The sequence below is a fragment of the Marmota flaviventris genome, chromosome 2, assembly GCF_047511675.1.
Source record: "Marmota flaviventris isolate mMarFla1 chromosome 2, mMarFla1.hap1, whole genome shotgun sequence".
NCBI classification, from domain to species: Eukaryota; Metazoa; Chordata; class Mammalia; order Rodentia; family Sciuridae; genus Marmota; species Marmota flaviventris.
The window spans coordinates 25,708,473-25,852,651 of NC_092499.1; the positions used below are offsets into that span (position 1 = coordinate 25,708,473).

Sequence of the window (144,179 nt, forward strand, 5' to 3'; positions counted from 1 at the left end):
CCTTAGCCCATTTATTAACTGGGTTATTTGTTTTTGGGGTGTGAAGTTTTTGGGTTCTTTGTATATCCTGGAGATCAGGGCTCTGAGGCGCGTATGGTAAAGATTTTCTCCCATCCTGTAGGCTCTCTCTTCAGGTTCTTGATTGTTTCCTTTGCTGTGAAGAAATTTTTTAGTTTGATTCCATTCCATCTGTGGATTCTTGATTCTACTTCTTGCACGTTAAGAGTCTTACTAAGGAAGTCAGTTCCTAAGCCGACATGGTAGAGAGCTGGTCCTACATTTTCTTTTAGTTGGCACAGAGTCCCTGGTCTAATGCCTAGGTCCTTGATCCATTTTGAATTGAGTTTTGTGCAGGGTGAGAGACAGGGCTCAATTTCATTCTTCTCCATATGGATTTCCACTTTGCCCAGCACCATTTGTTGAAGAAGCTATCTTTTCTCCAATGTATGTATATGGCGCCTTTGTCTAGTATGAGATCCTTGTATTCATGTGTGGATATGTGTCTGTGTCTTCTATTCTGTTGCATATCTGTTCAATATCATGCTGTTTTTGTTACTATAGCTCTGTGTATAATTTAAGGTCTGTTATTGTGATGCCTCCTGCATCACTTTTCTTGCTAAGGATTGCTTTGGCTAATTGGGCCTCTTATTTTTCCAAATGAATTTCATGACTGCTTTTTCTATTTCTATGAAGAACGTCATTGGAACTTTAATAGGAATTGCATTGAATCTGTACAGTGCTTTTGGTAGTATGGCCATTTTTTTTAACTTTATTTTATGTGGTGCTGAGGATTGAACCCAGGGCCTTGCACGTGCGAGGTGAGCAGTCTACCACTCAGCTATAACCCCAACCCAGTATGGCCATTTTGACAATATTAATCCTGCCTATCCAAGAACACGGGAGATCTTTCCATCTTGTAAGGTCTTTTTCAATTTCTTTCTTTAGTGTTCTATAGTTTTCATTGTGGCAGTCTTTCACCTCTTTTGTCAGATTGATTCCCTGATGGGGAACTTTAAGGAACAAATACTCTTAAGTCACCTCAATGTCCTGTTTTCAGGATGGGACATGGTAGGAAAGGCCTTTCACCTGCGTGCTGCTATTTCAAGGCCCCTCACCACAGATAATCATAGAAAACATCAGACGAAGCCAAACGGAGAGACAGTCTGCAAAATACCTGACCCGTTCTCTTCCCAAGTGTCAAGGTCGTGAGTGACAAGGAGAGTCAGACACTGTCATGGGTCAGGGGAGTCTAAGGAGACAGGACAACTGAATGCAAGGTTGCAACAGGGAAGACACCAGTGAAATCTGAACCCCTGTAGTTTAGTTGCTAGTACTGAACTAACATTGATTTCTTCTTACTAATCAAGGGAGCCTGCCATGAGATGTTACATGAGAGGTTCGCGTTAGGAAAGGTAGGGGATGGGTTTGTGGGGACCCTCTGCACCATCTTTGCGATGCTTACTAGAAATCTCAAGCTATTTCAAATTAAAAAGTTAAGATCAAAACAGATTTGGAAAGTGCTTGGCCTCCATCCGAAACAATTAATTCAGACTCTTGTGCATCTGCAGCTCTGAAGGTGATCCTGACGCTCAGGCAGAAGGAGCTCCACAGCTGAGTGATACTGAAGGTGCGGATTTCGGAATCCCCTGGAAGAATTGTTAAAACGGACAGGTGGGCTCCGCCCAGAGACTCTGGTTTGATGAGTCTGGGGCCTGGGAATATGCATCTCTAACAAGCTTCCAGGGGATGCACCTGCCACTGATTGCAATAATCCTTGCCATTCACAGGGTGTCCCCTGGGGCAGCATCGGCACCACCAGGGCACTCCTCAGAAACACGGGCTCTCAGGCCCACCCAGGCTCAGGGTCAGCACCTGCGTTTTACCAAGGCCCCACCCAGTTATGGGTTCACACAGGAGTCGGAGAGGCACTGTGCAGGATGCACGTGCAGGGACAAGGGATGAGGACCTCGGAGCTGAATGGCTGGGGCTGGGAGGCTTAATGTCACCATTCTGCCAGTCTTAGAATCTGTCCTTCCCTCTAGCACACAGGAAAGAGGAAAACCAGAAGAAACGTCGGAGGAGCTCAGGATGGGAAAACAGCCTGTGCGCCCCCAGCACCGTGACCTGGGAGAAGCCGGGCTGGCCGGAGCTGGGGGCTGAGGCAACCTGCGGGGGAGCCAGGCGAGCAGGCCAGGAGGCACCGACAGAGGGGAAATGGACATCGTGGCCACAGCCCAAGGTATCACTCTTCCCCAGCCCAATCCATCCTTCCTACAGGAAAGGAGAGCCAGCAGAGCCAGGTTTGTTTCACAGGAAGAAAGGAGCAGGGGAGAGACAGAGGAAGCAGGGACGGAGAGGGGGCAAGGAGGTGAGACGGGGGCCTGCTGAGCAAATGGCCACACGAGGCCTTTACTAAAATGTTTGCAGGCTCAGGGCTCAGGGCTCAGGGAACGGGGCCTCCTGTTGGCCAAGAGCGGCAGTGGCACCAGGTCACCGGGTATTCAAGGCCTCTGGAGGAGCACAGGGCCCTCCAGCCAGACTCAGCAGGCATCGCGCCCCCAGGCCAGGCCTGGGAATCGGCCACCCTGGTTTCCTTCACCTGGCTGTTAGGACGCTGCCAGTCACCAACGCCCCGCTCAGATCCTGCTCGTGCTTTACCCTCCTGGGCCACTCTCTATTCAGGTATCATTCCTGTCACATTTGCCTCTGCAAAGGGTCATTCCAAATCTCCCTACAGTCCTGCCCCCCAAGATTTGCCTGTGTGCCTCCTGGAGATGGTTTGTTTTCTGAGATGCCGTTAGACACATTTTCAGAGCTCCCCAGCTGTGGCAGAAGGGCCCTAAACAGACTGCAATGCAGGAACAGGCCACCTCTGATCCTGGGAGTGGACGACAAACGCTCAGGATTGAACCTGGCCACCAAGGCAGTGCCTCAGGCAGGAGGAGTACATGTGTGGCTTTTCAAATGCACAGATTTCAACATCCCTGAAAATAATAAACTGTGCTGAGACTCTCTGTGTCTGCACTCTCCTGATGGTGCACCCGCTGTAAGCCAGGATATCTACGTGCTAGGCACAGATCTGGAAGGCACAACTCACACCCCCAAGACAGCTTAAGGAGCAAGGATAAGCTTTATCTGTAGAATTAAACAGGAAAACTATGTGGCTATAGGCAACTACTAAACCTCTCTGATCCTTGGCTCCCACCACTGAGGGTAATGACGCTCCATCTGAGAGCTGATGGGACAATTCAATGATGCAATGTATTTACAGAGCCTGTCATGGCCTTTTGCACGTGGAGAGCACTCAACAGTCTGCTGCTCTACTGTTTTCAAGCTGTCCTGTACCTCCAACTCTCCTTGCCTCTCTGCTCTTCCCAGAGAAATGTGTGGGTCTGGGCCCACTGGCCACAGGCAGATATTCTAGGTCCCAGTGCAGAGGAAGCCAACCACTAAAACAAAAGAGAAAAGCAAATGCCCATGACCTTGAACAGAAAGGACACTTCTATTTACTTCAGTGGCTATAAAAGACACCACAAAACAGAATATGCAGCACACATTCTTTGTGATTAATAACAGATCTTGCAAATTATTCTCATAGGCCCCTGGGTTCATCCAACTGGTCACTAAGAACAATCAATTCTTTTAGGAAATAAAAGGAGCGCAGTCATCTCTGATCACTAGAAAATCTGCTTGTTGTCTTATAAATAAAGGGAACAGAAAGTGAGACTCGGGCTCAGGGATTTTCACCCCTGTGATTAGGAAGGAGTAAGATCAGAGAGACCCAGATACAATCGACATCTGTGTACATGGGTGCTCAGGGGGCGGGGGCCTGCCAGATCTGAGGTCTCAGGGACCTGGAGACCATGTGGCCACAGGAGTTAGAGCAGGGGTGTCCCAAACAGAGGAGTAGATGATGGAGCTGGGGGGAGGTGCAGGCGACAGGTAGAAACAATTCAACAGGTGCCTCGGGGGGTTCGGAGGGGAAGCCCAGCCAGGGACAGGAACAGGACCAGCATCTTCAGAAGGACTGGGAAGACCAGGTGCAAGCGCACCCCTGAAGCTGGGGTCACCAAAAGAGAATCAGAGGGTAAGACAGGTGGCCCAGGTCCCAGGGAATGAGGTGAGAACCCACGGAAAACAGCCTGAGGCTTCCGCTGAGCTCTGAGCTGCTGACCTCCTCCAATCAAGGCCTCAGAGACTTGGATGGAAGGAGAAGCTGCCAAGAAGCAGGAAGTGGCCCCAGAGAGGAAAAGGCTTCTTCCAGCTCGGAAGGATCACAAGGGAGGACACCAAGTGGAAGACCCTCTTGGCACTTGGCATTCAAGTCCACTACTGGCCAGTGTGGAATAAAAATGCCACCAACCAACTCTGACTTCATCTCCCCAGGTCTTCCTAGAGCTGCTCTAAGTGGCGTGGCAAGGGCCAGGGACACAGTCTGAACGGGCATGTGGCCGGGCGGGAGCCAGTGAGTTAGGACAGACAACCCTGCAAACTTGAGAGGGATTTACTGAAACACGATACATAAAACACCAACAGGGTCACCGTGGCAGCAGTGACACACTCAGATGGCACCTCTGGGGAGTGACATGGCAAGGAGAGGGAGCCTGTTCTCCCTCGGGATCAGGGACCACGCTCACCTCCGACAAAATCAAACTTCCTACGAGTTAAATGTGCTCTCCGTGCACGTGTGGTCCATCCTGAAAATAGAATGGGTGACCAGGAATGGGGGTGGCATCCAGCCAGTGGACACACCAGCAGTGGGAAGTAGGCTACTGCATCTTCTCCCTGGGGAAGGACAGAAACCTCGTCCACAGTACCTGAGACAAATATGGGCACAGGGATTCCAAAGGTGAAGCATGATGGTGCCACAGGCCATGAGGGACCCCGGGACTCCTGACCACTATGGGGAAGAGAAGGTGGGTGGAGTCAGGGAATGCATGAAAGACAGGAGTGGAAATCCATCAGGAAGGGGCAGGAGTTAAGGAGTAGCTCAAAGTGAAACAGGAAAGAGCCAGCAAAACAGGGCCGAGACCCAGCGGGGCAGCCTCAGCCCCTTCACACGCAGCAGGAGTTCGTGAAGGCTGATCTGCCACAAGTTAAAGGCCTCGCTGAGAGAGATCTGGGTCCTTCTGAAGAACGAACAGGCATTCTTCTTGTTGTGCCTGGAGGAAGGGCAAGAAAGGAGAGATAAGCGGTCAGGACACTAGCTCAGTACAACTGAGAAAAAAAAGAGACGGTGGCTTTGGCCAACGCACCAGCCCCTGCCCCTGGGGACTACTCTTGGGTACCTGATCATGCCACTGCCCGACCACAGGGTCAGAGGACCTCAAACACGCCAAAGCAGTTTCTCAAATAAGTGGGGTAAGGAAAAGCAGCTGTTTCACAGGGCATCAGAGGTCGGAGAGGCTCACTGGGTGGAATATTCCAACACTTCTTTTCCCAAAAGTATAGTAAATATATGCCAACCCAGAATTCCCCAAGCTCAAATATGCTGAAAGCTTTTCCAAACTTTCTCAGGACAAGAGTCACTTGAAAACCTGGTCATGTCCAGGGAGGCTGAGGCCATTACACATTACCCCAGCTCCATCCCTTCTGTACCAACAAAGGACACAATAAAAAGTGGTGTTTATGACGATGACCTGTTCAAGACCTGACTTCCCAAGCCCTCGGAGGAAGAATACATCATGGCCATCTCTTTCAGTGTGCAGTATATTTTGCTGTGATCTAATTTGATATCTGATAGAAGGTACATGATATATGTGGTCAAATCCGAGTGGTTTCCCAGAAGGAACCATTTCCTGCCCAGGAGAGATGGGCTAGGACTGGACCCCAAGCCAGTGAGAACATTCCACGAGGGCACGTTCCTTCCAAGGTATTCCACCCCACCCCACGGGAGGCCACAGTCCTTGTTCCTCTGGAATGAGCTCCCTGAGAAAGCACCCTCCCTTCCTCACCAGCACCCCAAAGGCACTGAGACAACTAAAAGGCCTGAAACTCTAGGAGTACAGCCTGCTGGCCAGCCACTCTGCAGGAAGAAGAGCCACTGGCCTACCTGCTGGGCCAATCACAGACAGCCAAGTCCCAGGACCAGCTAGAGATTGGGTCACACCAGGACTTTCCGACCCCAAGCCCAGGGGCATCTGGAAAGGGCTGAGACTCCCCAAAACCTTTCAAACTTCAGTGAAGGCAAGAATCATCTAGAAAGCTGGACTGGGAAGATGACGTCCTAGAATCCATCCTTTCATAAATACAAGTGATTCTCTGGGAGACCCAAAGACATGGACCCAGGGCACCTGCCAGTTCACTAGAGCTGTTTTCTAACCCCAGCTCCCCCGGCATGGAGAAGTGGAGATTGGGAAATGCAGATGGCGCCCATGGACTGTGGGAGTAGCAGAGGCAAGCAGGAGCTCTGGGCAGAGCCCTGGGCAGGCTGGGAGCTGAGAGGGGACCAGAAGCAGGGCCCACACTCACTTGGCTAGCGCCCGGACACAGCACCGTGACATGTTGAGGAAGGAGCTGGCAGAGGCACAGGTGCCCAGGGTGGCCTCAATGCTGCGCAGCAGGTCATTGGTCTTGAAGATGAGCAGCATCTGGCGCGGCACGTGGTTGAGGAGCTGGCTGATCTGGGGGAGGTAGTTGGCGGCGTTGTTGCGGATCTCTAAGTCCTGGGGCAGCAACAGGGAGACAGAAGTGGACGGTCAGAGGGGAAGTGGAGCCCGGGTGGCAAAAGTCTGGGCAGTCTGTGACCAGAGGGGCTTCAAGGAAGCTCCAGGCAGAAGCTTCCAGCACAGCCCTCCTCAAAGAGATGCCCCACAGCTCCACAGCCTGACCACAGAGACCAGAGGCCCAGCCCAGCCCCTAGACAAGCACTAATGCAGCTCAGGAGCACACTCGGAAGAGCTAAGGGACTCTCCAAGGCTCTGCCACCCATTTCAGGGCAGGCCTACCAGAAGCCCTGAAAGTCAAGCCATGTCCCCCGCCAGCCAAGCACAGGTTGACCTACCCATAGGTCTGAGCTCCTGACTCCAACCCAGCCCCCAAGTCCTGCCCCATAACCTGCACCCCACCAGATCCACCCGCCAGCCACGTCCCCCTGTGGGTCACTGTGTCCTGCGCTGTAGTCAGTCTTATCCCACATTGCCCAGAGTGGGGTCCAGGGCCATCCCACGGCCCTCACCATCTGGTGTTTAAGTTGGGGCCCGGCGTCCCTCCTTTCTCTGTCACTGAGCTCTACCAAAATATAGGTGAGTAACTGCCTACAATCCTGGGCATGACAGATTGGCTCTGGCCCTTCAGCAGTCTCCAGGAAAATGATGAAGGCGACGAGTGTGGTGACGACCACCATGCCTTGGAAAGGCCAGGAACTCTGAAAATGTCACATGCATTAATTTATTTAACCCTCATAACAAGTCTATCATGTTGCGTGTATTATCTCCGTTAAAGGTGAGGATACGGGGTTGGGGATGGTGCTCAGGGATGGAGCCCTTGCCTAGCATGTGCAAGGCCCTGGATTCCATCCCCTGGCAAAATAAATGGAAAGAAAGGCAGGAAGAAACGGAGGCACTGAGAAGTCAAGGGACCTTCTCAGAGTGCATACATAGCTGGTAAGTGGTGGGTCAGGATTCCACCAGGATTCCACCTGACTCCGGAGCCCACGCCCTCCCCACCGGGCCACGCTCCCTGCCCACCTCGCTGCAGGACTGCAGGCCTTCAAGCAGTCCTGGATCTCCTTCCACTCAGGGTCCTCACCCCAAAACTGGGCATGCTACTACCCTCTGTGCGGGACGGAGGGGGAGAGGCATGTGACCCAGCTACATGGAGAGGGTCATCAGAGACAAGGCACAGAAAAGCGCTTGGAGCCACTGAGTCCTAACAACGGCCCAGCAGTCTTGTCAAAAGACCTTTCCCCCACTGCTTTCTGCAGCTGAGACAGAGTCCCGGTGCCTTCAGAAGCCTGACAACACTGCTGATGATCACGTCACTGAGCTAGCACACTGGGACGTCTCCACGGCAGCCAGACACCAAGAGGCTGGGCATTGCCATAGCTGCAGATGGCCCTGCCTGAGTGCTAAGGCCAGATGGAGACCTGGCTCCCCACTGGGAGCACAGCCCCATTCACCCGAGGATACCTCCCAGGGGTAGATCTCAGAGCAGCAGAGCCTGCCGACTTGGGTACCCACAGCTTAATGGTAGGTGTCTGGAATAGACCTAGTTGGGTGCCTACCGAGCAGCCATTCCCCCACTGTCCTTTGTTAAAAAAAAATAAAATAAAATTTGTTCATTTGGGTCCTGCTCTTCTGGGGCTCAGAGTCCTTTGCTAGCCCTGGGGGTGAGCGAGTATCTTGACTGCTCTCAGCCAAAGCTGGCTCTGAGTACTCATTCCCTCACCAAGTGACTGGTTGAGGCAGGGACACATGACACAATTTTGGCCAAAGAGATACAGGACAAGTCAGCTGGGGGACTTCTGGGAAAGGGTTTCTTGCCCTTCAGAAATGATACATGAGAGGAAACAGCCCCTGGTTCCTGCCTGAGGCCACCACTGAATGAAGATGTGAAGCTTGGAACTGCCCCGGCCATCCTGGAATCATGGGAAAAAAGCCCAGAAAATCTCAGGAACAAGCCCAGAGTGCCCAGGCTGTTGATCTGCTGAGTTAACCAACCTGGACCTGCCTCTCTCCAGGCTTTTTGTGATGAAGAGAACAAAGGCTATATTTTGTTGGGAAAAACATCCTCCCTGATCCAATGCTGGGGGTTCCCTTAATTCTGAATGACACAGGCTTCAGAAAGAGCCTGGAGATCTCAGAGGCAAGGCTGGGCTGGTTTGACCCGGCTCAGTTCGCCCTCAGTCTGTCTGGGTTCATGTCCAAATGAGCAGTTAGAGTCAGGGTCTCTAGAACCTACACGAACACCTGTCTGCTAGATCTAGACTGCAGGGACCTTATAAAAAGATGTGCAAGACAAGACCCCTCCCTGTAATTAGACAGTGAAGATGGACAGACAGGTAACTACTCTGCAAGGGACAGTGAGCCACATGCCCTAGAGTGATTCAAGTATGGATGGGTGACTTTCTATGAAGAGGGTAAGGAAAGGCTTCCTGGAGGTTTGGCTTCTTCAAAGTACTAGCTTTTCAACTGGTCTTTATGAAGTCATAAGAATGTAAACACAAAATTCCATCTTAGTTAATGAATATGCATGTCCTCCACTGCATACCTACCTGGGCCACAAGACCTCATTCAGCACTGTGGCTTTAAGTATCATCTACAGGCTAAGGCCTCACAAAGGATAGCCCAACAGGACCTCTTCATTGAGCTGCGGTCTTCACTTCCCAGGACATCCCTATCTGCTCAAGAGAACCAGTGACTAGTCCTGCCCCAAACATGCCCTTTCCAAAGTTTCCCCTGCTTCTAGGAGCAGCAGCCGCTCCCCCCTTAGAACGCTGCAACCTTGACTCCTCCTCTCCCTCTCCTCCACCTCCGCCTCTAGTCTCTATCTTTGTTACCATCAGCGTGGTCTGACCCCTCACCTCCACCTGGAGGCCTGGCCTGACCTCCTAACCAATGGCCCAGGGCTCATCTCACCCCACTTTAGAGAGACACTTAAAAGTAGCAGGTCTGAGCATCTGCTTCTGTTTAAAGCCCATCCAAGGCTTTGCTTTATGCTGAGAATGAATCTGAACTTCCCTCTGTGGCTTATAAGGCCCATGGGATGCTCTTCCAGCCAGCACTACAAATTCTTCCCATCCCACCAGCCTCCTCCCCACACGCTGGACCCTACCAAAAGTCTCCTACCCCTGTGCCTTAGTGTACTACAAATGCTTCCTTCAATCTCTTCCTGGTGCTGCTGCCCTTCTTGCCCTCTGTGCCTTAGCTCCAATGTCCTCGTCAAGGTCGTCTCTGAGCACCTCAACTCCCTTTGCAGATATGGTCCTGCTTATTTCCTCCACGATGCCCATAACCTGCAATTATTCCTCTTACTTATTTGTTCACTTGTTTACCGTCTGTCTCTCGCAACCAAACTGGAAATTACACAAAAGGCCCGTCTGCCCGTAGGTCACAGCATCCTCAGTGCCGAGCCCAGGATCCGGCAAAAACAAATGCTTGTAGAATGAATGAACTTCAGGGACTGTTGGTAGACGCCCTATATGCACAATTAGTAAATCAGAATCATCAGTCCTACTGTCCCTGTTTTACAAAAGAAGGAGACTGTCTCTCTTCTGAGATGGACTGTGGGGCCGAGAAGAGCAGGTGGTCATCTTTGCCACCAACTTGCTGGAGAACGATGTCAACTTGGAGGAAAGTGCAGCCAAGAGATGAAGAAATGGACACTTGGAGATATCATCTGAGACTCTGGATCCAGCCACCTACCTACCACAAAGCAGCTTGCAGGGGAGGCCCCTGAGGCCCAGAGGGATGACAAGAACACCCCAGGTCATGACATCAGGAAAAGGAGGTGCCAGAACCTAAGCCCAGGCTTTCCGACATCATGATTGGTACCCTGTCCCCTGCAGTGAGCAGAGGCCTCAGCTGGAGTTCAAATCTGTCCATCACCGAGATTCAGGCCAGCACGAATGGGCCTGGGAACTGACAGAAGGGACAGACAGAAGTCAATGCCAGGAGACAGGGAGAGGTCTCCTGCCCTGGAGAGCTGCCGGGCGGGCAGAGGTGAGCAGGAGTGTGGGGAGAAGGTGTTCCTAGGATCTGTCTCCGAGTCAGACCCACGTGACCCTGTCTAGGCCCATGGAGAAAGGAGCAACGGATAAGGAACAGAAGAAGCTGTTTCACTAAAGAGTCTGCAGGTCAACAGGGTGAGCAGGGCTGCTTGAGTACCACACGGGGAAGTGAAGGGCCTTCCCGACCATGCAGCCTGGAAGGACAAGGACAGCAGAAGAGAGTTAGGAAGGAGACAGTTCCTGAGGAGGCCCAGAGTCTTGGGGGAGAAGTTGGAGGAAGCCTAAAAATCTCATGTGAGCCAGTCAAAGCTAAAGCACAAGAGTCTGGGTATTGCAGTCACATGACCTTGTTTCTCCTCCAGGCTGATAGGGCCTGCGGCAGGCAGTGAGATGTCTTCCCCTGACCCTCCTCCATACAGGGACACTGTCTCTTCCCCCTCCTGCTTCTCATCTAGTTCATTCTCCTCCCGACATACACACAAGCTCCCCGGGTCTTCCTCCCCAAGACCCTGGCTTGGAAGGGGAGGAAGGGGGGCCAGGAGGGGCCACCTACCTCGGAGGAAGTGACTGGCGCTTGGCTGATGCCCCTGTTGACCGAGTCCCAGGACCGGGCTGTCAGCATGCAGGCAAACAAGGGGTAGAGATCCCCAGCCCCCAGGCGCTGGCTATACTTCTTCACCCCCTCCATGTCCATCCAGATCAGAGACTGCCACAGGTGACAGTAGTCCAGGCGGAACTCCTCCGTGAGCACCTGTGGCGGGGACCGTGGTGGTGGGACCTGAGTCTCCCCACCAAAGGCCTAACCCCCTGGCTGGTGCTTGCCACGGCTCCCCATGATGCCTGCTTCTCTCCTGAAGTCCAGCCATCCTTGAAGGCCCAAGTTCAATGCTCCTCTAGGTTGACTATCCCTTATCTGAAATGCTTGGGCCGGGAAGTATTTTCGATTTTCGGATGCTTCCAGATTTTGGAATATTTGCATAGACATAGTATCTTGGGGAGGAGACCCAAATCCAAACAGAAAATTCCTTCATGTCTCACATGTACTTTATACACATAAGTCTAAAGGTGATTTTATAAAACATGCTTAGTAATTTTGTGCATGAAACAAAATCTCATGGCATGGAATTTTCCACTCAGTGTCATGGCACTTGAAAAGCTTGGAGTTTGAAAGCATTTTGGATTTCACATTAGGCAGGCTCAACCTGTATTTGACAACACTTGGAATCACTCAGGAGTGGCAGAGGTTGCTAATCCCCCACCAAAACCTATCCTCTCCTCTTCTTCTCAGGGACAAGCTAGTTTCCCAACCTCCTTTGAAGCTAGATGTGGTCCTCTGCCTGACTGTCACAATGTGGCAGAAGCTGTATGTCCCCCAGAACTTTCCCATGCATGTACTCTGAGTCCTCTCCCCTGCTACTGGCTGAGAGCTGCATCCTCCAGGGAGACCCAGGGGACAGGACCCTGCTGACTCTGCCGCTCCCAAAACTACAATCAAACTTCTCTTGTGTCTGGGCCGTTGTTCATTTCAGGATTCCTCGTGACCAAGGCTAGCCTAACTTAACACGACGTATCCTACTTCATGAAGCCTTTCAGAGGAAGCCAAGATTCTGGGATGCAGCATCAGGGCCCCAGGGGCCACTGGGACAGAAGACCACTGCAGAAACTCCCCAGGACTATCCCCAAGGAATCAATCCAGGCCTGGAGACCCAGACGGGCAGTGAACTTCCCAACTTCCAAGCAGAAGCCCACGGTTCACCTAGACGCATCCCCTTCCAGGCTTCTTGTTATGGGGAGAACAAAGTCCTCATTGTCTAGGTCACATCTGCCTGGGGAAATGTCCTCTCTGACATGATGCTGGGGGTTCCCTTAATTCTGGGTGAGAGCAGCACTCTCCTGATCTTAGAGAGTGAAGTCTGCACCACCAGCTCCGTCAGCTCCGCGCCGCCCTTTCCACCACATCTTCCACCCTCCCTGGGGCTGAAGGTGCAGCTACCCTTCCCCAGAAGCCCCGGGTCCCGCACCGGGCAGTTCACCGCTCAGGCCTGCCTGGGCCTGCAGTCCCCTGGAGACAGAGTCACAGGCACAAGCACCTTTCTATCTACTCCTCACAACCGACCGTCTGTAAAGGAGGTGTGACGGACCTCACAGAGCTCTCAGGACAGTAATGTGCATAAAATGACGGTTCCTGGGGGAGGGAGGGCCCCCCACCCTGCTACCTTGACCAATGGCTTCCCAGTTCTGTGACTGGTGGGGAATGTCAGCCAGCTCTGGCCCCAGGCAGCAGACGCCCTGGGGCTGGGTGGGAAGGCTTCTCCCACCTGGTAGAGACCGTGGTCCAGCAGGACGACCTCTGCCTTGCCGGTGTCCGGATGCTTCCGCACCAGCACGTTGCCCGGGTGGGGATCGCAGTGCACGAAGCCATTGACAAAGATCATCTCGCTGTACATCTTGCCCAGGTGGCAGGAGATCTGAAAGGGAAGGGAGGCACATGGGAGTCCAGCTCCATTCTCGCCCATCTCAGGGAGCTCCCCTCTGGTCCCTCAATCTGCTCATTTCAAGAGAGACCCAAAGGCCTGGGTAGGCCTGAGCGGAGGTGCTGGAGGTCATGATTTGAGATGGTCTGGTTCTTGCATTTAAGACACAACTACACTCTGATCCAACCCTTCTTCACTCCTCCACCCATTAGAGCCACCTGGAGCTCAGAAATGCTGCGGACGGTACCAGGATGGTACTGAGCACCAGTGTTTTCTTAAAGTCCCCAAGGTGATCTCCACGCATGGTCATGGAGGACAGGGGCTGCTTCTGCTTTGTCCAGGGCTGTTGTGCTCCACCCCCCACACGGCCCGCCACCCTCCTGCTCTCTCATCAGCCCCTCTTGCTTCCCTCCCCAAAGCTGAGAAGGGGTGAGAAGCTGGGCTGGGAGAGCTCGCCCACCCACCGTCCCTTTGCCAAAGAACAGGGCTGGGGGCCGAGGATCAGCAACAGATGACTCGGCACCCCATTTGGGGGCTGCCCCGTTGGTGCTGGGCCGGTCCCAGACAGACCCAGTGTCCAGGCCTCTCCCCGCTGCCCTCCCTCCCCAGCGCCCAGTGCTAATCTGATTTATGATGTCTGCACAGAAGAAATGACGCTGGAGAGGCCATTTAAATCATCCTGTCACTGGTGCTCTCCCTGCAGAGGCAGACTTCTTATCTCTACTCCCGTTTTTATTAAAGCTAAAAGCCTCTTTGCAGCTAGGGAACGGTTGCTGAATAGAGTCAGACCCGGGCCCCCGAGATGTCTTGTGGACAGGTTTCCAGGGGAGAGAGACACGCTCCAGCAGAGAGCTGGCACCCGAGGACACCAGCTGCCCTTGGCATTCCACTCAGCCTCAGCTGGACCCCATGGTCATCAACAAACATATCCCAACCAGAGAACAGGAGCTAGGGCTCATAAGTTGGGAGCACAGGATTAGGCTCTTTCCTCAACCTACAAAGTCAAGTCCTGTACCACCAAGCCCAGCCTCTCTCCACGGTCTCCTCTTGCACACATCAATCATCCATGCTTTCTCTTCTCCACTGACCCCTGTGCTTTCCTACCCCAGGGCCTTTGCACGAGCTATTACCACTTCCAGAAGCATTCCTGCCACCACCACATCATCAGGTTCAGGCTTTCTCTTCTTGCCCACTTGGGTCAGCATTGCCTCCCTGGGGAAACCTTTCCCAACCTCCCAGGCTAGAAGAGGTTCTCTTGCCATATACTCCTAGGTTGCTGTGATTTAGTTTCATGGTACTAGCAATTATTTGTGTGATTATTTGATTAATGACCACTTAGCCCGCCATCCTAAACTCCAAGACAGCAGGGAGGGGCTCTGTTTTGTTAAACAGCTTTATTATATGGAGGCATCATTTGCATACCATAAACTGGCTCTGTTATGTACGCACTTGCTTATAATAGCACCAAACATGTGATTGACTCTAAGGCCCTGAGTTCAAGGTAAGCGAGACCCTCACCTCTTGGTGGCTTTCTGAGATGCTGTGGTTCCCACCTTGAATGCTTATCCTAACCTCATTAATCTCCTCTGAAACCCAATCAATTACAAGGAGCACTACATTAACCGATCAAGAAAAATCCGTACTTTAGGAACAATAGCCAATGTCCTTATTCAGAGCCCCAGGGGGTGGAGGCTAGAATCAGAGTGAGTCAGGGAGGTTCACTCGGCCTCGGCCACAGCTGACAAGAGCAGAGCCAGGACTCAACCCCACCGCCTTCTAGAAAGCCCACACCTCCTGTGTGGCCCACACCTACTTCTGCACTTCTCAACTGAGCTCTGGGGTCTTCAACAAGCTGCTGATACGCTCAGCTTCAGTAAATGGAAATAGCAATAGTGCTATCTGGAGGCAAAGGAGATGTCACAGTGCCTGTGACCTAGCGACCTCTCCCAGTTGCCTCTGTGATTGCTGCTACTGGTGCCTCAGAGCGCTCCTGGAGGGAGATGGACCCGGTTTCATCACACCTTTGAAGAGAGGAAGATGTTCAAGACTCCTGCCCTATTGCCACGCCAGCTCTCCATCTGGCCTTTTCCTTGGGAGCAAGGGACACCCCAGGACTCAGTGTCCATTCACACCAGCAGAACTCTGCCTCAGGTCAGGTTCCCAGACAGGCTGAGATGCCAGAGGTCCCAGGGCCACCATTCTCTGTTTCCCAGGAGAAGGACCTCAGTCAGCAAGTCCCCATCTCTGTGCCACCAAGAACCCCTATTGTTGGGCTGCTTGGAGCTTCTGCCGCCGGGCTTCCAGAAGCCACACTGTATCTGCCAAACCGATTGCATTTATTAAGTAATCATTCATTTTTATTTGTCAAGGACGCATAGAAAGGTCCAATCGGGGCTCCTGATCGGTCCAAGATAAGCAGCGCCACCAGACTGAGCTGACGGAATTTCAGCCAAAAAGCAGAGAAATGACATTTCATTTAGTCTGGGCAGACCTGTCACTAGGAGATGTATGATATCCCTTAAGCTTTCTAAAATATTGCTAATCGCTCTGGGCCCCTTATTACTACACTGAAAGATGGCCCCTGGGGCTGTGGGGGGGGGGGTGCTGTCTACGAGGACTGGGCCACCGCGGCTGCTGGATAAGGGGGCACTGCCATTGCTGTCCTCAGACACACAAGCGCAGCCCCCAGAGTGGCCCTGCCCATGTCAATACACCCGTCCAGCTGCCTCCTTGGTGTCTCCCCCTCTGAGGGTCTGCTGGTGGTGGTCATTTTAACCAGATGTCACCAAGGACAGACAGATGTGAGAGGCAGAAAAGGGGCACGGACTAGCCTAAGCCAACAGCTGGGCCCTAGAGCCATTTTGGTTCTGCCACTTGGGGCGTGGGTGGCCTGGGGCAGGAGTCACCTCCCTTCTCAGTCTGGGTCTAAGTTCTCTTAGCAGTTCAGTGGGATTTAAGCCATCTGCTCCACTTCCTTAAAGAGCGACCTTGGGATTCGAGGTCAAATACAATCCCCTAGGAGGAAGCCCTCTGCCTGCTAGAGGCCACACAAATGTGGCTGGGCAGGGGGGTGTTTTTAGTGCTGTAATTTCTTATTTTAAACTTGGAAAAAATACCCAGTATCACGGTCAAAGGGTAACTGTGAAGTTAAAAACACAGTTCAGACAAACAGACAATGAACATGCATCAAAGATTGGAAGAGTCATTAATAAGGGAGCATGAGAGATGGTACAGTCGGTTCAAAAAGAATTTTGAGGAAGCGGGTAACTAAGGGGATTTCAACAGGAGCAAGAGATTAAGATTCCTGGATGAAATACAAACTGGTTATTGTCTGATGGGGCATTAAAAAACCAACCTTTGGGGTTATCTTTTCTACTGGACAGAAATTATTTGCATGTCTCCTGGATAAGGTCTACACAGTGATGTACAACCTCAGTCTGAGCCCTTAATGAATTGTCAATTACAAAGTCAAACAAAAGTACATGTCCCTGGATGTTAAAAAATCCTCAGGGGGCTGGCTGAACGATGCCCAAGAATGACTTTGAAAAGGCCACACCACACTCTCTGGGCCTCAGCTCACTCTCAGTCTGGGTTGATTTTTCTTAACATCGTTTTAAAGTTGTGCTAAATAGTCTTGGGGGAATCCATTTGTCCAGAGAAGAGCAACCGGCACCCTCCAACTCCCAGAGGCACTGAGGGCCCCGGGGGAACCTGAAGCCCTTCCTGGACAGCTGCTCTCCCTCCCACCCCTCCCATGGACTTCAGCCAAGGCCCCGCCTAAGAACAGATGATGGAGTCCCTAACAAGGCCTTGGCCCCAGGACGGCGGCACCTAAGGACAGAGAGCAACACCCTTCCAGCATGGTGGCAGGTCTCAGGCTGTGCCAGGTACTTGATGTGGACCAAGCCAGCACTCCAGCCCTCGTCCCCGGGAAACCCATGAAGTGAAACAAAAAAGAGGAAGAGGCGAGGTGACTTATGCTGTCTGCATGTATGAACACACCACCATGACCTCACAGGTGTGATCGCAAGGCACCCAAGGAAAAAATCAGAAGGAAGGGGACCGGGGAGGGAGGAGGGGAGGAGGAGGGAGGGGGAGTGGAGGTATCAGGGAATGAATTGGAACAAACAAAGTTATGTGCATATGTCACAATGAACCCACTGTTTTGTATAATTATGACACTTAATGAAAACACTAAAAATTAAAAAAAAAAAGCCGAATGCAGCGGTGCACACCTGAAATTCCAGCGGCTTGGGAGGCTAAGGCAGGAGGATCAGAAGTTGAGAGCCAGTCTCAGCAACTCCGTGAGACCCTGTCTCTAATACAATATTTTTAAAAAGGTCTGGGACGTGGCTCAGCAGTTTCAATTCCCAGTACTAAAAAAAAAAAAAATCCCCAAAAAATGCACTTGGTCACTTTCTCAACAGTTTGTGATGCTGGGATCCAGACCCTGGTGACCGGATGCCCTAGAACAGGTGCTCCATGGTCAGGCTATCTTGCCTCTCCACTCAGTCCCAAAGATTGCTGAGGGTCCTCCCCCCGAGCTGTCCAGTAAAGGTAAACCATGAGGAGAAAAGAATCTTCCTGGGCAATCCTGGACAGGTGGCAACTAAAACCACACCGTACAGCGCCACGTAGGGAAAAAGTCACCAGGAAGTCTTTCAATTGTTCCTTGTAAAAAGGCTGCCACTCACAAGTGATTTCAGTAATTATGCAACGCCTTTATGCTCTCACAGTGGGGAAGGAGGGGAAACTGGGACTCTAAAAAAAGGCTGAGTAAAGAATTAATTTAGTAAATAATATTTAAATCAAGGAGTTATTTTTGGATTTTCCTCAAAACTTGAATTGGCTGAAAGTACTTTAATTATTTTATAATTGCATGAATTAATTTATTCCCACCCCCAAGGGAAAGTCTATTTATGCTCCTGGGGGGCGTCTCAGAAGCAAGGCCAAGATCTCGGAGAGAAGCCGCAGGTTGATGCTGCAGGATGTGAGCAATCACACAAGCCGCCCAATGTCAAGGGTAATGGGGTTCATCACTCAGACTTTCCCTGCCCGTCCCCCAGTTCTGCCCAGGCCTCTGGCCACAGACCAGATCACTGCAAAAGCTCCAAACACGAAGGTGCTGGAAGCTACCTGGCCATATGTAGTGTTGGGAGACGTCATGAGGAGGAAGGCAGAGGTGCCAGGCTAGTCACAGAAACTGAGGAAGTGGCTCGGACTGTGGCACTTCTAGGCACCTTTGTGAAAATTCCTCTGGGTCAAGCCTTTCTCTGGAGAGCCAGGGCATGGGCAGCTGCCACAAGGCAAAGAAAGCCTGCTTAGGTCTCCAGCCAGAGACACTCAGGTCACCCAGACAGCAGGAAGTGGGTCCCAGCGGCCACGGCTACTGGACACCACAGGAGAAGGGACGGAAAGCTGCGGGCACCTGGCCTCTCCCGCCTTGGGCAACCCTCACTCCAAAGAAAGAGCTTCACATCCTTCCACCTGGCCTGGGTCAATCGGAAAAATGGGGAAGGGGCTCTTCCCTACCTGTTGCCCCGACTCTTTGGTAGACACTGTGCTAGGAGCGCCACGGAGGGTTGAAATGCCAACGCCAGTTCCCAGGGCTCCTAGCATGGACGCAGGGCTCGGCCGCACACTGAGAGCCTGGCGCTTCAGCCATCAGACAACCCTCTGGGTCCCTCTCTAAATCCCACCTGCAAAAGGGTAGTTTCCCCAAGGGGACACGGCTAGCAAGTGGCAGAGTCCAGGAAGGTCGACTCCGGGTGTCAGTGACCTCTCCTGACCCCTCTGCTGGGAAGAAATAAAACTTCAGGAGCCCACCTTGAGCACCCCGGCCCCTCTAGTTCCATACACTTCCAAGAAGTGATGGGGAGAGGGTGACAGAAGGTGTCGCCTTTCTAGTGACGTCATCACACAGGGTCAGTAGACAGGGTGTTCATGCATCTGCAGGTACCAGAGGGCCAGGAAGGCCCAGCAGCTGGGAGTGAGCTGAGCTGGAACATGACCCTCCCATTCACTGTGGGGAGCAGAGGCAGGAACCCTGGCGTGGCTTTTGGAGGGGGCACCAGAGGCCTCATGCTCCACTCCAGGTCCACATACCTGCAGATTCCAGAGGCTGGTGAACAGGAAGGAGCAAAGGAGATTCTGGAGGAGGACTTGCCTCTGTGAACGAGACCCTCATGCATTATGGATTACAGATGACTTTCGAAATAGAGCCTCACGGCTTGCAAAGTTCACACAGCAGTGTCGAGAAGTGTTGTCATCCCTTCAACTGTGAAGATGAGCAGGCTCAGACTACAAGTGAGCCACCCCAGGGCACTTGGCTGAGGAATGGCAGAGCAGACGCAACCCCAGATGTCCTACTCTGAAACCCTCTCTGCTTCCTACCCAGCACCTCTGTGAAGCCCCCATGCTCTGCCACACTCTGTCCACACCTCTATTATAGCACCGATGGGCAGCTGCACATAGTAGGTGCTCAATAAAACATGCGCCGAAACCTTCACTGCTCCAAGAGGGACTTCTAAAACTATGGGAGGGGGCTGGGGAGGTGGCTCTGCGGTAGAGCGCTTGTCTGGCATGTGTGAGGCCCTGGATTCGATCCTCAGCACCACACATAAGTAAATAAATAAAACAAAGGTCCATTGAACTAAAAAAAAGAAAGAAAGAAAAAAAAACTATGGGAAGGAAGCAGCAGCAGAGCTTCTGGTTAAACGTGGCAGAGTGAACCCAAGCCATTACTCCAGGCCCTTGCCAACCCCTCTAAGATGACTAAAGGAAAATGAGGGTGAAATCCCATTCCCACAAAAAAAAGTGGAAGGACCAAGAAGAGCCAAAGAGATCAGCCACGCTGCTGCATTGGCCTCAGGGGTAGCCAGCCACCTCGGGAGGACTCAGCAAGCCAGAAAGCATGGCCCCCCAAGCTGGCCACTGGGCGCTCCACGTTCACCACCTCGGAGCCCCGGGGAGGCTCGGGTGCCCCCAGCAATTCTGAACATGGGGCTTTGGGGTTCTGAAGAAGGATTAGCTAAACGACTAAACATCTCAGCTAAGTCCCCAGGTCCCCTTCCATCCCTGACAGAGGGGAACAGACAGCCGCTAAGGGGCACCCAACACACAGGAGTGCCATCCTGAGAACAGGGGACTGAGTCCGAGACCATGGTGACAGCAAGGAGCCCCTGGACCTCCTTCCCAGCCAGCTCCCAAACCCCAGGGACAGCCCCCTCCCGGGATCTACCGTCAGCCTCCACACCGACAGTGACAGTGTCTGCCCACCGGGCCCATCCTCTGTCCCTGACACCCCTCTGTTCCCGGCTCTGTCACCTTTCTCTTGGCTAATTTCATGCCAATTAAATTGGGCCTCGGCCCAGGCAGGGTCTTAAACACACATTCACTGAAATCCAATTAACCTTCGATAAAGGTTCCGCAATCAATAGTCCTTCTGGGGCTCGAGGAGGCTCCATCCAGCCTGCAAAACGGGCTCCGCGCGCCCTTTACTTTTAATGAGATCAATGACAGTGGCTGTCGCCAGCTCTCTAAGTGACTGGCAAATATGATCACCGGGTCGGACCCTCCATAATATCTGCTTCTGGGCAGAGACACAAACAAACGAGGACCGTGCAGGCTGCTGGCTCCCAGGGCCCTGCTCCCCAGCAGGTGAGCACCCCGGGTGGGCTGTCTCCCGCCTGGAGGTAGGAAGCAGAGCTTGGGGCTGGAGCCTCTGGCTTCCTGCCCGGTGGGGTCCTGAGCTGCAGTGAGAGTCTGAACCACACAGAGGGTCTGTTACATGCAGATCGTGCCCCCTTTTGCCACCTGCCCAGCAGATCCTGATTCACAAGGCTGGGGAGGTGCCCAGGAGTCAGCATGGCTAAGTAAGCTCTCAGGTGATTCCGAAATAGATGGCTCCTGAACCCCTGTCAGCACCCCCAGAGCTGAAGAATCCCTGTTGGGTAAAATGTTCAAGTAGAAGGGACCCTTGGTTGGAGTCCAGCTAGTCAAACACCCTCAGTAAGAAAACTGAGGACCCCAGCCACTCAGGAGGCAGGAGGATCATGAGTTCAAGACTAGCCTAGGTGACCCTATTAAAACAGAAAGAAAGGACAGCGATCCCTGAGGACCAGAGAGGACAGGTGATTTGCCCGCGTCCACACAGCCAGACACTGGTAGGGCTGGAGCTAGAACCTACATCTTTGGCCTCCCAACCTGGTGCGTCCCCGAGTCCACCGGGACCGGCTGTTCAGCCCAGGCTTCAGGTCCTCACAGGGGTGCCACAGTGAGCCAGCCTCTGCCGACTGCAGCGGGGCTGACTCAATGAGTGGGTGCAGGCTCTGGGGCCATCAAGAGGGGTCCCTTCCAGAGCCACCTTCTAGTTCAGGCACCAGTTTACAGCAGCCAGGACGCCACGACCCCAGGATCTGGAGTAGGATTTTTGCACCCTGCCACTTCTATCTGTCCCCTGCACTTCCTTCCCCAGGAACACAGCCAGGCCGTCCTCTGGAGGGTGGTCACCCCAGGACTGGCACCCGTGCGTCCAGAGGCCCATTTGAAACTTCAGGGCACCTGGAGCCTTCCACCCTGCGAGGCCCAGGTCTTCCCCGCTGGCTGGTGAGAGGCACAATAGATTCGTTTTTGCAGAGTGAAACCTGTCCCTGGGCTGCTCCTGTCACCCTGGGGGTCAGGGACAGTCTGCAGAGCACCTGGCCCACACCCAATGCCCAGCCCAAGGCTTCTAGGGAGGGAAGTATTTGAGGACATCATCTCAGCGCATCAAAGAGCCTCCCAGCCACACAAACCCCAGGGCCCCAGGACAGGGCCGTGTTGCGAAGACAGAGCCAGAGGTCAGTGGGACAGAAGAGAGAACTCAGAGAAGGGTCCCAGCTGACTGGTGACCAAGAGGCCAGATCCCAAAACTGCGTGATGCCATTGACATGAAGTTCAGGAGGCGAAAGCAGCCACAGTGACAGAGGTCACAGCAGCGGAGCTCTGGAGGGGGTGAGGGTGTGACTGGGATGGATCAGGAGGGCGCTTCCAGGGAGCTAGAAATGGTGGACACCTTTATCTCCATGGCAACGATGGGAAATGTCCATGCTAAGGCTTGCTGGGCTGGCGAGGAGATTTGTGACCTTGGGTAAGTCACCTTCCCCTCTGCGTCTCTGACACTTCACCTGCAAAATGGAAGCCGTCACCCACCCGCAGTCCAGCACGTGGAGAGCAGCGGGTACGTGCTAGTGGGAAAGGGGGTAGAGGAAGTCACAGCAGGGCCCAGGGATGACGGAAACAGCAGCCGTGGTCCAGCTACCACCTGGGCGCTCACACCTGCTCCAGGCCCCACTTGCGTCTCAGCTCCTACGGCCTCACAGAGCCTCCTGGAGCTCGGTGCAGACAAGGGGACACTATGAAATGGATCCGAGGGCCCGAGACACGGGCGGCTCAGAGCTTAGGGCCAGGGGCAAAGCCTGGCCAGTTGTCCAGCTCCCTGTGCAGTCACTGATGTGGCCACCGCCCCGGGGGCTCCAGGCTCCCCTGCAGCCCAACAGGGATCTAAGGGAGGGGGACGGAGAAGGGAAGGGAGCCAGGACTCTGGAGTCCTGTACGCCTGGGTCCCAATCCTGCTCTGCCCCTGCTAGCTGTGGGACGTGGGGCAAGGTGTTGAACCTCTCTGAATATCAGACTTCTCCCTCATCAATGAGGTTCAAAACACACACCTTACGACACACCTGTAAGGAGACCAGATCGTGTGCCGCCTGCCTGGCACATACAGGTTGATAACCATGGTTACTATTTTCCCCAAGTCACTCTGAAACCAGCGTGCCCCGTTCTGCACGTCTATGGAGAGAACAAACCAACTCTGGCCCCTAGGCCTGCCGCACAGAGGCCTCTGCCCCTCCCTGCCAACCCCCCTGGGCACAATCAAGCCGGGAGTCGGGTGCGTCTTCCCGGGTTTGCCCTGTCTTGAAAGTCAAGCGCCTCTGATGAAACACCATGTGGCCCTGCTGGCTGGACCCCAGAGGTGGGGCTGGGGACGCTGCTGGGATGCAAATCCATCATGGCTAGTGACCCGCAGGCAGCTAGTGACCCGCAGGCGGCTAGTGACCCACAGGCTGGGGCCTCTGGGGGCTTTCCTGAAGGGCAGGCGGAGACCCTTTCAAAAGGCTGTTCAGGAAAAGTCAGAGGGGACCTCCCACCCCGTCCCACCCCATCCCACCCCCACCTGCCCAGAAGCCAGCAGTGAGGGAGCAGCTTTGGAAGCCCAGGCTGTGCTACCTACAGTGCCCTCGGAAAGACGCTGAGTCTGTCTGTCCGTCCGTCTCTCCCTCCTGAACTTGTGGAGAATTGCCTTATCCTGCTCCAGAAAAGCCCAACTGGCATCTCAGGGGAGGGTGGATCCTGTGTCCACCCACACACCTCAAGTCCCCCCCATGGGCTCAGAGAGTGCTCTGTCCCCAGCTCCAGGGACAAGAGCCTTCCCAGATGTCCTGAGGCCACACAGTGGACCTTTCCAGGCATGTTCCCAGCAGCTGCTCAACGCATCCCCCATGTAGCCCTCCCTTCATGGCCTAAGAGGAGGAGTGGAACGGGGAGGTCTGCCCTTCACACCCAGCTCTGCTGGCTGTGTGACCTTAGGCAGTGACCTTGCCTCTCTGCACCTGATTCTTCATCTGCAAAATGGAGACCAGATCCCCTCCTATGTTCATCATGAATGAAAGTCCCTACCCTGGGGGGCGGGCATTCCTCAAACACTAGGACAGAAGGAAGTGAAGCAGGGCGAGAAGCGGGCCCAAGGATCCTCATGAAAACAGTGTAGTTTCCCTTCTGGGTGCTAACGCCAGGTCCGTGCTCAGGTGTCCCTGTGGAACTCACGCAGTCCTCACAGCCCCTCCTTGAAGGAGGTTCCATCCCAGTCCCCACCTACAGAGGCTGCAAAGCCACCGGGAGGCCTGGGCAACCCCACACTCCCTGCCATTTCCCTGGCTCATCTGCTGAGCCGAGTGTGGCTTTCTCCTCTGGGCCAGGTCACCACTGGGACCACATGCTCTTCTTCCTGTGTTGCCCGGTGGGGGGTGAATGGGAAAGAGCATTCGCCTGATTGGGTCTGGCCCCTTCCCCTCTTTCCTCCCACCCAGCCATGTGGTAGACTATGTCACCGCACTCGAGTCTCCAGGCCAAAACCCTTCAGTGACTCCCCAGTACCTCCAGAGCCTCCCTCAAGCCCTTCACCACCTGCTCCCCGCCCAGCTTCGTCTCTTGACTGCAACCCTTGGGCTCCCAGCGTCCTGCTCACAGCCCCCCTGCTCCCTGAGGGAGGGCCGTGAGGGCTTGGCTGGTGTCCGGCTCCCACAGGAGGCTCTGGGGACTGGGTCTGGTCCCCTCTGAACCCCCACACCCAGCACCTGCAGGAACTAGGAAGAGGATGAATGTTGTTGAAAGAGCATGGCCCCTTCCCGTAGAGGGACCCCAGGTGACCAGGAAACAGAAAACGGGGTACAGGCCCTGCCCACTATCTAGCTGTCCCTGAGATCAAGGCACAGAGTGGGGACTCAGGGCCACCATTCCCCCTGGCTCTGGAAAGTAGATGCAGAAAGCAGCCACCTCTCTTGTTGCCTCAGGCCTGAAGTCCTCGGCAGAGGGTGGGGAGGCAGAAGGGACAAGATCGTCATCAGGCCTCACAGAGGCAGGAGAGCCATGTCCCATTGATTTTACTCCATTATTTTCGGCTGTGCGGGGCTAAATGGTGAGAAAGACGGGCAACGGCTGCAGCAGGCCCAGCACATACCCGTGTCCCACCAGCAAAGTGGCTTGGGCCGATGGCCTGGGAGAGCCTCTTGCCACATGGGACTTCCCAGACAACAGCGGCCTCTGTTCGCCAGGCAGCCCCGCCAAACCCACCCCTGGACCTCACCTCGTTGACGTCGATCCTGTTCCGCTCCATGTAGTCCCGGTCGTTGACCTGCCCACCCTCCACGAACTCCATCAGGAGGACCCGCTTGGTGGACAGCTCCCAGAAGATCCGAGGGACCTGGAACAGGAAAGGGAAGGCCAGGGCGTCAGGGGAGGCCGGGAACTGGGCGGAGGACACAGGAACAGAGCGAGATGCTACTTCCCAGGCAGAAGAGCAGAATCTAGGAGAGGAGGTGGGTGGCCCTGGTCCTCAGGTGGGCAGAGACCCCTCCTGTTTGGGGGCCTCAGAATAGCTGGCTTTCCTCAGTGTCCTCCAGTTAAAAGCCAAAACCAAAATTTTGACTTGGGAGACAAATACAGGAAATGCTCACAGCTGCACGTCAATGTCAAAGGCTCGGGAGGCTGAGGCAGAAGGATCACGAGTTCAAAGCCAGCCTCAGCAAAAAGCAAGGCACTAAGCAACTCAGTGAGACCCTGTCTCTAAATAAAATACAAAATAGGGCTGGGGATGTGGCTCGGTGGTCAAGTGTCCCTGAGTTCAATCCGTAGTACCCGCCCCCAAAAAAATTTCCCTCTCCCCATCACCCCTCCAGGCCCAGCTCGGGTCCCCACCATGATCCTAGCTCATCTTGGCCTTTTCATCAGGTAAATTAATGTGCTATTTGTATTGAAAGAATGAATGAACTTATACCAGGTGGTATATGTTGTTCTGTGTGCCAGTTTCCTACAGAGCCCTGTGGCAGACAATGGTGGGCCTGAACCCAACACCTATTTCCAAACTTCCTCTTCCCAGAGATGAAAACTCAACACTTACCCTTCCTGCCTCATAATAGGTCTGGTCAGGTGACACAGTTCTTGCATATCACACCAACTGGAAGTTGGCTTGGGGAAGGTTTTTATTTTCTTAAATTTTTTTTGTCCAGAAAAAAAAAAGGATGTTTGTATGACATCACTCATCCCCTTCTTTGCCTGCCCTGAAAGTGAGTCCGATTCCTGGAGCTGCAGCAGCCATCTTGCAATCGTGAGAGAAAAATAAAATAAAATAAAAAATCCAAGAAAATCTGAAAATCTGAGATGCCAGCCCCGACACTGTCACAATACTAAAACAATATGAGCAGGTAATGGCGGCACGCCTTCTTGATATGGGAGGAAAACATATCTTTTTTTTGTTGAAGACACTGTTAATGGTGCCTTTAGCTCTCTGAGAGTGTATCTCCAACCCTTTCTGACTCTGAGAACACCTAAAAGCCAAAAGGGGAACAGATTTCCCCGAGAGTAGGCAAGAGGCCACCATGCACCGAGGGCTTCCACAGTGTCACGAGTGGGTGATCCCATCAGTACCACCCCGGCCAGGGAGATTCCTAACTGCTTTGCTGCCCCGCGGTTTTGGTGGCCTTGCTCCCTCTGACCACTAAAAACAACCCGGGCAGCCAATTCAAGGGTTTCAGAGAATAAGAGCCACCCAAGCTCATCGAGCAGGAGAGAGTGGCCCTCCGCCTCTGACCTACTTCCTGTCCCTGAGCTGCTGATCTCTGCCCCATCTCCCTTGCTGGCAGGGAGCGCTGTCCATCCATCTCGGTGATGGGCACACACGGTGCACTGGTTGGAACTACGGCTCCAACTGAAATCGAGGTGCCATCCTGAGCTCCGCCACTTCCCGGAGGGTTTTGCCGTTTGAGAACCCTGGGCCAGCACGGCAGTCTGTGCCTCTCTGCTACTTGGAGCTTAACATTTAGACTTCACATTTCTCAAAAAGTGACTTAAAAAATGAGCGCGTTTGCTGTGGTTTTGTTCATGGCTTCCGTATGAAAGGGCCGTCCCTCTGGGATAAGTTTCTCCCCCTGTCTGGAGACCTAAGCTTGGCCAGTGGGCCCTGGGGCTCTGGGGACAGGATACCCCCAGCAGGGCCTCCCGGGGCAACCTGAAGGGCTGCCCGGAGATGACCGCAGTGGAAAGAGCAGCAGGCAGCAGGTCCCCTGGGCTTGTCAATCCAAGGCCTGGGCGTGCTGGCGTTTCCCCTCCTACGTCTTCACTCCCTCCACATGACCTGTCCAGGCTGACGGAGCACGTGCCCCTGGCTTCGTCTGCTCACGTCTAAAATCTGGAATATCAAACCTGGGAGAAGAAGGGGTTTCACCGGGAGGTCCGGGAGCACCGTCGATGGACATAAGATAAAAACGCCTCCAAAATGACAAACTGCTCCCAGCCAGCTAGGACGGGGACTTGCCCCCGAATCTCCATGTGGGCAGAAGGGCCTGCGGTCACTACGCCTGACAGCCAGATCTCACCAGTCCCTGCCTCGGCCTCTTCCATCAAAGTGTGGGGAAATGAAAGGGGAAGATTGGAAAGAGGTGGCCAAGGTCTCTCTCCCAGCCACAGAGCAGGGGCCCCACCTATGGGCTCCACCAGGTCCCACACTGAGGCCAATCCTGACCCAAAGAAAAGAGCAGGTCATGGAAATTTCTACCCCAGACCCTGGGCGGGCCTCAGCCCCACCCTCTGGCCTGACCTTACGCCCCTACCCTGTTCCGGTGCTTTGGCTCATCTGGACCAGCACCTGTCACCAGGGTCACGGTTTCCCACAGCCAGAGCCGGCAAGCAGAGTGCAGACCTGGATCCAGACGGCTGGGCTGAGCCCCGCTCTGCCTCCTGCAAGCTGTGAGACTCGGGGTGTGTTTTATAGCTTCTCTGGGTGCCAGCCTTCCCACCAGCAAAACGGCGGTGACAGTTCCAGCAGAAGCAACACCCCCACTCCCTACTCAGCCGAGCAGAGTGCTGGTGCTCAACATGGGACCAGCCACAGAGCAACCTCAGGACAAATGTCAGCTGCCCCATGACACCACACAGCGGTTCACTCGGGCTCTCATTCATACCAGGGCTGAGTCAATGCCACAGGCAGTTCCCGGTCATTCAGATCTGTCCCACAAAGTGCAAGGCAGAACAAAAGAGTGGCCTGACATGCGGGCTCGTGGCCAGGCTGCCTCCGTTTAAAGACTGCTTCTGCCTCCGCTGGCAGCTGTGCGACCTTGGGCAAATGATTCCACCTCTCTGGGCCTCAGTTTCCCCATGGATGATATAGGGTTAGGAATGGCGCCTCCTCTTGTGAAAGTGTCTACCGTGGCACATGCCTGTAAAAAATGCTAACTGTCCTTCCTTACACATCGGGAATTGTTCATCTCTGGGTCTAGAAAGCCATGATGCTCCTCCAAAAGTGTGCACACCCTCTCAGAGTTCACCGGCCTCTGGAGAGTCCTAGGGTCCTTAAGGTGAGAAACCATGGAGTGGCCCTGCCATCAGTCGGCCTGTCCCCTCCCCACCTCTGCACATGCAGACACGCCCTTCCTGTCCCTTCCCAAGCCCTGCAGTTAGAAGGCTTTCCCCTTCCTGCCTGGTCCCCAGTGGTCACTTAGTCCAGTCACAAACCTCACTGCTTGTCCCGCCCACTTTCTGCAGCCCACACCCTCTCGCTCCAGACCCACCAGGCCCTGACCTTGACCCTTGGGCCTGGCTGCCCCTCCCCTTCCTCCAGTCCCCCTGATACCATATCTGCATTCAGGGCCCATCTGAGGCTACCAGATTCCTAGCAGGGGCTTAGGTCATTAAGCCCCGCAGAAGCTCCGGAAGACGCCCCCCGCACCGAGAGGTAGGCTCTTTGCAGAGGCTTAATTACGCACAGATGTGGTGATGGGGTGCCAGCGAGCAGAGGCAATCCATCTCCAGCTTTAAGAGCTGGCTTTGCAGCACAAAATCCACTTCCCACTTGTGATGTGTTTAGGCAGAATTGATGACTTTGAGAGCCTTCGGTCCGCCACGGTCTCAGGAATGGTGTGCGAGTTCTGGCAGCGGCAGGTCACATCGGTGCATTAATTATTTCCCATTTTGGCATCCTCGTTTCAAAAATTTGTGTTATTACTATTTGTACAAGTCTTGGTCTAGCAGTTGCAAGTGGGCCCCAGCCAGGGGACGATTTTCCTGTTTCCATGGAAACGGTGGAGGAGATGGTTGTTTGTCTGGCTCAGAGTTCTGGCTCTGAGGGGCACCCCTGCCGGGGGGAATGGCAACACAGAACCCCGAGATGAGCACCAGACATGGAATCCAAAAATCCAGGTGGTAGCTCAAGCTCCTCTACTCGAGGGCTGTCATGGGTGAGATGGGACAGTGGCTGGTGGGAGGATTCACCGTCAGGACCTGCAACAGTGCCTGACACAGGAGGGTCATTCCATCAGTATCACCCACCCCCCACCCCGATATGGTGAGCACTTCCAGACGCCCTCTGAGCTCTTCATCCTGGGTGGACTTAGTACTTCCTCTTGGGAATCCACCAAAACAAAGAAAGGACTATCAGGACACAATCTGTGTTATCACAACATGTTCGTATGTTTATTCTCCATTAGATGGAAACAGCTCTTCTTCCCTGACCTGAGTGTCTGGATTGTCAGGGGGTTGGTAGAGACATGTCCTCTCTAATCTGGACAGCGGGAGTGGAAATTCCTCATGATGTCCAAAAGCCACATGAACAGCAGAGCCTTTGCCACGCAGGGAACTGCGATGCCCCCAACCCAGGAGGTCGGCCACTTGGCTGGAAGCAGCACGAGGGGTTGTTGAGGACTCTCTGACCACGCCCACAATCTCCAGCCTCCTGAGTCAAGAGAACTGGACCCATGGCTTCCAGAGTTCCAGCTCCCCATGAAGACTACCAGGAAGTCTCAGCCCTGTACCATCCCAGTAAAGGGACCCCCATGGTGCCTGAATGATGAGCCCCACAGAGGCCAAAACCTGTTGGAATAACAGCTGTGCTTGCATGCATCTCGCTCATGCCAACCCGTGTGCCCTGTGGGGACATCAGGAGTCCTCAGAGACCAGCTCCTTAGCAGAGGGCCATGCCAGGCTCCACATTTTCAGGGCACTTGAGAGCAGCCCCAGGGACACTTTCAGCCATGGCTCTGCACCACCTGATACTGCTTCCCACATCAAGCGTCTTCTATCCCACAGGGTAGTTCTGCTGTTACCCTTGTTTTGGAAACACAAATCTGTCCCAGATCATGACACACACCGTCACCTGCTAGCCAGGCTGTGCAAACGGAGCTGCGCCCAGCCACCGTGCCACCAGGGAGTATGTGAAATGCACACACACCTCAAATCTCACGTGTGCGGTGAGTCACCTGCACCCACTGTTACAACTTCCTGTCCCACATCCGATGACCTTCCTGCATCTCACGTCGGTTCACAAGCGGCAGCCTGCTGAAGCCCATTTCCACAGGCACATCAAGGCAAGGAGCCCTATGGATTATGGTCTTAGGTATTTCTTAGCCATTTAAAATGCATAAGACTGTGCTGCTCTCCTTATGAGTTCCTATCCCCCTTCCTTCTCTATGTGGCTCATGAAGTTTTTGAGTGCTGCCCCCTATGCCCATTTCCCCCATAAGCCCTGCGCCTTCTGTGGTATGGATTTACCCAGCATGGTGATTTCCAGGAACACAGGCCGTGTGACAGTGGAACTCACTGTATATCACAGGAGTAAATGCTAATGTAATGTACATGCATCTGGGAGAGGGCCAGGGGACAGTAATGTCTGCCATCATCATTGTTATCACCATCAACATCATCACTCCACACCACGGAGGTCAAGACCACGGCGCACAGGCCCCTGGGTAGTGTTCAGTGTCTGGTGATTGCAGGTTATGCAATAAACATCTGTTCCGTAGACTGACAGGTCAGCACTCACACTAGGTATTTCTTTGGAAACTGCCTTCGAGAGTTTTAATATGTATCTCCAGTGGCAAATCATTCATCCTCAGTAAGAAAACTCAGGAAGAAAATGTCTCAACTCACATTCTATAAGGGGGAAATTTCAGAGCAGGAATCAATCCCCCACCCCCTGCCCTCTTGCACTGGAAGTATGGGCCCTACCGCCCTGTCCCTCTTACCTTTAAGAAGTCAAAGTGCTTCAGCATTTGAGCCACTTTCTCAGCATTCCTTCCTTCGTTGAGGAAATCCAGCTCCAAAGGCAGGTTCTTCTTGGCCTCATCCACCAGCCACATAAACTCAAACTCTGGGAACAGCTGCTTCACAGCCAGGGCAAGCACCTGAAATCATCAAGCACTGCATCAGCCGCCCACAACGCCCACCAAGGAAGGTACATCTACCCTCTGCCTCCATCTTGCCCCTGGAGTGCGTGGGGAAACGGCTCCCCTGGTTTCCATTTCTATAATTGCACCAAGTCCAAAATGATCATAGTCCAGCTACTGCTACCGTAACCATGATGACCACTTGCTGGGCATTCCCCATATGCCCAGCACTGGACAAATGCTTTCCTTACTCTTCCACCAAATCTTCACAACTCTGGGAGGTACCTGGGTACACAACTTACCATCTCCATTCTATAGATGAAGAAATTCGGGCTCTGAGAGTTTGTGTGATTTCCCTGAATTTGCCCAGCAAGGAAATGCAGAGCCAGAATTCCACCTGGGTCTACCTAACTCCCAAACCCTTGCTCTTAAGCACTTTGCCAAACTGTTTTGTTGCTGCCCCCAGATTTGTTCTCCACCATCTGCAAAGCACAGAAAGTGCTTTGGCTATAACTTCCATTTTTTTTCTTTTTCTTAAACTGAGTGGTCAGTACTTGAGCATTCATAATTGAGGTTGAGCATTCTGATCCAAAAACCCCAAATCAGAAATGTTCCCAAATCTGAAACTCTGAGCCCTAATAGGACACCAGAGAGGAAATTGACACCTGCCCTCGTGTTATAGGCTGCAGTCCAAATGCAGGTGCACTAAAAACCACATATAAAATTACCTTTAGGCTATGTATATAAGGTATAACTGAAACATAAATGAATTTCATGTTTAGACTTGAGTCTCAGCCCTAAGATAGCTCATTATGCATATGTAAATATTCCAGAATATAAAAAACAAATCTGAAATAGTTCTAGTTCCAAGGTACAGCATACTCGATCTGTATTTTCTGTACTCTCTGTGTAAAATATTTCATGATGAAAAATTAAATTGGAATAAAGGAACAAACAGTCTAAACAGGAGGAACAGAAGATAAGGGATTTGACTACCCAGATGAAAAGCTTGGATTTTTGGCAATTAGAGCCCACTGTGGATATGTCAGTGAGGGCACGTGAAAAGGGAGGTTTTATTTTATTTTTATTTATTCATTTGTTTGTTGGTTGGTTGGTTGGTACCGGGGATTGAAGCAGGGGTGCTTAACCACTGAGCCACATCCCCAACTCCTTTTTATATTTTATTTAGAGGCAGGGTCTCACTGAGTTGTTAAGTGCCTCACTAATCTGCTGAGGCTGGCTTTGAACTTGCAATCCTCCTGCCTCAGTCTCCCAAGTTGCTGGGATTACAGGCGTGTGCCACTGCGCCCGGCAAAAGGGAGATTTCAGAAGACTTGTCTAGCATTCAGGTGTCAGTTTAAGGATGCTGAATTAAACATCAGAGGCAGACAGCAAGAGCCCAGTGAAATGCACAGAGCACGCCACAGCCCACTCCCCAAAGGGGCAGGGACTTAGTGCCTAGCTCCCCCTGGATTGTGAGGCAGTTTCACAAGTTCCCATGTGACACCTCTGTGGCAAGTGAGCAAGGGTGATACCAGGAGCAGGCAGGTGTTCTAGAATTCCAGAAGGGTCACACAGAAGGCAGCCCCCTGCTCTCTCACCTGAGTCCTCCTTTTGGCATTCAAAGCCAGGCCTGGGGAGGACCTAACTGATTGCCCCAGTGATTCTTGGTATTGACTGACGTCCAAGCTCTCTGATAACACCCCTCTCCACCCCTGGCTACAGCAGATGGGAATGAACAAGAACTAATATTCCATGGGCCAGTTGGTGTCAACAGACCTTCCCCTTCCGATCTTCCCAAAAGGACTTCCTGAGCTCCAGCTGAGAGCCTTGTCCTGTGCCTCTGCCTGCACTGGTCTCTGTATTATGCATACTGCGTTGGGCATGTGTGATACAAAATTAATAAATAAATAAATCCAAAGCAAAGCCACTAGCTACAAAGCATTTACAGCCTGGTTTTTAAACCCCATGTTCAAGGTGATATGCCAGACACCATTCTAAAAGAATCATCACACGGGGTTATTACGGTCAATTTCTAACAGAACCCTTTTTAATTGCCTTAGGCTGTAGTCTCGTTTCTTTTCAGTCTCGTCTGGTCTCTCATGGGCTAGACCTGTGACCTTACACCAATCAATTCTGCTTGTTTTGTTTCTGTTTGTGTAACACGAAACAAGAAGGGAAAGGTAGCAACAGAGACACCCGGGCCACCTACATCAGACCTAGGCACCCAGATGCTGCAGCCTCCAGGCATGACATCTTGTCAGGTGTCCCCAGAGGGGCCTGTGGGCCATTAAAGGCACCTGAATTCCACTCTCTGGGCTTTGAACTCAAACAACAAAAGCTGTACAGAATTTCGCTCTGGTCTAAATTCCAGAGGGCTTTACCCCGGAGGAGTAAGGAGGGAGCCAGAATGAGGTTCCCTCCTACTTCAGTCAATATGCACTAATTACCTTCAGGTAGTTACCTTGGGCCAAATGTGGGTAGACACGGGAGAGCTACCTGCAGGCCAGAGCAGTCTGTATACAAGGCAGAGGCTTCTGCCCAAGCAATACTCACTCATTATAGGGTCATTGCTATTTGTGAAATTTTAAAATATTATTAATATCCAAATTGCATTGAAAGGCACTTTAAAGATTTTTCTGTTACTGATCAATTATATGATTAGTCATTACTAATGCCATTGGTTATTATTAATACCTCACGCCATTAATCATAAAATCAGCCATACATTTTTATGGATTTATATTAATTGCTAATAACTAATTAGTAAACTACTTCATAACCCAAAAGCATTTCTGTGGGTGGCAGGTTATTCTGTTGAATATAACAGTCCCCTCTAAAAAAAAATTCTGAGGAGAATATATACTAAGACCCCCAAAGGATGCCTGAAACTGCAGATAGTATGAAACCCTGTCTATACTATGTTTTCCCCCTATCCAAACAGACCTATAATTTATAAATCAGGCACACAAGAGATTAAAAAGAATAACTAATTAAGTAGAATATTTAAAATAATATACTGTAATAAAAATTACATGAATGTGGTCTCTCTCTCTCTCTCTCTCTCTCTCTCTCTCTTTCAAAACACCTTATTGTGCTGTATTGACTATGCTTGACTGTGGACATAGATAATTGAAACCACAGAAACTGGAACAGCAGATAACAGGGGTCTACTGTCCTCTGAAATGAGAGGGCCTGGGGCTGGGGATGTGGCTCAGTGGTAGAGCACTTGCCTAGCATGTGTGAGGACCTGGGTTCATCCCCAGCACCAGAAAAAAAAAGGGGAGGGGGGTTGTTTAAGTCAGTGGCTTAGATTTCCAACAATTCACCAGCCCCCTTCCAGAAAGATGTCAATTTGAAAGCCTGATGTCGGCTGTGAAGCCCAGAAAATGTATAAACTGCACACAGTTCAGGGGGGTGGGGGGGTCCCACCAACTTCTCGACATGCACTGGGTGGGAAGGGGAATCAGGTGAAGAGTCATCTGCCGGGCAGGTGGGGGAGGGGTGGTGTCTGGGCTGCCACCATTTTCAACTCTTCTTGGCCAACGAGAGTAAAATAAAACTCCTTAATTTCACCGTCTGTTTTCATCCAGTCCCCTTAGAGCTGCCCTAAGTAGATTCATTTCGGTTTCTTTTTGACAACAGATGCAATCGACTAAAATAAAGCAGGTGTTGTTGTCAATTTGCCTTTTTTGATTTTTCTCCCAAAATGTATCTTCTCCATAAAATTCTTCCAATAGCCAATGTTTTCGCCAGGGCCTAACACATACGCAACACCCAGCAGATGTTTATTGGGTACTCACATGAATGAATGAGTGAATAAGTCAATAAATGAACACATGAATATTTCAAAGGGTTTGTCTTCTCCTGTGAGATAATTATATGGTCACATTTGTGTTATCAAAATGAAGTCAGGTTTTGTTTCTGTTATTTGGGTGGAATCATCCCTTCAGAAAAATTGAGAATTCTCTACTTCATCTGGAAACTTATGAATCAATTAAGGTATATTCAATAATTAATATTTCCTTCAAGGTAAAATAATGAAACTATTTTTCTATAGAGTAATTGGCTTATAGCAGGAAAAAAAATAATTGATTGTAAGCCAGCCAGAAATATAACAGAGAAACAGGTCACATAGAGAGGTTTGAAAACTAGTAATTGTTATTTGTAATTGCACAAACAAAGGAAATTATCATTATTTGTACCACGACTATAGGCCAGGTTGTGTGCTCTAAGAGACTTTACATAGATATCCTCATTTTATCTTTTTCCTGCCCATTTTACAGAGGTACATAAGTTCCTAGAGGTTAAAGCAATTCTCCAAGTTTGGAACGGTCCATGCAGGATCTAGACTGAGGTACTTCTTGTTCTTTCTTTAGGAAGTCCTGCCTCCTGCAATACCATGTGGGAAAATACAATAGGAAGCTAAGATAAGGCAGAGAAAGAGCTTTGCAAATTATGAAATGCGAATGAAATGTCAGTTACTGTTATCAAGTTATTATATACTATAAAAGAAATAATGCTCTATGGAAAAGCAGCCCACTAAATAGAATGCCACACCAAGCCAAACTGGTAAAAATGGATGTTCGACAAGAATCGAAAATCAATTCCGAGTGATGTAAATAGCTTGCCATTCATGGGTTTATCTTTGTTCGGATAAGTTATTAAAGTGCATGCTTTTTAGAAAACAGAATTATAGTGTGACAAGAAGTTTCCATGGGGTGGCTTATGTCGCTGCATATTTTATATATATTATTTTTTTTAAATCAGCCATTGGATTTTGTGTCGACATAAACATTACCTAGCCACCCACCGTTCAATCGACACATTTAGAAAAGACTCAAGATGACAGACAGTAGGCACTGAATAGGCTGCTCAGAAACATGACTGTCACAGGTCTTTATTTTTAGTGACACTTGGGATAGGCCAGATGACAACAAGCACGCAGGCCACAGAATTCCACCCCAACATAGGAGAGTGCCCTGGGGACCACGGTACAGGAAAGGCATGGTACTCAGCCATGAATTAGATTCCTCAGGGAGTGACAGCGTGAGGCGTGTTCATCGTCACTGTTGGAAGCTTGAGAGACAACATGGGGTGGTACTATGGGACCTGGGGATTACAGTCACATCCCCGTTCACAGGCCATCTGAGTCCCATTCCACTTCCAAGCAGTGGGAGGTGGCCGGCTGAGTGCCCCTCCTCTGTGGGTAGGACAGGACTGCGGCAAAGCTGTCCCACCAGCAGACAGCCAGGCGGCACCTCATCAGTCCCCTTCCTGCTGAATCGAGTGTTCCCATCTCTGGGCCAATTAGTCTGGCTTTGGACAGCCATCCAAATCAATAAGAGTCACTGGCCGTGCATCTAGAAGTAGCATGGCCCCAACTGCAAAAGGGACAGTATCAGGTGATAATGACAAAGCTGAAAAACACCCCGGGGCTTGGCTTCTTTATTGTGCAAAGTCACCAGCATCATCAGAGTCATTCATACACTGTGCAATGACAGCTTCCGTTTGCCTGTCACCACCCAGAGATGGTCCCCTTCCCCAACAGGAGGGTCTGCTTCCCAGGAGACACAAAACACTAGGGTGGCACATGCTCCGGGCACCAACCCAAGTGCCATCTCTCCCATCTTCTGGGTTAGCAGAACCCCGAGTCTTTATGTCCTCCGTGTCCTTCAAGGAAGGCAGGCCTCCTCCTGGGAAGGAGAGCTGTGATCGGTCTAGGCCAAGCAAGGTGGTCCCACTTCTCCTGCCCAGACCAATTCAGGCCTGGGCGTTACTTCTTGTCAATGAGAAATGAAGCAAATTCTCCAAGGGAACTTCCTTTTTTGATAAGAAGCAAAAAACACACACACACACACACACACACACACACACAGGCATCTGGATGTCACCAGGAATGGTGCAGTCGTTGTAGGCATTAGTTTAAGAGGACGAGGCCAGGAAGCTAAGAGGGCAGAGTTGAAGATGGCAAGAAGCTGGGTCCTTACAAATCACAGTGAGGTGCTGGGTTAGTCAACCTTGGGACAGCTGGTCCAACCTCCAGACATCTTCTCCACGGAGATAATATGGGCTATTAGCATCTACACTATTTTTTCTTGGACTTTCTCGTTTTTGTAACCAAAAGCATCCTAACTGATACAATCAGTAGTCCCAACCTCCTTATTCTCCAAAAGTATCCCTCTCATCTTTATAGCAGAGAATGTGTTTGGATTTACAAGTTCAACTTCCCAAAAAAGCAAGTACGCAGAGGGAAAGCCTATCAGTCACCTTCTCTTTAGTGTGAATTACTTTCACCAGATGACCTTCCTCTCAAAACCAGGTAGGGAGCCATCCAGGGTTGTGGGGGAGAGGGACCAGGGTGAACAAAAAGCATGAAAGCACAGAATACCTGGTATTGGCATGAAAGAAAGCGCAGGAGGCTACACAGGAAAGTATCCTTGTCCCCCCGTCTCTAAGATTATGGTGGCTAAGGTGGCCCTCATGTCCCCTAGAAATCATTCTTCTCCATACCTGTACATCTGAACTCAGGAAAAACAAATAAACAATATTTATCACAGATTTCAAACAAATGAGTTTTCTAATTAGACCCTTCTGGTTTTACAGCCAGGAAGGATGGCCCAGGCAGGACTTTCTTCATCAGAGACCAAGCCCAGAGACAAGGCAGTGCCATCTGGTGCCGCTGCTGGTCTATGGAACAGTGGCCTCAGGCCTCCTTCCCAGCAGCTCTCCTGTGGCCACAAGGTAGGGTTTGCAGTCTACTCTCTGATCCCAGCACGACTCTCACCACGGCCAGGCACAGTGGCTACTCGGCTCTGCACACAGATTGCCAGGTCACGCTGCCCACGAAAAGCATTTCACGTTTATCTCAGGGAGGAAGATGCTAAACCTGCTATTGTTGTGGCTGACTTAGAGCCATCGTGACTTAAGCAGCCAGCCAGGTCATGAGCAGAGAAAAGTGACTGCTATCCCCCCAGCCCAGGGGCCCTGATGCATTGCTGGGCAGAGGCAGGTTCCTGCCTGGCTCAAGAGTGTTCAAGAAACTCAGGGATCCTCCATGACCCCCCCGGTTCACTCCCAGCTATGGCCATTCCACAGCTCCCAAAGGATTCTCAAAAATATCAGGTTTCCAGGTCTGTGCCCAGTGTCACTCGGCAACCCTGGTCCCTCACCCGCAGCTCCCTTTGCAATGCGCACAGCAGCTATTCCAAACCTTCACCCCCTCGAGCCCCCAGTGCCACCTCCTACCCTCTCTTCTTAGCAGATGGTCTTGCCTCCTACTTCAGAGAAAAAATAGAGGCTATCAGGCTGGTACGCTCTCTGCTGCCCACTCTCTCCCCTCCTCCTCCGCCCCACACTCCTCCGCGCCTGGTCTTGCTGCCTTCCTCCCATCTCAGAACAAAGGCCCATTGGAGGCGAACATTTCCACTGGGATCCTGGTGCCCAACCTCCTGAATCTCCTCCTGGACTTAATCTAGCAACTACTTCTCTCTGCCGAATCTGCAATTCCTCCTGTTCCATCCACTGCAAGCCTGTTCACCTGTCCCTGGCACTTAACACCCGTGCTCTGCTCTGACCCTCCCCATCCTTCTTGGCTGAACAGGAGAAGAACATGCTGCATTAAGTGTCTCTCCGTCGCTGGGTCTCACTTCTCTTTCACCTGACTCTTATCATTGAAGCTGCTCTTCCTAACAACAATAAACTGCCAATCCAGCCAGGTATAGTAGTCCACGTCTCTAATCCCAGCAACTGGGGAGGCTGAGGAAGGAGGATCACAAGTTTGAGGCCAGCCTTGGCAACTTAGGGAGAGCCTTTCTTAAAATGAAAAAAAAAAAAAAACTTAAAGGCTGAAGATACGGTTCAGTGGTGTACCCCCTGGATTCATTTCCCAGCACCACAAAAAAGAAAAAAAAATGCCAAATCCAAAATACCCTTTTCAGTGCCTCACTGGTTTGATCTCCCACTTGACAACAGTGAGCAATTCTGGCAAATTCTATTTTCCAAAATGGCTGCAACAATACTCCCACTCTAGTGTGCCTCTAGAACCTGGCCACGCCCCTGTGAGCGGCAGGCTCTGTTTCCTACACGGGAACCAAGGAAGACTTTGCAACTGCTTCCACCAACAGAGTAAAAGAGAAATGATGCCGCATGATTTCCCAGGTTATGTCAGAGAACTTCTTCTCTGGGGACACTTACTCTCAGAATCTCACCACCACACCATGAGGAGCCCAAATAGCCATGCAGAGGCCCATTTGGTGAGGAAGGAGGCCCTAGCCTCAGCCATGACTGAGCCTCAGACCACAGCCACCCCCATCTTGCCAGCCATGGGACGAAGCCACCTTCGGGGTGGATCTCCGAGTCCAACAAGGGCTGCACGAAACAGACGGCTTCCTCCACCAAGCCCTGGCCAAAGTGCAGGGTCACAGCCAACCTCAGGACCGCCATGTTCAGCCTGTTAGGGTTTCAGTATTAAGTGTCCCTAAAAGCTCACATGTGAGACAATGCAAGAAAGTTTAGAGGTGAAGCAACTGGATTTTGAGAGTTTTAATCTAATCAGTGCATTAATCCCCAGATAGGGATTAAGTAGGTAGTACTTGCAGGCAGGTAGAGAATGCTGGAAGAAGTAGGTCATGGTGGGGGTGGGGGGACTGACTTTGGGGTTTCTATTTTGTCCTTGGTGAGTATTATGGTTTAGATGTGGTGTCCCCCAAAAGCTCACAAGGGAGACAATGCAAGAAAGTTTAGAAGAGAAATGATCGGTTTATAGCTTTAGCCTCATCAGTAACTTAGCCCCTGATGGGATTGACTGAAGTGGTGGGGTGTGGCTGGGGGAGGTGGGAATGGGGGCGTGGCTAGGGGAGGTGGAAATGGGGGTGTGGCTGGGGAGGTGGGGATGGGGGCGTGGCTAGGGGAGGTGGAAATGGGGGTGTGGCTAGGGGAGGTGGAAATGGGGGTGTGGCTGGGAGGTGGGAATGGGGGCATGGCTAGGGGAGGTGGGAATGGGGGCGTGGCTGGGGAGGTGGGAATGGGGGCATGGCTGGGGAGGTGGGAATGGGGGCGTGGCTGGGGGTGGGACTTAGGGTATATATTTTGTATCTGGAGAGTCTCCCTCTGTGCTTCTTGATCACCTTGATGCGGGCTGCTTCTCTCAGCCACACTCTCCTGCCATGATGCTCTGCCTCACCTGGGGACAAGAGCAATGGAATCAGCCATCTACAGACTGAACCTCTGAAACCATGAGATCCAAATAAACTTTTCCTCCCCTACTTTGAGCTTATCAGGCCTCTGGGTCACAGCAGCAAGAAAGCCGACTAAAACACAGCAGCCGTGTCTTGAGATGGCTCATTGTGCGACATGAGACACCTGATAGGGCGCCCTCTTCTCAAAGGTTCTCTCATCAGATGGGGCAGCTTTGCTCAATCCCGGTTCTCCTGGGGCCTCGCTGACTACACCTCCGCAGACCCTTCACTCTCCTGGTTCCACTTCCCCAATGACATGCTCCTCACTTCTCTTTCCTCACCACCCCCTAAGTGTGAGATCCTCTGGGTGGCCCCAGACGGATGCCAGCATGAGCCTCCTTCCTCCTAAATCCTGCACCCATATTCCAACCTGAACTCCAGAGCAAGAGGAGCAGCCCCATCCCAAGCCACCCACAGCAGCATCTCGCCCCCTCGGCTGCCCCTTTCACTTTGCTGAGATCCACTGCTACCTCCTGACTCTCCTAAGAAACCACCTTCCTGGGTGTCCTTGCCAACGTGCTTCCAGCTTAAAGGACAACACTGGTGGGATGCTGTGGCTCCAACTCCCAGGCCCTAGACCTGGCTGGGGGATAACACTCCAGTCCTGGATCCCACCAGGTTTCCCCAGCTCCTGGCCTCCAGAAAACCACCTCTTCTCTTTGTCTTGAGGGTAGCAATGACTTCCTGCTCTTTGTGAGTGCCTCACCATCCTATTTGGGGGTCTCAGCAATCCCACCTCTCACTTTTCTGTTTGAAACACCTAGAGAAATTTCTTTTTCCTGGACTTTTACCTGGCTGAGACACGTGGTTAAAGGCACCCAAACTTAACCACTTAAGCTAGAAAGCTGAGAGATATTTCCGTCTCCTTCTTCCCATCCACACCAGTCCTTGCTCCCTCCCCAGGTAAAGCTGGTCACAAGGTCTGGATGATTTCACCACCTGAGCTCATCTCCCTCCCGCCCCCACAACACTGCCTTGTTTCACATCATTCTCTCTCTCAGACCAATACAGCAGCCCCTCAATTAGTCTCCTGGCTATAATCTTTCTGCCTCTCAATACAGTCCCCAGAATGCCAACGGATTTTTATTTTTAATGCATATCTGATCATGACAGTCCCCTGATTAAAATTCTTAAAAGGTTCCCCACAGACTACAGGAGAAAATCAGAACTGCTCAGTCCCACAAATACGAGGTGAGCATTGACCAGGTAGAGTGCTCTCAGCCTGGAACACAGGCCGCCATCCGTCACGCCTACCTTCCCAGCCTCATCTCCAACCACTCCTGCTCACACCATCTGAACTAGCTGAAGTTCTCCAAGCACGGTGCCTTCACACATGCTGGGCTGTCCTTCCCCTGCCCTAATGAGGTCCACTTAGATATCATCTCCTTAGTGAAGCCTCTCGACACCTCCATCCATCCAGACACCCTGCAAACACCCCTTTGACAGCACTCAGGCCCCACACTGGGGATGTTTGTTTACACACCTGTCTCCTGCATAAACAGAGAGCCCCCGCCAAAGAAGAGGGCAGAGCTCACTCACTCTCATGTTCCCAGCACCTCTTAGGACATAATGCAAGAAGAGCCTTCCCTGTATGTGTTCAGTGTAAAGTGAGTTCAAAGAAGAAGAGTCCAGAGTAAGGAGTGGGAACAAAGGAACAGAGAAAAGGCAGAGGAGGGACCTGCTGGCAGGGTGAATGGACTGCTGGCTCCCTGTGGGGGTGCTGCGACTCCAACCATGGCGGCTCACCCTCCTCTCCCCATTGGTGCAAGCACAGAGCTAGAAAAATCCAGAAGCATACCAGGGCTTCTAGGGCTTTTCCCAGAGCCATTTTCAGGCAGGTAGCTTTGTTCATTCAAAACCAATGTGAGATAAGCAAACATGTCATCTGCATAAATATTTCCACATGGCCGGCACATCATTTTTATATTCCTAGGAGGACTGCATGCTCCCTTCTAATTTTAAAAATCTGGTGTAACTTTTACTACCTCCAAGGAAATCGCCTGAGGCTCATCTCATTCCCACTGCATCCCCTGAAGGTCCCTCTTGGCCAAAGTAGCTGCCCAGTAGGTTCTGAGGATTCCCAGAGGCAAATCAAGAACTGACCATCCTGGCCATCGGGCAGGGTCACGAGTTATCATGACACCACTGTAGTCTCAGCTCTCCTCTCCCCCTCTGCTGGTCAAAGGGTCACACACCCTGAGCTAGTGCCACCAAGGCTACTTGGACAAAGGACAAAGGAAGAAGAGAGGCACCCACCTCCATCAGAAGAATGTCCTTCGAGCTCTGAGCCTGGACCTTCGGATGCTGGACCTTCACAGCCACTGTCCGCCCATCACGCAGCACTGCCTTGTGGACCTGGGCCAGGGATGCTGCTCCCAGTGGGGTGTCATCGAAGCTCAGGAACAAATCTTGGATCTGGCAGGAGTGGAGAGAGGATAGGGTAGTTGAGAGGATGGTGCACAATTCCGTAAGACAGGAACAGAGCTGCCCGAGGTCCCACAGCCGACTTCCTGTTTTATCAGGTCTTGGCCATGCCCTGTGCTACGGTGAAGCACCACACCAGGCACATGGAGGGAGTGGGCAGAGGACACCCCTGCAGGGCCCATCCTCACACAGGTGCCCTGGCCCCAGCCACCTCCCTCAAAGACCCAGTCGTGCTGTCTGGAATGTTCATCATCCACCCTGGTGCCTCTGGGGCTCTCACACACCCAAATTAAAAGTTCACAGGCCTGGGGCCCACAGCAGCCCCAGACAGGGTTGGATGAAAGATGACCCCACTCCACCCACTAGGAGAGCTCGAGAGCCCCGGGTGGGAGGCCGCAAACCCACAGCCACCTCTCGTTCCTGCCTGAGCAGCTGCCCCGGCATGGGTTCCTGAGGCCACTCCAGGCCCAGCCACCCTGGCAGAGATCCCGGGGCTGCCAGCCGGAGTCACAAGTAGCCCCACTCAAAGAAAGCTGTGGGCAGAGCCCCTGTCCTCCCTGTGCCTGTTTCTCTCTCTGAAGTGGAAAACACGCTCCTTACTCTTTCCATCTTCTCCCTCCTCCCTCCTTCCTTCTCTCTTAAAAAATGCCACACCAATTTTCCTGGAGGGGAGTTTCTTTCGGGCTGGAGTGGTCACAACTACATGGTCCAGATGTGGAAAGGAGGCCCCAAACACCTTTTCAAGACTGCTAAGGTTGAAATTCGAACCTTCTCCATTTCTTTAAGCCTCTGCAGAGTCCCATGGATTCCCAGGTGGCCAGGTATTTGCACATATGCATGGGTATGTACCTGGAAGTATTCACGCGCCTCTCTCCCGCCCCCACCTCCCAGGCTCCTATGCACTGAGGCCTCTGCCCCTGACCCCTTCTTCCCTTTGTCCCCACTTCTGCAGAAGTCACTCTGTCCTATCCTCAGTGCTGCCCCTCACCTCTCCTGGGTTTTCAGAAGTCACATGACCCACAGCCACCGCCCACTCAGTTTGCTGGGCTACATCACCCTCTGCCAATCCTCCTGCCTGCCCCGTCCCCACCCCTTCAGCTCCCAATGGACTTCATTCCATTTACAGCAGCTCCACAGAGGCCAAAGGCCCAGGTGACTTGGGAGGCACCTGTGTGTCTTGGTCACAGGAGAAGGTATGGGATTGGCTTCCCCATCCCCCTTCTTCCTCGGGGGATCTTTGTTTCTCCCCCTCCCAGAACCTAGTTCTCCCTGCAACCCCAACAACACGCTCTTCTTTCTCCTCCCTTACAAGTTCCAGACTCCTCAAGGGCAAGAATCTTCCATGTATCCACCCAGTCCCCCTGGGTGTGACAGCACAAGGACCCTTGATCCTGCCCCTGGCTCAAGTCGGGAGAACACCAGGACCATCTTCCCCCAAAACACAAGAGGACATCAGCTCCAAGTGAGCTGGGAGTTTTATCTCGTCTGTTCACTGCTAATTCCTTGCACCTAGAACCGGCTGCAACTTGTCAATGTCAAGCAGATGCTTTTAGATGACTAAATTCACTATTCTCTCCACTGGAGGACTGACCTCCTTTAGACCTCCCTGCTCCTACTAATCCAAACACCACAAATGGGTAATTTTTCACTATTACCAAAATAGTGAAAGCACACATCCTATGTGGGGATTACCTAGGTGGATCTCCATGAGGGTAAAACCCTGGGCCTGGTGATCAGAACCCTGAGTGCCCCTGGCCACCCTGCTTGGTTCAGAGATGGACATGTGACCCAACTGGTCCAACGAGACTCAATTTTTCTGCATTTTATTTTAACTATGAGAGAAGAAATTCTTTCTGTTGAATTTGAACAGAAAATTATAAACCTGGCATGATAAGGATCACACAGCAGCAACAATAAAGGAAGTAAAGACAAGAGGTAAAGGAATAAATCTTGGCTACAGTGTTGGAGCCCCTTGATCGCACCATGCGTAAGTACCTACCTGATAATTTTTGAAATTTTGCTAAGTCAGTTTGAGTTTTGTGTCACACATAACTGAAAGGAATCTGGCTAAAGCATTGTGTTCTTAGACCCCAGCTAGGACAAATAGAGAGAAGGGCATGGGGGCGGCGGGGGAGGGGAGGGCTGGCTCCCCCAAGGGATTCAACAAGTACCAGTTCCATCCCTTCCCCACCTCTTACTGGGACAGGGACCCAGGAATAGAAGGGAAGGTAGGATGCCTTTTTATCAGCGATGCTGCCAGACCTTACACAACAAAAGCAACACCAGTACCTCTGGTCCCCTCTGGAGGAACACCAAGGAGAGGATTTCTGAGGCAGAATGTGACCTCTGACCCTCACCCTCTCCCACCACCCCACTCCCCTACCAAGGCAGCTAGAATGGCCCAATCTTCCTGCAGCAAAGAGACCTGGGATGGCCACCCCAAGCTTTGGCCTGGTCAAGAAACACCTGTTTACTGTCTGAGAAGGACAACCAGTCTTCAATCTGGTGTCATTGCAGGGACATTGCAGAGTCATTGCAACCAAAGAGTGACATGGCATCCCTGGGGCTGTGTGACTACAGCAGCTGCCAAGAGCACCCCACAGGGAAGCAAAAGAAGGAAAGGGCTGAGACAAGCAGATCCTAATCTCCAGGTGGAGACAAACCAGGTCTGCGGTGTCCCCCAGGGACAGAAAGGGGCCTTCCACAATTTCCTGATCAAGGGGACCCCAAGATACCGTGCAAGCCCCGCTGCCAACTCAGCACTGTAAAGCTCTCGGGATTTGCCCAGCTTCCCCATTTTAGCCGTGGAAGTGAAGAGAGGCGTGGGAAATAGGATGCACCCCACTCTGGGCACAGGAAACCTCAGGCAGATCGCCCACCCCTCATCCTCCCAGTGACCCTCACAGCCATCCCTTTCCTTTCTGGCTGGATACAAGTCCCAGGCCCACACCCCCCTGTGCTCACGCAAGCACACACACAATAATTGATTGCTAGTGGATGTTCTTAGCTGGCTTATAAAAAAGGTAATTAAAGATCGGTGCTGCAGCCTGTAATTAAATATGAATAAAGTATCTCTAAATGGAACCTTGATTCCAAGTGTTCAGTGGAAGTACTTTATGCTGATAGATAGTAAGGAAAAATAGACCCTGTCCCAAAAGCAGAATTACACCCCCCTCCACCACCCTGCGGCTGAAACAAATGCCACCACCCTCCAATCAGGATTTGCCTCGTCCTCAGCCCTTTCACCAGAAAACCATTAGCATTTGCAGCAATTAGATTCAAGCAGGGCCCTCGGCTGCCTCCAGTCACTCACAGAAACTTGACTCCCTTCCTAAGGCTTTCTGCCGGCCCCCCAATCCCCGTTCCTTTTGCTCTCTCTGGGTCTGGAGGCAAAAATCAATTAAGGAAAACAACTGCGTTTTAAAATGACTAGTTATGTGCTTTTTAATTACTGTCGGCCCAGGATTCAAATATATCAATGCTCTTGTCTGGAAAAGAAAAAAAATTATCAGGAAAAAAAAAGTTTCTCTAGATTTGTAGGGTTGGGGGTTTAGGATTTGGGGTGTGTGTGTGTGTGTGTGTGTGTGTGTGTGTAAGGGGAAAGTCTTTTTATGAGGAGAAAAACATCAGGGGGGCAAGACAAAATGTGTTCACCCCTGGGATCTTGGCAGACCATGGTCCCTTAGTTCTTCAGTATTCTGCCTTCTGCTGGGGTCCCTGAATCTAAAGAACAAATGACATTATTCCCAAGTCATAGGGCCAAGTGAGAGATTCTCTGCAAAATCAGCCATGTCAATTTCCACAAAGCCAGGTTATAGGCAATGTTTCCAAACTGCCACACTGAGCAGCTAAGCACGGGTCAGGGTACTCATGAGACCCAAAAGAAGGTGACAAGAGGACGGGATTCCTTGAAGTCACACTATGACTGCTTGGGGACTTGTGCTTGCAGTGTCTCAGCCTTGGACCCCCTTCTGGCCATCAGTTCATCAGTCACGCAGGGAGGGTCCCCTGAACTTTCCAAGAAGGCCCAATTTCAAATATCCCATCCTGCTGTCCCCCTTCTCATCACATCAGACCTATTTTGGCTTCAGAAATGTCATCGTCCTATTGATAATGCATCTCCCAAACCCTGAACTGCACAGTTCTAGAGAAGACAGACCTGCCTCCAGGCAGACAAGTGCCGGCCTGGTTCCAAGGCCAGGCAGTTCCCACCTAAGAGCTGGGGAGACCGCCCAGGGCGCCTGAGGCAGACCAGCTCGGGGCAGGTTACCATGGCATCAGCGGCAAACAGCACCCGGCTCTCAAAGCCTGGAGCTGGCCCACCCCAGGTCTGGCTGGGTGCCATCCCTTCCATGGCAGCACAATGGGGAAAGACAAGCCTCCTTCTGCACTAATGGAGTGGCCCAGCAAACCCCGCACCACATCCACACCCCCCACCTGAGGCCCTCAGAATGGCTCCAGCCAGAGAGCACCCTGCGAAATGCCCATGCCTGCCTTGGACAGCAAACCCACCACCACCTCTCATCCCCTCCCCTGGGTACCAATTACCCACCCCAGGAACCCTCCATCCCATAATCATGCACCCAGCTCATGGCCCTGTTGCTGCGATTGCTGTCCTTGGTCCCACCCTTAAACACGGATGGTCTGTAGCCCACCCCTTCAGGGTCATTCCTAAGATGACCCCAGACAGTGACAGGGAACAGGGGGCATAGGCACTCCCACTCCCCCTGGTGGTTGTAAAATATGATGGCAAGTTTTTACTTTTTTTATTTAATTTGTTCTAATTTATTATACATGAAAGTAGAATGCAATTTGACACATCACACATAAATGGGGTATAATCTCTCATCTTTCTGGTTGTACAGGACGCAGAGTTACACAGGTCGTGTAATCATATATGCACACAGGATGGTAGAATGAATTGGATATTATTACCCTTCCTACCTCCATACCTTCTCTCCTCCTTCACTCCCCTGTCTAATCCAAAGTACCTCTATTCTTCCCTAGCACCCCCACTTCTTGTGAATTAGCATATGCATATCAGATTCAGCCTTTGCTTATATTCAGCCTTTGGTTTTGGGGGATTGGCTTATTTCGTTTAGCATGATATTCTCCAGTTCCATCCATTGGCCAGCAAGTGACATCATTTCATTCTTCTTTATGGGCTGAGTAATATTCCATTGTGTATATATACCACATTTTCTCTATCCATTCATCTCTTGAAGGGCATCTAGGTTGGTTCCATAGTTTAGCTATTGTGAGTTGAGCTACTATAAACATTGATGTGGCTGCATCAGCGTAGTATGCTGATTTTAAGTCCTTTGGGTAAAAACTGAGCAGTGGGGTAACTGGGTCAAATGGTGGTTCCATTCCAAGTTGTCTGAGGCATCTCCATACTGCTTTCCAGAGTGGCTGCACCAGTTTGCAGTCCCACCAGCAATGTATGAGTGGACATGTTTCCCCACATCCTCGCCAATATTTATTGTTGCTTATGTTCTTGATAATTGGATGGCAAGTTTATAAAGACTCCTCCCTTTGAGAACTGGATTGAACTGGAGTTAATGGCCCACCCATAACAACCAGCACATGGAGGAAGGAAGAGCGTACGACCTCCAAGACCAGTTTATAAAGGGCACCACCGTGTCCTCCTCCCCACCCACTCTGTTTTTCACTCTGGAAGAAACAAGTTGCCATGTCATGGGGACACTCAAGTGGCCTGCGGAGAGGTCTTTCGGTGCGGTGAAACACCAAGGCTTCCCACCAACCCTCCATCCCCAGACAGGCCCCCGTACGACCGGCCCTGGCCAACACCTTGACTCAGCCTCCTGGACCACGGGTGTGTGGTCAGTGTTAGGCGTCAACCTGACTGGATTAAGAGAATGGGAAGAGCCTTCCCCTGGGTGGACCTGTGAGGGTGGGTCCTGAGGAGCTGGGCCTGCAGTGGAGGGCTGTGAGGAAGAGGTGCCCTGTCTGCGGGAGGGCACCACCCACTTGGCTGGGGGCCCAGATATAGAAAAGGATTCTCCCCTCCCCTCTCCCTCCCTCCTGGAATCAGGACACTCCCCTCCTGTCCCCCGGATGTCAGAACTCCAGGCTCTCTAGCCTTGAGACTCCAGGACAACCCCAGCAGGCCCCAGGGTTCTCAAATCTTCGGTCATAGCCAGCTTCCCCGGCTCTGAGGTTTTAGACATGGGCTGAGACCTGCTGCAGGAAACCTCAGGGTCACCAGCCTGCAGATGCCTGTCATGGGAGCTCTCAGCCTCCGTGACCCCAGGAGCCAATTCCTCTAAAAACTTCTCTCTCTCTCTCTCTCTCTCTCTCTCTCTCTCTCTCTCATATCTGCAACTATCCTATTGGTTCTGTCTCTCTGGAGAATCCTAACACACTGAGCCAGAACCATCAATGCACCAATCCCCAATTCCTGACCCACAAAACTATAAGATAACAAACGTCTGTTGTCTCCAGCCACTAAGTATGAGGGTAATTTGTTACACAGCAATAGCAAAGTCACACATCCCAGGCACACCCATCCAGACATCACTGATCCATCACCGCATCCACTCCTGCTGAACGCAGGTGATGCCTCACAGTCTCTCTCAAAGTGCCCCAGGCAGCCACTACCAGTGGACCAGAGTTAATTCATGAAATGAAACCCATCTGCCATTCCTTAGCCTAAGCCAATCAGTCAACAAATACCTACCTGCCACGGGCCTGCTGTGCGGCAGAAACCATGTTTGGTAGGCGGGCCAACAACACTGAGCCTCTGGCCGTGAGACCTCAGCAGGGCACACATCTCAGCCTCGCAGAAGAACATTCTGGCCCTTTAGCAGAGCCTGCTGGACAGAGGGTCCCCTGCCCACTGCTGCTTCACCCAACCCTAAAAATAACATGCACTAGGTCCAAAGAGGGGACCTCACGGTGCCCACACAGACACTGGCCATCAGAGAAGGAGGCAGGAGGCCCCTCTCTTCCCCTCCGCTTCACAGCTGCCCTGCCTCAAGGTGCGAATGCCCCCGCCTCGGCTTCCCACTCAGAGCAATTTATCATAATAAAAATAATAACAGCTTGAGGACACGGAGACCCTGGCTTCCACGGAGCGTGTGTTCTTTCTGGGGTGCTGGGGATCACACAGTCAGTTCTGCAGAACCATCAGCTACGGCAACGGCTGAGCTGGGAAGAAGTGAAAGGCCAGTGGCAGAACCTGAGCCCACCCCGGAAATTATGAGAATGTTCCCCAGTTCCTGGAAAGAGGCCGGCACAGCGCTCTGCCAAGGGCATCACAGGTCAGACCCAGCTTCTGTCCGCCCACGAGATGGTGACCAGCAGCTGACTGGAAGAGAAGCCAGGAGCAAACACACCCCTGGGGGCCTGTGAGCTGCTCCCTGGAGGTGCACAGTAGCTACTCAGCTTCCAGGCCTGTGGGCAGCGAAGCATGCAGACCCGAGGCAAGCCCCAGTCAGACAGCTCAGGCTCAGGCCTGGCTCCGAGGGGCACCCACTTAGGCAAGTCACCTAAGCCCTCGGTACCTCAGTTTCCTCATCTATAAAATGGTCATTTTAATATTAACCTCCAAGGGTCGCTTCATAAACCACACATACAGGGGGTCTACAAGAGCACTCATTCCAGACCCCCAATAACCGCAGAAGAGCCGTGGGTGCCTCATCCGATGCCGCCAGCGAAGAGGGCAGAGGGGTGTGATGAACAGGCGCTGGGCAGAGCAGGCGATGCCAGCCTCAGTCCTGCTCCGTCAGTGAGAGCAAACACCATCCCATCTGCCCTGAGTGGCCTCCTAGCCGGCCCACCACCTGCACTCCTGACCCCCAGCCATCTCCCCAGGCAGCTCCTGGAGCTTTCCAAACATAAGCTGACGGTGTCACTTCTGTCTGCCTAAACTACTTCACCAGGGCCAAGATCCTCGACGTGACCCATGGGGTCTAGCCCTGCCTACCTCTCCTGCCCATGTCCTTCCTCTGTCCCACCCAGAGGGCCCCTTTCAGCCACCAGGGCACTCTCTCCCTCACCCACGGCAGGGCCTTTGCAGGTTCTGTCCCCTCTGCCTGGAAGGCTCCGCTCCCCCCACCCGTCCTTTAAACCCCAGCTCTACTGCTGCCTCCTCAGAGGAGCCTCCGGGATACCTGCTGGAGGCTCATGGCTCCTCCTTAAGAACAGTGACCACAGCTGCCCCCTCAACTCCATTCGTATCTGCTCTATCCCCCCCACCTTGGCTAGAGACTTCTGGGTGTGCTCAGCATTGCATTTGGCACACCGAACAGATACTTGGTGCTCGGCATTTCTAACAGGGGAATGGAGCTAAGGTTAGATTCTCCCTGTCCTCCACATGGAGAGAGGACCTCGGGCCTTCTCGCTGACCCAGGGTAGCTGAAACCCCTCCCAGAAGCAGCTACGGTTCCTTCAAGGCCACCAAAGGGGCCTGCTTGGCACGGGGCTCCATGACAGCTGTGGGTGGAGGGATTCTAGGGAAACGTTATGATAATAATGATTAATAAAAAGCAGATAAACACCCAGTGTGGCTGGCCAGCATGGGAAGCCATCCATTAGAACTGTCATTCATTAGTGGTGGGGGAGGGGGCAGTCCAAGCCGATCTCAGCTTAAGCAAACCTTCTGTAAATTGTAGGCTGCAGGCACTGACATTTGATAAATTATCCTTCATAATCCACCGTTGCCTGTCATAAATCTAATCTTTCAACGTTCCCTATCTTAATAACTCCTACAGCCTCACAGGGTGACGTGTTTATGTCCCTGCCTGTGACAGAGATCTCTGGGGTAAAAGAGACCAGAGATCCTGGAAAGAGGAGCACGAAGCCAGGGACCCCTCAGTCAGGGCCCAGGCTGGGCAGGTGTCCCCTGATGATCAGAGTACAAGGCAACGAGTCCTCCTTGGAGCTCAGAGTGCTCAGGAAGGCTGATGGCTCTCACCCCATCACAGGACCCAGACCAGGAGCAGGAAGCTGAGCTCCCCACCCACCAGCATAAGCCCACCCACGTATGGACTCCCCACCGCTCCCTGAATCAGAGATGGGCGGTACTGGGAACGTCGGGACACCTCTGCTCCTCAGGGACGATGTCCAGCCCCAGGCCGTGCCTCACATCTGCATAGTGCTGGTGCCTCACAGCACTCTGAGGGACTCTCACCCCTCTCCTGAGGTTGGCTAGAGGAGATGTCACTGCTCCCCCTTCCTAGAGAACACACCGGCTAAGCCACATCTGTTGACTGGCCCAACAAGCATTTGCTGAGTGACACACGTGCAGGGCCCTGTGCTCGGCACCGGGGACTCCACGGGAGGGAGTCCAAACTGGGCGCATGCCACCACCCTCTGGATCCACTCCTGGGACTTGAAGTGAAGGGGGACAGACAGGAATCAATCAAGCAATCACAGGTGAAGAGCCTCACAGCTGTCCCTCCAAGTGTTACAGAGGAGCCAGCACCGTACCCGCGTTCAGGGACTGAACCCAGGCGGGGAGGCTCCTCTGAGAAGCTGGTGAGAGCTGAGGAGTCGGGAGCCAGCTGAAGAAGGGAGCCTTCCAGGCAGCGGGGCAGGATGAGGGAGCCACGAATCAGGGGGACGAGGAACAGTGAAGGTGGGAGCCAGGCAGCTCCAATCCAGATGCAGCCAGACCTGGCTCCCCGCCTTCCCTGGGAAGGGTCCTCCTCTCCAGCCCCTGCCCCCTGGGGACCATGTGGCCACCAAGACTCCTGCTCATTTCTGTGGGAGCTGTGAATTCCAAAACCCAGCTGGTTCACTCTCCACAAAACCCCAGAGGCCTTCCAGCTACCTTCAGATGTCCCTCCGCCCAAACCCAGAGGGACAGAGGAAATGAAGCACAGCATCCTTTGCCGATGGCAGCTCTCTCTGCTGTCAGAACAGGCTTCTGTGGCTTTCAGAAGTGGCCAACGCCACAGGGCAAACGAGCCTAAGATATGCTCCACGCCCCAGAGCCAAGGTAAGAGAGTAGCAGAACCAAAGCCCTGGGCACGTTTCACTCATGAAGAAGTCTCCTGGATTCACTTTGCATATGACAGCGGTGCCCAGGGATTTTAAAGGAAGGTAAACCCAGATGCCACAGACCTACTGGGAAGACAAGAACGCACACTACTGGTGACCCCGGCAAAGCAGAGCGGTGGTTAAGAACACCAGCTCAGATGAGCCACCCTGTCGGACTCAGAGCGAGCGGTCACTGGGATACAGCATTCCCACCCCCTGACACACGGTCCACACTGCTCTTGAACCAAGGTGGAATGGAGCAGTTGCGATGGGCCATTATATGACCTGCAAAACCTGAAATATCTACTAACTGGCCCTGTTAGAAAATGGCCCAAAGAACTCTGTGTCTGGATCCCCAATTCCTCTGAACGTTCCCTTACATGGCAAAAGAGACCTTGCAGGTGTGATAAAGTTAAGGACGCTGAGACGGGGAAGCAGCCTGGATCACCCAGCTGGGCCAATGTAATCACAGGTCCTTCTAAGAGGGAGGCAGGGGGCTAGAACCAGAGATCTTAGCAGAGGTGAGAGGCTGGGGTGGAGATCTGAAGGTGGTACACTGCGGGACGGGATTGGAGGAAGGGGCCAGGAGCCAAGGAACAGGTGGCCTCTAGAAGTTGGAAACGGCAGGAAGGTTCAACCCTGGGGACCCCAGAGTGATGCCGTCCGGCCAACACCTTATCTTGAAGACTTCCGACCTGCAGAACGGTAACATAATAAATATGTGTTGATTGAAGCCACTAAATCGGTAGCCATTTGTCACAGCAGCAATAAGGATCTTAGACAGGCCCTTTACAGGCCGTCTGCTGACCCCTGACCCTGAGCCTGCACCCTAAGGAGAAGTCCATTTTTAGCCTCTGGCCATATTTCCCAGGGCAAGGGTAGGACAGTCTGGGCTCAGGGTGAGGGGAACACAGACCAAACATGAGCCCCCAAATGTGGGACCAGGAGGGGGTACTTCACAGGGTCCTTGTCTATCACGGCAGGTGACAACACCAAGGACCAGTCCGTTTCCCCTCCTAGGGTGCGAGGTCTTCTGCTCCCTCTGCTCCCGGGCTGCTGCGAGGACACTTCCTTCCCAGTCCCAGGCCAAGGGCTGAAACCTGCCTGGCTCAATGTTCCTGGCCTCCCTTTCCAAGGAGTCCACTTCCTCTGCAGCTTTGCATGGAATCACCAGTCCTCCTTCACAGGCCCCCAAGGGGGGGCGCTGCGGGGCCCAAAGAGACTTGTTACACGATGACTCTGGAGCCGGCTGGCAGGAGCTGCGGCTGTCGCAGTGACCGCCTGGCCTTCCACACACCTGGCCACAGGGAAACACAGCTCAAGGCCCTCGCTCCACCACACGCTGCTGTCTCTTTAAATCTAACATCTGGAATCTGGGGACATTAGGCCCTTGGCCTCTCAGTGCTCAGTCCTGCACACACCCGCTGGCCTTCTCTGACCACCCTTCCCCCTTCCGCTCTGGGCAGGGGCAACTATGCCAGCCCCAGCACTGCAGAAGAGCCCTTCCCCAACTGCCAGCAGGATGACCTGCCAACATCCCCACCGTCCCCTTCAGTTAGTGGGTGGTGCTGAGGACCCCGCTGTGCATGCCAGAACCCTGGGTGTCAATCACGGCACCTCCCTGTCCCTCAGCACCCCCACTGAATGCCTCCTTGAGTCCCGCTGTTCACTCTCCAAAATCCACCCACCCACTCCTGTCCCAGCCCCAGCCCTGGGCCAACCACCATCACCTCTTGCCTGAATGACAATGGAAGCCACTCCACTGGTCTTGCATGAGCTCTACCCGTGTCCCCCCACCTCCCCAGCCAGCCACTGCAGATGGCACTGCGCCCCTCTGCAGAGCCCATCCATGGCTGCCAACCTCAGACTTCCTTAGCGTGCCCAGCTCCCCTCCCGGCCTCCGCCCTGCACTGCACCCCCTTCCTGTCCCGGGTCAGGCCTTTCCTACCCCAAGACCCGTGCATTCTCCATTCTCTCTGTCCCAGGCTCCCATCCCTCTACCATGCTCCAGACTCCTCACCGCTTCCTCAGAAAGGCTGCCCTACCCCATGCCCCCCAGCATTCTGTATTTCTCTTGTGACATTTATGCGAGAGTTATTAAAGCTTTATTTTTTTCTGGCTACTCACTGAACAGCTGTTCATGCCCCACAAGCAGATCCTGAGTCCCCTCCTGGCTGCCTGGCCGCCCACATAACCCAAGGCCACACGACACAATGTTCACAGGCACCTGCAGAGCCCATGGTGAATACGTGAGAGAGGAAGCCTGGCAGGGAAAACAGCCAGAGAGTCCCACACCCTGTGGCCTGTCCATGGGGGCCCAAGTCACACAGGCCCAGCACCTGTCCCCACCCAAGGCCTGGGAGATACAGTCCTCCCTCTTCTCACCCTGGGTTCAGACACTTTCCTGAGAGGACACGCCCCAAGGTGATCTCCTGGGTCTACCCCTTGGAGGTCCTCCCGAGCCTCCTGGCTCCTCTCTTTACCACATTCACGTCCTGCTCACGTCCACCTCCTCCAGAAGGCCCTGGCGCACCCTCTACAGTCCTGCTGGGCACCAGGATCACCTGGACGCTGCAGCCCAACCCAGGGAGAGCTGCCGTCTGTCCTGCCCTCTCACCAGGCTGCCAGCAGCATGTTATGTGCCTAAACCCCGGCTCTCAGCGACGGCAGGACTGTGGCAGCAAGGCGGTGAGGTCGCCAACTGGGCAGCCCACACAGTCCCCTCCAGTGACTCTCTGGCCCTTTGCCTGCTGGGAGAAGATTGCTGAGGCCTGAGGGGATGGTACAGGGGGCAGGGCTGGTCCCCACTCCCCACCAAGAAGTTGGGTGACCTTAAGGAAGTCATTTCCCCTCTTCTGGGACTTAACTTCTCACCTTCCACCCTGTGCTCCCCCAAGTGTGCCCAAGGCCCATGCCAGCCAACCTCTGCATGCACGCACACATGCAAAAACACACACGTTCTCACACGCAGTTCTCCACCTGGGGTTGGGCTACCGACCCTGGTTAGAGATGCAGACACCACTCTGACACACACACACACACACACACGCACACTCTTCCAGGACACACAGGCAGGGCCCCCACGGTATAAATTGCCAAAGGAAGTAGCCTGGGAACTGGGCTTGTCCTGAAGCGCCATGAATAAAGAAGCAGGCCCAGCTGGCCTATTCATAAGCAGCATGAAAAATTGATTAGCCCTGTACAGATTAAACATTATTGTTTCAACAGCGAACATAAATCAGCCAGAGGGGGAGGCTGCACCTTCCTCCGCTGCTGTCCCAGGTAAGAGCCAGTGGGCCGAGGTGACAGGCAGCAGGAGGAGAGGACAGCGCTTCCAGGAGAAGGAGCAAGAGTGCAGCCCCCCTCCCCCTGCTGCTCCCTTCTCACCCACAGCTGTGAGCCTAACCACTGCACCCCTCATTCCTGACGCCCTCTCAGCCAGCCCCTGACTGGCTCTGGAGGTAACATGGGTCAGGACCAACGGGGCGCTGGAGGCAAGATGGCAGTCCAGTGTGAGATCAGAGGAAGAAGTGTGGTCCTGAGAGGCGGACCGGGTCTCACAGGCCATCAGTGTGGCCTTGAACCTGGCCCCGCTCCTCCTCCTTAGCCACCTCCTAAGGCAGCCGGTGTAATGATAGCATGTTTGTCTCTGGAACTGCACAACATTCCAGCTCAGTTCCTGGTCCCTTCATCGCCCTGCTGGGTGATCCTCAAAAAGTTACTCAACATCTCTGAGTCTGAGTTTCTACATCTGGAAATACTGGGAAAAGGAACACTGAGCTGTTGCAGAACTAAATGAGAGCTTGCGTTTGACCTAAGGCATGTTTGAGACAGAAGAACAATAAAAATTCAGGTTTTTTAACCTGCTAAGTTCTTCACCTGCCTGCCCAGCCACCTGTCGGGAATGAGCGAGAAGCCATAAGCTGCCAGGACATGATGACAAGCGTGGGGAGAGCCACCGAATGCAGGGGTTAGGAGCTTGGCTTCTGAAATCAGTTCTGCTTGTGCTCCTGGCTCTGCCTCAGACTCTCCAAATGACATTAGGCATGTGACTTGACCCCTCTGGCCTCTGTTTGCCTATCTGTGAAATGGGAATAGAGTGACAGTACTTCCCCCTCGTGAGGCTACCGTGAGGATGATGTCTGCCTGCACAACACGGCCTGCACCCCACCGCCCCTTCTTCCATCCTGCACCACCCAGTATTGTATCTTCATGTCGTCTCAGAAGTCAGCCGCCCCCAGGAGCAGCCATCAGTGAGATCCAGTTAGAAGCTGGTGGATGGACATCCTGCTTCCTCTTGGCTCATGGGGGAGAGATGCTGAGTGGCACCATTTCCCAGCTACCCAGCAGGATCACACTTCCTTGGCCCACAGTGACGGCTGGTCCAACACACAGGGTCACCAGCTGCCTCCTCCTCCCTGAGCCACCTCCCCACTTCCCTGTCAGCAGCCCCCAAGTATCCCACTAAATTCACTTGATCTGTCTTGGAGTCTGCTTCCAGGACAACCCAGACTCAGACAAGCACCTGCCAGATGGTGAGTGCTCGGTCACTCCTGGCAATTACGTCCACCTTCAGACAGGCCAGGCCCAAGGCTCCTCCACACCATCCCTTCTCCTCGGGACTTCGCCAACACAGACCACCTGGCTCAGGGGCACAGGGAGAGGCCCTCGGAAACCACTCCAACAACTCAGCCCCACGCGACCTGCAGGACACCCATCCCCTTCCCCTGGGGAGGGACCGGAGGCCGTGGGCACCATCCAAGGAAGAGACGAGGACCCTGCAGTCTTCTGGCAGGCCCAGGGGCCCAGGGGCAGCAGCCAAGGCATCTGTCTTCAAGCTTGTGGCCTCCTGACCCACTGCCCAGCCTGGGACACCCAGGCTCTGAGGTCCAGGCACACAGTGAGAGGAGACAACCAGCCCTGCCCAACTCCGGGAGACAGCACCAAGGCTCATCAGCCTGCACCTAACACAACTGCATCAGGCCCTCGGGTGGTTTGCATCTGGAACATTCCCCCAAAGCTCATGTGTTGAGGCTTGGTGTCCAATGCATCCATCAGCAGAGGTGGGCTTTGGGAAGGGATGAGATCTTCAGGGTGGGACCTCATCAGTGGATTAGTCCATGATGGACTCATAGTTGATGGCTTTATTGGGAGGTGGTGGGAACTTACGGAGACAGGGCCTTGTTAAAGGAAAAATATCACTCCTTTAAGTTGTTTGCTTCAGGTGTTTTATCACAGTGATAGCGAGCTGAGCAAACAGGCCCCTCCCTCCATCCAGTATCAGCCTGTGTGATCTCACACACACACACACACACACACACCTGACCTGAGTGTACTTAGAAGACCCGGGCCTGTGGAGACTTCCTAAAGCCCACCACAACAAGGCCCAAAACCTTATGGCCCACTTTAATGTCCCCCAAACCAGCCCTCTCCAGGACCAGGATCAGCAGCTGTGCAGCAGGAGGGTAGAGATGAGAGTTCAAATCCCGGTTCTGCTTCTTCTTATCCAGGACTGTGGCCATTACTCAACCTCTCGGGTCCCTGCCGCCTCATATGGAAACCATGAATGGGGGGTGGGGGGAACCATGTCACCCAGTACAACATCTGACTTCAGTTGTCAATCACAGTCCCCCTCTGTAACGCTACCAAATGAAGCTGGGAGGGGGGGGGGGGGGGGGGGCAGGGCCAGCCAGCAGTGGCCAGACCTGGAGGGAAACCACTGTGTGAAGATGGCCTGCAGAGACAGGTGGAGAGGAGAGACCAAGAGTCCAGGAAGAATGCCCCAAAGCCCAGCTCTACCCCCAGCTCAAATCCACGTCTACCCTGAACCTCATCATGTAAAATAAGGCCAGTGCGTTAGATGTGATCATCCAAGTTAAGATGTGGTCACACCGGAGTCAGTGAGCCCTAACCCCAATGACAAGTGTCCTTATCAAGAAGGTCATGTGGCAAAAGAGGCTGAGATTCAAATGATGCGGCTACAAGCCAAGGCGCTCCAAAGAGTGCCATCGGTCACCAGAAGTTAGGAAGAGGCCGGGACAGATCCTCCCCTGGAACCTTGAGAGGGAGCATGGCTCTATCAGCACCCTCATCTCAGACTCCCAGCCTCCAGAACCGTGAGAGAATAAGTGTCTGTTGTTTCAAGGCAGCCACCCGGGGAAGAAACACAGATGTCATTCTCAGAGCAGCCACTATGGCCTGGGGGGTGTGAAAGGAGGTGCTGGGATTCACCCACCATGGAGCAGGTTCCTGCCCCCAGAGAACACCCCAGAATCCTATTACCTTGAGGGAGGCATTAGGAAAACGTGGTTTCCTCCAAGACCATGGGAAACCACAAGTTCCCAGGAGAGAGGGCTAACTTCTTGAGGCCCTTCAAGGCCATCCTGACTTCCGAATGCTGCCCTCTTGGTCCAAGCACTGCTATTACCATTTCTCAAATCAGAGCCATGAGTCTATCCCCCACCTGAAACATCTATCGCTCCTCTAGGCATGAGATCATTCAAAATCCTGTCCCAGCTCTTTTGAAATATATAATAAGTTATTGTTAACTATAGGCACCCGACATCTAAACACCACTAGGACTTACTCCTTCTGACAGTAATTTTGTACCCATTAACCCGCCCACCAACCTCTGCCTCTCACATCCTCCCCATACTTTTCCCAGCCCCTACTCTTCTACTCCCAGCTTCTATGAGATCAGCTTTTTTAGCTTCCACTTGAGTGAGAACACACGGCACTTGTCTTTCTGAGCCTGGCTTATTTCACTTAACACAATGATCTCCATTTCCATCCATGTTGCTGCAAATGACAGAATTTTATTCTTTTTTATTGCCAGATAATATTCCTTTTGGTATATGTACCACAGTTTCTTGATCCATTCATCCAGTGCCGGGCACTTAGATGGCCTCCATATCTTGGCTACTATGAATGGTGCTACATAAACGGTGAGTGAGCAGATCTCCCTTCCTGAGGATAAATACCCAGTAGTGGGGTTGTTGAATCATATGGTGGTCCTAATTCCAGTTTTTTGAGGACCATACCTATATTAGCATGGAAAACAGTGCTTGTCAGTACTTGTTCCCTGCTCTCCAGAGCCTTGTCCATATTTTGTTATTTTTTTGTCCTTTCGATGACAGCCATTCTAACTGGGGTCAGATGACAGCTCACTGTGGTTTTGAGTTGCATTTTCCTGATGATCAGTGATGTTGAATTTTTTCATACACCTACTGGCCAGTTGTATGTATTCTCTTGAGAAACATCTATTCAGATAATTTACCTATTTCTTAATCAAATTATTGGGGTTTTTGTTGGTTTTTGTTTTTGTTTTGCTGCTGAGTTCCTTAGAGATCCTGGATATCAATCCCTCGTTGGACGAATAGGTCTGCAAATATTTTCTCCCAATCTGCAGGTTGTCTCTTCAATCTGATCATTTTCTTTGCTGTATAGAAGCTTTTTGGTTTGATTTGATTTGTCTATTTTTTATCTGTTGCCTTGCTTTTGAGTTCTTATCCAAAAAAGAAAATCTTTGTGCAGACCAAGGTCCTGATGCATTTCTGATGGCTTATATCTTTCTGTCCTCAGCACAATCCTACTAAAGTGAAGGTTCTGTGACCACTCCTGTCTATGGTGAGGAAACCAAGGCTCAGAAAGAGCACCCAATTCACCCAGGGTGACAACAGCCATGGTTTGCATTTGGGATTTAAGCAAGACACTGACTCCAAAGCCTGTTTATTTAATCTGTTTGCTATTCTGCCTCAGAAATAGTCACTTTGCTCCTTCTAGAGCCACACGCTGGCCTTGCTCTCAGCCGGTGGTTTAGAGAACTCCAGGCAGACCCTCACACAGCACTGTACAGAACAACAGGAGACCACCCTGCGGACTGCAGGCCCTTGAATGCCCCTGGGCCTCAGCCAGGAAGTCTTGTGTCAGAGGGAGTGTCTTGGTTCACCTAGCAATCCATTGTTAAGCTCCTCTTGTATACAGGCCCTGGGCAGTGCCCTGAGGGAACCTGAAATAAGTGGGAGGAGACCTGCCATCACTGAGGTGACCAGATGGCCAGGCTGAGCTAGACGACCACCCTCTAGATCCCAAGAGATTCATGAGAGGTCAGCAAAGGCTTCCAGAGGACAGAGGCATTCAAGGAACTTCTAGAATTCAATTCAACAACATTTTCTAACATCTACTCCATACCAAGCCCAAGGCAGGCCCCACGGGGCTTCAGGATCGGGAAGTGATGAACCATGAGCATCAAATAACTGCAAAGAGCTACGGCAGGAGTGGGAAGCATCTAGGGAAACACAAAAGAGCCATTCATCCTGATCCTTGATGCATGAGAAGGTCCCGCAGGAAAACATCACCGGAAACTCTACCTCAGTTTCCCATCTATAAAATAAGGTTCATAATAAGCGCTTATGAAAATGAGTTCATAATCATATGCAACCTTGGGAACCGTGGCTGACTCCTGGCCAGCGTTCAGAATGAGGGAGTGAGTGTGTATGTGTGTGCACACGCACATGTATGCGTGTCTGTGTGTGTGCGTGCATGATTAGACTCCGAGGCTAAAGGAAGAGTCCCAACAAGTAAAAAGCGGGAAACGAGGGCAGTGAGAAGCAAGGACAGACAAGAGTACATGAGATTGAAAGAGGGACCCGTGGGCAGCCGGGCCGTAGCTAGCTGAAGGGCAGGAAAGGCCAAGAGGCCAGGGGAGCGGGCAGCCCCGCTCAGCTCACCGCGGAGATTTATTCCACAGCCAGGAGCCACGGGGCCGACTGAGGAAGACTCCTCTGGAAACCGCAGGACAGTGGGCTGAAGGTGGCCCAGAGACTGGAGTAGGAGTCCCCAGAGGGGACCTCAGGGGCGGCACAGGGGTGCAGCCTGGGGCCGGGCAATGGCCACAGGATGGGGCCAGGGCCAGGCGTTGGGAAGAAGGCCAGCCAGGCCACTGCGGCTGCCCCCTTGCTTTTCCCCGGTGACTAATGGCAGGCCATCCGTCCTGGATGACATCAATGCTTCCCTACCATCCATCTCCCACTCTTAAATTACCATTTTATGGCCAAAATCTCTCCATATAATTGATAAAAATCTCCTTTTGATGTTCCGCATTATTGGGAGGGAATGTTTTTTATTCTTCATTATATTTTTAATATAAATGCATTTTTTATTGAGATCTGCTGGGAAGGCAGGCTGAGGACAAGCAGGAGGGGGAGCTCTCCCTGCCCCCAGAGGCCTCCCTGTACTCAGCTCCGCGGCCACCAGATCCTTATGTTCCATTCCCAGAACACCCACTCGGTGGCCTTTTGGGGCACAGTCTGGGGAGACAAAGAAGCTAGACATTGGACCAAAGGGCCGTGCTCAGGGCCAGGAGAAGCCAATCTAAGGACAGTGACACCCTCAAGGTGAGCCTCACGGTGGCTCAGGGCAGTGAAGCAGCCTGGGGTGAGGTGCAGGGCCGGCAGACCCAGAGCACCACAGGACAGGGACCCCCAGGGCTGGCGCAGGACCTGCACATCCATCCATCTCCCACTTGATAAACAGACTTGTAAGGAAGTAAAAGGACAGGGAGAAGTGGGGACAGCACTGGAAAGAAGACGGCAAAGAAAATGGGGACAGGAAGGAACGCATGACCGCAGCCCAGGGCGGGGCAGGTACTCTGCCAACCTGGGGCCCACAAGCAGACTGGATCCCCAGGGCCTGACCACTTGCCCAGCCTTCGACCACCCCAGGACATGTTCATCCTCCGTCCCCCACAACACACACACACACACACACACACACACCCCTGGCCCTCCCAGGACACTGCAGGGGAAGCAGTCTGGCTGCCACCCGGCAGGCGAGAAAGGCTGGGGAAGGATCCTGAATACGGCACAGCCATCAATGCCAAGGCCCTGGGGACCCGTGGCTCCTGTGACTCCTCCCTGGTAGCAGCCAGACCTCTGCCTCCACCACCTCATCCCTCACATCAGCCCGGCACAAATGTCACAGCCCCTAACCCAGATGAGATGCCGCGCAAGGCCCTGGGAGACTGCAGCCCCCCAAGGTGGTACAAGTACACAGAAGCCCAGGAGGCTCCCTAGGCAGCCCCTGGGGCGTTTCCAACACTGAGGAAGGGCTGGGCTGGGGGTGGAACACGGGGAACTGGTTAGGAAAAGTATGAGAAAGGAGAGTTCTAGCAAAATACTGTATGGGGCAGAGAAGCATTCCAAATATCAGAAAACCCAGTTCAAGACCCGATTCTACATATACAAGCCCCCCAGGACCGAAGCTGCTTGCTCACAGAAAGCACCCAGCGTAACACAAAAATGCTAACATTTGCTGACCACTTACCTGCGCCAGTATTATGGTTTGGATACGAGGTGTCCCCCAGAGCTCACGTATGAGACAATATGGGAATGTTCAGAGATGAAATGACTAGAAGGCACTCAGAACCAGAGACTAACACAACCAGGTCTGTTCTAAGTGCTCCACCTGCATTAATTCTTTTCTTTCCCACAGCAAGCCCACAGGCAGGTACTATCATTACCCCACTGCAATAACTGGAACCTCATCAGTGGATTAATCCATTTGGTGGATCAATAGTTTGAAAGGGTTATGGTGCTGGGTGGTAACAGTAGGCAGGTAGGGTGTGGCTGGAAGAAACAGGTCACTGGAGCATATCTTTGGGGGTTACATCTTGTGCCTGGTGGCTTATTCTCTCTGCTCCTAGGTTGCCATAAACTGAAAAGCACTCCTTGGCCACAGTCTTCACCATGATGTTCTGCCTCACCTTATACCCAGAGCAATGGAGCTGACCGACCACGGACTGAATCTCGGAAACCTTGAGTCCAAAATAAACTTTTCCTCCTCTAATTTGTTCTTGTTGGGTATTTTGGTCACAGCGATGAAAAGGTGACTAATACAGCCAGGTCTGTTCTAAGTGCTCCACCTGCATTAATTCTTCTCTTCCCCACAGCAAGCCCACAGGCAGGTCCTATCATTACCCCATTTTACACATAAGGAAACTGAGGGGCAGAGAGATTAACTGACATGCCCATGGTCACAAAGCTAATAAACCAAAAGGCAGTTTGGCTCCAGCCCCTCTGGTGGGGGTGCCAGACGTCAATGGTGGGGAGTACGTAGCAGAGAAAATGGCTCTCCTCAAGGTCATGAAGGGGCCAAGGTCCTACAGGCCCCTCAGGGGCGTGCACCCAGTGACCTGAGGACCCCCAACTAGGCTCCTCCTTCTAGAGGTCATCACCTCCCAACAGTGCCACCCTTGAGACCAAGCCCTTAACACAGGGATCTTCTAGTGTTATCCAAATCATAGCATGAGTCAACAGCCTCATGGCTTAGACCTGTGCCTGTGCCATTCAGAGTGGACAGATGTCAGCCTAGGTTCTTTGGACCATACCCAAGAGTAAAAAGAACTAGAGTCTTACCCACCCGGCAAGGACTCCCCTCCGCAGGAAAGGGCCTGGTCTCTGACACCCCTGGGTGACTCGCAAGCTCAGGCGCCATCTTCTGGCCAAGGCAAGCACTGCACTCCACAACCTCAAGGGCACTCAGCACCAGAGGCTATCCCCAACCCAGTCCAGAAGCCAGGTCACTTCTGAGGCAGCAGAAATGAGCCAACCTCCTGAGGAAACAGAAGACCCTGGGTCTCATCCTGTTGCTAGTTCCTGCCCCTCACTTAGCCAAGTGGTCCCAGCATACTCTCTGCTGAGCCAATCCCTGTGTAAGGATAGTGCCCTTTGCTGGTCCTCTGCTCTCCACTACTGGTACCAGCTGATGTCCAGAGGTGTGGACTGATCTGGAACCAAGTATAACTGTGGAGTCCGAGTTCCAGAAGTGCTGGAACCTCCATTTCATCCCTCTCCCTCATGGGGGGAGAGGGGGCACACCTCAGGGTCAGCTCCATCTAACTGGAACAGGAACTGGTCTGAGGACACAAATGACCCTCTGTGAATGAGAAGAGTCCCCAGAGGCACAAAGACTGACAGTCAGGTCAGAGGGCACCATCCTTGAGCTTCTATCTAGCCACCCACCCCTGCCTGCAGTCCGAGACTCAGGAGCACTTGAGCAGCATTTTAACTTGGGAACCCTAGGACCTAACCAAGGACGGGACCCAGAAGGACAGCAATGCATGACAGACAACCGGAAACCAGGGCTGGAGCCCAGCTTCCGCGGAAGGGCCCGCGGCCAGCATGGCACCTGGGGGTGAGAGCTGCTCTTGAGAAGTGTCGTGGGAGGGGCTGGAGGAGGGGGAAGTGCGAAGTGAGTGACTTGCCCCCGCCCTCACACCCCCGCACTCACCTACCCTGCTTCCCACACAGCCCTTTGCCCCTCCCTCCACCCACAGACTAGAAAGTGTGTCACCAGGGAACAAACACCATCTTCCCAGGAGGGAGTGGGGGAGACTGTGATCGTGCGCCTGTGGGGGCTGTGGTAAGGCACCAGAGGTTTCTGAGCTTCCCAAAAGCAAGGGACGCCCCCTCAGAACTGTGACCTCGACAGCCTCCCTTTCTTAGAAGGTTCCAGATAAACGGGGGCAAGAGCCACATGGCCATCTCGCTCATGACTACTTGGTGCTGGAAAAGAGGTCCTCCAGATGCAGGAGAAGACTTCCAACCCCAAACATCCTCCAGCCAGCGGGGTGGGCCCACCGTAACCCCTGGCACCCGGAACTTTTCATCTCACTCTGCCCCGGCTGTGGCCCCACCCCCTCCCCAGAGGCTTCCAGGGGTTAATTTTCTGCTGCCTTCCCCTCTTTCATGTCCACCCCCACCATGCCACATGCCAGTGATAATCCACTTCACACTGTTATTACAGTGACTTGTTTAGTTTTAATTTGGGGGTGAATCTCATGCTGTTGGAAGCTGGAGGCCAACAGTCTTTGTGAGAAGCAAAGGTGGCACCAGATTCTGCCTGGGGACCTCTCCAGCCTAACCCTGCTCCTCCTAGCTTGCAGCCTGAGCCCCCTGAGCCCAGTTCTAATTCTATTTGCCTTTCATTCGATCTCTCTCCCTTCAGAGGAAATGTTCCTCAGTGCGGGGGAGGTTTCCAAGCTCATCCTAGGCATGGTTCGAGCTTCTACAGAGTCAGCTAATGAGGCCTCCCTCCAGGTCACCATTGAGGAGTGCAGCATCTTGGACTGACACTGAGCAGCTGGTGCCTGCTCCACAATAATAGGTGCCAGCCCCTGATGGTCAGGGCCAGTTCCCTGCAGATCAGTAAAAATGGAACAACTGGTCTTCATCCAACCTCTGCCCCTATTCTCCGCTCTGCCTTGAGTAGCCTGAGGAAGTTGTCATTCATCCATTGACTCATTAAACAAACACTGGTACCTGCTTTAGACTGCATCGCTCTGGTGCTACAGATTCAGGATAAAAGAACCATTAAGGTCTTCATCCCCAAAGATTTTCTGACATCTGATGGAAACACCTAGGTTCAAGTACCCAAGCCTCAGCTAGCATGAGTTAGTTGGGGGGAGGCGAAGTTCTGTGGAGCCTAATGTGACTTGTGTAAGGAGAAGACTTCACATAAGAGCTGCAGTTTGGCCAGGAAACCAGCTCCTAGCACCTGGTCTGGTGCTAGATGGACGGACAGAGTGCCAATGTCCTGAAATCACTCAACAGATACAGAGAACGGAGTAAAGAGATGTTCCAAGCAGAGGACAGACCAAAACACAGGCACCACAGGCTCAGGGTACACGGAGTGTGACAAGCAGCACAGTGACCAGTGTAGGGGAATAGCCACAATTACAGCAGGACCCGACACTAGCTGAGCACTGCGGCATGCTGGGTGCTCTACAGAGCCTCCCCATTCCTGTCGCTCTAGTCCTCACTGCTACCCGAGAGGGTGCACGCTACAGTGATCCCCATTTTTACAGATAAGGAGAGTGAGGTGCCAACAGGGTATAATTGGGGCTAGGTCCACAGCCCTGGCTCCAGAGCACAAACGCCACCCTCCACCGCCCTCTGCCCCACCGAGTTACAGTCATGGAACAGGGAGGGGGCAGAGACTGGATGGGCTGCACCTTGAGAGCCCTGCTAAGCATTCTTATTTTAAGGGCAACTAGGAAGCATCAAAGGCTACAAACTAATCTCAGGAAAGGCATCCGCTGCTAAAGGCTCAACTTCAAGGTGATTTTGTTCAGAGAACTCTAGAAGACCTAGAATTCTCTAAGAGAATTTCAGATAACAGGTAAGGGCAAAAGGGACTTCAGTAAAGATCTCTGACGCACCCTCAAATTATAGCACATAAAAGCTGGACCTGACCCACTGCTCAGCCACCTGCAGATGGCTGCTCATCCCCTCCCTGTCCCCAGAGGCAGTGACCAGAGCAAGTCAGTGAGGATCCATGCAACTGTGCCCAGTTCGGCACAAAATAACACCCTGTGGTTTATGGCATGAGTGGAAAGGAATGCTCAGGGTAACCAAGGCTGCTGTACAGAGGGACCTTAGCTCCGTTCTCTATCACTCCAGGGCCCCAAATGAAGATGAGGAGTTGAGATTGGAGAAGGCAGGCTCTAGCACTTATAGGGATGCTCTTCCTACAGTCAGAAATGACTGACAATAGGACAGGCCACCATGGGTGGCACCTAAGACAGGAAGCTTCCTACCACGGGGGGTTAATCAAGCAGAGGCTGAATGAGTGCCTACCAGGGATATTCCAGAGAAACCAAAGCATGGACCTCATGGACAGCTTATGGATGGCACCATATAAGCAGGGCACCAACAGTGCCCTTGACCTTACTACCCAAGGCTGCAGCCTTCATTGGCAAAATGGAATTAGTAACAGTACCCACTGTGGGTTTGCCATGAGGAGCAAATGAGATGAGGCATGGACGCAGCACCGTTGTGGGAATGCCATAAACCCTCAGATGTTGATAGAAATTATTAGGCTGGACCATGACTCATTAGGTTGTATCCAAGACAATACGAATATTTCATACTTCAACTAACTTTTTTTTACTGAGGTTCCTTCCAACCTCTCCGATCTCAGCACTGAAAGTGTCTATGACATTTGATTTTGCATTAGTGGTGGGACCCGAGTGCCCTGGGCCCAGGCGGCAAGAACCAAGACCTTTTCAAAAGCATACTGTCCTGGAGCCAGCCCTCCTGAAGGGGTGAGTACCTCCTTGCCCAGGTCCTCCCGGATGACCTGGCGGACCTCCTGCATGCTGCTCTGCGGGGCCTGGCTGTGCAGCACCTTCAACGTGCTGGTGTATTCCTCGGGCAGCAGGTAGTCCAGAGCCCCCAGGTGCTGGCCCACCTTGATGAAGGTGCCCCGGTTGGCACAGCAGAGATCACAGAGACGCCTGGCAGAGCGGAGGTGCACCTGCAGGGAGACAGACACGGGGACAGAGAGGCATGAGTGCAGGCTATTCTGAACATCATTCCCCTCCCCCACCCGCTGTGCCTGAACACCTTCCCTCAGTCCCAGTGCCTAAGGTGGGGCACGTGCACACACCTTCAAGGTCCTCCTTCAGCCTCCTGGTACCCACAGGGTCCATTCCAATCTCATACTAGGGCCCGCCTTTGCACATGGCCTTAAGCTGCCAATCTGCTCTCCATCAAAACTGACCTGGTCTGAGTCACACTCCCTAGAAATCAGTGTTCAAGGCTTTCTGGGGGCTTTTCTGTTTGGCTTTGGGGAGGCGAGATGCTGAGATGGAACCCAGGGCTCAGACATGCTAGGTGAGCTCTCCTCCACTGAATCATATCCTCGTTCAAGGCTAGTCTACTAATGGCTCACTCTAGGGTGTGCCAAGTTCATGTATTTGCCACCTAGCCCTCAGACACACTAATAATACTTCATGTTTGTTTGGGTCTCTACAATGGATGGTCAAATACATCCTATCTCTTAAGACAGCTTTGGAAGGCAGTGTTGGTATCTTTTAAGATGAGAAACTCAATTGCCTTATTTATAAAATGAGAATAAATGTCAAAGGAAAGGCTATAACACACTCCAAATCTGGAGCTCGTTTAATGTAGCAATCTTTGGCAGGGACTCCTCTTTCCTGGGGGAATGACAGTGTTGGGGGCATGAGGCATATGACATAGGCTGTAGGACACACTGTCCAGGATGCAGGGCCCTAGCTTACATCCTGATTCTCATCTACCCCAGGCTGTGCATCCCAGTCATCACTCCAGACCAGCTGAGGGTTTGGGAACCATGAGGGTCCTGCATTGCAGAATCACAGCCTCTAGGCAGGATGGGGCCCTAAAACCAGACTTCAATAACAACTGATAACAAAGATGGGGAGAATGTTCAAAATTCCTATGTAATTAGTTGCCAAGTGAACCACACAGGAAACGACTACTTTAGAAACTGAGAACACTAAGCCCTGAGCACCCTCATCCCGGCAGCGGGAACACCCAGCCCCCCCACCCCACAGCAGACTCCAGGCTTCAGCAGCCGTCCTTAGGCCCTCAGGGGCCGGTCTACTTCTAGCTCTGCTGGACACCTCTGCATCCTGCTCCAACCCATTTTGGGCCAAACCTGAGTACACACAGCTGGGTCCCTCTGGGCACAGCCCTCCAGCCCTGATGAGGACACACAGTTCAAGCCGCACCAGGGAGAGTCTCTTTTTCTTGGCAGAAGGAAGAGAGGAAATTAACTCTAATTGAGAGAATAAGAGCATGAGCATCCCTAGAAGAGTCGAAGGGTCAAGGGACACTGTCTCAAGAACTGGAGACTGGGGACAAAGCCAGCCAGTGTCCGATGGCAGAAGGTCATGTGGAGCTGGGTAGAGTTGGGGCCATGGCAGGCCAAAGCCACACTCAAGCTGTAGTAGTAAGGAGATGACAAAGGCCATGGTCAACCCGCAGCCAGCTATCGCCAGGCAGTCAGGACGAAGGTTCAGGCCTCAGTGGACAACTTTCTGCAGCTGAAATAGTTGGCCTCGGACTTTAACCCAGCAGAAGAGAAAATGCACAACCAACAGCAGAACAGGAAGAGCCAGAGAGGTGGGCACACCTCTCCATCCAGGGCCACCAGAGCCAGGTCCTCCATCCGCTCCCCAGCAACACTGCCCGGCGTGCCACTCATCCCCAGAGGCACACTAAACCCCACAGCTAGCTGTTCTGGGGGTCAGCTGGGCAGTTAGCACACCTAAAGGGAACAGAGGCTAGGAAGGGGGTGAGGTCACATCCAGCTCTCCTCCCCTCCCAGGAAAGATATCCACTGCCACACACTCAGGGAGACTTACTGCAAGCCCAGACCCTGCCCTCAGCTATCTGGGGACACCCAGAGGGCCACTCACACAACAGAGAACACCACAAAGCAGCAGGTATTAGAGAGTTCAGGACAAGGTGGGAAATCACAGATGAAAGAAACAAGGGAGCTATGAGCAGACACTCAGGCTCACAGGAAGGGGTGACATGGGGCGAGGCAGGTGCTGGTTACGAATGGACAGATGCTTCTTGACTTTGGATGGGGTCTGATTAACCAGTGAGAAGTCAAAGATGCATTTGATGCCCCTGACTATGGAACATCATAGCTTAGCAACAGGGCATCATAGAGCAGGATGGTGACCCTGTGATCTCCTAGCTGACGGGGTGATACAGCTCACTGCCACCACCAGAATCCAGAGGGAGTATCATGACATCATCTCTAGTCCAGGGAGGTCAAAATTCCAAGTATGGTTTCCACTGAAGACATATCGCTTTCGTATGATCATCAAGTCAGAGAATCATTGACTCCCGAGCACGGGTCCTGCCTGTCCTGCCTCTCGGCTCTGAATCTACTCTTCTTTGCTGAGATACTAAAGCTGAACCCTGGGTCATTTTTCCTTTGTCAGAGGACTTGATGATATCAGCCTGGATCATTCAGGGATCCTGGGGACACTGTGAGACCATAGCAGGCACAGAGGTCCCCTTACTGGTTCCAGTGTGCTGCTCCAGCAGAGACAGGCAGCCAGCAGGGACAGCGCCCACTCCAGGGCCTCACAGACCCGCTGCAGCCCACACCTATGGTCCACTTCCGTGGAACTCAGGCCCACCCTCCAGTGAGTGTCCTGGCCACCCCTACAGATGAGCTCAGCCCACCCCCTCCCATAAGTCTCTCTGCCACCCAGTGGGCTACTGCCATGGGCCCACTCTGACTCAGGCCTGCACCACAGCTCACCGCTAGCATCCGAGAGCAGCCCTGCGGGCTCCATGGGCCAGCTCCCAGCCTCAAGGGTGGGAAGAGCTCTGCTGAGCCCTTGGTTCCTACAGGCTCACACTCCCCTGGCCCCAGAAGGAGCAGATTTGGGTGCTTGCCACATCTGCACCGGCAGAGTCTCCTTCTACCCCTTGCAGGACTTGACCACCTTTTACTAGTTAATAATTCTTTATATTCAATTTTTCCTATTCAAATTATGGTATGGCTGGGCCCTGGCTGATACAGAGTTGGCCTCTGAAAGTCAATTGAATAGATGAAGCTGAAAAGGAAAAACACTTTATCTAGAACAACAGACACAAAGGCACATCATGCATGTGTGTGCTGCTGTGTGGGTGCGTGTGCAGAGGGTACTGCATGTGTGTTGTGTGCATGTTGCTACATGTGCATGACTGTATGTTGCTCTGTGAGGGGGGGAGGCGGATAACCCTGCTCCACTGTTTTCTTTAGGCTGGACTCACATCTACATTTGTCCCTGGCTCTGACAGCCCTCGGACAGCACAGGACTCGCCCTGCCCAGTCTGCCCTAAAGCAAGCTGAGTCGGGGCTCTACTGCCTGTCATCTGTGACATGAGCCAATGCTAGGTGGGGTGCCTCTTGGCACAAAGTGATGATCACCTTCAAGATCATGGGGAGCCCTCCCTGGTCACCCATGCCCAAGAAGGTGGTCCACCTCTGGCTCATCAGTTACCTGGCACATCAGCTCTTGGGCCAAGTGTGTCTGCTGTATACACTGCATGCTCAGGGTTAGCTGTGCAGGTACCATAAACAGACAGGTGACAGTGGTTCATACATTCACAAAACCATCATCCATGAAACTGAGTTAGCACTACTGCAAATTACACCCCACATTCCCATCAAAGTTACCTCTGACCTGCTTCTAACACACACACACACACACACACACATGGAACTAAGGAACATTGCCACTCACCAAAAACTGAAAATATTGTTTTAAGGCCAAAAGATCCCAATGCTGAATAACATAGCAGAAACTCTGCTCTCCAAGGTGCCTTTCCTGCTCCAGTTCCCCCTGTTCTTCAGGATCAGAAGCCAGGCCCATGCAGATGTTCAGGAAGGTACTGACTTAGTGCAGACTCCCTTTCTCAGTGTTCACGGGCAGCTGGGAGTATATACAGGAATCTCACAGTTCCCTCTTCCCAGGATCCTATCCCCAACCATGCCCGTGTGCTTGAGGGAAAGAACAAAGCATCCAGAATCTCCTGAACTGGGCACCCCACTCAAATCTAGTCCTCACCACACACACCCTTGACCACACACAAGGCATAAGTACCATGAGGGACAGGCAGATAAATGAAAGTTGGTTTCTAACATCACTATCCAACAGAACTTGTTGCAGTGACGGAGAGGTTCTACATCTCTACTGTCCACTACAGTTGCCCCAGCTACGTGGCTTCCCGGCCTACAATAAACACTCAGATCATAAGGGGTGGTGGTGGTTTTTGTTTTTAAATATGTCCACTATCTCTGTAACAAAGATCTTAGGATGTGTCTTTAAAGATGAAGAAACAATGTCAAAGTTCAGTGACAGCCCCCAAATCCCACATGATGAAGCTACAGTATTCTGGTTTGGATATGAGGGGTCCTCCAAATGCTTCTGTTAATATAGGAATGGTCAGAGGTCAATGACTGGATATTGAGAGCCGTGACCTAATCAGTCCATCCTGCTCTGAACAGGCTGGCTAGGTGGTAACTCTAGGATGTGGGGCATGGCTGAAGCAGGTGGGTCACTGGGGCAGTGTCCTGGAAGGGTGTTCTTCCCTGCAGCCCCTCCCACCCTCTCCTTGGCTTCCTGACCACCATGAACTGAACAGCTTTCCTCCACTGAGCCCTTCTCCCATGATGCACTGCCTCATCCTGGGCTCAGGGCAATTGGGTAAGCTGTCTATGGACTGAGACCTCTGAAACTGTGAGCCCCAAATAAACTTTTCCTCCTCCAAGTTGTTCTTGTCAGGTATTTTGGTCACAGCAACACAAAGCTAACTAAAACACACGCTATGCCCAAACCTTGATCTGTCCGATATGGGGCCCTGTGTACCAGGTACCATGTGCCAGGGAACAAACATTCATGAAATTTCTCTTGTACCAGGCATTGTTGGGAGCTGAGAAGAAATACAGCCCTGGTCTTCACAGGATAGGAGCTGACAATGTAGACTGACACACACACATAAAACCAAAATTACAAGAGCAGGCAGCAAAGGCAGCTGCCCATCACTCCCAATGTGTGATGTACGTTGGATGGTCACCAGGCTAGGCACGGGGAGGCCGTGGCAACCGGAACAAGTGCACACCATTTGAAAGGCCAATGTAAGCTGCAGGTGGTCTTAAGTCAAAGGAGGAGGAATCATATAATGGTTAAAAGCATTGGCTCTGGAATCAGAAAAACTTGGATTCAAATCCTATTTTGATAGTTACTTGTCAAAGTTAATGAACTCTGGAACCTTGGCTTCCTCATCAGTAAGAGAGGGAAAATAATTATGCTCTTCATCATGATGGTTCATTGAGGTAATGCATAAAAAACCCAGTGCAGGTGCAGGGCCCAGCAAATAGTCAGTGCTTAATAAATGAATGGAAAGAGAAAAGGGAAGGGATTAAGCTTCCCAGAAAAATGAAATTTAAAAACAAAAAAACCCTCCAGGCCCATCCACTCTCTGTGCCTCACTTGATTGGGTATAACAAGTCGGGACCACAATCTAATAAACAGAAACAACAGCTAACTTCATGGACTGTCATCTCAATTGCAAAGTACCAGTGCAAAAGAAATGCAAATAACAACAGAGCATTAATTCAAACATACAGACTTTAGGTTCTCGTCCACAAAGATCTTTGTACTTTGCCTGCTACCCTGACACCAGCCACCTGTTTGTTCCCTGGATTCCAGGGCTGCCTCTACCCAGCACCTGGGTGTGTCGCAGCAGCACACCCTCACTGACAGCCCCCACACCCACCTTCTATCCTGTCACAATATCCCAGAAATCACCAGCAAGTCCCCCTGCCCGGGCTCCAACCTCCTTTCCACTCCAAGCTCAATAACTGGCTTTATGATTATCTCATTACCATTAACCTTGCTGCAATGAATTTTATCTGCCTCATATTAATTAAAGCATTGTCCTCACCAGCTTGGTTTGTGGTTTGAGAGGGGGACAATGAATAACTAATAAGATTAACTCAGTGCTGATTAGTTATTGATTTGGCCAGATACAGCCACAGCCTAAGGAAGATAACTCTTTCCTCATGTCTGAATCCCTGTGAGCAGGGGTCCCAGTCCCCAAATTTGGCAGAAAGGTACCAACGTCAGACTGGATCCACGGGGCTCCTCGTCAGACTGGGCAAAATCTCCAGTAGGCCTCAGGGGCATTGGAAGACAGAAAATACATACATACACACACACACACACACACACACCACACACGTGTCCCTCACAAATGGGAAGGAAAAGGGAGATGGTGAAAGATAAGGAAACAGATCCCAAACAGACCTTTAATGAATTCTTTTAGTCAAATACTCAAGTCTCAAAGGACTGGAATATTAACAGCAGTATCTCTGGGCTGCGAATTTATTCCTTTTTCTTCTTGATTTTTATATATTTTCCAAATTTCTTAAAACTAATGTATGTCGATAATGAGGAAGGATTTTTTTTTTTTAATCCATCCCTTCTTTGGCATCTTCTAGAAATGGAAAAGTCCTGCTGTGGGTTGGGTGATTGGTTGGTTTTGTACAAGACTCTGCTGTGCAGACTGAGAGGAGTCCAGCAGCACGGGCCTTCTCTGGGAGGACACCATGTCCCTGAGTGTGTTCCATCCTGAGAAGAGGAATCATGACCCCTCCCCCATCCCCAGGACAGCAGGTCGGGGCTTTTCCCAGGGTCTTTTATGGCTCTTACTCCTTGCTTTCAGTTGTCCCTTAGGCACTGTTATGGTTTAGATGTAAGGTGTCCTCCAAAGGCTCCTGTTGATGCAGGAGTATTCAGAGGTGACATGATTGGATGAGAGCTGTGACTTAATCAGTCCATCCTAATTTGAATTAGTAACTGTAATTTGAATTGGTAACTGTAGGCAGGTGGGGTGTGGCTGGAGGAGGTGGGTCACTGGGGATATGCCCTCAAAGGGTTCATCCACCCCAGGGGCCTTCCCCTGCTTCTGCTTCCTGACCACCTCCTCCCCCACCCACCCTGCCGTAAGCTGAGCAGGTTCCCTGCCCTGGGCCCTTCCCCCTCATGTGCCGCCTCACCTTGGGCCCAGAGCAGTGGAGTTGGCCACCTGTGGATGGAGACCTCTGAACCCACAAGCCCCACATCAACTTCTCTAAATTGTTCTCATCGGGTACTTTGGTGATAGTGACAAAGAACTAACTAAAACAGACAATGAAGTAAAATTCATCGTGTCTTGGAGCAAAGAAACAAGTTACAATTTATAAAAGTTTTTGAGGAGTTTGGCCCCAGGTTAAAGCCCACTCGGACTGCACGGGACTGTTCTGTGGTTAAGAACACGGGGACCCAGAGTGCCTCAGTCTACATTCCACTTCACCACTTAGGAGCTGCTGACCTTGGGCAACTTATGGAGCCTGCTCTACCCCATAATCTAAAAAAGGAAGATAACAACAGTAGCTACCTCCCAGGGTTCCTGGGAAGATTAAACAGGGTAAGGTAACGCAGGCACTCCACGTGGCCAGAGCAGGCATTTCCACCACTAGGGAGAACCTGACACAGGCAGCGCCATTTTGAAACACATCCTCCTTCTCAGAACTGTCACCCCCTGGTCACTCTGATTCAGCCTGACCTAGACCCCAGACAACACTCCATCATTACACCAGAAAGGGAATTCTTATCTGGGACTGAAACCCTGAGAAACACCTTGTTTGACATGGAACAGTGACCACCACAGAATGACGGTGACCACCACAAGGACTCTTCCCTGACAAGCCCCTAGCAACAGCCTAACCGCAAAAATCCCCCGACTCCGTCACTCCCTGTAACTTCCCTAAGTGGAAGACAGGTTCCAACCTCTGCTGGGAGCCCCCTGCGCAGGTTGGTCCCAAAGAAACCTATGTGACTGTTAAGCGCCTATCTCTTTGTTTCTTTTGTTCAGTTCTTTCCTTACATCTACACTAATTGTAAGGGAACCTGGAAATTGTTTTTAATCGGGTACAGCAAGATGTACAAACATGGAGACGATTGTCATGAAGGAACAAGATTTTAGTCACAAATGCCTAGAAGCAGAGGCATGGTGGGCCTTATGGGAAAAGCACCAGGGACAGTCAGGGGCAGAGGGAGCCTCCTGCTGTGGGTCCTGTGGGCAGGAATGGGTGAGGCAGGACAGTGGTGTAAGACTGGTTAGTGTGGATCATTTCCACATGCTCCGGGGCACAGGAGCTCTCCCTACTTGGCTGGTTCCTGGCCTGGGGCAATTAGGGCTGGGGATTGGGGCCAAAGAGCAGGAGAGTACAGTAGAGAAGGTGGCTGGGGAACTGGGCTTTGGGTTGGTTGGTTTGCACGTGAAAGTCACACCTCCAGGAAAGCTGACATTACCTCTAGGAATTAGTTAACCCTGGGAGGGGAGGGCCTTCTTATGCTAGCAAGAACCCAAAACAAGAAAGCACACAAAACAGGAAACTGACGAATGCAACACACTAGCCACGTTCCAACCAGGATCTCATCCAGGGCCATCTACAAGCTGATGCCACATAAATGAGCAGCCCCTGCCCAGACCTCTCCCCTGACTAGAGCCTGACAGATCCAACTGCTTCTCTGACTTCGCTCTAGGGTCCTACTGGCCGCTCCTCAAACATCATGACTTTCTCACCACACCGACCACCAAACCTGATTCTCCCAGTCTTCCCCACCTTAGGAAATGACAACTCAAAACTCAAAGTTTCTCAGGCCATAAATCTTGATGTCATCCTTGACTTCTCTCCCAAAGTGAGGACTCCTATTACCTTCTCATCTGGAACTATGTGGAAACTGGACAAGAAACATAAACCAATACTTTCCAAGGCACTGGACATCAGGCAAGGAAGAGCAGTACTCCTAAGAGATGGGGAAGAAACACAATGAACCCTACGGTGGCCCCAGTGGCTGCTCAGCTTCCGCCCATGATGCTGGGAGGAAGCAGGGCTCCCTGAGCTGAGGAGATGGAGCTGAGCCATGGAAGAGCTCACGGGTCAGAAGAGAGCTGTACAAAGAAAGAACACAAAGATCTGCAGAGGACCCACCTCAGGTACGCAGCTGAGTACCTGCAAAATCTGCCTGAGTCCAGGGAAAGAACAACCCAAAAAGATTCAGGTTAACAGCATCCCCCACTCACACAGGGCCTGCTTCCACCAGCCACACTGGAAAAGCCACATAATGCATGGGGCACTTGTTATCATAGCCAGGAAGGCTTTGCCTCAATAGTGGGAAGTATCCTAAACACTGTTCCATTCCTATCCAACAAATAGCAAAAGGAAGACTTGGAATTTAAAAAAAAAAACAAAAACTATCTCCAAATAACTTAACTGTGTCCCAGAACAAACCTCAAGAATATGTCTAAGAGGGCTGGGGTTGTGGCTCAGTGGTACAGCGCTTGCCTAGCACGTGTGAGGCCCTGGGTTCAATTCTCAGCACCACATAAAGATAAATAATAAAATAATGGTATTGCATCCAACTACAACTAAAAAATAAATATTTTTTTTAAAAAAGAATATGTATAAGAATACAAAAGTATCTAATACCCCAAAAGATAAAAGCATAATATCTGGTATCTAATTAAAAATTTATCAGATATGCAAAGAAGCAGGGAAATATGACACATAATGAAAAGAAAAAAAAAGCAATCAAAATCAACCCAGATGTGAAACTGATATTAAAATTGACAGAAAATAACATTAAAGCAGGTATTAATAGCTGTGTTTTGTATGTTTAAGAATTAAATAGAGATGTGGATGATGAGAGAGCAAGCAAGAGCTCCCAATGAAACTTCTGGATATGAAAAGTTTAATGTGTCTGATTTAAAAAAAAAAAAAATACAATGGATATGATTAATGGCAAACCAGACATTGCAGGGAAAAAAAGGTTAGTAAACTTGAATACCTAGCAATAGAAACTATTCAAAATGAAATACACAGGGTAAAATAATATTTTAATGAAAAGAACACCGGTGAGCTGTGGGACAAATTCCAGCAACCTAGTACACTTGTAGCTGGAGTCTCCAAAGATGGGAGGGGAAGGAGAAAATATGTAAAGAAACACGGGCTGAAATGTTTTCAAAGTTGATTTTTTACAAATCTATAAATCAATGGATCCAAGAATCTTAACAAGCCCCAAGCCCCAAAACCACAAAGGAACAGTTTTAGTTCATTTTTTCATCACTGTGACCAAAATACCTGATAAGAACAAGTTAGAGGAGGAAAAAAATATATATTTGGGGTCATGGTTTCAGAAGTTCAGTCCCTGACTGGCTGACTCCATGGCTTTGGGCCCAAGGTGTGGGAGCATGACTTAGGGGGAGGGTCAGGGGGAGAGGAGTGGCTATGTTTAGGGCAGCAAGAAAACAGAGAAAGCAAGGGAAAAGGGCCTGCAGGAAGGAAGCAGCCTTCCAAGGCTCAGCCCAGAGACCCACCTTCTCTAGCACACCCCAACTGCCCACAGATACCCCCCAGTCAGTCTATTCAAATTACGATGCACTGATTAGGTTATGGCTCTCATAATCCAATCATTTCATCTCGGAATATTCCTGCATTAACAGGAGCCTGGGGGAAGGGGTGAAACTCCTCATATCTTAATCACAACAGGAACCCACATAAATAACTTGTTCAAAACCAGTAATAAAGAAAAATCTTAAAAGCATCCAGAGAAAAAAGAGGAACAAAGTTAAGAAGGACAGTAGATTTTTCACTGGAAACAATACAAGTGTAAGTAAGCAGATCAACACCTGTGAAAGCACTGAAAGGAAACCCTAGCCAGGTGTGGTGGCTCACACCTGTAATCCAGTGGGTCAGGAGGCTGAGGCAGGAGGATCTCAAGTTCAAAGCCAGCCTCATCAACTCAATGAGACCCTGTCTCCAAAATAATATATATATATATATCAAAAGTGCTGGGGATGGGGCTCAGTGGTTAACTTCCCCTGGGTGGGAAAAACCCAGGATTCTCTACACTCTGAAAACATCTTTCAAAAACAAAGGTAAAATAAAAGTTTTTCTCAGACAGTGAAAGCTGATGAGATTCATTTCCCTTCACTATAAGAAATATCGAAAGACTGCCATCAAGCAAAAGGAAAATGATATCAGTTGGAAATATGGATCCACATACAGGAATAAAGAAGCCAGAGGTGGAAACTTAACGGGTAAATACATAAAATTTTTCTATCTCTTTAAAAGATAAGTGGCTGCTTAAACAATGTGGAGTTAATAACAATGCAACGTGGAATTCACAACATGTTAAAGCAAAATGTATTGAACCAATTGTATAAAGTTTAGGAAGAGACATGGACATATACATATATATACTCATAAGGTTCTTATAGTCTTTGAAGTGGCAGAATATCATTTGAATGTAGACTGTGACAAATTAAAGATATACACTGCAACTAAAGCAGTCATTAAAATAATGGAAAAACTGTAACACATAAACCAACAAAGGAGACAAAGGCCTCAGCATCCACCATAAGAAACCAAATTAAGCCCAGAGTAATCCAGAAAAGGGAGAAATGATAAAGGACAGAATCAATGAAGTACAAAACAAGAGAGAAAACTGAAGACAGTCTATTTCTCAACTCATTCTGAAACCATTGTTCCCCTGATGTCAAAACCAGACAGACAAGAGGATACAAGCTATAGGTCAATGTCCACTGGGAACACAGATGCAGAAATCTTTTAAAAAATTCGTAAATCAAATCCAACAAAGTAAACAAAGGCTCTGTGCTCTTTGCATCCTATCAGGTGGTGCACAATTTGGATCCGTCTCCTTCCTTGCAATGCTAAAACTTTGATCACATCATTAAGATGGTCATTTCATTAGGATGGTCACCTACCCAACTTCATTTACATTTACTTCTTTGCCCTTTATGATTAAGTATTCTGTGGAAAAGTACTGCCAAATTTTGTCAATAGCTCACTCTATCAAATTTTTATTGATTGATTGATTGATATCAACTTGGACTCATGGATCCCTACTTTTTCCAATGAATGGTCCATTCCCATCATTGCTTATTTAACAACCTCATTGAGGTATTCTAGGGTATATTCAATATTTAAAATGTTCAATATGATACATTTTCACATTTGTGTGTATCTGTGAAACCATCACCAAAATCAAGATAGTAAACATATCCATCTCTTCCTAAAAGCTACCCATATCCCTATGTAATTCCAGCCCCATCCTTTCATATACCTCTTATCTCTAGACAACCACTGACCTAGACTGACCTGTGTCCTTATCAGAACACACAAATTTTTAGTTGTAAATAAATGGAATCACACAGCCCATACTCATGTTTTATCCAGTCTTTTTCACTCAACATAACTGTGCTGAGAATCATCTATGTTGTTGCCCATTTTAAGTCTTTTTTCTTGCTGAGTAGTATTCTACTGTATGAATATACCACAATTTGTTTATTCATTCACCTGTTGCTAGACATGTGGGTTGTTTCCAGTCTTGAAATATACGTAAAAGCTTCATTTTTTGGTGGGTAAACATGCTTAGGAAGGCAATGCCCAAACTGAAGATACATGGTTGACTTTGTAAGAATTTGCCAAGGGCTGGGAAGTAGCTCAGTGGCAAAATGTCTGCCTTGCATTTGCAAAGCCCTGGGTTCAACCCCCAGTCCCAAAAAAGACCCAAAAACAAAAAAAACCCACCAAAAAAATAAGATTAAAAAAAAAAAAAAAAGAATTTGCCAAGTTTTTTCCAAGGTAGTTGAACCATTTGACATTCCAAGAGAATATAAGATTGCCTCTTCATCCTCCCAATACTTGGTATGTAAGATAAGTCTTTTTTCTCATTTTAGTCATTCTAATAGGTGAAACGGTTTCTTATTAAGGCTTCAATTTCTACTTTCTAGTGACTAATAACATTGAGCATCTTTTCATGCACTTATCTGCCATTTCTATATCCTCTTTGGTGAAATCTCTGTTCAAATCTTGTCCACCTTGTAATGGATTATTTGTTTTTTTTTTTATTATTGGGTTATAGGAGTTTTTACATATTCTGTAAACAAGTACTTTACCAGATTTATGATTTGCAAACATCTTTCCTTTCCCTGGTGATGTTTGTCAGAACTAAAATGGAGTCACTTGTATCAAAACCTAATTAAAAAAATAAAGCCAGGAGCCTATGAAGGAGGTCCCTCATGCATAAATGCCTACAATAAGAACAGGCACCCTAGGGGCTGGGGATGTGGCTCAGCAGTACAGCGCTCGCCTAGCACATGCGAGACCCTGGGTCCAATCCTCAGCACCACATAAATATAAATAAAGTAAAGGTATTGTGTCCAACTACAACTAAAAATATATATATAAATACACACACACACACACACACACATTTATATTTAAAAAAAAAAAACAAGCACTCTCTCTGAAGGGCTCTTATATCCACATGTCTGTGATGGAAACTTTTGCCAAGGGCTTTCCAAACTGCAGCTTGCTACATGAAGCACATGATGGACAGCAGGATGCACAAGAACACCTGCCTGAACTTTGTCTCTGCTAATGAACTAACGTCAACTCCTGAGACACCACCTTGTGCGCGGTGCTGTCTTTGCTTCAAAACAAAGCATGTGCACTTCTCTCTTTTCCCATTGAAAGCTTCTTCCCGCCTTAACCTCCTTGGATATGTCTGTGGTCCCCATAAGCACACATATTCCAGACACATAATCCTCTCCCACTCACAATTAAACTCAAGAATTCCTGAGAGAATCTCTGTTCATTATTTCGGTTGACCCTCTCAACAGTTTTCAAAAAGATGAAGTTTTTAATTTTTATAAAGTAAACTTTACCTCTCCTTGTTTTCTGCATCATGTTTTTGGTATTACATCTAAGAAATCTTTGCTTAACCCAAATCACAATGATTTTCTCCTGCTTTCTTCTAGAAGTTTAATAGTCTTGGGTTTCACATTTGGGGGTGTGATTTACTTGGAACCAATTTATACAGAGAGTGTGAGGCATGGATCAGAGTTCAGTTTTTTATATTGCTGAACAAATGAATCCTTCTCCACTGAACTGCCTTTGCATCTTTGTAAAAAATTAATTGTATTTGGGTGAGTCTATTTCTGGACTCTGTTCAGTTTGTCCAGACCTGATCAGTTTATCTACCTTAACGTCAATATCATATTATCTTTATTATGAGAGTTTTATGATAAGTCTTAAAATCAGGCATTGTTAGTCCTCCAACTGTGCTCTTCTTTTTAGTGTCATTTTCTAGTACCTTTGGCATTTCCTTATAAATTTTTTAATTAGCTTGTCAATTTCTTCAAAATGAAAAAAAGCCCATTGGAATTTTTATTGGGGATGGTCATTAATCTATATAGACTTACTTAGCGACAACAGACATCTTAACAATATTGAGTGTTCTGATCCATGAAGATGGTATATCTCCCCTATTTATTAAGTTTTCTTCAATTTTACTCAGCAATGTTTTGATTCAGATCTATATCACTTTAGAAATTTCCCCTAAGTAAATAGTCCAAGATATGGGGATGGGGATAGGGTAAAGCTATGCACAAAGATGCTCATCATAGAGTTAATTTGTGTGTGTGTGTGTGTGTGTGTGTGTGTGTAGATGCAAACTAAAAGTGGGGAAAATGAATTAGTTATGTAAGTTATAGAAGAGTCACATGTGAAGTATTTGATTTAGGTGAAGAATTGATAACATGGAAAATTGCTAAAGATAACATATTAAATGTGTAAAACACTTCATTTTATTGATAGAACACTATTGATTATAACAGGAACAGGTCAATACGGAGTATATTAAAATTATAATGAGTTCAGATTGATGAAACTAACTTTTTCTCAAATCCCTAATTTTTTATAATATAGCTATTGCCTTAATTATTTTTTATTTTTACATTGAGATATAATTCAAACACCACAAAATTCATCATTTTAATGTATATGATCTGGAGTTTTTAGGATATTCACTTTATAAAAGTGCAACTCTAAAACAAAAGTCTAGTCTTCATATAAATTGATTGGTATTTATTAATAAATAATAATGTTTGTGAATGTTCAAGCATTATGATTTTCCTATCATCTATATTTTACTAACACCCAACTCAATAATTTTATATAATAAAGTGAGGATCAAACTTAAATTACCAAATGCCTTGTCAGTCCAATGCAAGAATCAATAGTTCCTTGATTTATCATTTTCACATATTCTCTATAATCATTAGTCTATATTTGAATTGTTGATTCCCTCTACCAACACAGGATATAAAATCTGGCTTGCTTGGGAAACAAAACCTTGTCCATCACATGCTCCGTAATAATGGTCCTCATAGTGAATGCACAGTCCTTTACAATGGCCTTTCACACACACATCACCTCCCCAGATCCAGGAAAGAGCCTTTGAGGTAGGTACAGTCATTTTCCCCATTACACAGATGCAGGAACTGAGGCTCAAAAAAGTCTGGGCCTTGCCAAGATGACTCAGCCAGTAAACAGTAGGTCCAAGATTTCAGATTTTCAGTCATTGTCTTCTAACTCCAAAACCCTCTACCTTTCTACAAGACTCTGCCAACCGCCCACACTGTTAAACACCCTCCTGAGTTAGAAGAAAGGCAACCAGGTGCCCAGCACCTGCTAGGGGCCCTCTAGCCCCAGCTGTTTCCCAGCCTGGGCCACACACTGAGCCACCCCAGGCCTGGCCACGTCTGAGCTCCCTGGATCTGTTCAAGTAAGCAAACAATGACACTGAGATTAGGAACAAATCCATGAACACACAGGGGTCTGGAAAGCAGTCGTCCTACAAACAAACTGAGATGGGAAACTGCTGGGAGAAGGAAGGGAAGGAGCCCAGCAGGCCTGAGGGCTCCAGCAAATGGACAAGGCCAGAAGATGGTGCAACCCAAGGAGGCCAGTTTAGAAAGGGACCAGACACAGGCCACAGTGGGAAAGGGAGAACAATCTTCCATGATGGTCCCAGAAGTCCCACCTGGCATGACGGGGCATGAAGCCAGCTCCTGCAGGACGGAAAGTCTCCCTCCATCCTCTCCCCATCCACCACTTATTCAAGGCAATGGTGGGGAGGGCTCTCTGGTTGTGGAATGTGGATTATGACCAAAATGCTCCCCAGGACCGCAGGCATCTACATATCCCTCACCACCTCATATTTCATCACTCAAATCCTGGGATTTTTTTCATCACCAAATTGCAAATTCTAGAAGTACTTCAAACCCAGAAGATTCTAGAACATTCCATAGGGAATGAAGAGAAGCAGGTACCTACCTCTAAAGGAAATTCTAAGAGATACTTAGAATTTGCAGAGAAAGCGAACATGGGAAGATTCTATGTATGTTTCCAGCAAGAATCTAAAAGGACAATGCAATAGAAAAGTAACATTTTAACCGGCAATTAACAGTGACTAAGCACAGTAATTCTTCTGTATCTTGCAGTTTCGTTTTTCGTAGTCTCAGTTACTGCAGTCAAATGTGATCCAAAAAAAAAAAAAATTCCAAAATAAACAGTGTACACATCTTCGATTGCATGCCATTCTGAATAGGGTGCTGACATTTCACATTGTTCTGCTCTATTACGCCCCGGATGTGAACCATTCCTCTGTCCACTGGATCCATGTTTTACAAACTACCCACTCACTAGTCACTTTGTAGCCATCTTGGTTATCAGATCAACTGTCACATCAGGCTTGTATTTAAATAACCCCCATTTTACTTAATAATGATTCTAAAGTAAAAGAGTAGTTATGCTACTAGCAATTCAGAGATGGAAGAAAAATCTGTAAGTTCTGTTAAGTGAAAAGGTGAAAGTTCTTGACTTAATAAGGGAAAGAGTGTGTGCTGAGATTGCTTAGATCTGCAATAAAGTATTTTAAGAAACACCACATTCACATAACTTTTATTACAACACGTTGTTATAATTGTTCTATTGTTGTCAATCTCGTACTAATCAATAAACTTCATCATTGGTATATTTATAATACAGGTATCTGTAAAATCCAGTACTATCGTTAGCTTCAGGCATGAAAACTGGAGGTCCTGAATCATATCCTCCATAGGTAAGGAGGGGCTACTGCACTCACTATGTGGTAGGCCCCAATCGGAATACTTTTTACATGTATTATCTAATTTAATTTCATAACCACCCTATATAGCATGAAAAACTATCATCAACTATTTTACAGATAAAAAAGCTTTGGCTCAAAAAAGGTTAAATAACCTGGCCAGGGCACACAGGTAATTAGTGGCCAGAGCTAGGATCAGAACCCAGGCAGTTTAACTCCAATACCACAATAGTCTCTCACTGTAGTGAAATGCTTTTAAAAATATCTGCACAATTCAGGGATGAGGTGGAGCTTAGCACGTTCAAGGCCCTGGGGTCAAACCCAGGTATCCCTGCATACCTCAGAAGAAAAGGTTTTGGCCCAGGCCTCAAGGAACCTGGATTCTAGGTCAATTCTGCCAACTACTGCCCCTACTTGTCTGGTCCTGAACAAATCATTTTGGCTTTCTGGACTTCAGCTGACTCATTTATAAACAGAGAGGTTGGACAAATCAGGAGTAGCAAGTGTGTGGCATCCATGCCTCCCCCTGGTCACCACACCCATGGCACAAATCAGACATCACTAATCAACCACCAAATGCACTCACCGAGCCCAGATGAAGACTCACTTATCACCATCCTGCACTGGGACAACCACTACTTATGGACGAGAGTTGGCTGGTAAAACATCTTTGTTTTCCCAAAGCTAAGATGGTTACTAAGATGTATTCTAACTCTGAAAACCTGTAACTCTGTAATTGGGCTTCTAAACACAAATTTTAAATTTTAGCCCCAACTCCCAGTGGACCGTTGTCCCCGTGTCCTGGTCTTCCTGCTGCAAGATGGACACTGTGTTACACTGTGACATTATGCAGTCAGCTCCACTCTCTCCCCAACCCACCATGAACCACACTCCAGGCCAAGGCCCAATTTGAGTTGGTCAGACTGGATCCACTCTTAACATGGTCCTGGGGTCCTCTCTCCCCCTTATTTCTATAAGGGAGCCCAACTGAGGGGAGATGGAAGGCCAAAGCTGCTGACATATAGGATGAAGGGGCACAGGTTCCCCTGCACTAAACACGTGTCTGCCCAAAGGCTAATACTCTCTCATGGTGGTAGCACAGGAAATTAAAATCACTGAACTTCGGCAGGAGTTTCTCCACCTGTCTCTCTTTCTAGGATTAACAACTACTGTGCTTAATCACTGTTAACCACTCTAGATTAGAGTTCTTTGAAATGGGACAGATTCTAAATATGGATTCTATTTCAGAGAGGTCCATCCTAATGGAAGGTTGCAGGAGAGAAGTATTTAGGAAGGGCAGTTGCTGGTGGCTGAGAAAACTTAATAAATAAAACAGGCTAAACAGTTGTCAGGGTTACTTGCATTTTACTAGGGAACAGAGTTCTAGGCCAAAGGAATTACTCTCTAATGGTGGAATTACAAGCCATCAACAATGATTAAGGGAGGCATTAAGCAAAGAAGTTGTTCCAGCATCCCTGAAATCCCAACAAATGAGTTAATGTGACTGTGCTCATCCTCGGCAAACAGCAAACGGGCTGCAAATTCAAGGGATTAATAATATTTTTACTGGCAACTTCTGACTCTGCCTGACAGTGGGCAAGCCTACCCCCACACAGACAAACCCGATGCCCACGGGAGCCCAGGACACGTACTCTCTGGGCTGGAAAGCATCCATTTAGGAACTCAGTCGCCAGAAAAGCTGAGAGAACCCTTCCCTCCATCTGCCCCTTAATCACACGCACTGAGAAGATGCATAATTAATTTGTTCTCAACAGTTGCTCCGTGGCTGACAGAGTGAGGGCATTTCTAGAATGGCAATTACAGACCAGAAAAACACATGTAAGGCCATGAGCAGCATAAACTACCCCAACAGCCCAATTCCCTTCCTTCCCCTCTCCGGCTTGCTCAGGCCACAGGCCCGGACGTGGGACAGGAGGCTTCTTCGTTTCCTCTCTGCCTTGTGCTCTTGGGGGCTGGTGGAAAGGGACAGAAAACAAAAACCCGAAAGGTACAGGTAAGGAGGCCTCCCTACTTGGAAAGAGCCAGAATAGGCCCAAAGTCCAGGTGCACTGTGACGGATGAATGGGCAGGGGAACAACAGACCCCACGCAGGAATTAGATGAAGTCAAAGGACTCTCGTTCATTTCGTTAATTGTGAGAATAATGATATGATTACTTAGAAAAATATCACTGACGTATTCTTAAATCACAGGTGAAATGCCGTGATTTCCAAAACTGACTTTAAAATGCTTCCATAATAAATAAATGAAAGAAAGAATTATGGCATCATACCTAGGTCTAAGTGCCACGTAGGAGTTCTTCATATTTTCTATTCTCTGTGCTTCTTAGTTACATTTGGAATTTTTCATATAGAGATTTTGTTTTCCCAAAGACCCGACAGCAGATCCCAGCCCGCCGTTCCCAACCCTGCAACCGTGGCCCAGGAGACGCTTGCTCGGCCCGTGCCAGCCTCTCTCGTCTTGTGCCACGTCGTGCCCTGTTGTTCACTCTGCTCTGTCACCATGGCCTCCTTTCAGGAGCCTGAACAATCCAAGCTCACTGCCCCCCAGGACTTTTGGACTTGTGGTTCCCTCTTGTCAGGACCCTGCCCTGCACGTGGAAAGGGCCACACTTGTGGTTTAAGGCTCTGCCGTCACTATGGAAGTCAGAGCACTGCTCCCGTCCCCCTAAAATGCCCACTTCCTAATCCCTGGAACCCTCAGATACGCTGCCTTTCATGACAAAGAAAATCAGGTTGCAGAAGAAATTTAGGTTGCTAACAATGAAATGACCTTGAAATAGCGAGATTATCCTGGATGGCCCGGGGAGGCCCTGGTGACCACCACGGCTCTTGTCAGCGCAAGAGAAAGGCAGAATAAGGGAACCAGAGAGATGACAGTGTGAGGACTGGGCCAGGTGCTGCTGGCTTTATAGACAGAAAGATGCTGGGTGTGGTGGCACCCACTTGTGATCCCAGCCACTCAGGAGGCTGAGGCGGGAGGATCACAAGTTCAAGACCAGCCTCAGCAACTTAGCAAGCCCCTGTCTCAAAATGAAAAAAATAAAAAAAATAAAAAGGACTGGGCATATGTTTATATTAAAAAAAAAAAAAGGACTGGGAATACAGCTCAGTGGTAGAGCACCCCAGGGTCAATTCCAAGTACTACTGGGCGCAAGGTGGGGTGACAGGGTAAGCCAAGCCTCTAGAACCCAGAGAAACAAGGAAATGAAATCTCCTCCAGGAACATGGCCTTGCTGACACCTTATTTTATCCCAGGAAGAATCACTTCAAACTTCTGGCCTCTATAACTGTAATATAGATAATAAATGTATATTGCTTTAAGTCATTTAATTTGTGATAACTTATTACAGCAGCTGCCTTAAAAGTCTTTTTTTTTTAATTTTTTATTGTTGGTTGTTCAAAACATTACATAGTTCTTGATATATCATATTTCACACTTTGATTCAAGTGGGTTATGAGCTCCCATTTTTACCCCGTATACAGATTGCAGAATCACATCAGTTACACATCCATTGATTTACATATTGCCATACTAGTGTCATTTTATCTTTGGACCCGTGCTTCCTCCGATGGGACAGAAGAGCAAGCGCTGGGAAGTTCAGCCCAGCTCCCAAGCAGGCCCTCCTCCTCCCAGTGGGTTCCTGGCTGCCCCATACCCACACCAGGCACCCTGGCTCCCCTCAGACTCTCCACCCCACCCTGAGATCCCTGCAGCTCTCTGCCAGGGTGGCAGCCAGGCTCCTCAGTAGGGAAAGTCTGTGTTCTCCCACTGCCCTTCATCCCAGCAGGGCGCCTGGGCTCAGGCCTGGGAAAGATCAGGGACACACAAGTGCCACTAGGCCTCCATCCGCATCCAGGGCTAGAATTACCACAGCAAGCTCCAAAGGTAACAGGGCAGGGACTCTCACCCACCCCCAATCCAGACCCCGAGCATATCCCAGCATCTCTTAAGAGACCCCCTCTCTGTGGGTTGAGGCAGGAGGGCCACAGGAAGGGAACCCGAGTTCCAGCAGAGCCACATTTTCATTTTGCACTGGACGCTGTAAACTCCACAGCCAGCCCCACTTCCTCCTCCAGCAGTCTCCCCCCTTTCACTTGCTGGTTCTTAGATGACCACCTTCAGATTTAACTAGAACGTCCACATCAGAGAGCCCTTCCCCAGCCCCATGTCAGCTGCTCTTGACCCCATGGCTACATTTTTCTCCTTCAGGGCACTTAGCAAGAGCTGAAATGATCTTGTTACTTTCCTCACTGATGTACTTAAAAGCATACACTGAGCCCACTTCAGGACACCACTGTCCTAAGTGCACAGATCTGGCAGCCGGCAAAGCAGACTGAGCCCCTGCCCTCCTCATGCAGATGTTCTTATTGGTTCCATCAACTGCAGTCTCTTGTCCCCATAAAAATAGACCATTATAGGGCTAGGGGTGTAGCTCAGTGATAGAGTGCTTGTTTAGAGCTATGAGGCTCTGGGTTCGAAATCCCCACCACCATGCACACAAATAAAAGCTGTTAAGCGCCCCGCACTCCACACAGTGGCCGGCACATAGTAGGTATTCAATAAGTAGTTAAGAATCAACCGGATATGTGAATGGTGGTTTAGATATTCCACACCATGGCTTGGCACAGAATAGAGAAAACCTTCTTCATTGCATTGATGGTAGGGAGGGAATCTGTTCCCTACGAACAAAAATTGGAGAGGAAGAGAGGCCTATAGGCAAATTGGTGGGGAGAGGCTACACCCCAGTTCCCAAAGCACCCTGCCTGGAATCAGCCTCACGTATGTACTTCTGCTGTCAGACAACAGTGTATTTGTATATTTAAGTGAAGTTATTCTGCTCATTGGACATACGTCTCACATTCTACAAGGAAAAGTCTATTTTTAAAAAGTCTTGCTATACCAGGCAAGAGCTCTGGGGGTCGTTTTATTCAAGGAGTGGATTTTAATTTGGTAGAAAATAGCAGGTTGGGACCAAGACAGGGAAAAGCAGGAAATCAAGAGCAGGCTGTTAGGTGACTGCTGTTCACAAACAGGCACTGCGACCACCCTCGCCCTGCGGAGGCCTTCCATCAAGCCACTGTTCCAGCCGGCCTTTCCTCCACTCCTGCCATCCCGCGACTCCCATGTTGGAGCTGTGGCCACTGAGGCAAGAGGAACACATCTCCTCTCAGCAGGTTGTCCTCAGAAACTCTGATCTCCTGAGTACATTAAGGTCTGAGAATTTTTGAGTTCAAGATGAAGAGCCCAGCCGGGCACGGTGGCACAGGCCTGTAATCCCAGCGGCTCAGGAGGCTGGGGCAGGAGGATCATGAGTTCAAAGCCAGCCTCAGCAAAAGCAAGGTGCTAAGCAACTTGGTGAAACCCTGTCTCTAAATAAAATGCAAAATAGGGCTCGGGACGTGGCTCAGTGGTCGAGTGCCCCTGAGTTCAATCCCCAGCACACACGTACACAAAAGATGACTAGCCCAGAGGGTTTCAGGAGAAACGGCAGAGGGCTGAGGGGATGGGCAAGAGGCTGGTTCCTCAGCACTTGACAAATGGCTCAAATTCCATGACACAACAAAGATGTCCACACTGTGTGAACTGCTGGCCTAGAGGAGGCCCGGGAGCCACCCCAGTCCAGAGGTGTGAGTGGGGGAAACTCAGTAGTCATGAGTGCAGGGGCAGGAGCCACACCACATGGGGTTCAACTCAACTAGAGTGGGTTGAATGCAACCCCAAAAAAGATCTGCCCATGTCCTAACCCCTGAAACCTGCGACTGTGACCTTATTTGGAAAAAGGGACTTTGCAGATGTCATTAAGAACTTTGAGACCATCCTGGATTAGCCAGGTGGGCCTAAAACCAATGACAAGTGTCATCAGAAAGAGGAAGATGTGGGAGAGAACAAGCCGCAAGGAATGCCTGGATCTGCCAGAAGCCGGAAGACAAAAAGGATTCTTCCACAGACCCCCCCAAAATAGGACAGCCCCAACAGTACTTTAATTTCGGATTTCTGGCCTCCAGAATCCTTCTCTATAGGAAAGTACATGTCTGCCGTTGTAAGCCAATGGGGTGACTTGTCATGACAGTCACAGGGAACTAATACACCCTATGGTTATCTATGAGCTCCTGGACAAATCACTTAAATGTGCCTTGGTTTTTTCATCTGTAGAATGGGGATGACACAATGGTAGCTGACCCGTAGAGTAGTTGTGAAGTTAAAGAGATAATACAGAGTCCTTGGCCCAGTGCTGTCCTCTAATTACTGTCCAGTAAATGTAAATGCTTGTTCTTAGCATCAGAAGCCATCTTGGCTACTCCTCAAAATCATGATTTTCCAGGCCTCAACCCAGCATCACTAACAGTGCATCCAGCTATGGGGTCCAGGATCCTGCTCCCAGGTGACTGATGGCCTGACAGATTGAGACCCACCAGGGTGCTATCACATTCTCACCTCTGTGACAGACACTGAGGTTCTCCTGAATTTAGAGTTCACAATATCCTCACTAACCCATGCCAGTCATAAGCTACCTTAACCTCAAGGAAGTCCTTGCTCATGTCCACCCTGAATCCCTCATCATGTCACTTCACTTTGTTTCCCTTCACTCTTCTTTGCCCAGGTAAAAGCACCCAGTCCAGGCCGATGGGGAAACTACAGGGGTTTTTCAGCAGGCAAAGCAACCAGGAACAAGAAGCCCATGATAGTTAGTCTGGGACAGGCTCTGAGATGGGTAAGAGCAAGGGGAAGCCAGGTCTCTCCAGCCTCTGCCTCACTAAGTGCATTAGGTGCAGGCTAAGCTCAGGGTGGGGCTGGGGATGTGGCTCAAGCCGTAGCGCGCTCGCCCGGCATGCGTGCGGCCCGGGTTCGATCCTCAGCACCACATACCAACAAAGATGTTGTGTCCGCCGAGAATTGAAAAATAAATATTAAAAAAAAAAAAAAAATTCTAAAAAAAAAGCTCAGGGTGCAGCACTGACTCTGGGGAGCAGGGCACTCTGCCCTCTTGCACCCCCCTACAGAATCTGGTGGCAGGGGCAGGTGGGAAACAGCCCTGTGGCAGCAGGAAGCCAGACCCACGCATCCAAGAAAAACACAGAGGTGAGGGCTGCAGATACACACACACACACACACACACACACGCGCGCGCGCGGAACTGGCTGATGGCAGTATTCATGGCAATCAGGATGGAGAGACACCCGGGATGCAGCCACAGCCCCATCCCAGAAACCCAGGGGGACGTTTTGTTTCATTATAACCATGGTCTTTAGAAAGGGATCACTGCTTCAGAGCAGTACAAGCAAATCCGACCTATCAGGCATCTCTGAGCCTGGACCAGTAGCAGGAGATAAACAGGGTAAGCCCAGGGCAGAGAAGAGCTCGAGAGCATGGCCAAAGTCATCAGGGGAAAAAATCAAGACAAAGGTAGGTGTGAGCCCGAGCCCGGCCTGGCGCCTGCTGCAGACCATGCAAGCTTGGTTCCCAACGTGCAGCCCTGAACCAGTAACAGCAAGCAAAAAGGGGTACAAAAGGCGACTTCAGGCAGCACCCACAACACTTATTTGCATATGCATTAGATAGCCTGAGCGAGAACCGTCAAACCTATAATTTCACAGGTATTTTGCTTGAAACAAAACCAAATAAAGGGAAACGTCAACAGAATAAAAAAAAAAAAAAAGAAATACCTTTAGATCTGGTGATAGAGAAGTGTGTGGCTATGATAATAAATTCAAGACAGTGCTTCTTCCCGCTCATGTAGGAAGAAGGCTGGAGTCAGGGAAATACCACCCAGGGGCTAATATTGGATAGTCAGGTATTATTTCTGAAATTGGGCAGCAAGTGCAAGGGTGATCACTGAGTTACTATTTATACATTTTCTTAGGTATAAAGAATACAGGTGGATAAAGAAAATGTGGTACATATACACAATGGAATATTACTTGGTCTTAAAGAAGAATGAAATTATGGCATGTGTAGGTAAATGACTGGAAATAGAGAATATCATGCCAACTGAGATAAGCCAATCACCAAAAAAACAAAAGCCAACTGATTTCTCTGATAAGTAGATCTGATCCATTGTGAGGTGGGGTGATAGGGAAGAATGAAGGATCTTTGGTTTGTGTAGAGGAGATTCAGGGGAGGAGTGGGGTTGTGGGGATGGGAAAGTCAGTAGAAAGAGACAGACATTATTACCCTGTATACATGTATGATTACACTAGTGGAGCAACTCTGAACCATGTATAGCCAGAGGAATGAGAAGTTGTGCTCCATTTGTGTACAATCTGTCAAAATGCATTCTACTGTAAAATAAATAAATAAATGATTTTTTTTAAATGAAAAAAAAAGAATACAAGTATGCACAGGTATGGCATTTTTAAAATACAGGTATATGGAGATATGCAAAACATGATGCTGTTATTAGCCACAGTCCCTAGGCTAACAAGTTTAGATCAAACAAGAGGATGACTGACCTTTCCTTGGTTATGTGGGACCCACAGAGAAGCCACCAGTGAGCCCAACCTCCAGTCACAACACATTTTCCCCTGGGATGACCACTGCTGGCAGTGGGCCCCACCAAGACCCTAGCAAGGCCCCATGACCTGGCACTACAGAGCTCTCCCAGAATCAGAAAGGCTTTGGGGTCAGGGCCACTGCAGAGAGCTGCACAGGTTTGCAAGGCTCAGAAAGGTTTGGGTATCTAGGAAGCCAAAACAGGGGTGCTGGACTCGACTCACAGACTGCCTCTCTCATCCCAGAAGCCTGATCCTTAGGTGACCCCACGAGAGCACATTCAACGCAGCTCATACCCCTGCAGAAATTATCACTGACTCTGAGAAAGCCAGTGGCCCACATGGCAAGGGCTCGGTTCCCCTCCTCCTCTGTGCAGAACACTCTCAGGCGAGCGTCTCATGATGGCAAATGACAGCAGCAAGATGAGAGGCACAGCGTGTGAAAACCCACTGAAAGTTTCCACGGCAGGCGGGCCAAAAGGCGATGCACATGCAGAAGAACCACAGCCAGAGGGGGCCCACCCTGGGACGCACCCCACCACCCCAAGCAGGGCTCCCGCTCATGCTCCTGCTGGCCGGGAGATAGTTACTGTCAGGTCCAAAGCAGTGACTCCAGACCAGAGACCAGGGCTGTCACCAAGACAAATCTGTCCTTCAGAGGCTGGCCACGCCATGCCTGCTTCCCAGCCCGCAGCCCGGACCGCAGGCGACTTGAGGGCAGATGACAAGTCTTATTCCCTTTGCACCCTCTGAAGCCCACACGCAGCACCTGGCACAGAGCACCTGGCACACAGCAGGCTCCGTTCAAGCTGGCTGAGGCAATAGATGATAGAAGAAGAATGAAGCAAAGTCCTGGATTCGAGGGGACAGTTCCCAGGTTCAGAGACGATTCCTGAAGAACCAGTTCCTTTTTGCAGAACAAGAGCTTTTTTTTTTTTTTTTTGGTGGGGGGGGCAGAGACAGGGTTTGAGGGGTACTGAGAATTGGACCCAGGGATGCTTTACCACTGAGCTACACCCCCAAGCCCTTTCCATTTCTTATTTTGAAACAGATTCTCACTAAATGGCCCAAGGAAGGCCTCAAACTTGCCTTCCTTCCGCCTCAGCCTCCCGAGTAGCTGGGATCACAGGTGAGCACAGCCATGCCCAGCTGAAACGGCTTTTTTAATTACCATACCTTCACTGGGGGATAGGAGAGTTATTTTTAAAGCTGGTGGTTGTTTAATAGCTGAAAAGTTGAAGTCCTTTCTTGAAACAAAGGGCTGGGTTCTACCAGTTCCTTAAGAGGAGCCTCAAGTCCCTCTATTGGGGAATATAAATGTGAAATGCTTGTTGAACTAACTATTCGGCTGAATAATTGAATGGGGAAAGGAACTTCCAGAAGGAAGCTCTAGAGCCTTCTTCCTCCTCACCTCTGCTTCCCAAGCCCATCACAGGCAGCAGCCCAGCACCCTGGCCTCCACTTTCTACCTGACCTGGTGCTTTCCCCAGGTTGGAAGCAGATACCCAAGGAGATGGCAGAGCAGAAAGTGCAAAGAACCAGAGACCGGGCAAGACCTGGATGTTAAAAATCAAGCATGGGGTAAGAGGGGAGGCTACAGAAATCGCAAGCTCTCCCTGCAACTCCAGTTCCGCACCTGTGCATTAAAGCATGAGCTAGCGGATGCCCAGGAGATCTTTCTCAAGTTCAAAGGAGCCACTGCAGACAGAGTCAGCACCACCCCTCAGCCCTTCCTCTCCTTCTCTGACCCATATCCTAGGGTCAGAAATGGAGTTCCTTTTGCTCCCACACACCCTACCAAATCCCATGGTTCTGAAGGTTGACAGCATCTGACCCCTCCCCCTAAGTGCATTTCATTAATGCCAAAATGAATGCCTCACACTCAAACCCCAAATTGTATGCTGCAACCAAGGTCAAGGATAAAATTTAGCAGAATCTGATGCTCACGAAAGGTTCTTACCCAAACCTGAGGCTACTTCCCCCTCACCAGGGCTGCTGGTGAACCCCCCCTCCCAAATGTTATGAAAGCATATGGAGAGTCCCTTTGGGGGCCTGGTGCTGCTGACCCCTCTCTCTCTCTCTCTCTCTCTCTCTCTCTCTCTCGTCCCTCCCTACTCTTTGTGGGAGGGGGCACCACCTATTGGATTGCTGAGTTGGGAAAAGAAACAGATCCCACTTTGGTATCTGCTTAACCACAGAGCTTTGGCGTTCAGTTCTCCCCTGTCCTAAGAGGCTACCGCCATCTGAGAGCCTTGTCCAGCCACATCCTGTGCCTACTAAGAAAGTCTGTCAAGTTTGGGGGTGAAGTTCAGCAAGCCCACTTGATCTGGACCCAGACCACATGCTCCAGACCAGCACTTATCAGTAACAAAGTTGACATTCTGACCTCCACTTGCCAGCATTCTGTATCTGCTGGGTTCTGCTTCTCAAGTAAGGGGGGGAAAGGGGGTATTTAACCATTACCTCCTCAAGTTCAAAGGTGAAGTACTGTAGTAACCAACAAGGCGCACACATGTAACCCTGACCTGAAGCAGCTCATCACAGGGACCCAGTGGTGGCCTACTTGGTAACAAGAATTTGAGTTCTGCCAAAGGCTTCACAGTCACAGTGTAGTCAAGGACCCCTTTGGTTGAGGAAGGAAATGGCATTCATTATCAGTCTCCATTCATTCCCCCACCCTCCTCTTCCTCCTCCTTCTTCTTCTCTTCCCTCTCTCTCTCCCCGCCCTCCCTCTTTTCCCCACCCCCATGGTCTGACATACAGTACAAGCTAAAAAACTATTCAATAATTGATACCTTTAAGCATTATCATTCACTGAAAGCTTAATAAAACTGTACTTGAGAATTTTCCATGATTCCCTCCCCTCTGTGCTATGAAGCCCGGCCTCAAGTCCCTCCATGAGCTGGTCCTAATTCTACTTGTCAATATGCCCCCTCACTCACCCATACCTGTCCTCAGGAACACTGAAATAATCTCTGTTCATTGTGGACAATCCCCAAAGTCTTCCCGTCAACATCAGCCAAAATCACGTTGTCCTCCATGCTACGTGTTTCAATCGTCCCCCACTTTCCAAACTCACTTTTAACATCACCTTAATTTGCCCAGCCTCACCCTTTTTAAGTCACTCTCTATCCCTGTATGCCTCAGGGGTCTTGGCCATCCTAGGGTAAACCAGAGTTACACGAATGAGTGAATGTTTTAGAGATAATAAGATGCAGGTTTCTCACTGTGGAAGAAAGATGTAACATAGAAGGAAAGAGAGAAAGCTAACGTGGACTCTGTGGCGTTGAGTAGAATTGGAGATGTGAGTATGAACTAGGGGCTTTTTAATAAAAAGACGGATGCCTGTGTATGTATGAGTTCACACACATGTGTAGAGATCCTCACTCGGGTACCAGGAAGAGCCTGAAAGCAATGGCATCCTGGCAGCAACGAGCATCCCTGGCCTCCGGGTTTGGGCTTCTAATTCCCTTCTCCAATAATAGGTACCAGGGCTCCTTGAAAACGTGATTGATTCCAGGGCTGAGCCTGGCACACCCTGTGATTCCAGAAAGTAAGATAGCGCTCACCACACCATGGGAGCACACCAAAAGGTCACAGAAGTCAACCTAAGGAGCTCCCAATGACCAAAGTTGGAACCACGTGAGCAACAAAATAAACAACTGTTTTGGATATAAAAGGTAAGGATTCTTTCGATTATATCTGGGATATACAACCTATGGAATATGATAAATACCCATGAGTTCATCCAGATAAAAATATTTAAATAACTGGGGAAAAAGGAAAAGCTCTTTCTTATAGAAGAATTTTTCCAATGAATAAATGGGAGAAATAGAAAATCATTAATTTGTCCATTAAATGATAAGGAGCCACCAAGGCAACCCTGCACTTCTGGATCTCATCTCCAGAGTAAATAATCCACAATGTCTGAGTCAATAAGTTGTCTCCTCTCCATTCTTACAAACTCAGATGGAGCAAAGGTCACTGCCACTATTTTGTAATTAAGGAAGCAGAGGTGCTCGACCATGAATTAGGAGCTAATGGACCCAGCTCGAGGTCCAAAATGGTTCAAATTCAACCCTGAATTTTATTTCTTCTCTTGAGTTACTGGTTCTTCTGTGCTCTATCAAAATTTTAATTATGTTTCAAGATCCAGCATACTTCTCCAAGAGTCCCCAGTGTTATTGGGACTCATTTGTTTGCAGTTAACAGTAAACCCAAACTACCTTAATCAAAAAAATAAGAAATTCCTGGCAGATACAACTGAAGGGGATAGTGGTAGTCCAGCTTCAGGTTCAGGAAGATCTAGGGACTCAACTCTCTTTGCAATACCAGCTCCATTCATAGATGGACTTTCCCTTCATAGTGACAAGACTGTCAGCAGCTCTAAGCCAACATTCTATACTTGCAATTAACCCCACAGAAAAGAAAGAGATGCTATTCTTTAAAAAAAAAAAAAAAAAAGTCTTAGACCTGATGTTCACTGGCCAAAACTGGCTCAAATGCCAATCCTTGCATCAATTTCTAGAGCCCAGCAGAATGAAATCTACCAATTAATTAACTGCCTAACAAGAGTGGGGTGAATCCTACTGAAATGTGATATAGTGTACATGAGAGAGGCTGGTTCTCCAAAGGAAGTTCTGGATGCTGTTCCCTACAATAAGATGTCTCCTCAGCTGCAAGATTAACAAATGTCCATTCCATTTCAACCCCTTGGTCAGAATCAACTCTATCCTGCAACCTCCCATCCTCTGCCTGGACATCTACACCGGTAATGACCTCCTTCTGCTTTATAGATGGATCAGGTCCCACAAGTCAGTTTATGAGCATCCTGGGCATTAGAAATCTAGTTCTCCAAAAGCACCTGACTAATTATGTTTCAAGATCCAGCATACTTTACTACCCCAGGGGGTTAGTAAAGGGCCACAGGGCCCCTAGAACCTACTTCTTCACGTAGGCTCCCCACCCTCCTAGTGCACAGCTACATCACCGAGAGCCCAGTCCGCCAATGCCAACCTTGAAAGTGCTTCTCGAAGTCATTGCCTGTCTCTGTGACAAACCCTGGAACTTGGAGATGCTAGCTTGACAGGTGAGATAATTATGTTTTATCTTTTGCTCATTCTTTTATCAGCCATGATAAGAATGGATAAGCATCCCAATGGAAGAAAACACTCCCACAGAATCTACTCGTGCTCTTTTTCATGCCAGCCAGTTTCCCCTTCCCAGGCACAACTCCTGCAGACCAGCCTATACCCTGTTATCTGGTGTATCCAGCCACCACGTGCTGCCCTCTCGTCAAATGCCAGGCTCCACTTTCCTTACCACATCCCAAGCTGTCAACTTCTCCAGGAGCTGCAGCACCACTATCTTTCAGGTGACCTACACACTGACAGCCAACTGTCTTCACAACAGTCAGCACTGCCCTCTCTGCACAGTCTCCACGGCAGAGACCTGGCCTGGGTCCTGGCCTGGACCTCTCTGCAGAATGTCACTCTGGTAGGTTCCAAGGTTAGATGGAGAAAAGAGATAGGAAAGAGCAGGGGGCATTAAGTCTCAAAGGCAAGAGCTCCTAAATGCTCCAATAAAACCAACAGCTTGGGCTGGGGTTGTAGGTCCATGGTAGAGCGCTTGCCTAGCATGCATGAGGCACTGGGTTCAATCCCCAGCACCACATAAAAAGTATATAAACAGTCAACCAATTCATGATGCTTAAAAAAAATAACAGTCCATTCATTCATTTGTTTTATACCTTTTATTGAGAACCAGCTGTGTCCAGGGTACTCACGAGTGATGCAGACCTGGAGATACAGCACAAGAGTCTCTGTCCACAGAGTACCTTCTAAGAGACATCAGACTTGTTTTCATATCGGCTTTACATTTTGCAAGGACTGTCTCAAGCATTATCTACATAATCCTCAGTAAGTGGTATAAGGATCTCTAATTTAGACACAAGGGAAAGGGCCATTCCAAAAGGATAGATCACCCTCCCAAAGCCACAAAAACTCAGGTGTTCTGACTACAAACCTTTTACTCTCTCTCTAGCAGGGTACAACCTGACATTGAACCAGACATTAAATTGACTCAGTCCTAAGCATCATTGCTAAAGATAGAACATACAAAAGAAAAGGCCCAAACCTTCACCAAAGGAACCAACAGTCTAAAGAGAGAGAACGACATGTAACCAACTATCATGTGTAGCTCGAATAAAGATAGAGTGATTATATGAAAATAGCAAGATATCTCTAGAAAGACACATAAGAAGTAATGATTGCCTCCAGACAGGAAAATTGGGTACCTGAAGAACCAGGGTAGAAGGGTTATTTTGTCTGTTTCAAATATTGTGTATTTTGAATTGTGTGCCATTTATATGTACTTACCAATAAACAACACTTTGAGCATACAATCGGCCAAATCTTGAATACAGAAAATTCTACATGATAAATTATCTAGCTTCTTCAATAAGCAAATAGCTAAATACAAAAATAAATAAATAAATAAGGGAGGGAGAGGAAATGTTATAGACTTTAAAAGATTTAGGAAATGCCAACCAAATGCAAAACATGTACCTTGTTTGGATCCAGACTGAAACAAAAAATTTACTCTACTTTTATGTGTAACTAAAAAGAAAAAATTAAATTAAAAAAAAACAGGTATTTGGGGGACAAGGGAGTTTTGAACATGAACTAGCTGTTAGAGGCTATTAAAGAATTGTTAATCTTGTTAGGTATGATCACAGTATTGTGATTATGTTTTTAAAGGTTCTTATCTATTAGAGATGCATACTGAAGCATTTACAGATGAAACAATATAATTTCTCAAGCTGGATCACGGTTCCACAGGAGGTTATTATACTATTTTCTCTGCTCTTATGGAGGGTTCTCATTTTCATAATAAAAAGTTTAAATAAAAATTTAAAAATTGGGCTGGCTCTGTAGCTCAATGGTAGAGTGCTTGCCTAGCATGCGTGAGGCACTGGGTTCGATTCTCAGCACCACATAAAAATAAAATATTGTGTCCACCTACAACTAAAAAATAAATGCTTAAAAAAATTAATTATCCCATCCATAAAGTATGTCTGAGAAGGAAGGCATCATAGAGAGGAGGTCCAAACTCAGTCCAGAAAGATGTCTAGTAATTTCCTAAGGGTAAGAGGGCATTCCAGCTAAGGAGACCACCGAACAAACATATGAAAATCTATCCAAACCTCTCTCTGGGGGAGCAATGTATGTATGCTTGGCTTCAGGCTCAACCTACATTCCTTCCCTGCAAAATCCATCTTACTTGATCCCCCAACTCTCTGGAGTATCCAGATGAAACATCTATGTCAACTCCCCGGTTCCAAGTGAGGAGAGAGATCCTGAGATTGACAGCTCCACTTCTCCAAGAGGCCCCTAAGAAGTCCTCAGAGGACAGGGAGCAAACTGACCCCTTTCAGTTGGGTTTTGCCTAACAAAGCAGTTTAGAAGCAGCTGAGTTATCCCAGGGACAGAGCCTACATCCCTCCTGAGTCATCCCCCAAAGCACCTCCTAGCTAAGAGCCAGCGGACCCAGCCAGATGCAGGTCTGGCAGCCATACTGATAGGCACTACAACACCCCCAAATGGCAAATAGTCCCCACATCAGTACCATCTGTCTTCTGCCACCTCCAACTGCCTACAGGAAGCTTACTGGCTGTGCAGTCACTTCAGACTTTTCCACCTGGCTCAGATGAGTCCCATGGTCCCTTACCTTGGATCGCAGTTGCAAGTACTCCTCTGAGCCATAGGGAACACTCCTCAGGGAGGTGAGGTAGTCGTAACTGATGACAGCTGTCTGTAAACCAAGGGAGGGGAGAGCTTAGCACTCAGAAAGCACATTCTGCTCCTCTGCCTCAGCCCTGCAGCTGCAGCCCCTCACATGGGCTGCTAGGTCTGCAGGAAGGGCCGGTCCCACCCTTCAGATGCTCTGCCCCCCAGTCTCAGCCTGGCTGGTTTCTTCCTGATTCAGAGCTCTCCACAAAGTCCCATCTGCAGAGAGGCCCAATCTAAAGTTGCCCCATCCACCAGGAACTCTCAACTCTTTATTATAACAAACCATCACCTAAAATCATCTTGTTCGTGTTTCCTTATTTATGAACTGTTTGAATTTAAGCTCTATAAACACCAGGACAGGTCCTTCCTGTTCATCACAGTACCCCTGTGTTAGTCAGCTTTTCATTGTTGTGACCAAAATACTTAACAAGAACAACTTAGAGGAAAAAAAAATTATTTTGAGCTCCAATTTCATACGTTTAGTCCACGGTAGATGGACTCCATTGCTCTGGGCCCAGGGTGAGGCAGAACACCATGGCGGAAGGGCATGGTGGAGAAGCGTTGCTCCCCTCATGGTGGCCAAGAAGCAGAGAGAGCAGGGGACTGAGGGAAGAACCCATCCAGGGCATGCCCCCAGCGACTCCCCTCCTCCAGCCACGCCCCACAAGCCTACATTTCACCTCCTGCCTTGACACAGGAGCTTCTGGGCGACACCTCATATACAAACTAGGACAGCCTCCAATACCTTTCACATCGCCAAGCACACAGGCAGAAGCTCAATAAATATTAATTGAAAGAATGCTGTTAAACTTACCCCACTTCTCTATATCACAAATGAACATTTTATATTTATGGTTGTTCTAATAGTTTTGATTCTGGATTCCATAGCCAAAATTCCTGGAAAGGATCTCCTATCCTTGGTGAGTCAGAAATTTATAGGCTCCCTGGTATCTCATGCATGGAGGAGCCTTGAGGATTAACAAGCCAAACCTTCCTTTTTAAAATTGAGCAACTGAGGACCCTAGAAATTAGCTCACAAGATTTACATTAAAAATTCTGTTTCTTAAGTTGCGCCTCCATCTGTGTACAATGAAACGAAATGCATTCTGCTGTCATGTATACCTAATTAGAATAATAAATAAATGATCTTATATTTGTGAATTAATCCATTACATTACATATGATTGTGATTCATTCCTTTTTCTTGTTGTATAGGACTTCACTGTGATTTTATGAACACACTCATACATGTATACATATATGTACATATATATATGCATACATGAATAATGAATTTTGATTTTACTGTTTATGACTATTTGGACTGGTTTAAGTTATGAAGAATTTTGCTTTGCATCTTTTTTAAAAAACACTTTATTTAATTTATTTTTGTTTTTTGTTGTTGTTTTTAGTTGTATATGGACTTAATGCCTTTATTTGTTTCTATGTGGTGCTAGGATCGAACCCAGTGCCTCATGCATGCTAGGTAAGTGCTCTACCACTGAGCCACAACCCCAGCTCCTATTTATTTTTATGTGGTGCTAAGGATCAAACCTAGTGCCTCATACTTGTAAGGCAAGCGCTCTGCCACTGAGCCACAATCCTAGCTCTTGCTTTGCATCTTTTAATGCATGTCCCTTTGTTGTTCTCATGCACATTTTAGTCCTGGGTAACTGCTCAGGAAAGAATTACTGGTTTGTAGTAATTATTGTAATAATTATATACATGTATATAATTACTAATGTATTTTGATTTAAATTGATGTGCTTTTTACTTGCCCCATCTGTTCTTATATGTACTCTTTCTTTTCTTTCCTGTTTTATTTTGGAATTATTTACTATTTTTAAAATTATTCTATTTCTACCTCTGTTAGTTTTTCCTCTTCTTTTACTGTTTACCCTAGCAATGACCATATGCACTATAGATTTATTCAAGTTGTATAAATTATTAATTTGATCTTGACAAAGTGAAGACCTTAGAACACTTAAATACTAATGGCTTTTTGAGTATCTAAATTCTCTGTATATTTTTAACTCCATGTTATTGATATTGTATATTACAGTTAGCATTAATTTAGACTTCCAAAAAAAATCTGTTTCTTTGTCTGCACTCTCCAAAGCATAATTCCATCCAATATATATTTATTAAACATCAACCATGAACAAGACCTAGTCACTGAACAGTGTACTAGGGTGATCAAGACCAAAACTCTTTAAAGAAGATGTACCTGTGTGGCTGGTTTATTAAGAACTGGTTCATGCTTCCCCACTCCTTTCCAACCATTCAAATCCCAAAGCTTAAGCTTCCCCCAGGATACTCATCCTGACTCCTGGGTACCAGCCATCGCTGGGTCTGATTATAGCAGCAGTCTTGAACCATGTGTCTTTAGATTGCACTTTTTTTTTTTTTTGAGATGGTGTCTCACTATGTTTCCCAGGTTGGCCTCAAACACAATTCTCACACCTCAGACTCCCAAGTAGCTGGGACTATAGACTCTCACCACCAGACCCACTTTTAGATTGCTTTTTAGCCCACTGGTGTCTGCTGGTGTGGGCACTCCTTGGCCAAGGCTCTTTCAAAGCTGGGTCTAGGTGGTACAGTTTATTTCTACCCTTCCAAGCAAGCAAATAAGGCAGTGTTGGGCCCAAAAAAGGTACCTGGTGATTTTTTCGTATTTCATAGCCCAGGTAATCTGCCTTGGTTTGTGACTCAGCCTACCCTTAAGGACAGTCATCATATCAGGGCCTTCTCCTCTGAGCCAGACTCAAGAAAACATTTGATAATATTGAGTACTGGGGAAATAACAATAACAACCAAAACAGAGTTATATCTTAATACATATCCACATCAGGGATATCAAGGGGAAGAAAGGATGTGCTCGTTTGCAGCAAAGGAGAGAAAGCCTGAGATATGGACCAACCTACCTACCAATGGGGCAACAATTATTGATCTGGGACTATGGGTCCCAGCAATGTCTGGGAGAGTAGCTCTCAGCAGTTAAGAGGACATGACAATATTACCATTGAGTCACAGGAGAAAACCTCTAGAGGTCAAATACTCAACTCAGATTCTCTGTCAATTAGGGAATCGAAGGAGACTCTCAAAGTCCTCCAAGGACCACACACTGAGGATGAGTCCAGTACCAGAACTTCTCATACCAGCTTATGGCAGCAAGATCAAGTTTGCTGGTAGAATTTATTCTGCAGTCTTCTTTCCACAAAGTCTTCCTTCCGTGGCATTTACTGAGGAGCACTGCCCCTCAGCGTCATGACCAAATAAGATACAGAAACCAGAGACTTCATGCAATCTCAATCCTGCTCTATTTAACCACAGAGTGCCAGGATGTGTGGACAGGAATGCAGGCAGATGAGCATGTGTGTCCATGTCTGTGCAGCTGTGTAGATGGAGCTCTGGTCCATGTAAGGGTATCTCCACATGTGTATGACCAGCATGCCCATCTGCTACATGTCTGAACACCTGCAAGGAATACTGCAGTTCCTCTGCTACCTCCAAATGAGAATAACCTACCGTAGCAACTGCTCTGCCCACCCTGATGGCACCAAAGTCATTAGGGTCCAGATACTTGTTACTGTAGAGGAAGCCACCAGAGGCAGCAAGAGCCATGCTGGTCCATGAAGCAAACTTGAGAGCCTTTCTAGCCATGTCCCCCGACCTGGAGAAGAAAATAAAGTCAAGAAAGATTAGCAGTTAAGGATTTCATAGTGAGTCAATCCAGGATTCAAATCCTGACTCTGCCATTTATAGATTGTACGACCTTGGGTCGTTTTCTTAATCTCATTGAGCCTGTTTCCTCATCTGTGAAATAGGGTGATATCTCAAACTTGTCAGAATAAAATGAGATGATGTACATAAAATCCTTAGCATACTACCTGGCACAAGTTAATTCTCCAAATCCTTCCTTCAATAGTACCAGGCACTGCCTTAGAGACAGGACAGAGTGAATAAAACAAAGTTCTTGCTCACATAGATTGCATACTAGTGGGGGATGACAGATGGAAAGAAAAGAGATATATGATACCTAGAATATCAGAGCTGCTATTAAGTGAGAGGAAGAGAAGCAAAGAGGATAGGGGTACAGAGAGACGAGGAGTGCTATTTTAGATAGGAAAGGGAGAAGAGCAAGTTGACCACTGCTATTTGTAAGTTTTATTCTACCAGCATACACACTTGAGCATCAATAGCCTTTGTGCCCAAGTCAAAAGTGGTCAGGTCCCCACCAAAATGGCAGCTGAGCAGAAGCAGCCAGTAGGTCCCCTACATGTGGCTGGTTTTCAAAATACTACTGTGGTTAGAGTAGACACCCCTTTAAACCCCATGACTGATACCTATTTCATCCATTCACTGCAGGGTGACTTAGGATTAGACACCAAATCATGCTATTGGTTAGTGTGACCACTCCCCACATTACTTGTACCTGCTTCATGCACCATGTGGCTATACAGTCAACTTTTGGCCAGTGTACCCAAAGGGCTGCTCCCTTGTAGTTCCTAAGCATCTGTATCAGACTAAGGTCCTTGACCACAGCTACAGCTGCCAAGGGAGGCCCCACACAGAAGTGCACCAAACCACCTGCCAATATAAACCCCTGCACAGGTTCCAACACAGGTCATCACCCTGGCTCCTGCTCCAGACCCAGTCTGTGACCATCACTGTCCCATTCTATGCCTCTGTTTCCCCTTTGTATGGAAGCTACTGCTACAAATAACCTTGTGTTCATTTTCTTTAAAAAATCTATTTTGACTCATGCCTTCATAATATAGCCCCAGACTTTTTTCAAGAATTCACAAGACATCTCTCTTTCAATACTTTAACTTTCAACTTACATTTTACAGTGTCTGTAAAGATACAGTTGATTGTTTTATGTTTGCAGCCTTCTTTTGCTAACCCAGCCATTGCCAAGTATGGTCAACCTGCGTGCGGCTTCAAATATGCAGGTTGCTCCAGTCCACCCTGTGGCCCACTGAACCAAGACTCTGGGGATAAGACTCAGGAATCTGTATTTTTGCTATGTTCTTGATTTTTTTTCCTCCACATATTCTTATATTTTTTCCAGATTTTTTATTGGTGCATTATAATTATACACATGGCGGGATTCGCTGTTACCTATTCATAGGTGTACATGATATAACAATATAATTTGGTCAAACCATCACCCAGTATTTCTCCTTTGCCTTCCCTCCCCACTCCCCAGGTCCCTTCCCTCTTCTCCACTGGTCTCCTTTCAATTTTCATGAGATCCACCCCGACACACACCTTTCTTTAACTTGTTTCTCTCTAGCTTCCACACATGAGAGAAAACATATACCCCATTATGGTTTGGATGTGAGGTGTCCCCAGAAAGTTCCTGTGTTAATGCAGGAATATTCAGAGGTAAAAATTATTAGATTACCAGAGCTGTGATCTAATCAGTTCATCCTAGTTTGAATGACTTAACTGGGTGATAACTGTAGGCAAGTGGGGCCAGGCTGGAGGCAATAAGTCACTGGGGGTGTGCCAGGGTTCATCATCCGGGCAGCCCCTCCGCCTGCTCTCTCTGCCTCCAGTCCCCATGAGATAAATAGCCTGCCTTGGCCATTGCCCTTGTGCCATGATATTCTGCTTCATCTCAGGACCAAAGTGATATAATCCATCGAGCTTGGACTGAACCTCTAAAACTATAACCCAAAATAAACATTTCCTCCTCTAGGTTGTTACTGTCAGGTAGTTTAGTCACGCCAACAAAAAGCTGACTAACACAAAAATGAGATGATGTACATAAAGGAGGTTGTTTCTGCAACTCACCTGACTATGTGGTTCAGAAGCCTTTAGAACTGGTTTATGGGAACAGTTTGGGAATGCAGTCTAGAAGAGCCTTTGAGTTTGTAAGCATAGGTTAATAGGTGATGCTGGTGGGAGCGCAGAAGACTAGAAAGCAGGAATGCAAAGAGTAAATAAAAATTGTGCTTAGGAGATTTCAGAGGGGAACTGGATTTGGAAATTGGACTAAGGCCTTCGCATTACATTCTATCAAAGAACTTGTCTGCATTTTTGCCCACATTCTGAGACTTAGTATGAAGCTGAATTTAAAGGTAATTAACCTGGCAGAGCAAATTTCAAGGTAGCACAGCATTCATGCAGTGGCATAAATATTGCTACCAGCTTTTAACTAGGTTTACTGCAAGAATCAGGAGCAGACAGAAGAGCCCAAGAATTTTTAAAACTTGAAGTTTGGCCAGAAAAGTGTGTGTAAAATTGAGGCCAAAGGAAGTGCGGTTGTTGAAGGCATGACCACCACTAAAGAGCATTTAAGTACTTTGCACAGAGACAATAGGAAAGATGTCGGAGGGCATCTCGGGAATTTGCAAGCCCACACCCCACTGCAGGCTCAAGCATACAGAAATGAAAACTCCTTTAAGAGACCATGGGGGTACCCTACTCCCACAGGGGTGCCCAGAAAACTGCTTCTCCAGGAGTCATTTTACTGTCCTCAGTCACCAAAGCAACTGCAGTTGGGGTCCAAGGAGACCTGGCTTCTGCTCAAGCAGCAAACCTTGGTATCATGGTGCCAGTTCTACAGAAATGCAGGATATTGGAGATAAGAGGTCATGGGGAGATCCACCAGATTTTAAAGAAGGATCTAGAAGGCCAGGCAAAGTGTAGCAGGGTCAGAACATCTGAGGGCTGCCAATGAGAGGATGATATATGAAGCTATAAAGGTGAAGCCCAAGCTGCAGTTGAGACCCCCCAGTTTAAGACATGCCAGTAACATCGGAGGAAAGCTACTGGCTATAGAGAAAGCCCGGCTAACAAAGAGGCCTCATCAGGGACAAAGAATGGGGCAGCCCAGGCACTTTGAAAAGAACACCGTGCCACCACGTACCCCAGATGCTGTATATGGAGCTATCGGACCTAATGGTTGCCCTGCTGGGTTTCAGTCTTGCTTTGGTTCCATCCCTTCCTTCTATGCCTCTATTTCTCTCTGGGATTGGGAATGTCTATTCTGTGTCGCTGTGTATTGGATATACGTAACTTGCTTTTGGTTTTTACAGGGGCTCACAGCCAAGAGTGTGCCTTGAGTCTGAGAGGAGACTTTGAACTTGGACTTTTAAAACTGTTAAGACTACGGGGATTCTTGAAGATGGACTAAATGCATTTTGCATTGTAATGTGGACATGAGCTTTTGAGCAAATGTAATGGTTTGGATATGAAGTGTCTTTTTACACAAAAGCCCCTGTGTAAATGCAGGAATATTCAAAGAAAATGACTCGATTTTGAGAGCTGTAACTTGATCAGTCCATCTAGTTTGAATGAACAAACTGGGTGGTAACTGTAGACAGATGGGATGTGGTTGGAGAAGGTGGGTCATGGGGTGGGGGTGCCCTGGAAGGCTTCATCTTACCTGTGGCCCCTTCCCCCCCTGCCTCCGCCACTGTCTCTGCTTTCCAGTTGCCATGAGCTGAACAGCTTTACTCCACCACCACCCTTCTACCATGGTGTTCTGCCTCACCTCTGGCCAAAAGTGATAGAGTTGGCCAAGACTGCTAAAACCATGAGCCCAGAATAAAATTTCCACTTCTCAATTGTTCTTGTAAGGTAGCTGGTAACCAGTGACAAAAGGCTAACACACAGTCCTTGGCACACCACACTGTCATGTAAATACTGCTGTTATCATCCTATTTCATGGACAAGATCCTACCACGAGGTGAGCAGCTCTCCTCCAATGGACCTTCCCCCATGATGCACAGCCTCACCTTGGGCCCAGAGCAATGGAGTCAGCCATGTATGGACCAAAACCTCTGAAGCCCCAAATAAACTTTCCCTCCTCTAAGTTATTCTGGTTGGGTATTTTGGTCAAAGTGACACAAAAGCTGAATAAAATAGTATTGATTTCTAATTTCATTCCATGATGATCAGACAAAATCCAAAAAATTACTTTGGCGGGGGGGTGGTTTGCTAAGAGTTGCTTTGTGGCCTAACATACAGTCTATTTTGGAGAAGCTTCTATGAGCTACTGAAGAAAGTTAATTCAGGTATTGTTGGATGAAACATTCTACAGATGTCTATTAAGTCATTTGATTTATAATATCATTTAGGTTAGAAGAGTTTTTAGTGAGCTTATGGTCTGGATGACCTTTCTACTGGTGAAAGGCATACTGAAATCATCCAGTATTATTATACTTGGTAATAGCTGAGACTTTGAGTAGTGTCTACTTTATATTTATTAATTCCTGATATATTGATTTATTTCTATTGTTTAATTTGGTCATATTTCTCATCTGCTTAGCTACTCTTCAAATGAGATTTGTTCATTTGTGGGTTCAGGAGTTTGTTTTTTTATTTCTTCTTAGTAATGTATTTCTCTAAGTATTTTCTGTAGTGCTAGCTTACTAGCCATGAATTCTTTTAGTCTCTACCTATCTTGGAACATTTTTCTTTCTTCTTCAATTCTGAAGGATCAATTATCTGGATTTAGCAGATTTGATTATGTTATTTTCTTTCACAGCTTGGAACACATCAATCCAAGCCCTCCCGGATTTTAGAGTTTGTGCTTAGAAATTGAAAGTCATTATGATTTGCTTGACTCTAAATGTGACCTGATGTTTTTCTCTTGGAGCTATCCTTACTCTGTATGTCAGGCATTTTAATTTTAATGTGTTGTACAGAGATTTTTTTTTTCTTTTGTAGTGCTGGGGATTGAACCCAGGGCCTTGTGCATAGGAGGCAAGTACTCTACCACTGAGCTATATCCCCAGCCTCAGAGATTCTTTTCTGGCAAAGGATCCCCTTCCCATCAACTCCCAGAGGATTCAGGCATGCCCACTTCCAACCTTCTAGCAGGACCCCACCTAAACCTACCTTTTCACCTTGCTTTGTACAGTCTCACCTGCAGTATTTCTTGCTGAAAGGGGTAAAAGGGTCGGGCCTCCCTCTACTTTGCTTTCACCAATATAAGGTTCCTAATCTGACCCAGAAGTAGGCCTGAAATGAGGCTGGGTGACTTCAGTTCCTTACACATCCTCCTTCTTCAAGATCTTCAATGTGGCCAGGTATGGTGGCACACGCCTATAATCCCAGCAGCTCGGGAGGCTAAGGCAAGAGGATTGCGAGTTCAAAGACAGCTTCAGCAACTTAGTAAGGCTCTAAGCAACTTAGCAAAACCCTGTCTCTAAATAAAATATAAAAAGGGCTGGGGATGTGGCTCAGTGATTGAGTACCCCCTGGGTTCAATCCCCAGTACCAAAAAAAAAAAAGAACCCAGGCTCCGGAACTGGGTGAAGGCCTGGTCTGACTGCTCACCAGCTGTGTGACCTCAAGTAAGTCACAACCACTTGGGGGCCCTGTGTAATCATCTAGTTGAGGGAGCTCTTGAGAGTACCAAGCTTACGGGGTCATTGTAAGAATGAAATGAGACACTGCTTTAACATGATGCCTAACACACCCAGAAAATGAGACTTCCTTTCTTTGTTATTGTCTTCATCTCTGAAAAGTCCAAGAGGACTGGGGCTACAGTTCATGGCAGATTACCTGCCTAACATGCATGAGGCCTGTATTTGACTCCAAGCATCAAGAGAAAAAAGTCAAAGAGCTTATGTACTTACTCCTAGATTAGGTACAGGCATGAATAATTAATAAGGGGTGGGGGTTGAGGGGCTGACCATCACCTCTTGCCTGAACTATTCAACCACTCACTGCATTGCAAACCAACTCTCACACCCCACGCAACCCTCACTCTTGCTGGAAGTATCACCATCATCTTTAAGTGCATTCATATCATTTCTAACACCCTCCACCTACCGAAAAGTCCAAATACCCTGGCAAGACACTCAAGGACCATTGCGTTCTCATCCCAACCCACCTATCCAGCTTTATCTCCCAAAATAGCCCTCCACACTCAACCCACTCAAATAGCCCATGAGTCTCTGTGAATGCCAATCACTCAGAACTCACTGTTTTATGAGTTCTTTTCTCTAGCCTCATGTATACTCTGCTTATATCTCTAACAACCTGGTCCTATACCTGCCTCTTTGACTAGATGCAAAAGGCAGCATTTGCTACTAAGTAAAAACCGTGTGGAGCATTCCAACAGCCTTATGTTCATTGGCATCCATTCTGAGTCTAGGTTAAACTTTCCCATGCCAGAAGCAAGCCTTAGTCACCCTTGAGTCTCTAGTTCTGACTTCCTTCCTCAGAATGGTTGATCCAGATATCTGCCTCCTACAACCACTTCTTGCTGACCACCTCCCTATGAGGCAGATACAATCTACCTTAGAGATACAATCTACTGCAACCTCAGCGACCTCCTTCTTCTAAGAATTAGAACTCCCCAAGGCAAACCTGCTGAGGTGCACTCTGAACACACACCAACAAAGGCTTTGACCCACAGGTGTCTGTCTGTCTGTCTGCCTCTCCCCTGTATCCACTGCTGGTTGAGCTCCATGCTCTCCCCTTTCATGACACCTCTTTTCTTATGGAGCTGTGAGTAATAAAAGGCTTCTGTTATTTCCTGTGTTTTAGTGAGCTGCCTCCCCTGTGTCTTACCTGACCAACACACCTGAACCTAACTTCTGGCCCGGTCAGGACTCTCCTAGAGATCGGCTCTCTTGGAAGGAATAAATTGGACACGGGTCACATACGAGCCACAATATAAACATGTTTCCTTCGAGAGGGAAACCTGGTAGCAGGTCAGACACATGTATTGGACCATCTGCCAAAATAAAGAAAGACCCCTGTCAAAGGGAGACTGCGAACATCCACCACCAAACCTCTCAGATCCCCATCAGAGAAGGGCTCGAGTTTATGGCCACCTTCCTAAGACAGACCTCAGGAGCATATGAGAGGTGAGCACAATAATAAGCCTGCTAATAAATAATGAAACGAGTGAGGGGGTCATTCCCTGGTCTGCTAGTCTACTTCCACGCTCTAACCGCCCCAATGGCTCCCACCTCGTGAAGAGCCAAGGCCTCGGGTGAGCACAGCCTACAAGGCCTTACAGGATCTGCCACCCACTTCCCTCTAGGCTCTGAAGCCCTTCCCACTCCCCTTTACTCGCTCCACTCCAAGCGCACTGCCTCCTTACCAGTCCTCAAACGCAGTCCTCCTTACAGTCCTCCTTACCAGTCCTCAGCACGTGGTGGCCCCAGAGCTTTCAGACTCCCTGTTCTCTACCTAGAACAGAAGCTGGCCATTTGATCCCATAAAGAGCCATCCAATAATCACTTCCGACTGTGCAGGCTATACTATCTCAGTGCAGCTACTGAACTCTGCACTGTAGCACACACAGACGACCACAGAGGACTTGTAAAGTAAGGACTATGGCAACGTCTGGCCTTAGACATTAATTTGCCACACCCTGGCACAGCACGTAGTAAGTGCTCCAAAAGCATTTATTGAATGAATGAGTCAATATTCCCCTTGAGGCCTGAGCAGAGCCAGTAACGACAGATTTCCCTGTGAAAATACACACCCTGGGCTGCCAGTATGATAACCATTCCTGCCCATCACCCTCAGCACCACCGCCCAGGACGTACTCACCTGAACCCCTCTCCTCCAAGAGGCCATCCCTACCCTTGAGACACCTCAGGGTAAGAAGTGGCAGCAAAGCATCCACTCCCACGACCCACTTTCCAAGAAACTGTCCTCAGTAATAAAAGAAGTGGAAATTGAAATACATAAAATAGATGATATAGGAGCCAAACTGTGTCTAAATAGATTGGAGCTGGAGTTTTCCATAAGGAGTCGGTGAGTATTTAACATGCAAATGAGCTGCTTCCCTGAGGGTATTTTAAAAGACCTGTCAGGTGTGAAATATGTCTGTCAATGAAAAACACCTTTCATTATTAAACCCTTTGCTAATGAATCACCTGCCCAATTCTGTTTATTTGCCTTTTTGACTTTCACCTGACTTAGCTCTGGATAATAGTACATAACTTGCAGGGGGTTGAGGCCACCAAGGGCCTAAATCCTGATCACTAGATAATATTATTAGCAAGAACTAACCTTCACAGAGCCCTTTACACTCATTAAACATTACACACAACCCAGTAACAAGGATCATCATCCCCAGGTATAAATGAGGAAACCAAGGAACAGAGAGGTGGCTCAGCTCCTATTCACAGCTTGGAGAGGGACTTCCCACTCCAGGTGCTCAGTTCTCCTTTTTTATGGCACATGACCTCTTTAAGAGGTCACCTGGACCCTCAGGTGTGAATCAATATTGGTTAAACAAAGGAATCCCTGACTGATGCCAAGGTCCTAGAGCAGTTAAGAAAAATAAATCTCACCCAGGCAAGGAATAGAAATTCTCAGTTCGTCCTGGGAAGGGGGCCTCATGGTGAATAGTGGAAATCCAAGCACAATAAGGTTCTTTCTACTGTCCTCGAGTAAACGTGACAGTCCCTTTGGGCAGGACTATGATCTCTGACCCTCCACCACGCCCAAACGGTGGCAGGTATGTGGAAGGCACTGTTTGGAGCCTTAGAAATCCCATGTCAAGATCCAGGAGTGTTCCAGTCCACGAAGTTGCCTTAGCTGCTTCACCATCGAATCAATGGTAAGAATGATCTCCATCTCCCTAGACCAAGGAAAAACCCTGTGGGTCATAAAATCAGGCAACAGGAAGTTCACAGTGGGAAGTTTTGGTCAAACAAAATATCCATCCTAAATAGAACTAAATAGAAAATCAAGCACTTACCATTCATGAGGTCTATAAGTAGCTAGGCCTTTTCCTTCCTTGCTTCCTCCCTTCCTTCCTTCCTTCCTTCCTTCCTTCCTCCCTCCCTTCCTTCCTTCCTTCCTTCCTTCCTTCCTTTACCAGGGGTGGAACCCAGGTGCAGAACCCAGGGGCACATAACCACTGAGCCACACCCCACCCCTTTTTTGTATTTTATTTATAGACAGGGTCTCATCAAGTTGCTTAGGGTCTCCCTAAGTTGCTGAGACTGGATTTAAACTCGTAATCCTCCTGCCTCAGCCTCCCAACCCATTAGGATGACAGACCATTCATCTCCTGACCCTCCCCATGCCACATCCCAGGAGTACAGGTCTGGAATCATCTCTCCTTGCTTAGCACACAAGTGGGAATGGCCACAGAAGAAAGGCACTGTGGGATCTAATTTCATTAATCCTCTATATAACCACAGCCTCCTCCCATTTCCTAGAAAGACTATTAGACAAATAAGGTTTTTGTTCCCTAAACTGTTCCCAAGACTGGAAAAGACACAAAAATACTCTTGGAAAAAGTGGACAGGTCCTCAGAAGAACTTGGTCAGTAAAATGAATAAAAAGCAAATGAGTCAATGCCTAGGGACGGTGTCATGGGCCTGAGTGAGTTTACAGTCTGCCATGTCCTTTAGAGAACTACGAAGTCCAACAGAGAAATCAAAATTTTAACCATACCCCCTTTCCTCATGTTTAATGCCCAGAAGTTGCTTGAATCAATATTGGTTAAACAAAGGAATGCCTGGGCTGAGGCTGGGGCTCAGTGGCAGAGCACTTGCGTTGCACTTGTAGGGCATTGGGTTCAATCCTTAGCACCACATAAAAATAAACAAAAAAAAAAAAATAAAGGCATGTTGTTGGCTGCGGCTCTCAACAGTCCATCTACAACTACAAAAAAAAAAAAAAGTAATCTCTGACTGTTGCCAAGGTCCTAGAGCAGTCAAGAAAAATAAATCTCACCCAGGCAAGGAATAGAAATTTTCTATTCAGATCATCCTGGGAAGGGAACCTTTGGGTGAATAGTGGAAAGCCAAGTGCAAAAGGCAAGCAGCAGAGAAGAGAAGAGAAGTGAGGGTGCTTTCAGCAAGACCGGGACAGTGCTCGGTGTTTCAACCTCTCACACAACTTCCACAACTAGACTCCAAGGTGCAGACCGTGAAAGTCTCAGCCTACAGACAAGGAAGGGAAGAAATTTGGCTGATGAGCCAGACCCGGAATGCTCTAACTTCTGTGTCTGCTCTAACTAAGAGAGCAAAGGATGGACTAGAACAAGCAGCTTGCTGAGCCTGGAGGTGGACCACAGAGACTCTCTGACATAGGAACCTAAACCCAGAGTATTCAGTGAGCTGCCCTGGTTGGAGAGAAGGAGACAGAAAACTAAACCAAGCACTATTCTTCTCTCAGAGGTCCGTTCTCTGTCAAGAAAATGAGTATAGGGGCTGGGGATGTGGCTCAAGCAGTAGCGCGCTCGCCTGGCATGCATGCGGCCCGGGTTCGATCCTCAACACCACATACAAACAAAGATGTTGTGTCCACCGAAAACTAAAAATAAATAAATAAATATTAAAAAAAAAAAAGAAAGAAAATTAGTATATATCAGACAGGAGTAAAAGGCCACTCTCCCAGAAAAGATCAAATCTTACATCTGCAAGGACTGTTGAGTAATAACCAAGCAAATAATGACAGTAAGACAGAATATTATATAATCCAGGAAAAATGACACAAGTGTAGGAAGGCATGAAAATCTGCACATAACACAGCATGTTGGTACACAGTATGGTGGCATGGGACATGATGGCACATGCCTGTATTCCCAGCTACCTGGGAGGCTGAGGCAGGAGGATCACAAATTCCAGGCTGGTCTCAGCAACTTAGCAAGACCCTGTCTCAAAAAAATAAAATAAAAAGGGCTGAAGTTGTAGCTCAGTGGTAAAGCATTCCTGGTTCAAACCCCAGTAACTAACAAACAAACAAAAAACTGTATATAAAGAAAGGTGGAGGATTAATAAAATACTATGTCCAAAATAATATGCAAATGTTTACTACAACTAGAAAAAGTAAAACTGGCAAACAAGGACAAGAAGACCCATAACCAAATGTGAAGAGAGGACTTTTGCCTATAAAATAATGGTACACCACTATGGTCCCCAGACCAGCAGCATCGACATCCCCTAGGCACATGATAGACAAGCAAATCCTTGGTACCCAATCTACAGTACCAGAATCAGAAGCTGGGAGGAAAGAGTCCAAAACTTTGTGCAGTAACAAGGCCTTCAGGTGATTCTACTAGATATCTAGGGCAAGAAAATGCTTACAGAAAACGTGTGACAGCACAAGAGCGGAAAGCAGGTGTGTCTGCTCTGAGAGAGCAAAGGGTGTACTAGAACAAGCAGCTTGTTCAACTCAGCAAATATTTTTTGAGCACCAGCTATGCACCAGGCATCACGAAGGGAATCCATAAATACTTGTTGAATGACTTCCTAGTTAGTGGAAAATAAACACCACTTAACCCTAGGACAGAACTGTAGTTGGGGTTTTCTACAAGCTGCTCTCCACACCCTGCTGGGTGTTGGCACACATTTATCCCGCGATCCGAAAGCACAGGGCCCCTGCAAGGTCCTAGTGATAATTAGTGGACAGGGGAACGTGGCAAGCCCAGGTGCAAGGCTGGCAAGTCGGGGTCGTCCCTGCTAGAAACCAGACCAGGCTCCAGCCCCAGCTGCCTTCGACGCGGGGCCCAGTGCCACCTGGGTGTGAAGGCTTCCTGCTGAGCCACCTGCGGCCCTCCTCCAGCTCCGCCTCCTCGGGTGCACGCAAGGCTGTGCCACTCAAGGACAGTCCACTAATACCCGCTGGAGCTCCAAGCGAGAGAGTCACCGCGGAGGGGGGCGGGACACTGCGAGTTACCCGAGGCACGTGGCCGCGCGCCGGGTGACAAGGTCGCCGGCTGGGGTTCCTTCCTTGCTCTCCAGCAAAGCCGGAACCGCGCCGAGCGCGTGCACACCGGCTCCCCCGCGCTCCAGGCACGGCCTGGTCCGCCCGGGCTCTGCACCGGCCTGCCGCTGGGACCCCACTCACCTCCGGCAGAGCCCGGCGTCCCCCCGCAGCCTTGCGGTCCGGAGTTGGCTGGAAACGGTGCCCTCGGCCGCCCCGATTGCGCTGGGCGAAGCCGGCGCGCGCGGCCTGCCGGGACTTGTAGTTCGCGGTTGCTTGAGCCTCGGGCAGCGGAGCGAGGAGCCGCCTCTGTCTCCAGACCGCTCGGTCCCTGGAGGCAGAGACTCTGATGCTCTCACGGAAAACTTTTATCAAGATTTGCGTTTAGTGAATGCAAGTGATGCCCTTGTGGGTTTGTAGATTTTAAATAAGGTATCGGAACAAGTAGGTGAAGAAGAAATTCATTGACAGTTGCTGAATGTTAAGAATATGCAGGGTACCTGTGGCCCTCACGTATTGACCTGTATTTACTGAATGTTGACTTATAAGATGTACGCTGGAGACATTTATCAGACATGTATTCATTCAATTAATACCTCCTGAGCTGTTCCCTTTGTCGGGGATTCAAATGTTTCATCTATTGCTTCAATGTCTGTTTTGGTTCTGGGATTGAACCCTAAGCCCAGCACTTTTTTTTTTCTTTTTTTTTTATATTTATAATTTTTTAAACATTTATTTTTTAGTCGTAGGTGGACACAAGACCTTTATTTTATTCTTATGTGGTGCTGGGGATCGAACCCAGTGCTTCATACATGCTAGTCAAGCATTCTACCTCTGAGCTACAACCCTAGCCCAAGCCCAGCATTTTTTATTATTTATTTATTTGTTTTATTTTGGGCTGACCTCCAGCTTGCGGTCCTCCTGCCTGAACCTTCTCCAGTGGCTGGGATTATAGGCAAGAGCCACCACAGCCATCACGCCCAGCTATTTCATTGTAATTCTAACCAAATTTCCAACAAGATTTTTTCCCCCTGGACCTTTAGAAACTATTTTAAAGTTTATATGGAAAAACACAGAGCAAAGCACAGCCAACACTCTTGAAAAAGAATAACATGCTTGCCCTTCCATGTTCCCCATGCACCATAAAGCTATTAAAAATTGTGATATTGGCATAGGGTTAGACAAAGGAGAAAATGGAACCTCCTGATGTATCGGGGCGCCATGAACAGGAGCTGAGACCGTTGGAGCTGAACACATACCCTTCGCCTTGAGCAATGAGGGTGTGGAGCTGGCTTCGCTCACAGTGCCTGTGTCTCAGAAATCTTTCAACTCAAAAGCGGGCTCCAGCAGCAGACACTGGTGCCAGCGGGCCTGCATCTGCCCCAGAGCAGCAGCTGGGTTACAACCACTCCTGATCCCAGCAGGACAAGAATGCAATGAAGAGGCTCAATATAAATTGTCTGAATATTTTTAAAAAACAGCAGAAAAATAAAATTCGCTTCTCTAGAAGTAAAGAATCCCCGGTATCAAGTCCCACCACAAAAAATCTTTCCTTTTTCCTCTCACTCTCCGAACACTGATTCCTAGCACATAAATCCAAAAAAAATCTTCACCTTAATATTTCAAAATACAAAAAAAATCCACAAAAGAATCCAGAAAGATCCACAAAAGCTTGCTTTTCCCATGGGAGAAGACTGAATTTAGCAACATATATTTTATCAATCACCTCAATAATCTCTAGTGGGACCTCCAATTCTCTAATTTCCTATTCTCTATGCCTAATTATGGTCTTCAGAATTGCAAAATAATTTTTTTATTTTTCTAAAGACAAAAAAATTCCCTACATGTTATGAGTTTAATGTCAGTCACTTTCTTCTAATTCTCTTACTTTTCATAAACCAATCCACGATACTCTGAAAACCTAAGCATGCTTAACGACTTGAGAGAAAACCAAACCCGCTAAATTTCTAAAATTCATGTTGGAATGTCCCCGTCCCTGTCCCGGCCTCATCTGCAACAACATTCGACTAAATCAGTCAGGATCCCTCCAGGTGAATTGGGCTGGCACTAAATAATCACACACAGGAAGTACCTTTTTCTTGGGGTTCAGTGACAGCTCCTCTGCCCCAGCTCCCACAAGAGAGGCAGGCAAAAGAGAGAGAGAGAGAGAGCACACCTGAAACCCTATTAATTGGGGGAAAGACATGCGAGAGAAAGTTCCACCCAAATGAGGCAAGGGATTGGATTTCAGGGGGGTGTAACCCAGCCCCATTGGGTGACACCCACTCTCAGAGCTATAATTCCTTGCCAAGAGAAGGTGAGGTTCACCTGCTTTCATGCTGCAAGGGGAAGCCAGTTCATTGCTCAAGGCTAAGGGTACTGCTCAGCTCCTGTTCATGGCACCCCTGACACTGATGAGCCCAGAAACTGATTCAGGTATCTATGGAATGTTTTTGTTGTTTTTGTTTTGGTTTTGGTACTGGGAATTGAATTCAGGTGCACTCGACCACTGAGCCACATCCCCAGCCTTACTTTGTTTTTATTTAGAGACAGGGTCTCCCTGAGTTGTTCAGCACCTCTCCTTTGCTGAGGCTGGCTTTGAACTTTCAATCTTCCTGTCTCAGCCTCCCGAGCCATTGGGATTACAGGCATGTGCCACTGGACTCAGCTGGAATCTTAATATTTGACAGGATTGAATTACAGATCAGTGGGGGCAAGAGAGACAGTTCCATATATAGGCTGGTCAACAAGTTATCTGCCTTAACTCATCCTACATGCAAAAACTCATTCCAGGTGGACTAAAGACACTAAATGAGAAATTAAGTTCTTTTAAAATGAAGAAAATAAAGCCAAATGCCCTTATGAGCTCAGAAGTTTTCATAAGTGTCATAAACACAAACTATAAAGAAAACTTTTATAAACTTGAAGTACATTAAATTTAAGAACTCCTCCTCATTGAAAGGCACCATAATAAGAAAAGACAAGTCGCACATGAGGAGAAAGCAACTGCAGAACAGAGAGATTGTAACTGGGGAAAACCCTAAATAAACCCTTTAGCTTCACTTCCTCTTACTTAACATACAAACTACTGATTCTGGAGGTCCCACAGCTGGGTGATAAGTGATTAGTCTTCCCCTTGCTCTGCTGGAGGTGACACCTCTGACGTGTGAGTGATGATAACCATTGTCCAGGTTACTCCACAGGGACTCAAGGCCACTTTTGCTGAAAACACTGACTTTTCACTTGAGCCTGCAGCTATCCAATGATAGACTATCCAATGAGAGCCTGGAACAAGATTAAGACACTTGGCATCTCTATCTTCATATTGTGTATCTCCTTTGTTGCTTTGCCCTTGGGCCAGATTCTACTGAGTTCTGCTTGTAGACATGTCAATCATTTGATAAATGTTTTGTCCAAAATTATAATATATGGTTAATGTCCGAGACTCTCTCCCACCTCTCTCCCTCCCCCATTCAAGTCCCCTCCTCTCTTCCTCCCCCATTCAAGGCTAAAGACCCCTTCTCCTAAAGACCCCTTGCCATGACTGGAAACACCAAAACAGGAAAGGAACAAAAAGAGGTGGAACCAGAGTTCCCGGAAGATTTCCACCTATTCTCAAAAAAGACATGACGATTCCTCCCCTTTAGTAGCCTAACTCTCTTCCTCATTGTTCCTATCTTTACATATATATAAAAGCCTATGGAAAAGACTCGGAGGGCAAAATGGAACTGGCTGGGGGCTTAAAGCTGGACCCGGGTTCAATAATAGCAAAGTATAGAGTGGAATAACGCAACCACATCATCTCCAGTTTGCGAATCACAGGCACTAATACAAGAAGATTAACAACATCCAAATGGTGTGAGCAGTGTTAGAGGGATAAACGGAGTGGAGCATTAATTTTACCCAGGTGATTTTGAAATGTTCTGTAAACTAAAAATTGGGAATTAAAGATCGAATGTGGCTCCCCAGGAGAGAGGTCTTGGGGAACAGCCCAAGCGCAAGGAAAGTCATATAGAAACAGCATAAAGACACAGTAGTATACAGCAGAAGACATAAAGATACCAAAACTTCTAGGGGCTAAGGTGTAGCTCAGTGATACAGCACATGCTTAGCAAATCCCCAAAGCCACACATACACAAAACAAATTTAAAACAACAGAGAGAGAATAGGTACATTAAAAACTGAGTAGGGCTACTATAATTAAACATTAACTGTGAAGTTGTTACTAGAAGGTCAGTAGCTAACCCTAAGGAATAGGAATGGGGGTGGGAGGGCGAAAGTATTTTACATGCTCTGTCCTTTTGTAATATTTGACTTGTGTATAATTGTCAGACAGAGGGTGAGGCTCAGTTCTAGGAAACAAGGTTCAGGATTCGGCAGTTGAAAGAAGATCCAAGCACGGTGGGAATATGGTCATCCTTTATTCAGAGATGGCAACAGCCCCCACCTTCAGCTCCATCTTCAGCTTTAGCCCCCAGGCAGTTCCATTTTACCCCCTGAGTCTTTTGCAAAGGTTTTTTTTTTTTATATATATGCAGTCCAGACAGAAGGCACCATGCCAACAGGTTACCTCAGTGGGCTCATGCTCACAAGCAAATGTTTATGACCTTGAGTATGTACGTTGAATCTGATGTCCATGACCTTGGCTACACACTGACCATAACATAGCCAATTCACAGCCCTGGCTGCATACTAAAAACATAATGTAGCCCGCCCGAAGCCTCAGCGAGGGAGCCTAACTATACCCTCTGAGGCCTGCTCCAACAACAATCAACATGTGAACTATTATATAAAAAAGTTTTAGCTTAACAGATTTCGGTTAAATATGGCAAGTTGAACATGGTAAGATGAACTCATTTCGTGCTAACTCCTTCCTGACTCCTATGAAAATAACAGGAAGAAGGAAGGAGGTCATCAACATAGAGAGAACAAGCAAGAGGACAAAGCAGAGAGGGAATCCAGAGATAAATGCAGCAGCTCCAAAGCAGGCAGCAAAGGAGGCTGTCCCCAACTGGCCGGGCTGACAATATGACCTGGGCTCAAAGGGGCTGGCTGTATCGATAACTAATAAAGCAGTACACGGACATAAGTTTCTAAGGCAGGACAGCTGGGCTCGGCTCAGTAACCCCAAGGTTCAGCTCTATTGCTGGAAGGAGCAAGAGAGAGAACACACCTGAAACCCCCTATTTATTGGGGGGAAAGACATTCAAGAAAGTTCCACCCAAATAAGGCAAGGGATTGGGTTTCAGGAGGTTGCTTGGTGATGTCTTGTGGTCAGCAGATGGGCTGACATCTTGGAAAGCCACACCCATCTCAGGTGCCATGTGGGAACACAGGCAGAGAGAGAGGAAAGGGCACACGTGTGTCTCACAGCCCAAAGAGCACACAAGGACAGGCCAGTCCTCCCATATGCTCAAATGCGCATAGCTCACACACACAGCCCATGGATGGCTCATGACAGGAAGTGACTTTGAATCCCGCCAATGCCTGGAGATTGTGATTTTGGAGCCGAAGTCAGGGTCTGGGACTCAGTTATTCTTAAAATCTCCCCCAATGACTTTCATAGGTGGCTCAGTGGAAAGACCTTCAAGGAGGCAGTTTAGTACAGCAAAATGCAGGGGGGTTGGAAGTGGCTCTCAGCAGTCACCTAGAGAGCCCTAACAATCCTCCTGGGCCACACCCTGGACCACATAAGTCTAATTTCTAGGGGCAGGACCAAACACGACTATTTAATAGAGCTCCCCAGGAGATTTCAATGTACAGCCAAGGTTTAAGACCACTGCTCTAGAATCAAAGAATCATGTTTGAACTGTGAGCCTTACAGCAAGTTTCCTGATTTCGGCAGAGCTTCCTTTTAATAAGTATGAACATGTATTGGTTCTTCCTCTTTTGAAAGTAAAGAGCAAGAGAGATGTATGAGTGCTTTAGAAATGGAATACCGCTGTTTAGAAGTATTCCATCAAATTGAGAAGAAAACTCTCCACCTGGCTCCCCATGACCTGACCCCACCCTCTCTCTCCAGTCTCATTTCCTACCCTTCTCTCCCCTGGCCCACACCACTCCAACCATACCAGCTGCCTTTCTGTTCCTCAACCTGCCAAGCTGGCTGCTGCCTGAAGACCCTTACACTTGCTGTTCCCGTATCTTCATAGATTCTCTCCATCCTAGCAATCTGTTCTCTGTGCTAATCTCATTCTTCCATGGAAGCATTCCTATTTACCCCTATCTGTCTACCCACATCCATATTCCCTGTGACACACCCTACCCCATTACAGTGCTTTTTTATAGTACTTAGTGCTTCAAATTGCATCATTAATTTGTTTAGATCAATTTGTCTCCTCCACTAGAATATAAACTCCATGAGAATGGGGATTTGGACCCACAGTACCCAGCACAGTGGGTACTAGGTGGCAAGGATATGATGAACAAAACAGGCAAGGTCTGTACCCTTGTGGAGCATCATTTGGCTGGGGCAGAGAAGGGAGAGGGGACAAAAAACAAGCAAAGAAATAAATGGATGGTTGCACGATGTAATAAACCTGGTGAAGAAAAGAAGCAGGGATGTGTCAAAGAGTAAGCAGAAGCCAGAGACAGCCTCTTAGAATGGCTTAGGCAAGATCTCTCTGAGGAAGCTGCAACCTGGTGGATAAGGAGGTCAGCCATGGGGAGGACAGGCAAGAGAGTTCCCCCAAAAGAGGCAGCAGCAAGTGCAAAGGTCCAGGGGTAGGAAAGAGCCTGGCATGGAATAGAAAGGAGGAATAGAAAGGAGTCCAATGTGACCAAAGCAGAAAAAGGATGGTACAGGAGGAGGTGGAAGAGTTGTGCAGGGACTGGGCCACACAGGCCTTTAAAGGGCTCATCAGTTTGGATTTTAGTCCAAGAGCAGTAGCAAGCCATTGAAGGGTTTGGAACTAAACAAGGATATGACTAACAAATTTTTTTTAAAAAATTTTTAAAGAAAAGATATGGGGGGTGGAGATGTAGCTCAGTTGGTAGAGTGCTTACCTCACATGCACAAGGCCCAGGTTCAATCCCCAGTGCCTGTGCGCGCGCACGTGCGCGCACACACACACACACACACACACACAAAGAAGGGATATGACCAGAGATGCTCAATAGAAAAACTAAGCAACCAAAGCCATAAGAAAAGCAGCTACCTTATTTCAGGATTTTCCTGAATCCCAGCTATGTTTCTGGTGCAAAAAGTCCTGGGTTGCTGATTGAGGGTTTAGAATGCTGTCCAAGAGAGGTTTACATGCAGGGTGCCCTGTGTCTTGTCCCAGAAGTAAACCATCTCGGAGAAAGCGTCACACAGCAGCCAATCAGAGGAAATGTAAAAGAATCCAAAGTGTCAATTTCCTCTTTAAGGCCACAGGGAAGATCACAGCTGAGGAACTATTGAGGGAACCAAGTCCCAGCAGGAGGTCGAAGCCCCTGGGCCTGTAGTAAGGAAGCAGGAAAGGCCACAGATTGGTTGGCAGCGGCTCCTCGGGAGCAGCACTCTGTGTGGAGAGAAATCGCCAAAAGCAAAGCACCAGCTGAGGCCAGCAGGCTGTGTCAGTGCCTCCCCAGGACAGAGGAAGTCCCAGCAGGCGGCGGAAGCCAGCCAGGCCCAGGGACAGCAGGTCAGGGTCCAGGGCGATTGTTATGGTTTAGATGTGGTGTCCTCTGAAACTCACATGTGACTCAAGAGGTCTGGAGGAGTGAATTGCTCCCTGATGGGATCAGTTGGGTGGTGACTGGAGGCAGGTGGGGTGTGGCTGGAGGAGGTGGTTCATTGGGGGTGTGGCCAAGGGGTATATATTTTCTCTCTGGAGGGTGGAGTCTTTTTCTCTGCTGCCAGGTCACCATGTGAGCTGCCTCCCTCTGCCACACTCTTCGGCCCTAATATCCTACCTCAGCTCAAGCCAAAGGAATGGAGCTGGCCTCCATTTCAGAGGAATAAGGCCTCTGAAACCGTGAGCCCTCAAGTCAACTCTTCTTCCTCTACAGTTATGCTGCTCAGGTCTTCTAGTCACAGCAGCAAAAAAGGCCGACTAAATCAGCAGTTTAGCATCTGCCAGAGGATCTCCACGCCACATGCATGTGTGTGCTGTGGGTTGAAGAGCAGACAGGGGGCTGGAGAGGTAAGGCTAGACCTGGATAACATCTGGGGCCATGTCCATGTGATGGGAACCTGCCTGGCCTGCCCCTCAAGGTGGTCAAACTGCCCTGGGTCTGATGAAAGCCTAAAGGATTTTTTTAATACCTGGGAGGCAGCAAATCAAAGTGATCTGGAATTAATTTCCAACCCAGGGGTCGGAGCAACATGAAGAATAGGATCTCTTATCTGCCTCTGCTGGCTGAGGAATCCAGCAAAAGGCCCATCCCCGGGGCCCTTCAGTGTTCTTATCTGTGGCAAGGGAGAGCAAAACAGCTGACACATCTCAGGATAAAAGCCACATTTGATTGTAGATGGACACAATATCTTTATTGTTATTTATTTATTTTTATGTGGTGCTGAAGATGGAACCCAGGGCCTCACGTGTGCAAGGCAAACACTCTACCACTGAGCTACAACCCCAGCCCCACAAGAGTTCTTAATCAGAATTCTAAACTAGTTTCTTGGGGTGGGACCTCTATGTATACATTTGCATGCATTATAGATTTAGTCAACAAAGTTGGTTACTGCCAGATGCTAGTCTAAGTGCTTTAAGTGTATTTTTTGCATATAATCCTCAGGAGGTATGAGATACCAGTATTATCCCCCTTTAACAGTTGAGCAAACTAAGACACACAGAATGAAGTTGCTTACCCAAGAACACCCCACAAGGACAGAGCTGGGACTCAGCCCCAGGTGCCTGACTTCAGAGCCCACACTCTGAAATGAGCAACCCGCTCTGATCACAGAATTTTTAGAGAGGGACATCATTTCAGGCAAATGTCTGAGGTTAAGATACATGACACCCTGAGGTCTTTGAATAGTTTTAACAGCAAAGAGCCAAACTGACTCAGTAGTAATCCTTCATTACCAACCACTAATTGACCACAGCTCATAAATTAAAAGACCGGATGGACTAGGAGTTAGGCAAGCTGGGTCCAGTCCTGCAATTAATCAGCAGTTGATCTTGGAGCAGTCATTTTCCCTCCCCGGGTCTCAGGTCTCCTTTTCTCTTGAAAAGTAATTTTACAGGCAGAACTCTAAGGCCTCTTCCAACTTTCACATCCCATGATTCTTTGAGTCCATAAGCAATGTCCTGTGCATGTCCACTCACCAAGAAATGAGTTGGTGTGGGGACACAACTGAGTTAGCCCCTGTGCTGAATGTTCTCTGTATCCTTCTCAGAGGCTTTTCCCATACTTCTCTTTCCTGCCCTGAGCCCCAGAAGGTCGACCTCCAGCATCCCTACATCCCCAGGGCTCCCTTCCCTCATTCTCTGGGTGGGCTTGGCCTTGGTGAGCCGGAGCAGGAGATGGCAAGGCAGAAAGAGGCAGACCTGGGTCACACACGTAGCACACACACCACTGCATTCTGGCAGCTCTCCTTCTGCCACAGCTCCTGTCCAGTCACATCTACCATAGCCCCAGCTGTCACTGGGTTTCAGCAACACCATTCTCACACCCTACCCCTTGAATCTAGGAGTGGTGATGGCTCCAAGCTGTTGCCGGTCCCAGAGCTTCCCCTCTACTGGTTGGTTCCCTGAACTGCCCATACCTCTGCTAAGGCCAGTCATTCAATATCCTGTCTGTAACCCCTAAACATGTCATCCATTTCCTGTAGGACTCTGCTGCAGGCCCCTCTGTGGCGGAGTGACTTTCTTCCTTGTCATTGCCACCATGACATTGTAAGTCCTTTCATGTGTCATCAAACAACACAGGAATCCAAGTCCTCCTTTCAGAGTCCAAGAGGCATCCACACCAAGTCCTACCACTAGCAAGGAACCTAGAAATACACACTTTCAAGGCAAGAGAAGAGGATTCCCCCAGTTCTTCCATAGTGGAAGGAGCAGCAATACCCGTGTTCTATTAACTGAAAGCCTATATAAAAACTCAGAAAAATAAAACAGACAGATCTGGGCTTAAATCCTGACTCAGCTACTTACTGACTCTAAGACCTTCCCATGCCTAAGATTCTTCATCTATAAACATGGGCTTTATCTGCCTCTCAAGCTTGCTCAGGGCCTAGCTCAGCTCCTGGGACATACTATAGATGCTCAGGACATGTTAATTCCCTTCCTCTCAAGTAGTTAGCTGAGAAGCCCCGAGAACACTAGATGAGGCTTCTCCAGAAATACCATACCACCTCCTTCTGTCCTCCAATGGAATGGCCAGGTCATAGTATGGCAGTGAACCAAGGCAGAAAAAAAGAAAAGAACAACTCATCAGAAACTAGGCAATTGTAAAAAAAAAAAAAAAAAAAAAAAGACACACAATCACACAATGCCCAAACCCAACTGCAGCAAGCAATTAGGGAACAATAGCTAAATACTTTCTATAATTAGAGAGAGAAAAACCATCACAAGTGATCAGAGATGCTTTGTCTGCACTGACCCTCTGCACCCGGAGAAGATCTTGGCACATGTGAAATGGAGACTGGGGACAGGGATCTTGGGTCTTTTTTAGTCTTCTTGATAAATTATCCCTCACACTTCCCTTCTGTTGCCAGAAAAGGAGGACAGAGGAGGCAGTGGGGACCCTCTCATCTGCAAAGATAAGGCAACTGGTAACATGAGCCTTGCTGAGGGTGAATCTAATCCTGAGAGGAAGGGGTCCTAAGCCTCCCCCCGAGGGCTATCATCATGCCAATGGCAGCAGGTGGGTGGCTTGGCATCTCCATAGGAGGAAGAACAAATGGGCCTTGGCATCCACCTATCATGTCCCATTTGCTAAAATCTCAGGAGCAAGACCTTCCCATGCACATGGACATTCCAGGCAGAGGAGAGGGTTTTTTTTTTCCACAGATATAATCGCTGACCCTGGCTTCACAGCAGGAGCAGGCAAGCTTCCTCACCGAACCCCAATCCCTGCAGGTCCTGCTGCCCTCCTAGGCCCCGGGCTCCCAGCTGGACCATCCTTATCTCTCCACTCTCCCTAACCCCTTCTCAGCATCTCAGCCTGTGGACACTTCCTGCCCTATTCCCATCCGGTCGTTCCCTTCCTCCTCATTTCTATCATCCCAATCTAGACTTTTCCACAGACTTCCATCTGGTGCCCGCTTCTTCCACTCCTCACCCTGGTAGATATTCCACAAAACACCACCACACAGATTTCCTGAAACCCTACAATCACTATGGCATCCTCCACACCAGGATTTTTTAAACGAGGGCTCAAATCCCCCTTGGTGGCATAGTAGATAATTTTCAGTGGTACAGTACACATGTTAGTGTCCCACACAGGTGCCCTTCACCAGGGGGTTATGGGGTCACTGTGAATGCTGGCTTCCAAGAATGCATAGCTGCCCCATGCTTCAGAAGATTGATGGGGCTGAGAGGAGTGGCCTCACCAGGTCATTCCTGAAAGACTTCTCCCTGCCGCCTACCACACAGCCAGTGACTGACAGATACAAGGCACAAAAGGCCAGCCCCTGGGCCTAGAGGAGGGATGATCTTGAAGGGCTATTAGTGCTCTGTAGCTTCCTGTGGGGAAAGGGCCCTGTTTTACTTCATTTCTCATCTCTGTGACCAAATGTGTGACAAGAACAATTTTGAGGAAGAAAAGTTTATTTTTGGCTCATGATTTTGGAGATCAGTCCACGGTGGTCCAACATCATGGCGGAATGGATTGGCAGAAGAAAACAGTTCAGAACACGGCAACCAGGAAACAGAGAGAGCTCTGCTCACCTGGGACAAAATATAAACCCAAAGTTAAACCCCCAGTGACCTACTTCTTCTAACCCCACCCTACCTACCTTACCACCCAGTTAATCCATCCAGTGGATCTGGCCTTGAACTTGTGATCCTCCTGCTTCAGCCTCTAGAGTAACTGGGATTACAGGCCTGTGCCACTATATCATACACTAGCTGGGTATTTAAATAAGCATTAGAAAAAAGTATAATTAGCACATCTCACTCAAGTTATTAGGGACATTGTTTCTTAGGATGAATTAAATTTACTTAAGTGGGAAAAAAAGTGGTAAGAAGTCAGGAATAGCGAGTGGTACACACCTGTAATCCCAGCCACTGAGGAGGCTGAGGCTGCAAGACTTCTTGAGCTCACAGCCTGGGCAAAAAAGTGAGACCCCCATGTCCAAAAAAAAAAAAATGTAAGGAGAGATTTGGCTAAAAGGGGTTAAAAAAAAAAGAAAAAGAAAAAGAAAGTGTAGCAGGAGAGTCTGGCAGGAAAAACAAGGATCTGGTAAACGTCAGAAAGTCACACCTGAATGTCTAAAGTCTGGAAAACGTGGTCAACTCAAATACTCACAGTGATACTCAGCCAGGGCAATTTTGCTCTCAAGGGACATTTGGCAATTTCTGAGACACTCTAAGTTATAATGACTTGGGGGCTGCTACTGGAAACCAGGCCTAGAGGTCAAAGGTGTTGCTGGACATCTTACAGTGCAAAAACAGGCCTCCACAACAAAGATGCTGTGGATGTCATTTTTTTTTTTTATAAATGGGGCTACGTCCAACCCCCAGACTTGGTATGAGCAAGACCCTCTTCTACTGGGCCCTCCACCTGTCCAGGGCTGCCTGCCTCTATGTTCCTATACCAACTCCCATTCTCTGCTCCCTCTCCTGAACATCTCATGGTTCTTTCTTTTTTTAAAATTAATTAATTAATTAATCAATTTGCTCCAATCTGTTATACATAACAGCAGAATGCTTTTCAACTCATTATATACAAATGGAGCACATTTTTTTACTTCTCTGGTTGTACCCAATGTAGAGTCACACCACTCGTGCAATCATACATGTACCTAGGGTAATGATGTCCATCTCATTCCACCATCTTTCCTATCCCATACCCCCTCCCTCCCTCCCCTTTGCCCCATCCAAAGTTCCTCCACTCATCCTATGCTGCGCCCATTATGGATTAGCATCCACTTATCAAGAAAATATTTAGTCTTTGGTTTATTGGGATTGGCTTACTTCACTTAGCATGATATTCTCTAACTCTATCCATTTACCCATAAATGCCATAATTTTATTCTCTTTTATTGCTGAGTAATATTCCATTGTGTATATGTATCACAGTTTCTTTATCCATTCATCTATTGACGGGTATCTAGGTTGGTTCCAGAGTTTGGCTATTGTGAACTGTGCTGCTATGAACATTGATGTGGCTGTGTCCCTGTAGTATGCTGTTTTTAAGTCTTTGGGGTATAGATTGAGGAGTGGGATAGCTGGGTCAAATGATGGTTCCATTTTAAATTTTCTACGAAATCTCCATACTGCTTTCCAGATTGGCTGCACCAATTTGCAGTCTCACCAACAATGTATGAGTGTGACTCTTCCCCCATATCCTCGCCAACACTTAATTATTGTTTGTATTCTTTTTTTAATATTTATTTTTGTTTTTTAGTTTTTTGGCGGACACAACATCTTTGTTTGTATGTGGTGCTGAGGATGGAACCTGGGCCACATGCATGCCAGGCGAGCGGGCTACTGCTTGAGCCACATCCCCAGCCCTTTGTTTGTATTCTTGATGACTGCCATTCTGACTAGAGTGAGATAAAATCTTAGAGCAGTTTTGATTTTCATTCTCATGCTTATTTCTGACTCCAAATACATGCTCTTGTTATATCTCCATCCCTGTTGTTTCATGAGCTCTGTATCTTTCTCCCTAAAACTTTCGACCAACCACTTCAGCACACAACTGATGTCTATTTGTCAAAATCTTCCTTTTGGGGCTAAGAATGTAGTTCAGCGGTAGAGTGTATGCTCAGCATACAAGAGACCCTGGGTTCAAGCCCCCAGTACACACATACTCCAAAATTTTCATTTTTATTCAATCGTTATCATAAACCCTGTTGGTTTAATTTATCTAATACTAAATTCTTTGTGGGGGGAGGGTACTGGGGCTTGAATTCAGGGGCACTGGACCACTGAGCCACATCCCCAGCCCTATTTTGTATTTTATTTAGAGACAGGGTCTCACTGAGTTGCACAGCAAGTCGCTGTTGCTGAGGCTGGCTTTGAACCTGCGATCCTCCTCTATGCCTCCCAAGTCGCTGGGATTACAGGCGTGCTCCACAGAATCCAGCTAATACTAAATTCTTAAAGCAGTGTTCTGGTCTATTGACCTCTTGGTAGCTTCCTAGGGATCATGAACCCCTTGAAATTAAAAGCATTTGTATAAAGTTATGTCTCTAAGCACAGAATCACAGCAGCTAATACATTTTTTAAAAAGTCTCTGAAAAAATAGTAAAAACTATGATTGTACCTCTCTACTACCTTCTCATTCATTACCATGCAGCTAGTGCCTAGCACTGGCTAACCACACATGAAATCAGTCCCAGGAAAACAACTATTCAAGAGAATGCATGCATGCACACATGTACACATGAACACATTCAATAAAGTTACCTGGGAGAAAAAAAAAAAAAAGAAAGTAAAAATTGAGAATATCTCAGTTCCTCAATTTTTCTTTACAGATTTACTTCCTTTCAAGTTTTTCATATTTTCATAACTATGTATTTCCCCAGACTTTTCACTCTTGTAAACCCAAGTAGATTGTACTGTAGCTAGAAAACATTTAACTTGAATTGGTATTTTTGCTTCAAAAGACTATTAAATACATCTTTACCAACCCCTGCCCACCTTGTGCTTTTGTTTCAAACACTCAGAATCTAAGGAGCAGCTATTTGTGAGGATAAGAGAGAAAAGGTGACAGCTAGGCTTTTGTTTCCAAATCCACTGAGCTTTATTGCAGCAGGATTGCCTGGAGGCAGGTCATCCCTCATTACATCAGAGGCCATCACCTAGATAGGGAGGTGTGGAGCCAAGAGAACTTGCTTTCTCTGGCACACTTACATCATGCCTTCAGGAAGATATTCTGTTTCTTAAACACTAGGGTGCTAATTTCTCTGGGAGAAAACCAAGTCAGTCTTATAAAGTCCAGGACACCTGCAATTCAATTCAGCCTGGAAGGAACACCACTTGCCTTCAAGGGAACAGTTATTGGGTGTTGACCATGTTCCACATACTGAGCCACTTTTAAGCACCAGGCTTTGCTATGAGGATATTGGTATAAGTAAGATGATGTTCTTGCCCAGCTGAGAAGCCCACGGTCCAGTGATTGATACAGATTTTTTTTCTGCGATCCATTTGACAAGTGCTATGTAAGGAGAAACATAATTTGACAAGTACTATGTAAAGAGAAGGAAAGTTTATGCAAAGCCATTGTTTTGGATGAGCCCCCTACATTGGACCCGCACACACCACACCAGAATGGAGTCTCTTATGCTAAGTGCCATGTAATCAAACTAAATTTTGAAATAGGCCCATTTTTATTTTTTTTTAATTTTTATTGTTGGTTGTTCAAAACATTACATAGTTCTTGATATATCATATTTCACACTTTGATTCAAGTGGGTTATGAACTCCCATTTTTACCCCGTATACAGATTGCAGAATCACATAGGTTACACATCCACTGATTTACATATTGCCATACTAGTGTCTGTTGTATTCTGCTGCCTTTCCTATCCTCTGCTATTCCCCCTCCCCTCCCCTCCCCTCCCCTCTTCTCTCTCTACCCCATCTACTGTAATTCATTTCTCCCCCTTGTTTTTTTTTCCCTTACCCCTCACTTCCTCTTGTATGTAATTTTGTATAACCCTGAGGGTCTCCTTCCATTTCCATGCAATTTCCCATCTCTCTCCCTTTTCCTCCCACCTCTCATCCCTGTTTAATGTTAATCTTCTTCTCATGCTCTTCCTCCCTACTCTGTTCTTAGTTACTCTCCTTATATCAAAGAAGACATTTGGCATTTGTTTTTTAGGGATTGGCTAGCTTCACTTAGCATAATCTGCTCTAATGCCATCCATTTCCCTGCAAATTCTATGATTTTGTCATTTTTTAATGCAGAGTAATACTCCATTGTGTATAAATGCCACATTTTTTTTTATCTATTCGTCTATTGAAGGGCATCTAGGTTGGTTCCACAGTCTTGCTATTGTGAATTGTGCTGCTATGAACATCGATGTAGCAGTGTCCCTATAGTATGCTCTTTTTAGGTCTTTAGGGAATAGACTGAGAAGGGGAATAGCTGGGTCAAATGGTGGTTCCATTCCCAGCTTTCCAAGAAATCTCCATACTGCTTTCCAAATTGGCCGCACCAATTTGCAGTCCCACCAGCAATGTACAAGTGTACCCTTTTCCCCACATCCTCGCCAGCACTTGTTGTTGTTTGACTTCATAATGGCTGCCAATCTTACTGGAGTGAGATGGTATCTTAGGGTGGTTTTGATTTGCATTTCTCTGACAGCTAGAGATGGTGAGCATTTTTTCATGTACTTGTTGATTGATTGTATGTCCTCCTCTGAGAAGTGTCTCTTCAGGTCCTTGGCCCATTTGTTGATTGGGTTATTTGTTATCTTATTGTTTAATTTTTTGAGTTCCTTGTATACTCTGGATATTAGGGCTTTATCTGAAGTGTGAGGAGTAAAGATTTGGAAAAGGAAAAAAAAAAAAAAGACCCAAAACAAACAAAAAAAAAAAAACAGGTGATTCCAGTCAACCTGAGTCACCATAATAAAAAAAAGTCCCATCTGTTTTTAACCTTATAAAATTATTTTGAAACAACCCAATCTGCTCTTCTCTTCTGTTTCTGCTTTCTTCAGCCCTTTTTCTGCCTATAAAAGCCAACACCCTCTGTTCAGTCCATTGGAACGCTCATTTTATTTTATAGAATAAAGTATTGCAATTCTAGAATCGTAAATAAAAGATGTGTTAGTCAGCTTCGCATTACTAAAATACGTTGAGATAATCAACTTATAAGGAGAATATGACTTATTTTTGTCTCACTGTTGTTGTTGTTGCTTGTTTTCAGTTTGGGTTTTGCCGTGCTGGGGATCAAACCTGGGGCCCCACATATGTGAGGCAAGCCCTGTACTCTGAACTATACCCCTAGCCCATGGTCTCACAGTTTGGGAGGTTTTAGTCCATGGCCCTGTTGCTTTGTGGCCTAAGATAAACCAATATGTGGCAGAGAAAGCTGCTCACCTCAGGGTCCCCTCACACATGGGCCTTTGGGGGAATTCCCGATCTGAACTAGAACAGATGTTTAAACTCAACTGTCACCAGCCTCCTAATGGGATACTCCCCACAGGAACTGACCACCTGATGCAGGTGAACTTCCCCCTTAAGCCCTGCCTGAGAACCCACACAAAACCTGAGATGGGTGTGACCTGCCAAGATGTCAATCAACCTGCTGCAAGACATCACAAAGCAAGACTCTGCCCTTGAAATCTTATCCCTACCTTTGATGTACCCCCTTAAATAAACCAACAGAGCCATTTTGTCTTTGTCTAGTTCAAGAACCCATGTGGACTAGATCTATCAGGGGCTTTGCTTTTGGAAATATATTCCTGAGTGTTTGTGTTTTATTATTTGTTAATTATTTGAGATATTAAGATTTTTAGAGAGGTTATTTAGGGTGGCTTGGATTCCTCTGGGCTTCTTAGAAGAACCCACAAATGTGACACTGGCCATCTTCCCCCGCACCCAAACTCAACTTGTTGTAATTGTGTGTTCTGAGGGTGGACATGTGTGAAGTAATCCTGGAGTGGCATGAGGTCCTTGGCCTCTGATACAACAGAGCATAAGAAAGTCCAGGATTCAGCAGCTGGGTCTGGTGCCCACTCTCCCACATTCTGGAGGACAGACCCCAGGCAAGTGACTGATGGCACCTGCAGGCAAAAAGGAGCCACTAAAATTTCTTCTAGAGGACCAGAAACAAATACACCAACTTAATGGGCATTGTCTCTGAATAGTGGGGATGCAAGTGAGTTATTTTTCCTGGTATTTCCTTCTATACATTTTTGTTTTAATTTCCAAAAAGAACAAAATCTTTTGGAACCAGAAAAGAATCACTGAAGTTGTAAAACGTGGTTTAATTCTTAAAAATATACTGCAAGATCTTCTCTTTTAAAGCATATTCTTTCTCCTACTTATCTATCTATTGTTCCTCACAGGTTAGTTTTTAGGACCTAAAAACCACTTGGAAGAGTCATAAACACAAATTCCAAGCCCTTTCCCCAGAGTTAGACAGTCTGGAGGGAGGCCCAGAAATCTGTATTTTAAGAAGTTTCCTAAATGATTCTTTTCTGCACCATTAGCCTGAGCCACTGCTATGGAGAACAAAGCATGACATTCGTATCAGTTCTTCAGAAAGCTAAGGCTCATCCACATATTTAACTTTTTTAAACATTCTACACATCCCCCTAAAATAAGTTTGCTGAACAAGTTTAAGGTTTTCTTGATGGCTGGAGGTCATGTCCATGAGATGGAAGGGTATTAAGATGCCTGCTTTCCTTCAGGGTCCATTGAGTTGTAGAGGGCTATTTCACCCTCACTAAAAGAATCCTGGGCTATGATATTTTTATAGTTCTCTCCATTTTGTTCTATCATTCATCATCCAATGTCTATTATTTCTTACTTTAAAAAAATCATTCACTTACTACTTCCACACATGCATAGATTGTACCACTTAAAGAAAACCAGGTCCCCTGAGAGAAAATGGCCCATTCCACATCTGGTCATGTAAATGCATAAGATGGTCCTGGAATATCTTCTGTATTAGTCAGCTTTTCATGACAATAATGAAATATCTCAGGCAGGCTAACTTGAAAGGAAAATAGATTTATTTTAGCTCACAACTTTGGAGACTGGAAGTCCAATAGCATGGCACAGCCTCTTGCAAGGGCCCCTCTTGGCTTATCACATTGTGGTGGGAATACATGTGTATCTTTCCAACTCCTCTTTCTTTTTGAGGGGAGCAGGTGGGTACCAGGGATTGAACTCAGGGGCACTCAACCACTGAGCCACATCCCCAGCCCAATTTTTGTATTTTATTAGAGACAGGGTCTCACTGAGTTACTTAGCACCTCGCCATTGCTAAAATGGATGGCTTTGAACTTGTGATCCTCCTGTCTCACCCTCACAATCTGCTGGAATTACAGGCATGTGCCACCAAGCTGGGCCTCCAGCTCTTCTTATAAAGCCACCAGGACCCAATCATGGAGGCCCCACCCTAATAACTTTTATCTAAAACTAATCACGCCCTAAAGGTCCCACTTCTGAAAACAAGAGTCAGATGAAGCTTCGATCCTTTTGATATCATTAACATGATTTTGGAGACTAAAATTCCTGCCTGAGTTTGGGATACCAAGCCATATTTAAACCAAGGCAATCTTGTTACATCAGAATGCAAGGAACCTATCAAAGTCTACTGGGATGGGACAAAAAGTCTCAGAAGCCAACATGAAGGCCCCCATATTTACCAAGAGTGGAACAATTTGATTGAAATAGGCTAAAAACATCAATGGATTGAAGCCCATCAAGGAATTTCAAATCCTTACATGTATAATGATACCAAGAAATTATTAGTCATTTCTGAAAACTACTAGGAAGCCACCTGTTTTAAATACTGATCATTAGAAAGAGAGAATCGGGCCTTTATTTCCTCTTTCCTTTGGGATCTATTCTGAAGGTAAGTAAAATAGTTGGTGAAAAGAAACTCTCTTTTAAAGAAGTTATTCCAGCTAATAAATAAAAAAAGAATGACTGGATTAGAACATCACCAATTTACAATCCCTAATCACATATGCATGTAGCAATGACCATAAATGGCTGCTAGCATCACAAGACCACCAGTCACTGGACCCATTTGACAGAAGTAAACACCACTACCTAAGAGTTTGCTTTGTTGCTCTCCCCACCCCATCACAAAACAAAACTCTGAATCTGATCAAACCTCTACCTAATGAAGAATTTACAGGAATGGCTGGGCATATTGGCACATGCCTATGATCCCAGTCACTTGGGAGGCTGAAGCAGGAGGATCACAAGTTTAAGGCCAGATCTTGGACAACACAAGTTTTTTGTTTTTGTTTTTGTTTTTGTTTTTAATTCAGGAGTGATCATGATATATTTTTTAAAATGTTTATTCTTAAGTTTTAGGTGGACACAATATCTTTATTTTACATTTATGTGGTGCTGAGGATCGAACCCAGTGTCTCGCCAATGCTAGGCGAGTGCTCTACACTGAGCCACAACCCCAGCTCCGTGATCATGATATTTTGTGGTTGTTGAAAAGGAGTTCTTATCTTTCAGAGAAACATTCTGAAATACTAACAAATGAAATATGATGTTTGACAATAAAAAATTAAAAAAAAAAAAAAAACTATGTAATGTTTTGAACAGCCAACAATAAAAAATTAAAAAAAAAAAAAAAAAAAAGAAATATGATGTTTGAGATTTGCTTCAAAATAATCTGGCGGAGGGAGAAGGAAGTTGACCCTGTGTCAAAAACTATTAAAGCTTGTGGTAAGTTTGTCAGGTTACTTTTTCTGTTTTCTCTACTTTTGAAATGTTTGAAAATTTTCATAAATAAAATGTCCTAACAATTCATGGTTGAACTTGAAATTTTCAGGGAAGAAAATTTAAGTTACCCATATCCTACCCTACTGAGATAATCACAACAATCATTTTATAGTATATCCTTCTAGCCTTTTAAGTAATATATATCATAGAAATCCTACTGTGAATATAATTTTTAAACCATTTTTTCACTTATAATGGTATTTTTCCTTGTCATTAAAAAAATTCCAAAATATCATTCTTAATGTTTTCAAAGATATTTTAGTTCCTAGCATTTATTTAATCAATCCATTATTTTAGCTATTAAAATTTTTGTTGCTATGAACATTCTTGAAAATCTTTATTTTGGGACATCACTGATTTTCTTTAAAGTATAATTACTAGTTTAAAGAATATAAACATCTTCAGGGGCTAGGGTTGTAGCTCAGTGGTAGAGTGCTTGCCTCGTACGTGTGAGGCCCCGGGTTCGATCCTCAGCACCACATAAAAATAAATAAATGAAAATAAATATATAAAAAAATACAATCCTTTTATATATATATATATAAACATCTTCAGGTATTTAGTACTGCCACACTGCCCTCCAGAAAGGTTAGATTCACTTATGTTCCTAATAATAATGAGGTAGAATTTCCTTTTTCCCAAAACCTAACTCTTCCGGAAGCTTTTAATTAGCCCTATTTTTATTTTTTTTTAATTTACTCTTATTAGTTATATATGACAGCAGAAATGCAATTCAATTCCTATTACACAAATAGAGCACAATTTTTCGTCTCTGGTTGAACACAAAGTAGAGTCACACCATTCGTGTTTTCATATATGTACTTAGGGTAATGATGTCCATTCATTCCACCATCTTTCCTACTCCCCACTTCCCCTCCCTCCCCTTTCTCATGTTCCCTGCCCCATCCCCATTGTGAGTCAGCATCCTCATACCAAAGAAAACATTCAGCATTTGGTTTATTGGGATTTGCCTACTTCACTTAGCATTATATTCTCCAACTCCATCCATTTACCTACAAATGTCGTGATTTTATTCTCTTTTAATGCTAAGCAATACTCCATTGTGTATATATACCACATTCATCTACTGAAGGGAATCTAGGTTGTATACACAATTTAGCTATTGTGAATTGTGCTGCTATAAACATTGATGTGGCTGTATCCCTGTAGTACGCTGTTTTTAAATCCTTTAGGTATAAACCGAGGAGTGGGATAGCTGGGTCAAATGGTGGTTCCATTTTCAGTTTTCCAAGGAATCTCCATACTGCTTTCCATATTATAATTAGCCCTATTTAATACATAATTCTAAGTCAAAAGAGCAATTGACAAGTGTATTGGAACCAAACAAACCTACCTTTAAATTAAACTAACTGTGTGACATTAGGATGGTTATTTAACATCTGGGGTCTGTTTCCTCATCTCTACAATGGGAGAAATAAAAACAGTAGGAGATTATGGTCATTGAATAAGATCCTAAATATAATGATATGTTATCTATACATTTTCTGATACAGTGCCTGGCTTCATAAATGTTCACTGTAACTATCATTATTATCACTATTATATCTTTGCTCTCTGTAGAATAAAATTCATGGCTGTTTTCCTTTTCATGAACAGAACGTTTTTACTTGTTTCTGCAGTCAAGCCTGTATTTAAGCTAGCTCATGGATAAGTTGGGATGCGCTGGGTGGTTGTAAGCAACAGAAATCCCAAGTCAAACGGATATAGCTGCAGCACTCATGAAAGGACTCAGACAATGCCTGACAGATTTTAGTGATTCCCTTGGCTCTGCCCTTCTGAGTGTTCTTTTGAGCACGATACTAATGTCCCTAAAATAAGAGCTATTAACAGCAACTAAATCTTTATGTTTCCATGTGAACAAAAAAAGAATCCCTGCCTGCTACATCCTATTGGATCTTAGATTTATACTGGTCAGGATAACTGTTTTATTTTGGGATTTATTACAGGAACAGAAATAAAGAGCCCCTAAACAGATCTGTACATATGGACATTTGCTATGTGACAGAAGTAGTCTGTAGATCAGTGAGGAAATAAAGACTTTTAGATGAATGCTATTGATAAAATTGAGCACCCGTGCAGAAAAAAAAAAGTGAAATTACACTTTCTCCTATCACATATTCTGCACAATATTCAATTCCAGGTGGAACTGACATAGTGTAAAAAGAATAAATATAAGCTTTTACAAGATAAGATGCCAGGACAGGGAAGAATTTCTTAAACAAGATACAAAGAGCACTAGCCATTAAAAAAAATGAAAAATTCACTGCAGAATTAATTTTTTTCCTGTTCATCAAAAGATAACATTGTTAGAGCAAAAAGTCAAGCAGAGTGATGGAAGATATTTGCAATAGATAAAGGACTATCCAAAAACATGAAGAATTCTCACAAAGCAACAATAAATAATGTAACTCAGTAATAAAAGTACAAGAGGCTTGATTAGAAACCTCGAAAAAAGAAAATCAAAGGTATTTCTCTTTAGTAATCAGAAAAGAATAAACTTGATACCATTGATGTATATAGATGTAAAAAAATTTTAAAGATGAGCATATTAAGTTTTGGAGAGGATCTTATTGCAACTGCAAGTGGGAATCTAAACTGAATCAAACACTTTGGAAAACATTTTAGCATACCTATAAATATGGAGATAAACATACCCTGTGATTTAATGGCCCACTAAGTGTAGCCCTAGAGAAACCAATGCACACATATTCAAAGAAGTATTATTCATTAATAATCCCAAATTGGAAACAGTTCAAGTGTTCACCAACAGCAAGACAATTTCAGACAAACTAGCCATTACCAATCTAATAAAAATAAGTGAGTAATGATAATTAACACTTATAGGGCACTTACTATGTGCTAAATACTGTTCTAGGATTTCAATGTATCGGTATTAACATACATAATATTATATATATATATAAGTAAAATCATTGCAAATACAAATACCAGATTCACTATGTGCCAGGTACTATTCTAAACATAGTTCATAGTTCATACATTGGTCATTTATTTTTATTTTTATTTTGTAGTTGTAGGTGGACACAATATTTTTATTTTTATGTGGTGCTGAGGATCAAATCCAGTGCCTCGAGTATGTTAGGCAAGCACTCTACCTCCAAGCCACAACCCCAGCCCTTACATTGGTCATTTTATCTTCACACTTAACCTACGAAAAAGGTAGTATTATTTTGTCTGTTTTCCAAATGAAGAAATTGATGACAAGAAATTAACTAACTTGCTCAAAATCATATAACTAGTTACTGGTAAACCTGGGAGTCTGTCTCCATGGAGCATAATAAGAAAAGGTCTTAAGACAGAACTTTAAGAAAACAACAGATAAGAAGTTAATAAGGAAAGGGAGTCCCAGAATATTAATAAATAAAAAGGAAAAGTCCACTTGATCCCCAGGTATCTTAGAGACAGTCTGAGTTAAAGCAGAGTTTTTTTTAAAACAACTATTTTATTGAGACATAATTCACATGCCATAAAATCCACCCTTTCGAAGTATATATAATATGATATCATTACATATGATATTCACAGAATTGTACAACCATTGCAGTATCTAATTTCAGAACTTTTTATTTTTCAATAATCAAAAAAAAAAAAAAAAAAAAAGGAAAGAAAACCCTTACCCATTAGCAGTCATTTCCCTTTCCCACCCCACCCCAGGCAAACTGCCAGTCTGCATTCTGGGTGAATATGGTGTTCTGAACGCCTCATATAAATGGAATGATACAATGTCTAGTTTTTTTGTGCAGGTTTCCTTCGCTTAGCATGCTTCCTTCGCTTAGCATGCTTTCAAGATTCATATACTTCAAAGCATGTAACAGCACACCATTTCTTCGCACCACCAAATATCTTAGTTAGAGAAATAGTGTATTGTGTTTATCCCCTTATCTACTGATGGACATTGGGGTTGTTTCCATATTTTGGCTATTATGAATAATGCTGCTGAAGCCAGATTTAAAGATAAAGAAGGTGGAGGCTATTATCAAGAATGGAGACCCTGAAACCAGAGCAGCACTTGGGGAAATTGAAATGTTAATGTCCCCAAGGCCCAAACCCATCCTAAAGAACTGTTAATGAAGTAGCTCCCAGCAAACAGAGAAGTGCTAATTAAACCACCCCAGGCCCTTCCTGCCCAGATTTCTCCTCCAGTCCACCTATCTCCCACCTGCATTCTATCACTGCAGGATAGAGGGAAACAAAGGACAGGAATGTGGGAGGACTAAAAGAAGACCTTAGCTATAAAAAAGAGGGAAGACTTCCCCCTTCCATGGATTCTGCCTTTTGGGTCCCCTTCTTCCTCAGGGGAGAAGTCTTTTCTGCTGTCCTTTAATAAAGCTTCCACTTTCCACTCTCCACTTGCCTCGGCTGCTTCTCTGGTGTTATACTTCAGCATTTGGGGAAGCAAGGACTCGTCACCGGTAGACAGTGGTAACACTGCTATGCTCATTTGTGTACAAGTTTTTGTTGGGAAAGATGTTTTCATTTCTCTTGGTGTATACATGAGAGTGGAATCTCTGGGTCATGTGGTAACTCTATGTTGAAGATTTTGAGGGCTAGGGATTAGCTCAGTTGGGAGAGTGTTTGCCTTGCAAACACAAGGCCCTGGGTTCCATCCCCAGCCTGTACCATGTTACATCCTCTCTAGCAATATACAGGAATTCTAATTTCTGTACCTCCTCAGGAAATAAGGAAAGGGAGTCCCAGGAATAATACATTTGTTATTGTCTATTTGCTTATAGCCCTCTTAGTGAATGTGAAATGGTATCGTATATGGTTTGGGGCAGAGTTCTTCACTGAATTTAACTTTGAACTCCACAAGGAAATCCCTTCTATCCTCAGCCTGCACCGGGCCTCTGCCAAGTCTCTCAGCCCCTGGTGGGAATGAGCTCCTGCCTATGACCAAGGACAGGCCTGAGCCCTTCACTTTCATTTGACCTCCCACCAGTTGGATCTGAGCCTACTTTTTCCCTTGGATGTTCTCAAAGGTGAGGGGCTGAGGGGATAGCTCAGTGGTAGTGCTCTTGCCTAGCATTGTGAGACTCTGGGTTTGATTCCCAGTACTGAAAAAGAAAAAGGAGGAGGTTGCAAACGTTAAAGTCTACTCACAGGCAGAAAATCGTTTTCCCTATGAGCTGAGCCTGGTCCTGCCCACCTAGATAGGTTTTCATTCTTGTTTTGAGAGGAGCTAGATTTCTTCTCTCTCCACTTTTCTGGATTCCTTCCACAGAAACATCCTTTCCTGGAGGCTTCTCTTTATTGCCCTGGGTGAGAGAAACTCAAATTTGCCTTTCCCAGGAACAGACATGTAAGGGTGGTTTATTTGGGGGAGGGTAAATTCCACCTGCAACACAAACTCTTAACTTCTATTATTTAAGAAGTAAAATATTCTCAGTCCCTGATTTGAAAGAATAACTCTATATGATAGTTGGTACACAATTGGGTGATGAGTATGAGGACTCTGACATAGGAGCCTGTGTCAGCAATTCGAAGGGCAATTCCCAAGGTACATATGTGTTCAGTGAGCCAAGAACCTTGAGATTTAGGTGTAGTTGGTGGAGAGGCCAAAAGGCTAGGTCACTGACTGCGTCAGTCATCTTTTCTCCAGCAATGGGATCTTCAGAGATAACACTCCCCCTGTGAAGGGGGTCTGGGTAAGACATTCAAGGACAGGTAAATAGATCAAAGATGAGACGGAAACTGTTACAACTATCTCTGAGCCCCTTTCTCATGCTGTACATGCTGCTCACTCCACTCATCACCCAAACCTCTGCCCCTATCCTGGGCCTCACCTACAAATGGCACATGGCTTTGGTCAGGTGACATTTTCAGGAAGCATCCTCTGAATGCTCCAGACCTGGCTAAGTGCTTCTCCCTGGTGCTTCCAAAGCATCTTAGGCTTACCTCCAGCACAGCACTAATAGCACTGTGATGAGGTGACATTTTTCATAAGGGGTTGCAAACTCTGGTGTCTAAGGAACCTGGGAAGATAACAAAACTACAGGAAGCAGGTCAGACATGAGACTAACTCTGACTTTGAAAAAAGAAGCAAAAACTTTGTCTTATGTGTCTTCAATCACACAATTCCCTTGATTCTCTTTTGATAGAATCATAGGTACATGATTCATTTCTTTGTCATGAGGACAACAGTGCAACCACAACAATGAATGGTAACTAACACCCTCCGCTTTGGAGATGTGACAAGGAGTAGTTGGGACTATGGCTTCCATTCCCACATGACCAACCGCATTCCAAGTGTGGAATTTAGGCTCACTATCATCAGATCTATCACTTCTAGAACTCTGGATCTTTATAAAAATCTACCAACTTTTAAATGTCAAGCTAATTGAAGTGTTTTAAAGCATCTGAGGAACAAACAGCACACAAGCCCCAGAGCTACCAGCCCACTGGTCTGTAGGACCTGACTGCACAGGATTTCACTGAAATCCCCCTCCCCAAAATAGCACAGGTTCTGGTACAGAGGCAGCGCTTGACAGATTTTTGAAGAACA

General features: G+C 48.1%; 1 protein-coding gene across 4 annotated transcripts; it reads right to left on the reverse strand.

Annotated features, from left to right (window-relative positions):
* Positions 1-3,483: 3,483 nt before the first annotated feature.
* Positions 3,484-117,340, reverse strand: Adck1 (aarF domain containing kinase 1). Of its 4 annotated transcripts, none has more exons than XM_071607635.1 (12): positions 117,255-117,340; positions 113,741-114,030; positions 104,988-105,132; positions 101,398-101,481; positions 67,892-68,095; positions 42,608-42,766; positions 30,972-31,130; positions 25,046-25,162; positions 12,988-13,137; positions 11,223-11,420; positions 6,472-6,665; positions 3,484-5,162 (listed from the first exon to the last, which is right to left on the reverse strand). In XM_071607635.1, the coding sequence occupies exons 3-12, from the start codon at positions 105,120-105,122 to the stop codon at positions 4,991-4,993; spliced, it is 1,572 nt and encodes a 523-aa protein (XP_071463736.1). In that variant the 5' UTR covers positions 105,123-105,132; positions 113,741-114,030; positions 117,255-117,340; the 3' UTR covers positions 3,484-4,990. The 4 variants fall into 4 exon arrangements, with proteins under 4 accessions (XP_071463736.1, XP_071463737.1, XP_027787520.2 ...); XM_071607636.1 differs by lacking the exon at positions 117,255-117,340 and adding an exon at positions 116,924-116,949; XM_027931719.3 differs by lacking the exon at positions 113,741-114,030 and having other exon boundaries at positions 117,255-117,331.
* Positions 117,341-144,179: the final 26,839 nt, after the last annotated feature.

Coding starts and splice junctions, on each gene's coding strand:
- Adck1 (XM_071607635.1), bottom strand. CDS start 105,122: ATGGCTAGAAAGGCTCTCAAGTTTGCTTCATGGACCAGCATGGCTCTT. Junction 31,131..42,607: donor AGGACATTCTTCTGATGGAG/GTGGGTGCCTCT, acceptor TGATGATTTCAG/GTGCTTGCCCTGGCTGTGAA. Junction 6,666..11,222: donor CGCCAGTCACTTCCTCCGAG/GTAGGTGGCCCC, acceptor TTGCTGCCCCAG/GACTTAGAGATCCGCAACAA.